Source organism: Pocillopora verrucosa, chromosome 11 (assembly GCF_036669915.1).
Source record: "Pocillopora verrucosa isolate sample1 chromosome 11, ASM3666991v2, whole genome shotgun sequence".
NCBI classification, from domain to species: domain Eukaryota; kingdom Metazoa; phylum Cnidaria; class Anthozoa; order Scleractinia; family Pocilloporidae; genus Pocillopora; species Pocillopora verrucosa.
This window is the reverse complement of record NC_089322.1, coordinates 18781251-18882718: the sequence shown is the minus strand read 5'-3', so window position 1 is coordinate 18882718 and position 101468 is coordinate 18781251. Positions and strand designations below refer to the sequence as shown.

The 101468-nt window shown below is 38.4% G+C and overlaps 7 protein-coding genes across 14 annotated transcripts in view; 3 read left to right on the top strand and 4 right to left on the bottom strand.

Moving 5' to 3' along the window:
• LOC131787321 (inactive histone-lysine N-methyltransferase 2E-like) overlaps positions 1 to 9414 on the bottom strand; it is a 19897-nt gene extending 10483 nt beyond the window's left edge. Inside the window, exons 1-7 of the mRNA XM_059104429.2 lie at positions 9144 to 9414; positions 5761 to 5924; positions 3738 to 3813; positions 2676 to 2794; positions 2115 to 2162; positions 1561 to 1641; positions 920 to 978 (exon numbers count right to left, since the gene is read on the bottom strand). Coding sequence (XP_058960412.2) covers positions 920 to 978; positions 1561 to 1641; positions 2115 to 2162; positions 2676 to 2794; positions 3738 to 3813; positions 5761 to 5828 — 451 coding nt within the window. The 5' untranslated portion in view covers positions 5829 to 5924; positions 9144 to 9414. The remainder of the gene's footprint in view (positions 1 to 919; positions 979 to 1560; positions 1642 to 2114; positions 2163 to 2675; positions 2795 to 3737; positions 3814 to 5760; positions 5925 to 9143) is intronic.
• Positions 9415 to 12776: 3362 nt separating this feature from the next.
• On the bottom strand, positions 12777 to 17802 carry LOC131787323 (uncharacterized). The gene is made up of 4 exons (XM_059104434.2): positions 17500 to 17802; positions 16533 to 16996; positions 14726 to 14920; positions 12777 to 14059 (listed from the first exon to the last, which is right to left on the bottom strand). The coding sequence occupies exons 1-4, from the start codon at positions 17567 to 17569 to the stop codon at positions 13961 to 13963; spliced, it is 828 nt and encodes a 275-aa protein (XP_058960417.2). The 5' UTR covers positions 17570 to 17802; the 3' UTR covers positions 12777 to 13960.
• A 23-nt stretch (positions 17803 to 17825) lies between these two features.
• Positions 17826 to 44218, top strand: LOC131787322 (MTRF1L release factor glutamine methyltransferase). Of its 4 annotated transcripts, XM_066174222.1 has the most exons (13): positions 17829 to 17907; positions 18002 to 18296; positions 18969 to 19054; positions 19654 to 19747; positions 19907 to 20032; positions 20200 to 20264; positions 20896 to 20939; positions 21261 to 21366; positions 21526 to 21627; positions 22089 to 22199; positions 26229 to 27281; positions 38849 to 38926; positions 44165 to 44218. In XM_066174222.1, exons 2-11 carry the CDS (start codon positions 18054 to 18056, stop codon positions 26257 to 26259), a joined length of 1008 nt encoding a protein of 335 aa, XP_066030319.1. In that variant the 5' UTR covers positions 17829 to 17907; positions 18002 to 18053; the 3' UTR covers positions 26260 to 27281; positions 38849 to 38926; positions 44165 to 44218. The 4 variants fall into 4 exon arrangements, with proteins under 4 accessions (XP_066030317.1, XP_066030320.1, XP_058960415.2 ...); XM_066174220.1 differs by having other exon boundaries at positions 17826 to 18296; XM_066174223.1 differs by lacking the exons at positions 38849 to 38926; positions 44165 to 44218 and adding an exon at positions 27835 to 28147 and having other exon boundaries at positions 17826 to 18296.
• A 5073-nt stretch (positions 44219 to 49291) lies between these two features.
• LOC131787311 (peptide methionine sulfoxide reductase MsrB-like) lies at positions 49292 to 54391 on the bottom strand. Of its 4 annotated transcripts, none has more exons than XM_059104417.2 (5): positions 54268 to 54391; positions 52024 to 52132; positions 51555 to 51759; positions 50288 to 50387; positions 49292 to 49487 (listed from the first exon to the last, which is right to left on the bottom strand). In XM_059104417.2, the coding sequence occupies exons 1-5, from the start codon at positions 54338 to 54340 to the stop codon at positions 49456 to 49458; spliced, it is 519 nt and encodes a 172-aa protein (XP_058960400.1). In that variant the 5' UTR covers positions 54341 to 54391; the 3' UTR covers positions 49292 to 49455. The 4 variants fall into 4 exon arrangements, with proteins under 4 accessions (XP_058960400.1, XP_058960399.1, XP_066014770.1 ...); XM_059104416.2 differs by lacking the exon at positions 54268 to 54391 and adding an exon at positions 53478 to 53634; XM_066158673.1 differs by lacking the exons at positions 49292 to 49487; positions 50288 to 50387 and adding an exon at positions 50678 to 50860.
• A 1120-nt stretch (positions 54392 to 55511) lies between these two features.
• Positions 55512 to 63465, top strand: LOC131787313 (monocarboxylate transporter 13). The gene is made up of 4 exons (XM_059104419.2): positions 55512 to 56252; positions 59680 to 60239; positions 60984 to 61353; positions 62925 to 63465. Exons 1-4 carry the CDS (start codon positions 55973 to 55975, stop codon positions 63200 to 63202), a joined length of 1488 nt encoding a protein of 495 aa, XP_058960402.2. The 5' UTR covers positions 55512 to 55972; the 3' UTR covers positions 63203 to 63465.
• A 915-nt stretch (positions 63466 to 64380) lies between these two features.
• Positions 64381 to 81349, top strand: LOC131787326 (nischarin). Of its 2 annotated transcripts, none has more exons than XM_066174219.1 (20): positions 64381 to 64558; positions 65170 to 65253; positions 65984 to 66166; positions 66559 to 66607; positions 67666 to 67761; positions 68473 to 68540; positions 68657 to 68746; positions 69449 to 69544; positions 69970 to 70131; positions 70486 to 70554; positions 71345 to 71474; positions 72173 to 72360; positions 72952 to 73089; positions 73268 to 73337; positions 73645 to 73772; positions 74059 to 74184; positions 74459 to 74571; positions 75515 to 75663; positions 76248 to 76461; positions 76968 to 81349. In XM_066174219.1, the coding sequence occupies exons 1-20, from the start codon at positions 64505 to 64507 to the stop codon at positions 79552 to 79554; spliced, it is 4794 nt and encodes a 1597-aa protein (XP_066030316.1). In that variant the 5' UTR covers positions 64381 to 64504; the 3' UTR covers positions 79555 to 81349. The 2 variants fall into 2 exon arrangements, with proteins under 2 accessions (XP_066030316.1, XP_058960421.2); XM_059104438.2 differs by having other exon boundaries at positions 74059 to 74208; positions 76968 to 81348.
• Positions 81241 to 101175, bottom strand: LOC131787350 (neural cell adhesion molecule L1). Its single transcript, XM_066174080.1, is given in 25 exon segments — positions 81241 to 82990; positions 83713 to 83900; positions 84481 to 84584; positions 85105 to 85389; positions 86174 to 86361; positions 87032 to 87111; positions 87205 to 87311; positions 87314 to 87325; positions 87629 to 87691; positions 87694 to 87774; positions 87777 to 87861; positions 87863 to 87924; positions 88431 to 88644; positions 88646 to 88734; positions 88924 to 89149; positions 89152 to 89282; positions 89683 to 89869; positions 89871 to 89968; positions 90303 to 90359; positions 91341 to 91522; positions 92040 to 92145; positions 92430 to 92732; positions 93300 to 93593; positions 94104 to 94191; positions 101046 to 101175. Coding segments are annotated over 24 exon segments (3258 nt in total). The 5' UTR covers positions 94174 to 94191; positions 101046 to 101175; the 3' UTR covers positions 81241 to 82944.
• Between the last annotated feature and the right edge of the window lie 293 nt (positions 101176 to 101468).

Sequence of the window (101468 nt, the reverse complement as noted above, 5' to 3'; positions counted from 1 at the left end):
TTAATAATTCTCCTTACTGTCTGCCATACAATTCTCACGATGTTAGTTTGGAGAATTTGGTATTGGATCAATTAATAATCCTCTACTTGACATTTTTCTTTATTGTCGTCATATGTCTGCTGGATGTTGTATTGATATTGTAAGAAGAAATTCTGTCTTGGTCACTCATGAGTGTTAAAGGGTTAAGTCCCAATTTTTTTTCAATTTGAGGAGCAAAGTTTCAATGATCAGTACCATGGTGTGAAGAAAACATTTTGGTGAAAGTTTTCAATTTGGCAACCTTTGGTCAGGAAAGTAAGAAAATGGACAATTTAATCCTTCAGTGTTCATGGTCTTAAGTTAAGGAGAGATACACATTTGCATCAAATATTACGTACAATTTTTCAAAAATAGTATTTTCTTCTCTTTCTTTTTTCTTTGCCTTTTGGTTCTTCCTGGTGACTGACAATTTTTATTTTTGGCAACCATTTTATGATTTCTAATTACCATTTCATGATTGCCACAAAGTCATGGGTTACTGAAATTTCTTGACCTATCTCTGACAAACATAAAATTCCCTGACCAATGAAGTTAGTTAACAATTTCACAATCAAGTACTGTCTATGGCCTCCAACCTCCCCTTATAGCCATCCTCTCAATGTAAACATCAAGTGACTTTGACATCAAGGAAAGGAAAGTGCCATCTTTCATCTTGAAAACAGCCCAAACGACACAAAACCACTTTAAATTTTTGTGAAATTTCCCCATTACATTACTTGTTAAATTCATAAATTTTTCCTGACTCAAAGTGAAATTCTCTGAGCTTAAAGAACTTTATTTTTCCTTGACTTTTTTCCTGACCTGTGGCAAACATGCAACCATGCAAACAGGGACTTTAAAATTGCTACTCTCCCTTTTAAAAAATAATTGGAAATCCTACCACTTTGCTCCTCTCTTTTCCGCTCCTGAATTGCCCTAGCCCGCTCTCTATCTAATGTCCTATCACAACAAAAGAAACTATTAGTTCAAGCTTTCACCAATTAACAGTACATTATATGTATGTCGAAAGATTGTTAATTTGCCAAAAAATACTGCAATGTCAATTTGACAAATGACAATTTGCAATGAAAAAAATAATAATAAAAGAGAGCCTGCTCAACAAGCTGCCCTTAAAAAGAGCTACCAATATCTATTTCCTTCACAATATCAATATATAATTTTGAGTAGAGACAGGTGACAGGAAAACAAAAGTCCAATCAACAAAAGAAGACATTGCATTTTCATGTCCGTGTGCCTTCAGGCCGAATAGAATTATCTGTAAGAATAATTTATACCTCTTGATAAAAATATATTGTATGGCCAGCATGGAAAAAAGTAAAAACTTTCCATGTATTGTATGTATCTCTAATTTAACCCCCCCGGATTAAAAAAAAGGAAAAAAATTGAATGTAATGTCCATAAAATTAAAATTTCTGTTTCATAGGGGAAGAATGGATTTTTTTCTTAGCATTGAAAGCCCTAACCAATTTCTTGTTCTCTGTGACTAGTGCTGGTGGTTGAGTTGTACAAACAACTACAAACCTTGGTTGACATTGATCACAAAGGTAGTTCTCAGGTACAGCATCTGAACTTATTCCCATGCATTCAATGTGCTGCCACACACTAAAAAAGAACAAAATGGAAAAAACCATCATGAATCTGTTTACATGAGAGCAGACAGCTAGTTAACTTCACTAGTTACTCTGTATGCCTTCACTGGTGACCTCAGTTCTTGATTCAAAATACACTCTTTAAGAAGATGCACACCAAATTAAAAACATGATACTCAAAACCATTGATGTACCTTTTACAAAATCTGACCACCTCAAAGCAGATCTCTTTGACATTTTTAAAACCTTCCTACATCAGATAGTGGTACAGCTGAACAGCCACTATCATACATGCCAATGAAATTGACTATGGAACAATTAAAGGCAAGTAACCACAGCAATAATTTTTAGATACAGCTTGACAGTATACCAGTCTCACAAAGTGTAATGTCAATATATAAGAGAGGGTAAGAACAAGTGAAATTCATCAGATCAAAACCTAGGTATACTGACTATGCCAAGCAAATATTGTGGATGAAAACTCACCAGCACTTGTCACAGCAAATCATGTAACCATCATCGTGATCAAACTCACTGAAAGAAGAGAAACACAATAAGCAAAACCTATTAATATATCAACACTGTGTAATTTTCCTTTTGTGCTACTCTGCTCATTTAGCTAGGAAAATCTCCAACTGCATAAAATTCCTACATTGCCAGCGTCAATGGGCCCTTTAAAAATCTCAGTAATTTCCATTTTTTGACCCCCACTGCACACAGTACATAAAAAGTTACTCACTGCTCTACAAATTTTTTTCTCGAGGCTTCTAACAACTGTCCAAAGTAGAATGGATTAGAAATTACTTTCTATAAGCTATGATGATTTAACATGAAACCTTTTGAGGCTTCTGATCATCTATTCAATCCATCTAGAATACCCTTACAACCCTTACATGTGGCATCAATACTCCACTAAAACACTCTACTTCTGAATAAAAAAAGTGTTTACTGTTTCAAGTAACAGAAAGTTTAACGCATGTGGCTTAACTCCACAAATGAAGATCATCAATTTACCCTCATTTTCTGTAAGATAGTAACTATTCTCACCAAATGCACCGTGTAACCCCATCATCCTCCTCATCTTCATTTCCGGTATCACCATCCTCAGGCCCTGGACTGTTTGAATCAGGAGGGGTCATGGGAGGAGGCTGCCCATAGTTATGATCCTGAAAAAAAAATTAAATATATAAATGAATAATAATAATAATAATAATAATCTACTGGAGGCAATTGAGGTTCAGGTTTGAAGTCCAATCACAATAAGGAAAGAAAAAATTAAGTTTTGAAAAAGTTGCTTTAAGGCTTAGTGATGCAAAGGTTGTTCCAACAAGGAAAATAATGAGTGGGGATTAAAACTACAAAGTTTTCAAAACATTTGAAGCCGGAAGAAGGAGCATTTTGACCAGACATTCTTTGACTGGTCATTCTTTTCGTAAACTTGTTGCGAGGGGCTATTTTCCTGATCAACCATTCAGTTCCACACATGTGAAAACTTTCAAAGAGCTGGTCAAGGGAACCTGTCCACAGTTCAGCAGTATTGCTTAGAGGAACAACAATATTGATAGCCACAAAGAATACATTAACCCACCCAAAAATGAGAGGTTCTTTAAGAAAATTGTTGAGAGCTTGGAAGCATTTGATTTAGCAGAATTTCAGAATGGTAAATAGGCCAAAAAAGCTACCTCCATACAGAAAAAGCTAGTAGAAAAGTGAATTCTATACTAGGGCATGCCTTACACAAATGAAATTTAAGAATTTACCATTCAAGCTCTCTACTGCAATCTAAATGTAAATCTTTTGCCATTACTAGACAGTGGTTCATACTCATCTTATAAAGGAAACATCATTTTAAGTTTCTCCCACTTAATTTAACAAAAGTAACCAGACCATAGGGCTTTGATTTACACAATAATGTTAAATGGCTCTTGAAGAGGTGACAAGTTCAAGAATGCCAATTCTGAAAATCTCCACCTTGGAAGATTAACTTGCCAATCTAGCCATTATTGGAATACCTGGGACAAAACAAACATACCGGTAACCAAACTTTATGACATAATTGGAGTCTGGAATTTTGCTGAAGCAATAATTTAATCATATAACAGGTCTTACCAAGATATGGGGGATGTGCCGGATAGAGGAAAGACTAGGCATTTTTGGCGCAGTGCTAGATTCTGCCGGCTGAGGGCTGTGAAGAAAACAGGAAAATTAATTAAAACGTTAATTATATTTGTCTGAAACTTCCTACATGATCAATTTGCTCATGTTTTGCTGTCTAAGATACAGTGTATCTCACTGCTAGAGGTATGTGTGAGCATGTTTGTTCAAGTACAGATCCCTACAAAGAAGGGTTTAGAGCTGATGAACAGTGAAAGATGACTTGAAAATTAAGGATAAGTGTAACCAGTAGACCTGGGATCAAAATAGGACAACATGCTAGTTAAAATGAGAAAATATGATTGGATCTTTGATTGATGGATGCAACTTGCAATAACGTTTCATTAAAAAAAATTTGAATGGTTTTGAGTTAAAGTGTTAGGTACAAAGACCAAAGATGCTGTATCACTTTCACATTCCACAATGTCAACTTAAAGGTATCTTGTTACGGAATTGAATAAACAAGATGTTGCAAAACAAGCAAGGTTTTCATCACAAAAGGTAGATGCAAGAGAATGGAGTGAAGCAGCAGCTGAATATTCTAAACGTCGCAACAAAAAAATGCATGGGCCATTAAAAATCTCAATGGAGAACTCTGTCCAGTAGTCAAGGAACTCTCCCATATCTGACATATGGACAAGTTCTGTCAAATAACTCAATTTTCTACAACAGCTGTTTTGTCAAAAAGAATTTCCTATTGATGATCTTGGTTAAGGCATTACCACACAACACTTTCACATTTGAGTGCCTTGAACTCAAACTTGAGAACTGCTCCAGGAACAAAGTCAAAATGGGGTCAGGTGACCATGGATTTATATTACACAAGGCAAATCAAATTGTCAAGTTGTGGTTTACTGCGCATAATTCCAAGACACTCTACGAGTGATTTGCCACTATAAATCACAACAGTTAGGTCAACAATAGTGCTCTGAAACACAAATTTTGGAGCAAAACATTCAGTTTGCCCAGAAAAAAGCATTAACCATTAATTGCTCATTTAAACAAAAGAGCAGTTAAATTAATTTTTAGGATTCTTCACTCTGAAAATGTCACACGAGGAGATCATAGCCTTGTTTAGTCTATTTTTGTAGAACCAAGGGGCATCACTTGTCAGTCTACTATAACAATAACTATTTTCTCTTAAAATAGTCAAAATACTTTACATCAGGGGATGAAAAACCAATATTAAACAATTACACGTGGAGTAAACAATAAAATTATATCAAAGGACTCGGACACAGCAGGCTCATGGGTAGGGACAAAACAGTTGAAAGACGCGAAGTTCTGCAGTAGGTTATTTCACTGTAAAGTAATATTTGCAACAGAAAGGGAAACATGTTGACCTCCTGTCAACTGCACTTCTTTTTTACTTTTTGAGGGAAGTTATTTTCAACCCAGAGTGCAAGAGTCTATGTAACCCATATTTGAAATTCAAAATTCTTTAGTTATCACATTAAATGCATTTTTCTCTTATACTCAACCACAAGTTATTGTTCAAATCCACCTCACACACACAAAAAAAAGAGAAAATAAAAAAAGTACAAATACCCGAGCTACATCAAATGCCCGCATCCTAATTTACAAAACAAATTTAATCTAAAGTCCTTCTGGACTAACACCACTCAGAGACAAATTGACTTAAACTGCAATGGCCCATTGTATTTCATTTACTTCTCCTGTGTCTAAATACCTTGTAGAATTACTAAAGCATTAACTTATCCAAACATTACCTTAAAAAGATAAATATGAGCACTGTAGAGAAAAGTCTACTGCACTGCAACTAGTGGTAAACTTATCATCCATTTGTGATAAATATATTACGTTAACCCTCTGAGATACCTTCGTAATATTAATTGGTCAACTCCCATAATGACATTATGATCTCCTTCAGTATTAGCACATTTGAGCAAAGTCTGTGACATAACTTTCATACTAAAGCCTCATTTGTAAACAGGGCTAGGGGAATTGAATTACTCACTCTGATCCTGCAGTCATAGGCTGGTAGGTCTCTGGAGGTGTTGTTTCGATAAGAAGGTTGAAGCTCATTACTTTTTATCTGCATGTTTCATCAGAAGATGGAAGTTTAACTGCCATTAAATAAGAAGCCATGGTCTGCCACTGCATTTAGGCACACAACCAAACCTTTGAGACAAACACCAGAATAAATTTTCGGAAAGTAATTTTTAGGTCACCACTGACAGACATATTGGGTATTGTAACAAGAAAACATCTGGCTGAGGACTCCATGGTCTTAACATGAATAGAACCAATGATGATGCACAACATATATTTTGTTCAATAGTTCCTTCTCAACTGAATTATTCTTTTAAATATAAATGTTAATGTGTCACTCATTTTAAATCAAATCTTGCCCCGCTGTATGGCAAGGACCTCTCACTGAAGTGTTTATGAGAGTTCCTTGTTCAGTAATGATATGGAAATCAACTCCTACACAATACAATACAACCTATGGTGTGATAGGAGCTGTATTGAAGGGACAACCCAACTTGAGATTTCTACTGATAAAGCCTTAATGAAAATCTACTGATGTTCCTGTGCTCACTGAGCTCTCAAATGTGTCTATAATCTGCTTGGGGAATCAGCATTGATCTTGGAGGCATGCTAAGCATGGAAGGGAAATGTTTCCACCTGAACTCATGTAAAATGCAACAAATAACCAAGGGGAATTGAATGTTACATCATAAATATGGAATGAAGCAGTGTAAGTGATAATGAACCAAATGTAAATTTAGAGGCTGCAGGAGACAACATCAACCTAATGAACTGTCATCATTCATGCAAGGACACTGCATACGCATAATCTGTTAAAAGCTTTTAACTCTTGAAATCTGGCTAAGGCTATCTTCAACATAGAATGAACCAAGAAGGATCAGGCATCAACTTATAAAGGAAGGCCTATGCTGTGTTTGCATTACAAGTGACATGATGTTGACTACAGAATTAGAATAAAATATTCTTGCTATTTAAACACCGACCTCCAATAAATACAGTTGGATTCTAATTATGGCGAGAGTCATCCTTGAACACTGCTAAAGCACGATTAACGGTGATTCAAATTCTCAAAAACCACTAGAGCTTTAAAAATTTAACAGATGTCATGCTTGTCTATGAAAGGTGTTACCATTAAGCATGTGATTTTACATTTCCACTAAATCGAGAGGAACTGAAAAACTGCCGCAGAGGAAACACATAAGAAAATATAGTTCGACTCAAGATATCTTCTACGATTACAAAAGCCTCCTGATTTGAAATGAACCGGAATGTTCTGTGATAAAAATATGTGCAACAGAGCAGTTATTTAATTGAAGTTTGCTTTCGAAGAGGCGCAAGCAAATTGAAAATTCCCAATGCATAAAGAACAATCTCACATCTGATCCAAGATTAAGTTGATAATAATTTCCGCGAAGATTCCACTCGACAAGTCAACTCTTGAAACCTTCGCGAAGAGCAAAGTTTCAGCGATTGATTTTCCACAAGACAAAGGAAAACTTGGTGACCTTCACAGGCAAAAACCGACCCCAAGACAAGCACTTGACAATAGCAAAGCATTTCGTATCGAAATAAATCGAGAAAGGCATACAGGCAAATACAAAGCACACGACCACGTCATGAAAAATACATGCAAATAGCGACAAATTTTGAGGCGCAACACGATTCGAGTCGAACGCTCTCTCGTTGAAGTTTTCCAAAATAGACGAATCTAACGCGGTATAAAAACACAAATAGGTTACCACAACTTGCTTCAGAAAGGAGAACAATCTAACGCAATGACGAAATAAAGCATGTAGAGAGACGGACATGCATTAATCATAACATCCCCAGTGGAAAGCGATGAAGCAAGCAGATGGCGGCCGTTCAAACAAACACGTTTCTCTTAGACGCGGTTCACTACATTTTGACCGCAATTTTAAATAAGACGATGGCAAAATACAGGAGGCTTTTAAAGCAGAAGGCATAGTACAAAATCTAATGGAACAGACACAAAGATCGACCTTGTAATAAACTTAGCAATCGGAAGATAGATGCGAATTGAGAACACGATAAATATTTGAACACCACAACGATTGAGAGCGAATGGACACACCTTTCGAATTATATATATTGAAAGCACCAAAACAATTTCTCTTTCACCGTTTCAGCGTCAAAAACAGTTTCTCAAACGTGTGAGTTCTTTGAGGATTTAATGAAGATGCCTTCCCACCAAAATTCCTCATTCCACCCGTCTAAGGAAAGCTACCACGGCTTTTATGATTCTGCGAAACGTGTTCAAAATCAACCGTTTTCGTTTGAGAAACGACATGAAAACCAAAAATATGATTGCAAAAGCAAGTTTCTATCCTTGAACTCGTCTAAGGTATTTTAAATGACGGTAGAAGAAACCATTAGTGAGGAAAATCTTATATTTCTTGGTCGTTGCGTAAAAAACGAGTCGATTAAGACAAGATGGCGGACACAAGCACATGTAGGCGAGAGGCTGTAAGGAATCATTTCCATCATTTAAGACGTAAATATCCTGGATATTCTAAAAAATGGACAATATCCCGACATCACTTTAACATCGGGTTAGTAAAACTACTTATAGAAACCGAATTTATCGCATATTGAGGGCAAACCCCTGATGCATTTTAACAATAACATCGTTCGAACACAACGCACCAATGCAAAAATACCACTGACTTAGAGCGACTACAGCAAATATTCTGAATAGTTTTCTCTATTGAGGTTGAAATGAGCATTTAGTGTTCTCTTTGCTGCTGTTTTCAGTTAAGTTCACTTTCGTCTTTGGGTAAGGTCAAATTACAAAATCATTTGACAAAATTCTAACAGGGCCGAATCGATTTAATCTATTACCTAGAGGGGACGAATGATAGATGAAAACTTTAAGGGAATAGATGTGAACTTCGCGTACGATTATATCATGGGATGTCTAGCTCATAGAGACATTTATACTGTCGCAAATCCTCGCCTTTCAGCCAAAGATCTAACTCTCAGTAGGCGTAGAGGTCTACGTCAACCACCGAGGTGAAACTCATTCATATCGCCAATATCTTGTTTCACTGCTACATTATACAAATGTAGCACGAAAAGTGTTTGTAGAAATTATTATAAAGCATAAACTCGATCTCTGAAGCAAGTTATTCCAGCAAGCTTTACACATAACAACATGAAAGTGAGAACTTGGTGCTGTACATAAACACACAAATTCATTCAATGTTGTAAGTCAGAAATAGGTGGCAGTTATTGAGACAAAAATACTTTCTGGAAACGGTTATAAATACACCATATGCAAGTGAAATGGTATAGTACATAGAGGGCTGAAATATGACGCACTAAACTTACCTAACAGCGTCCGTTGAGGGCTGGTTTAGAGCCACAGTCATCTAACTCGTGTTACTTACACTGGCGTACAACAAGTTTAATTTCCACCACAAAAACAACACTGACGCTGGTTCCAACAAACTATAGCCACCCTAGACTTGTACGAGGGCGCCTGCTCATTCAAAAAAATCCAAATATAGCGTCGTTTGGGGATGTATTTTCACAAAAAATGTATCTCAGTCAACGCCATTTGCAGTTGCTCTTGCTGCTTACGAGACAAGACAAACTTGTAGTCGTTACACGCATGCGTCTTCACCTGTCGTCACGTGAGACTTTCAGTGACGTCACACAGGAAACACAAAGCGTGGCACGAGGTCGAAGGTGGTGTGATTCTTTTCAAAAAAGACTGAAAATCAGGAAATGTTGTGTCAAACAGCTCGCAAGGAAATACCACAGACGTTCTTTTTAATAACTAGATACGTTTAGCTTTATTCGGGAGCTATACGAGGCGATTGGTGACCAAACATGAGTTGTTGTCGAATCTTCAATCAAGTGGAACAGACCTTGTTACGACATTGTCAATATTCGGATGAATGGGAGTTTTTAATCGAAAATGTAAAACTGGATTTGCGAAAAACAATGGTTTCCAACTTCAAGTATGCAAATTTGGTGGTGGACAAACAATGTACGAATGAAAATCAATGGAAATGATTGTTTGCGAGTTTAATTCCCTTTCCTACAAAAGTCAATAATTTACAGCCCATCAAACAGATTGGAAACAAAGGATTTTTGAGCGATAATCTCTTCGCCGCCGCTTCCAAAAATGTCGCAGGGCATTAAATATTGAGATTGTGCTTTCAAACGAATTTCATCTTTCCTACCAAATCTTCTGGCTGGCCGGTGTCCTAGCGAAATATGATAATTCCCTTTACACTCGACTTCATGAACCTTTAGGGTTGAGAATTGAATTGTTTTTCTTTTATTTTTTGTATGGTCAAGAATTCTGCGACATCCGGTATTTAAACCGACGCGACGACATGTTTCTGCAACGTGGCCTTTTCAACGTCTAGTAGGATACGTTGTCTCTAAGTCGACAAAGAAGCCTTGTGCTACATTTCGAAGTTGTGCACTTTATTTCACTTCTGTCAATTTGTACAAAGTTGTACGCAACCTTTACTTTTATTGCGTCGATCCGCCCCGATAGAATCTTTGGTTTCATGTTGTTTTCTTCACTTGAGGGAATTTTCATACTCGTCAGTGTTTTTACGGAGGAACTTGGGTGAATTTTTTTCTAACATTGGGATTATAAAATTGAGACATGTCTCACCGAACGAAATCAGCGTTGATATCAGGCAAAGCGGAAACTTGACATAACGAAATTCCGTGTTGCGGTTGAAAATTTGATGGTTTTTTTTTCAGCAACAGCGGTGAGCAAAAAAGAGTCGCTTTCGTCAATGGTTTGCACGAAAGTAGTCTCTGAAATGACAACCTGAAGGCCATATCTTGTTGTCGATGTTCGAGGTCTGTCGAGCGCGAACGGAAGTTGAAAGAGGTGCAAGCTTTTGTTAGCTCTCGAAGGACCGAAGAAAGTTATGCTGTGTTCGTGCTACTCCCTAGACTCGAATTTAATCGAATCTGTGTGACAGAGCCTCGACAAAGAGGAAGGCTTTCTCTCAAAATTTGAAGGTATCCCTAAACGAAAGGCGAAAACAGGACTGTGCACACACTGTAAGAACTAAAATGATCCTACGCATTTTGAAAGGGTTTCTATATGTTTGGACATCTGAACTGCATGCCCTCGATTTACCGGTTTCCGTGTGGGTTTTGGGAGTGTCATTCTAATTTCATGCTTTCTGTCTTCCTTGTTTCTGTTTAGCATAAATTTTCGTTTTTAATCCGTAAAATCTCTTAAAATTATTTATCAGCAATAGGTATACCATCTTATTTTTAGTTTCGTCGGTCAAGCGACCGATCGACCGATCGACCGATTGACCGAATAAAATACTGATAACTTTAATAGGATACAGATGGTGCAATTCTGTTTTATGTTACATCACACTGAGATACCTTTCGAAGACGACAGCGAATCTCTTCGTCTAAGAGGTTAACAACACAGGCTATTTCTAGAAATTCTCTCATTAAACCAGATCGGCAATCGGTATAGATATATTCAGCTTTTAAATGAAGGACAAGGACTGAAATATGAAAGAATCGAGAAAACCGTAACAGCACGAAAACTTTTTTAGCGACTCGAAATGTCTTTATTTGAAGTACGAAACCATCATCAGTTTTGACGGAGGCATTAGTTATGTAAACCCAGCTGGTGCTGAAATGTCTACAATTTATAACCTGCCAAAAAAATCTAAAGAAATAAATGAACACTGTTCTCGCCAATATTCGTAAATTCCAAACAATAAGCAAATCGGATAGCATTCGCCTGACAAAATATAGCATTTGTGATAACCTTTTGTTTGATTTGACCGTTATTAAAAGGGTTTTCATCTTCGGAAGTTCTCGTGTCATTTTTCATGTTCACCTGGCCATGAGTTACGTGTCTTAGCGACCAGAGAGTAAATAAATCGTAATATTATAAATAACAACTGACTTCCGGCTTAAGATGAGTCAGCAATGAGGTACTATAAATCGTGCCCAAGCCCTACTGGAATACTAAATCACAAACGAGGCCATCTTTTAACCGCTGATCAATAGGATGCAATATTGTTTTGAGTTAGGCCCAGGTCGCACTACAGCCCAAACCAAAAATTTTTCTACTCTATACTTTTGAATTTGTATCTTAAAAATAAACTTGATCCACTAAAGCTTCGCACTTTTCAAGTCTGCGGTCTTTCCGCAATTGATCTAAATGCGTCAACCGCGTGCACGTAGATCATGGTCTCTTGAGGAAATTGAAAAAAAGTTGATTTTAGTACAAATTCAGTTTAATTTTAAGAAACCTGAGAGAGCTGTACAGAGAAAATTGTGCCAGTCTGAAACTAGTAGGAAAAGACAACAAAGCCGCAAAGTATTTTTCACTATGCGCGAGTTGCGGATTATAATAACGTGAAACGTTAATCTCGTGATCTGTGACTCAACGGTTTCGCGTGAACCGTGAATTATTACCGACATTCATGATTATACCACATATTGCAACCGATTCGGAGTTGCGATTCCTTCCGTAGGAAAAGTCTAGGAGGGTTAATGCTCGTTCTTCGCCATTTTCAGAAGAAAATTAGACGAAATTGCGAGAGGACGAGAGCAAGAGGCGGAAACTGGCGTCGGTTCTTGTTATATGCTTTAGCCTTTTTGTCTATTTTCAGGGCAAAAAATCAGACAGCTTTTCACTTTAGTATTGATTCTTCAAACGCTCCCTCTCTTGTTTTCAAGGCAAGAGTCCTCAGCGCAAGAGCAGGATGAAATATTGTCACTTATTGTTACATACGTGATTGGGGAAAATGAACTGATTGGTACTCGTGATCCGTGATTTGCGTTACTTTTTCTGAAATAGATCGTGCTGCAAACCCACCCCGTTTGTAGCTGCTTTGTTCCCGAAGAGGAAGGAGGAAGGCGAGTGTGCCTAAAAAAGACTTTACTTGCCTGCAATAACCATCCCCACAAAACACGAGACTGGCAGACTGTTATCAAACAGTATTTTTTTAAAATCTTTGCGTTTACTAACATGTCAGGTATCTAAATTGAACAGCAATTCTTAAAAGATATTTGGTCTTACGTATTTTGCATCACAACTCTTAAATATTTTTACCTTGCAATTATACAATAATATTATAACAATCTTTACATTTTTACATATTTAGGTTCTTTGAACTAAATAAACAAATTTTGAGTTGCTTTGCATCACCGTACTATGGTTGAATAATGATTAAGAATTATGTTTAAATATAATTTTTCTCTTCCCGAACGATTTTGCAAAATGATAAAGACCTTTGATCATAGTGATACTGATTGCAGACCAGTTTTCTTTTTTTTTATGTAAATATTGTAGAGTTGTTCCTGTACACAGTTAATGAAGTTATGATCCACTGAATTATGCACAGTCCTCATGCATTTTGATTGGTTCTTACTAATGATCTATTAGTTGCATACATAATGTCACCATTAACAACATTTTCTCTTTTGTCCAGAAAGTTCCCTTAGGTTTAAAACGAGCTATTTACAAGGAAATTAGGTATTTAAAGAGTAAAAATCAAAGGTTTTCTACACTAGGTCATCGTCATAATCATGTGAAACAAATAGATTTACCTTACTGCTGTGGATCTGTTTAGTAATAGGTCACCTTAATCCCTGTACAGGACTCAGCAAACTTGAATTACTGTTGACGATTTCCTCTTTCTCAGTAACGCTGTTACTGGAAAATTGGGAGGTTCATTTACTAAACCCTTTAATTCCCAGAAGTGATTAACAAGTAACTTCTCAGTACAATTCAAATATGTTACCTTGCAAATAGGCAACGAGAAAAGACGAGCTTATCAGCCAAAGGGTGTAGTCTTAATGTAACACCTACCTCTCCTGTGCCATTTACAAGGAAATGTATGGTAGTCAGTTGGGAGAATTACTAATTGGATCATGGGAGTGAAAGGGTTCATTTTGCAACCCTATTGCCATAAAACAGTTAATTTAGTGTTAACAACTGGGTTGAAAACGTAAATTAGCCATTAAATTATTACGGTGGCTAATTTATATTTTCAACCCAGTTGTTAACACTAAATTACCTGCTATACTCTCCCACCGACGCAGCACCACAGTTTCTTTAGAAACTTACCCCTTTATTCTTTTGCCATAAAACAGGTTTAGTGCTTGCAAGTCCACATCAATTCTCTACATCAACTGGTAAAACTTGTCGAAACTTCAAGTTCTTCTGGAATAGAAGAAGCAGACTCTTGTACCACCAGTTTGGAACTTTCTTCAAAGGCTAGGTTCACCTGTAGTGTAAAAGAACACCTTTTGCTTATTTGAGAGATGTTACTTGTGTTTTTTTTCTAGATATACTATGGAACAAATTTATAGCCCTAATATGTTATTTGAAGATCTCATATATGCATTTTCTGTCTATACACTCATGACAAATGTTTCCAAAACATCTTTATCTCCCATAAGTGACCTACAGAGAATATTGCTTATAATATCACTACAATATCAAGCTGACATCTGACGTGGAAAAAAGAAAAATAGCAACAAGGGGATTATTAGTTGATCCAATACCAAATTATCCACACTGCCATTGTGAAAATTGTGTAGCAGACAATTACTAATGAAATCTTGAAAGTGAAAGGGTTGACTTCAGATACTGCAGGGAGAAATTCATCTTTGACTACTCCTGAGGGTAAAAAGATTGACCCTTTAACTTCCACAGTCTCATTAGTAATTCTCCTTACTGTCTGCCATACAATTCTTATGATGTCAATTTGGAGAATTTGGTATTGGATCAACTAATAATCCCTAATTGATATTTTACTTTATTCTCATCGCTTCTATGCTTGATATTGTGTTGATTGTTGTAAGGAGAAATTCTCTCTTGGTCACTCATAGGAAGTAAGGGTTAAAGGACTTTGCCAGCTTCTTTGGTGTTGCTCCACATCAGAATTTACCTCTGTCTGAGGATCCTCATAAAGATTTTTGTCTGTGCGATCATTGAAGGCAACAAAGTGAGTGTTAATGACACTTTCAAAGTCTCCAATATTCTGTTCTTCTGAGTCATCAGCTTCACTGTTTGGATAAGAGTATTGATGTACAAGCTCCCGCTCAAGTCTTCTTTTCCTCCGTACTTTCTGCACATGACGAACCTTAAACAAAACCAAAATACTATAATATTGAGCAGTTTATTTCATAATGCAAATTCGTAGAAAGTATATCAGTTCCATCCCTCCTTTTTCCGAGAGAAAAAAACAACTTTATTAAATCCAACCCATTTATGCCACTTATGCCATTTACGCCAAAAGCACAAAATGTTAACAACTGAAACTGATGTGTTGAGTGTGATTTGCATGCTTGGTACCTCACAGCTGCCAAACAATTTCATGCCAAGTAGGAACTTTCAAGCTAGCTCAGCCTTCACCCTTTACACCCTAACATCAGTATGCATATTCTCCATACTGTTCTCTATAAATTCCCAAAGGAACTGACAAGGAGAATTTGTTTCACAATCAGGAGCTCCTTTGGTTGGTGATCATTTTCAGGGGTGATATCATGAGGAGAAATCAGAAACTAGTCACTCTCAGGGGGGGTCAAAGGGTTGATTGACATAATTTTTGAAAAATAAAATGCAATGCCAAAATAAACTCAAATCAACTAAAGAGCCAAAAAAAACTAGATATGTGAATGGTCTTTTTTGGTGAAACCTTCATTATTTTTTACAGAAGAGCTGGTGCTGGCAAAATTAATCTAAACTCTTATTGACAATTAACAAGGAGAGACCATTTTTTGCTTGTCGTGGGCTTAGGACCCAGACAAAATTTCCAATTTCCCATTAAACCTAAACCTCAAGCTCTCAGGTTCCACCCTTTGATGCTCTACTGCTGAGCCACAGGGACTCCTTTGTGAGCTTGGTTATAACCTGGTTTACTGCAAGGATCAGCAATGTCCAAAGCCTTATGTATGCAAAGAGAATACCAAAGATTGTACACTTCAAGCTTGATATCGAAATATTTCAATTTCATTTGTATTTCAATACCAAGCTCAAAAACTTTACCATCTTTCTTATCCTTTATAGTATCTTTGCAAATTTTGGACCACCTTGTGTGATATTTGGATATTTCTGGACATCTTCTGAAATGATTTGGCCCTTGACCTCAATACTGGAGCTAGGACAATGAAAATCTTGCATCACTAAGCCAAATAAGGCTACTAGTCCAGATGTTCCCATTAAAGTAAGTTACCAGCAATCTATCACCATGCATAAGACCTCTTTCCACCATCTGTTGACCCTTTAACTCCAAGAGGTGATTTACATATAACTTCTCCCTACAATATTCATACACTATCACACAAACAGGTGATGAGATTACTCAAACTTATCAGTTAGAGGTTGTTATCATGACATAACACCAAATTCTTGTAACTTAATGACAAGGAAATGTGTAATAGCTTAATAGGAGAATTAACAATCAGATCTTTGGAGTTAAAGGTTAAGCCTGCAAGCAGGATCTCGTGTTTATACCTGACTATCATCTAATTTCTTCTTGCAATATTGGCCCTGAATCACACATTAAGGTCATGAGAATAAAGGAAATGATCACCAACTAATCATTACTAATAAGGCTCTTGATTGTCAAGCAAATTCTCCTTGTTAGCACCTCAGGAAATGTCTGGAGAGCAGTAAGGAGAGTATGGAAACTGATGATAGGGTGTGAAGGATTAAGAACCCCTGCTTATGTTATAAATATCTTTTAGACTTACCAAACAGTATGTGATCAGGATTGTCAACAAACAACCCACAGGTATGAGAGTGTAAGCAAGTATTTTCCAAATAAATCGATGCTTCTTTGAGCGAGGTGTAGTTGGCAAAACAGTTGGTAGTGTGTGATGTTCTGTTGGAGTTCTAAGGTTTGTTGGATTTTTAGAAGTCAGTGGAGTCCTAACAGTTGTAGTACTGTTCTTGCTGAAGACATTTGTTTTGCTGTCTTGAAATCCTGCACTCCACAAATTCCTATCTGTGTGGGCCGTTGGAAAAGTCAGGGGTGGTGACTCATGCTTGATAGTGTTTGTTGTTGTAATGATTGGATCTGTCTTTAGTTCATTGCTTGTAATGTTGTTTAGTCTTGAGTGATTTTGGTTTGATGACTCTGATAAGTTTTTGATCCCTGGAAGTTGAATGCTGTTGTCTGCATCGTTTGTAAATGACGATATTGGGATTCCATGCCCTAAAAGCGAGAAAAAATTTCAGGAATAAGTTAATTTACAAATAAAACATGGGTGTAATCATTATTTCTAAGGAACGAATCCACGGACTACCAGCATAAGAACTTGCACATCGGGTCTGTCGCAGATAACCTCTTCAAGGTAACTGAAGGAGACAGTTGGTCCGAGATCAGGAATTTTGTTTTCAAAAAATTCATCCCGATGCATAATAAATCAAGCTCATCGACAGACTGACTCCTTACGCGCTTTCTTAGAACTCAAATAGTTTGCCATGTAAATCCTGAAGGTCGAACACTATCGATTTAAATGTATACTTTATGTAAGTCTTGAAGCGAGACTGCTCCTGGCTTAGCTTAGATTTTAAATTCGGAACTTAAGTTTTAACTAGATAGGCAAGTTCGACCATGATTTCTAAATAGCTGATTACAAACAGATCGATGAAATTTTCAGAGCTAAATTACAGTTGTCTCGAGAAGGAAGGAAAATCTTTAAAATAAACGCTAACCTGTTTTCAACACAGCTATGATGTTCAAGATGGAAAGGAAGGTTAACTTCATAACGACAATTTTACGCATGTCCTGTTTTCATGGCCGCGGAAGGCGAAATCTCGCAGATGTCATCTCCCAGAATCTTCACTGCTTGTTGGAATGATCGTAAGTAGATCTCGATTGATGTCGTCGACACACTAAGTAATTAATTTCCTGCTTCAGTGCAGGATGTTTAACTTGCATCGACTGCAAATTTCACGAACCTTTCGAAACACTTGAGTCCGTGTGCTTCCCTTCGAAATAACGGAGTGCGTGTGGACTGGGTATGAATGTTATTCAAAAATGGCGGCGTTGTTGTGCGCTTAAACCCTTGTTGCAATTTACCGCTAACAGCGTTATTTTCTGCAAGGAAAATTGTCAAAATGGTAGAAAAAAAATAGTGAGAGAGCTATTTTACCTATTACTTGTCTGCGCTTCTTATAGATATTGCTAATTTATCGACAATTTCCTATCTAAAAGCTTGCGCTCCTACTTCAGTCTGAGTAAAGTGGACCACAAACATGCTTTGACAATGTTGGTGAGAAGTGTACTTAAGGCACTAAGGGGTCATCATCATCTTCGATTGACGAATACCTACATTAGATCACAAAACTGTAGTTTTGATGCGTTGAGTCCTTGTGTGCATGTCAAAAACCTTCAGTCACAAAATCTGATAGACAAGTGGATCTATCGCTTAAAGGAAGAACGTGTGCCTGAAGCAGAATTATCGGTGAAGTTCATCACAGAACATGTCCTTGGCAAGGACAGAGCAGGGGTATGTATGTAAAATTTTAGAACTCATTTTAGTAAAACCAGTTTTGAGTGGACCCAATTCAAACCTTCAACCTTCAACAAACCCCCCTCCCCTCCCACTTCTGGGGCAACACACCGGCCCTTTGAAATCCCACAAGGGCCAAAGTTGTGTTCAAATGCCCCACTCAAGTGCCAGATTGGATCACCAGTTTTTTTGTAAAAGGTAGGATTAGCAACCATGACTTTGAAGACCTAATTGTTTTAAATGGAGAGACCCCATCTCTGAGGTAGTGTTTATTCTTTGAGGCCAAGTGGCCTTAAATAAGCACCCCCCCCCCTCCTCCCTGCCTACCACTCCCCCCCTACAGGAAAAAAACTGAAGTGCACAAGGGGAGTTTTTATTGGCTTTCAATCTCCAAATTCATGGTCAGTGGTACATGTGTACACCTTCATGTATTGTTATTATTTATTGTTTTGTTTCAAAATAGACTTAATACTTGCTGACAAAGGTGAAAACTCCACAAACACCTAGCTTCAAATATGCACCCACCTTGAATAAGGCTGTACCCTCTCTCAAAGTCCAAAAGTTAAAGAAGCTCAAATGGCGCCTAATCAAATAGATATGGTGTGGCCATGTGGTAAGTTTGTCAGATTGCATGCAGGTTAATCTCTGTTTTCATTCCTATTCTTTCAGGTTTCTGGCGTCAAAGAAAACAGCCAGAATTTAACAAGAGAAGAGATCAAGAAAATTAATAAACTGTGTCGTCAGAGATTACAAAGGTATTACAGTAGACTGTTTGGTACGTTAGAATAAGGATCAAGGGGGAATAGTCAGGGTGCATTGGTTTACACAACAGTTCTGAAATGTAAAAGTTGTAAGGAATCATGGAAACACAATATTGTGGAATTTACTCTCCAAATTTGCAATAGGCTGTCAAAACATATTAATTCTTTGACCCCCCAGAGTGACCAGCATCTAATTTCTCCTTACAATAACACCCCTGAGTTGAACAAGGATGTCGTGAGAATAAAGGAAATGATCATTAACAAAAGAAGCTCTTGATTTGTTAAATAAATTCTCCTTGTCAGCACCTTGGGAAATGTATAGAGAACAGTATGGAGAATATGCATACTGATGTTAGGGTGTAAAGAGTTAATGTGACTATGTACCCTCCATTTTGGGGGCAGACATTACAGTGTTTGATAGAGAGGGTTTGTGACATTGTGACATGAAATCTGGGTTCCTCTGTGATTTTTACATCAGCACAATTAATTTTAACTTAGACTTTGACATCAGTTATTTTGTAAAAATGGTTGCTTTCATTGTCCTAAGTTTTTTTTTTCGAAGGCCTGATGTATTTCGAATTGTATTTTTGTAGAGTTCCTGTTCAGTATATTATTGGTGAATGGGAATTTCGCCATTTGACATTGTCAATGGAACCACCTGTTTTCATTCCAAGACCAGAGACTGAGGTGAGGATGCTTTCAAGATTGTTTTCCAGGTTTTGTACAAGAGTTTGATTTGTTCACTTTGGTGTCATGTATCTAGGTTTTTGTATGAAGGGATCTTCAGTTTAAACAGCTTTTACTATCATAATAAATATGTCAATAATTAACTCTTCCCAATTTCAGGAACTAATTGATTTGGTGGCCGAACATCATGTTCATGATGAAACTGAAGATAGCTCCTTCTCATTCTTGGAAATTGGGTGTGGAAGTGGAGCCATATGTTTGTCTATATTGACTGAGTTTTCCGAGGTAATTTTGTCTTGTTGCATGCAACAAGTTGTTGCGGCAACTTTTGATAGCATCTCACCTAATTGCCAATTTAACGAGCTTCCCTTGAAGCAATTGTGTTTTTCTTACTCTGTTTAACTTTAATGCACTATATTGACTTGAATCTTTGTTTTCTTGTGTAATGCTAGGCTACATGTGTAGCCATTGACAAGAATAAAGCGGCAGTTAACCTAACAAGGCACAATGCAAACAGGTGAGAGAATATGCGCTTTTTGGATGCTTCCCTCTTCACCTTTATCTTAATTTAATGTTATAATTTTATGGTTTGGAGAAAACTGTAATAAATTAAAAATGAAGGGGTAGTTTCTAAAGAAACAGTGGTGCTGCGTCGGTGGGAGAATATAACAGGGTAATTGAGTGTTATCAACTGAGTTGATAACGTAAATTGGCCACCGTAAAGAGTTTAAAAGCTGACGTTTCGAGTGTTAGCCCTTCGTCAGAGCAATTGTCTTCGTCTGTCGAAGGGCAAACGCTCTAAACGTCAGCTTTAAAACTCTTTACGGTGGCCAATTACGTTATCAACTCAGTTGATAATACTAAATTACCTAGCTACGAGAATAGACTACAAGCAGTCCCTGAAAGATTTCGGCGAAGTCCTTCGCATGATAAAAAAAAAAAAAAATTCAGTAAACATTATATTGATATCAGCGCGCCGCGTGGAACTCTGTGAGTGAGGTGCAGGAACAGAACAGGCCATCCTTTTTTTAAACGACGCCTCATGCGCCTGACTCTCAGAGTCTTATCGGAAAAGGGAAGCCGGAAACCGAGGGCTCTGTCAGAGTACAACACGAAATAGTTCAATCTTGGGTTGCTCTTTATTTCAGATGCAATGTAGGTGACAGGATAGAATTGCATCATGCCGATGTTCGTAAGTAGTGTTTCTCAAATTTAACCTTGATTGGAATATCTGCCACCGCGTACCACCTAAAAGCGCGGGAAAACGTATTATTCCGCACCAGCTGTCTCGGCAGGAAAATTTGTAACCGGTACCTGTCTAAAGCAAGGGGAAATGTGTGTGCGTGTAACTGCTCATAGCGTGGTAAACTTGTTATCCGCAGTTATATCGAGAGCTTTCACCATATAGTATCTTGGAGTGCGGGAAAACCTATTTCGCTGCAACGGCTTAAGTCGCGAGTAAGTTTGTCACCTCAAGCTTCTACCCTTTCCGAATCATTTTTCTGCCTTTCAGAATCTGTCCTACTGTTACTTGGGTCAAGAAAGTTCGATGCCATTATCAGCAATCCTCCTTATATTCCCTTAAAAGACATGGCTCTCTTACAACCTGAAATCTCCAGGTTGGTCTATTTGTGTATTTGTGATGGTTGGTTAAAGTTATGGTCAATGGCGATAAGCGTGAATAAAGAAGATTGAAAACATGCCTACACACAAAAGTACAAAACAAACAAAAAACAATGTCGATTTGATTTGATTTGATTTGATTTTCTTTTTGTCAGATATGAAGATGAACATGCTCTATGCGGTGGACCTGATGGGTTGGATGTTGTTAAAGACATTTTACGTGTATCACCGATGCTACTAAAGCCTACAAGACGTAGGTGAGTACCTGAGATTGTTACGCAGTTACGCTCTATTATAGGTGGTTGGATATAGATTTAGACAAGCCCCAACGCGGAGTTTCGCTGAGTTAATTATGAAACATTCTTCATTGTATTCGACTTTCTACAAGTTACCTAGTAGTTCCTATAAAAATAACTGAATGAGAGACCTAAATGGACAGCAACATTTTTTAGGGAAAGCGAGAGATCAGTTTAATCCGGCTTTACATTTTGTATTAACATGTTGAGCCCGTAATGTAGCTTGTTGTGCATGCGAAAAACACATTTTTGTAAACCAATGATCGCGTGACGAACAAATTTCGCGGTCTTGCTGGGTTACGTTTTTTCTTAGGTATGGGGCTCCACTTTGCGGCCTCCGCGCACCGTTCTTCCGCTTATAACTTTCCCATTCTATCAATGTTTCAAAGATAACAACTTGACGTGGAACTATTCTATCGCAGCTCGGTATGGTTAGAGGTGGACATTTCTCATCCTACGTTGATCGATGAATGGATCAGTGGCAACGATCTTGGGTTGAAATACTCCGCAACTTTTAACGACTTCACACGAAGGTTAGTCAGTAATACGCTTTTGAAAGAGTCAGAGGTAAATGTAGAACAGAAGTACAGTTTTTTTCGAGCCATACAACTGACCTTCAAAAAAGGTTAATACACCTGACCAATCATAACACTGATAGCTAAAGAACCAATCGGCGCGCTGAGCGATAACGTACAGCTGGTGAAAAGGGCGGGAAAGCACGCAACACTAACTTATATAATTACCGCTGTCAGTATGCGTCTGCAGAAAATGATAAATACCAAGGGGTGAAGGGGGGGGGGGGGGGAGGACAGGAGCATAGGTCTGCAAAGGGAGGAGAGGGATCCCAGTTTTGCAATGGTACTGTGATGGGATTTTTGGGTGCAGGTGTAAAGTTGGTGTCTATAACTGATTACAAAACCCTGCAATCAATGAATCCTAGATTAGAAACAGGCTTGCAAATCCAACAGCCGAAGAGTTATCCTTACATTTTTGATTCAGAGGAAGTTCTTTCGGCGAGCGAACGCTTAACACTTCTCCGCGAAATGTGTGGCCCCTTTCTTGGGTTCTAGAAGCAGAGGAAGGCTGGGGAGAAAAAAAATACTTTTATTTGGACGCGGGAGACTGGCCCCTTAATCGAAATCAAAACCTTTCAGAAGCCTGGGATTTATTTTTGTTCCCAGTCCACTGAATCTACATAGCAACAGGAGCGGCTGATAAATGATTATGGACTCCAAACGGAGTCCATACGAGCGAAACTTTTACTTAGCTTTTCATTTTAATTTTTGTATGTTTTTTAGTTTTCCTGCCTTTATCACCTCATGTTCTTCCTAGAATTTATTGCTCCTAGTTTTTATCATTTTTTACTTGATAAGGACTTAAAGGTAGCGTCGAAAGGTCGTCGACTTTGTTTTTAAGAAATGTGGTATCACCAATTTTTTACAGTTAAATGTTTCTCTACACGTAAATATTATTTCCGCAAAAAAACGCGAAAGAAGCGATCGTAAACTTAGAATAAATAAAGATAGTTTAAGTGGAAGAGGGTTAAAAGGAATTGTACGAGAAAAACTTGGACAATTTTGGCTAAACCTTTCCAGATAATCAAAGAATCAGTTTTGGTATAACAAAAAAAAAAAAGATTAAGCTCGCTCTGTCTTCAAACAGTGAGCGAAATGTTAATCTGGCACTGAGTTTTGAAATGTAATATGAAATAACACAAGTTTAAAAGCAAAAAATCGAACGTCGAAACCCACGCATCTCCTGAATTGAAACACCTGCTCCTCACGAGTTCGTTTGACACGTCAGCGATTGATAAATTTTTCCGTTTCCAGCCTCCTCTCGGGCTACAGTGCCATAACACAAAACTACAAACTTCAAAATAACTTTTAAATAGTGAAAATTCTATGATGAAACTTGAGATTTTTTTATTTCCATTCTAGATGCACTGGGACGACTTTCCGAAATTGAAAGCATTAATTTACTTTATATTTCATTTTAAAGTCAATTTGTATTGAGTGTGGTAAAAATCTTCCCGGGAGTCAAAATTCAAACCTATGTCCAATACCGGCATTTTTATTTATTTATGAAATTCAGAAAAGCTGCATGGTTATTCAATATAATTTCGCTCCCCGCGTTTATCTCCATCTCAAGCGGCGTTTATAAACATTACTTTTCCTTCTCTTTTTTTGCGAATGTAAAATCCTTTGTTTAAAATTCTGAATAGACTGGAGGGCGCTTGAAAGAGGTACTCCTCTGATTTTGCCGTCGGATAATCATAAAAACCCGTAATACCAAATTACGTGGGATTGGAAATTAAAAGACCTTTGCCCAATTGTTCAAAGTGAGGATAACGCTATCCTGCAGATAAATCGTTATCTTGCGGATAGATGTTAACAAAACGTACTGTGCTCGCCATCGGGTAGAGATTTATCTAGTGGATAACGATTTATCCAGCGGAGAAAGTTATCCACCCTTCGAATAATCGGGGCTGGCACCTCGATGAGTTCAGTAAGCCGAAAAAAGTTATTAACTCCATGATAAAAGTTTCACTGACTTGAAATTTTTTAATACCTGCGGTTTGTAACATATATTTTTTGGATTTTTCTAAGTTCATCTTATGATAATTGCAGACATTTCGTCGTCTTTTTGAAAAAACGTGTTCGATAGCAACACTTTATATTCTGCTATGTTAGAGACCGCAAAATTAGAGTTGGTTGCTAGGGAAAAATATTATTTTTAGTGATTTTAATCCAAGTGATTATAAATGTACAAAACGAAAGGAAGGAAGAGAGGAAAGGTGTGAAGCGAAGTTAAAACTTCCTGCCTTTAGATGTTCCTGTCTTTATTATTTAAAATCTTTTAAATTAGACTAAAATGAGTCAGCTAAAAAAGACATTCAAAAAAAAGTCATTTAAGGGGCGATTAATTGATATATTTTTTTTGGCCATTTTAGGTACGAAGTCCTGTTAATTCGTTTCCGCGGGTTCGTTTATAGGTTCCAAACTTGTTTCCTGGGTGGGAAAAATCCATTAAAGTTACAATTAAGAATGTTAAGTTTGGCCTTCCCGTCCGCATTAATGCAAAGAGTTGTACAACAAAAACGGAACTTTTCGAAAAATTTTTTTTTATTTTAGGACGTCGGCTTTTTGGTGAACTTAATAAGGGATGTATAGGTTTCCATCATTCAAAACTAACCGGATTTATTGTGGGCATAGTGCAGACCTTTGTTAGATTTTTTCGGCCAGATACTCGCGAGGATACAGCTAACTCGCGAGTTTCTCTCGCGCTCACCCCTCGCGTGTTTCCTCGAAGTATCTCATTTACAGTTTGACAGACCGTGTTTGTGAATCACATTTTCATTAAATTTTCTAGGACTATGTTTTAAGCAATTAAAGTTGCGACTTTCTGTTAATGATGAAATGTGAATTGTGCCCGGCATTAAGTCCTCTGGTAGATGGAAACAGTGAAAGACGAAAAACCATTACCCAATAGTGGATCGAAATCTTAGTCACTATTATAACTATACAATTTTTTAGGGCTCTGCGATCATAAGAATTCAGGAGAAGAAGCCTTAAGCTTGGTTGAAATTAGTGAATATGATCAGTTCAGACCGAGACTATGGCTGTAAAAATGTGTTTTCAGAGCTTTTATCTAGCGGTCATGACAAACCTGCAAACTTGGCTACGTCGTACCGTAAAAATTTCTGTTGATCATAAAAAGGCTCGGTGAAGTCGAAATACTATACATTTTCCTCCCCCGCCTCCCCTCCCGTGAGTCCATTCCTCCTCTTTCAACCCCTTGGGCTCCTCCCCCTAGTTATCCGTCCCGAGGGGCCCGTTTCTTGAAGGTCCAGGTAACTTAACGAGCCCGTAGAGCTGTTCCGTTTTCAGTCAAGATGAGGGTTTTAAAAGTTTTGAAAATGATATAATAAAACTATCAGTTTAAATTTCGATTTTAAAATATGGCTTCGGGCTCGCTAAGTTACGTGGAGATTCGAGAAACGGGCTACTGGTCTTTCTCCCTGGCTCCTTTCCCTCCGTCCAAATCTTCTCCCTCGCCCAGTCACTTAACCACCTCCTCTTCCAATCGTTCACTTAAAGTAAGCGCTCTCAGTAGTAAGCAGTGACATGGTCTATTCACTGACCTTATATATTGTTATATATAATATATTGAAGGATGTAACAAAACGCAAACCAAGAGTGTATAAGGGAAAAAGCGTGAAGAGAAAACGCGATTCTCTCACGCTCCATGCTTGCTCATGCGCGCTCGCTTTGCTCTCCAAACTTCACTCGCTTCACTGTACTTGCTATAGCCAATGATAAAGCAAAACGGCTGTAGCGGGCGCATAGCTGCGTTATCGATCCAAGGAAGACCGAATGTGCTCAGCGTCCAACTGGGATCTCTCCAAATTCTTATGAACAGCATATAACAAATAGCAATGTACTGCAGAAACTGTATACTACGTGAATAGTAAGCTGAAGTAGCTTTTAAATCCTTATATTGGTTTAAAAAAAGTAATCTCTTAACTCTCTCTTGAAGAGCCTTTTGTTAATTTTTCATTACAGGCCAAGATTTTGTCATATCACCCGAAAATAACCAACTGCGTTACACTGCAACACGTGTCAAGGCCAGCGGTTTACTTTGTAAACTGGGCTGCTGGTGTTGGTTTTGAAACGGAATGAGTTTACGGATAGAAGAGTTCGCCCAGTTCAGCTCGGTGTGTCATGAAACGTACGTTTATGAACATGGAGGAAGAGCGAAACACGTCTTTGCAAGTATTAACCAAGGCAGAGGTGAAAGTCAGACATTGGTCATTCAATCTAGCACGTTCCGTAATGGTTTGACCCTTTTCACCCTAACATCAGTATGCATATTCTCCATACTGTTCTCTATAAATTTCCTAAGGTGCTGACAAGGAGAATTTGTTTAACAATCAAGAGCTTCTTTGGGTGGTAATCAGCTTCTTTTCCTTGTGACCTTAACGTGTGATACAAGGGTGATATTTTGAATTAGATGCTAGTCACTCATTGGTATTAAAAATAAAGCGCATTACGAATGCGTCGCTGTTCCAAACTCGAAAATATCACAACAGTTCTTCAGACCTAAGAAGTAAATAACAAGGAACCAATGAAAAGTGGAAGTACAAAGGAAATTATTGTCTGAAGTGCAGAAACGCAACTTCCGATGTATAACTCTTGATTGCTTTAAGTTTGAATCTGATTGGTTAGGAGGATAGGGTGCCTTTTTTTTAGACCAATCACAGAGCGAGGTAGGTAAAAAGCGATCACATTCCCAGATTACTTTCGAGACTCAATGGAAATAACTGTGGTTAACTCGTCCTAAGAGTAGCAGATGATGAGATAAGTGCCTGCTTTTATGATTAATGAGATAAGAGTTTGCTGATGTGATTAAATCGACTAACTAATTAGTTGTGAGAAACAGTTTGTGGCTGGCATGACGCAGGGTTTCGTGTCGGTCGTAAGAGACACATCAGATACCAGTCGGAATTTTCGTGTAATCTTGGTGAGAATCACGCTCAAATTCCCGTTTAAAGAGTTCTAGATGTTTACAGTCTGGCCCTCTATCACAGAATGGATTCCCATCCGTACATTTACGAGGTACATCTTAATAACCAAAACAAATGCCAATTACCTCTTATAGGCTGTTCAGATACTGTAAAGATAAATTAGATGCTAGTCACTCTAACGTGTTAACCGTAGGATCCGATTGTCAAATCTCCCTTCCAGCAGCTACATATTTTCCTTTAAATTAGTTACAAGAATTTGGTGTTAGATCAAAATAGCAACTTCTACCCGATAAGTTTGAGTATTCTCGTGACCTTTTTGCTGGATAATGTATGGATATTATAGGGAGAAGTTAGTTGTTAATCACTTGTAGGAGTTAAAGGTTAAATGGTAAGTCATGTCACCCTTAAATTTCTCTTTCTTTCTGTTGGTCCTTAGTTCAGTATACTATAAATATAGAGAGACTCGGCATATTGAGGTTTTTTCCTCCTATATCGAGCGAAATCAATCAATCAAACAAACTTTATTTAAAGAGGGTGACACCTAGTAGTGAACCAACTAATAAACTTGTGGCCCTCTTAATTAACCCTTTACAGCCTAACATCAGTATGCATATTCTCCATACTGTTCTCGATACTTTCTTTAGGTGCTGACAAGGAGAATTTGTCAAACAATCAAGAGCATCTTTAATAGTTGATCATATCTTTTATTCTCGTGACTTTACTGAGTGATTCAGGGCTGATGTTGTAAGGATAAATTAGGTGCTAATCACTCTCAGGAGGAAAAGGGTTGAGAGAATATGATACAAATTGAATGAAGTATATACAAAATTACAATGTAAAAACTAATCTTAAAGTAAATTTACATATTACTCACAACACACACAATCTAAAAGTAATTTTCTAAAAAAGGAGGAAAAGTTTAGTCCGGAAGAATTTTGATTATTAAACTAATGTATTCGTCGTAGATGTGCGGTTTAGAATAGTTTCTAATCCATGATTCACTCTTATCAGTTTAGTGTGCACCTATCTAGTAACTAAATTTCCTTAGACCATGCCTTTCATGCATTCGTTAAACTTCTATTTGAAGATGAAAACGGGTCTTGGAAAGAGCGACCGGATTACGCTCGTGTTAAGCAGCCACAACTCGGCCCAGCCCCTTCTCGAAAATTTGTGCTCGTACTGGCTTAATGATTTACAAGGATTCGTAGGCCATAAAGAAGACCCAAGTATTGGAATGTGCTTTCTGATCCCCATGTAGCACTGTTGAACCAATTAAACCGTTCATCCATCAGTTAACATAGAAAATTTAAGGGGGCTCTTTTGATAGCAGGTACCGTTCTTTTGAGAAAAAAAAGAAAAAGTCCATATCAAGGAAGTCACTGACAAGTAATCGGTTTACTATCGATCTACTCAGAAAGAAATCAGTGTTTCCTATTTAACGAAGTTTTCGTTACTCTCTACTTTATTCTGCCGCATAAGCGGCGCAGAAGGGCCTTAAAGCGTTAGGGGAGGGGTGGGTGAGGTTGATAAACATTTCGTTATCGTAGTCGAGACCCTAAATTTAAGTGAACTCTTTAAATAAAATTTAAGATCCTCGAGGGGAGAAAGTCTTCCAAAGGCGGGAGGTGGAGGGTGCTTTCATAAAGGTAAAAATGTTGTTGTCGTTGAGATTCCAAATTAAACGGGGATAGAAAGTTAGATTCTATCGAATGAAAATTAAGTCATTTAGGGAGGGGTGAGTTAAGTAGAAACTGTTGTTATTGAAGTCAGAGGAGAGCGGCGTGGCAAAAGAAATGCATTCCAGACAGGTCAATTGTAAACTTGACAACCTGAGCTTGTTTTTGTACTTGTAATCTCGTTAGACAACAGCGGATAATTGAACAGCGCGACACCTTTAAAAAATAACAAGATTTTCCTGTCGAAATTTTCCCTGCATCCCTGCCGATTGTATGGGTGTGACTTTCCTTTTTATTAATGCGACCAACTGTTTATGATGACAGAGAAAAACAGCGAATAACTGGGGAAAATAAACGTAAATTTTGCGCGATAGCCGACCCTAAGTGTCCTGGAATCTGATGCATGCGATGAAGTTGTAGTATGTGTTTTTTTGCAATAGGTGAAGAATTTCTAATGACCTTTTTTTTTCTGCGCAACAAACGGGAAGACTAAACGAAAAACTGTTAAAGGCGGGTGATTTGATTCCTTGAAATCAGTCTTTTCACGCAATACTTAACTCTTAACGAACGCAAACGCCGTTGTTTACAATAGGCATTTCGCTTCTGGGAGAACTGATCCGTTGACATCCACTGGGTTTTGAAAAGCGAAGAGTTCCTCGCAGACAGCGTTGATTCCGCTCGACACGAAGTCTGTGTAACCCGTCTTACTGATGCTTTTTATGTAACAAAGGTCACTAGGAGGTATGTTGTGTTTGCAAACTCTTTCTCAGTGCAAAACCATTCAACATAGCGTATATATTTCAACCCCATCGTGATATTTTACGTAACGTTTCGAGGTCGATGTGGAGAGGTCATCGGAATATAGTTGCCGTGGTTTTTATCAAATTGCTCTTAAAAAAGTTCTTTGAACGTAATCTTCCAAAGCATTTTTTTTCTAAATGAGCATGGTACAATTAGTTTTGTTCTGTGTTTAAAACAAATCTATCAACTGAAAAAAATTAACTCCACCATTCGATATACGAGTTGCAGTGATATGGTTCACACGGAGATGATTTGTTTGTCTCATCGAAGCATTTTTTTACCAACATACATGGTTACCTCGAGTTTTGCTCGTGATGTGTTTCTTTCACGGATCAAAGCCTCATCTGATATGATTCAGGTTAAGTACTAATGTAGGCTTCGGCGGGTTGTAGGAAAAAATGTTTATTATTTGAACCACTTCACAATGCCTGACCTGGCATTTGTTGAAGTGAATCGATAAAATATCGAGTTGTTTCTCAGAGACAATATCAGCTCTTTTATTCACCTTCTAAATTCAGGAAACATCAAGTTTGTAGGTTGTATTCGAACAATAACAGTGCTTGGGGGAGTGTTGCTTTAACGTGATGTTGGCCCGATATATTTTGCATATTTTAAATATGTTTTGGGTATTACCGTATTAAAAACGTTACCTCTGGAGCTGAATAAGAAGATGGAAAGATGTTAAAATGCATTAAGAGTTCAAACTCTTTTTGCCATAGCTTAGAATTGAGAATATTTTTATCAAGGAAGTCGAAGCAGTTGTCAAACGTTTGATATGCCTTCCGTTTTGAAACTTTGTTATTGCGTCACTAACTGTCTAAATTCATAAGGGCGAATGCCTTCGGCCGTTTTGACCACGAAACAGACTTGGTAAATGCAGTTAATGTCTTGGTAAATGCGAAACGAAACTCATACATATGAGTTTCGTCTCGCGTCACCTTATGTACTAATTCCAAGAGAGAAGAAGCAAGCATTTTCGAAAGGTTTCGTGTGAAAATGAGCTCCAGCGTTCGTTCGATCGAGTATGCCAAGCACTTTGTATTCAATGAGGACACTTATCTCTGACAAAGACAGTTTTCACGCACAGGCAAATAAAAGAATCGAGAAAACGAATAAGTGTAAAATTTGGCTAGAAATTTGTGTTCCCTTTTCGTGACAAAGCCAAGGAAGAGCTTCTTAAGGGACGGAAGCAATTCGGGAACAAAGATATACAGGAACTTAAAATAATTCTCGAGTTCTCGAGCAATAATTAGCGAAAACTTAGTTTTGCAGCTCGGAATTAACATCCTCTGAAATATCGCCCCAAGTCCTCGGGCAAGATCCCTGTGGGGCTTAAATGTGTAAAAAATATTTAGGAAAAACTTCTCGTGCAAGCTGTTCTCCAGGGGGGTACGAGGCGGAAACATGGAATCACCTGAGGTAACTCGTATTACTCACGCGAAAGCTTGCTTTTGTTTTTAAGGGAGAAAATAGGAAATGAAAGCACTTTTCATAGCCATTTATTTGAATTTTTCCTGCCAACTTTAAGACCTGCAAACCATACTTGCCAATTTTAAGCCATGTACAACTCAGATTGTAGGTCTTCCCAACGGGAAGATTCACAGCTGTCGTAATTCACTCAAAAGCAGCTATATGTGTTTCATTCTTGCAAATGAAAAATATCTGGCCTTAAAAGGCTTGAGTGCTTTTCCAAATTGACAGAGAGTGTGGGATGTAAAAGTAATCTACCTAGATTAGCATGTTGTAATGATATTTCGCCCGCGCGGAGTTTGATAGCAAACCGTAGTAATCATGCAAGCTTTACTGATAAATATACGACTTTAAGTGCTAGTTTGCCTTCACATTAACCGTAATAAAAAGCTTACTGCGTGGTAGTTAAACATAAGTTGTTTTATTTAGAAAGTTTTGATCTTGTATGTACTTGCCATGGAATAGAAGTGCAGAATTAATCCTAGTTTTACGAGGAGCTCCTTGTTATATGTTGACACTGGGGGCTACACAAGAGATCCTTACAAAAGCTGCGTTTATCTCTGTGTGGTGTGCAAAAGGTTGTTTTAATGTATCATTTTACCATCACTTTGTTTTAAGCCTTTAGTTTTGTATTCTTCTTTGCCACACGAGTAATTGATGCGATTGAAGTCAAAGCTAGTCTGCATAGGACTTGGTAAAGTTTTGGAGCGAATTATCTTCACTAGCTCTTTAGATAAAAGCTCAATTTTTGACCGAGTCAAATTCATTTTATTTCTTATATCGAGGTCTACAACATAAGCTGTATTGTCACAAGCTTCACGTTGTTCAATATTCAAGTGGTTATAAGCCTGAATTGCTATATAGCAGTATTTATTTCTTTAGATGTGAAACAAGATACTACCTTTTAACCATTATTGGTATAAACACGACGAAACATGCAAGTAGAAATTAATTTCAAACAATGGCGTAAACGAAAACCAAACATTACTGACATAAAGAATAAAAGTGATTTAACAAAACAAAACAAAAAATTGATGAATGAAAACTAGAGACAGAATTCAAAAACTATTTCAGCATATCTTTAGTTTTCTTAAGGGAAAAACTTTCTTCTTTCATGGCAACGTTTGGCACGATTTGATTTTAAATCAAGTCTTATTCTTGATTAAGGAAATTCTTTACTTTGGTATCATTCTATTTTTAATCTGTTTGAATTTATAAACTAAGGGTATTAAATAATGAAAGCTGACCTTCTTGAACTTGGCAAAGCTTGGTGCAAAAGGGATGTAATTGTCTTAAACCAATTAAGGACAAAGATTCTCTCACGGTTGTTAAAATGATGGCCAAGAACGTTAAATCGACATATTTTCGCGATATCTGCACAGCAACTCAGAAAATAATCAACAGATTGTGTGTCCATTCGACTTATTTTAACATTTACAGCATCGTAATACACCTGTACTTTCTAATTATTTTGACGAGATTCTCGAAGAAATCACGGGGAAACAGTTGCACTGGCTAAAGCGAAATATCCATGGTTTCAAAGGCGAATACAAAAGCTGTAATGTTATATTATTGATAGGTAAATTGTCGGTTTATTTTTGGGGGTCAATGTGTTTTGATGTTTTCCCAGCAAGAGTTGTACAATAAGTTCATACAGAAGATTATTTTCACTAGGCAATCTGCTCATTTGAATTAAGGAAACAATGAACAATGATGTAACCTACTTGAAAAAAGAAGTTGTGTCCTAGTTTTACATTTGTAACTAATGTAAAAATTATTTAATTAACTCGCACTATCTCATGAACATATTAGTAAAAAAGCCTTCCTTTATTAGCAATTTAGAGCTATAAACGAGAATTGTTTTGAAGGACCAGAAATTTTGAAGAATTCTTGCACGCATATCCGATGCACACCTAACAAGAACTTACTGCTTTAGACTAAGTTTTTGTGAAAAGTCACACCCAATTTTATGAAAAACCCGAAGGCTTATTTGTTTAATTTTCTCAGCCAAACTTAGGTGGATGATAGACATAGAAATATGTAAGAGAATCACACTTCGAAAAGCAGAATACAGTACCACAAAGAAAATATTGCCAGTCTCTTAGTTTCATTCAAACAGTCACATATTGAGGTTTATTTAGGACTTTAGAGTTGGAACCAACTTTACAGTATAGCAAGCAGCATCATATGATATTTCTGCAAAGTAGCTTTCATATGAATGGTCACACGCAAGGGTTAACCCAAAAACACACACAGAAAGAACCAGCTTGTACAGTATAGAATCGGTAATACAATTCTAGATCAAAGGACAGCTCATTAGCTTTCCTATGAATGGTCACACACAGAGGTTTTATCCACACACTTTAAAGAAAGAGCCACTGCTTACAACATAACAAACAGTTCCATTTGAAAGTACTACTCCATAATTTATGAATGGATACAATTTAGAGCTTTAGGTTGACAGATTTCTGTGTCTCTTTCCATAATCCTTAAACCTATACAGCAATGAAAGTATAAACTTCTTATGAGTACAATTTTGGAAGACTGTGTTCTCTTTTAGACATCAACAGATTCAAGAACTACCCTATCGATTTTGGGCAGAAAAACAAACCAAAAAATATCATTAAATATGAAAAACTCCGCTGTATGTTTTGTGAAGGTGCTTCCATTTTATTAGCTGTCCAAACCCTGTCAGAATCTTTCGCTGCTCAGACCCTGTAATCATTTGAACAACCAAAATTACTTCTGGACTGTTTTGAATGAGGTAGAAAGTGTATAATTGAGAAGCCAGTGTTCTTAATCTTGCAAAGAGACCACTGATTCAATAGTTTAACGTCGTTAGCAAGCTGAAAGAAGCTTTGATAAGTCACCTCCCAGACGATCAGGGTTGAGAAACTTTGGCAATCTTTTCATAATACGATTAATTCTTGTGAAACACAGGACATTTATAGCCTCTTCTCAATAATTTTAGAAACTTCGGTCTGTGATTTTCGTCAAAGCAAACTTTATGAATGTCCGTCAAGGAGATCTTTCTCAAAGTTCAAGCTTCTTGCCTCTGAATAAAAGCGAAGATTTCAAAGGCTTTGTAATTGGTACATTGTTACAATCATGGGGTGAACGTTTTAGTTACAACTTCTTCTTTGCACCGTTCTCGAGAATGATTTTCAACTTGTACCATAAATAGTTCTTAAGATATTTTCAATTTGTGGTTTTTGAAACGCTGTCTTAAAAGAGCTTTCTTGTTTACTGTTCCCTGGACAGAGAGGAAAACGGTTTAGTAAATACAACTACAATCAGTTTAAACCAAGAATTGTTAAAAGTTACTATCAGAAAGACAGATTTGTTTGAACTGTGAAATCAAGCTTTGCCTGATCCAATAAGTCCTAAAGGGAGTTTTTATCGTTTTGGAATCCCTCGTTTTTTGGAACAAAGGTTAAATGTTGCTTTACTCCGAAGCTACAGAAAAGAGTGTTCTCCAATGCTATTTTTACATTTGTCGTGTGTCAACCATTAAGGATCGATGTGATGTCTGACCTTTTGGTTTATCTAGTTTGTTTCTTTCCTTATGGAGAACGTTCTAAAGCATCTCACTCTTTTTTTTTTCTTTAGTGTAGCAATTCAGTGTCTATCGTCGATGATTCTGCATTTCGTTATATTTTATGTTTATAAACTGTAGTAGATCCTCTACCAGGGAGATCTCAAATCTGCAGAAGTCTTCAACTGCAATTCCTTCGGAAAATCAAGACGGTGTAAGGAACTTTAACTCGATTAATGAGGGAAATGTGTCGGTTTTTTTTTTCTAAAAAAACAGCGTGCGGTAGTCAGTTTTTTCCATATCTGTTTGTCTATTTTCTATTTATTTATTTTGGGGTTCAATGTATGTATTGTCTACAATGTGATCACAGCTCAGCTTTTTATATCTGAAGGAAACGCACCCAACATATTAGAGCAACAAATTTTTGTCTGGAGAATCTTTAAAAAATACCATGGAATCACTGCAATTATGCATGCTGTTCTTGGAACTTACGACCAACTCCATCAGAACAGGAGATACCCAAATTAATGGAACAGAGAGGGAATTATTTTAATGCCGCCCGCACACGAATGGCAGTTGTTTGTCTCATGTAGTGGCGTTTATTTTGGCTATGGGATGACTTGAAACTTTCCTGAATGCCACCAAAGAGATACTCCACAATTTTCTTGTTGCATTTGGTACAAACTGTGACTGATTAAAATTGTCTCTTTTAGCAGGAGAAACTAGCCTGAAAAGTAAAGCTATAGTCGTTGTTTAACACATGAATTTCCCCAGCATGTGACTTTATTGATCAAAATTCAGGTTATTTTCTGAAAGTACAGTTAACTATTACAGTAGCCATGTATTTCCTGTGAAATACTCGGAGTCACTGTAGAACAAAGCAAAACACACAAAAAAACAAAGAAACAGCTGTATCCAATATTTCTATGCTTGATAGCGTAGATCCTTGATGTATATTTAAACTCGATTTAGCACTCATAGAGTGAATAACACGGCGGAAGAAAAAGTGTGTGTTGTACCGTTAACAATGCTTAGTATGTTTCTGTTTCAATTAGTAAGTATGGTGAATCATCGGGGAATTTCGCTCGACGAGAAACCAGTTGAATGCCCTCTGTTGAAAAATGGGGGAAAATGAATGTTTGTAAAACTTGTTTTACTGCTCTGGAGGAAGCTTTTCCAAACTGAGTAATTGTCGTGGGAAGGAGATATGTCTTGCCCACAACCCCGAACAGATTATAAAATTATTGTTGTATAGAAAAAGCGATCGTTTAGAAGGACATTTCAGAAAGAAGTTGACAACAACAACATAATGATTATCTAATTTTAATGAAATGTAAGTAGACCTTTTTAATCGTCCTACCCTAGAAAGAGTTATTTAAATTTGTGTTTCGAATGTCAAAGTGTGCACTTTCCAGTCTTCTAACTTAGCAACTGATTAGGAAAGCGCATGTTCCAGGTTTTTCAACCAAAGTCTTTCTTCTCAATGCAGATTAGAAGCATCAACGCCAGTCTTCTAGAAAAAAATCCTGAAATCTTTGTACGAACTGAAAAACTCAACGTCATTTGAACAAGGAAGTTGACTGGAACTCACGACAAACGGCAACACAGAAACTAACGGTGCATCCTCTGTTCCCTTGTATGTTTTATCTTTTGTCGCTCGGGTGGGCCGAGATAACCGCACAGAGAATTCCCTAGGTCTTACTCAATATGCGATGAGTAACAGTTGCAAGCAATTGTGAAACCAATGCAAATAGAAACAGCGAAGGCTCTAGAAACCTTTCGAAATGCATCACTCTTCAAGGGTAGGGCAAGTTAGATGTGGGATAACCTCGCCAAGAATTTCACGAAAATTTCGCAATAAGGCATTCCTTCTCGAACATTCGACGGCTCAGCTGCCAGATTCTGCTTCGTCATCTCTAGATATTGCCAGAACTGGCGTAATTCAGTTTTCACTAAAGAGGCCATGCAGGATTGTAACGAAAAAATCCCGGAATTGAATCTCTCCTCTAAGATTAAGATATTAACCCTAAATATCAGTGTCACCTTGCTGGGTGTAGATTTTGTACCATAGTAAAGCATTTTTTCAGCTTAACGACATATTTTAATGGCTTTCACGGCTTTGATCGGCAAGTAAACTTTTAATTTAGCAAACTTTGGTTGATCGCCTCAATGAACTCGCTTCTAGAAAATTTCAGTCCCCCTTCTAAAGATTAACGCTTACAACGAGCCGTGTTGGCTTGTGTCCAACATTGTTCCCCAGATATGGGGACGTCTTTTCATAAACGTTCACCTGAAGGTTAAGAACGAGCGGAATTCTGCACCGGTTGCAGAAATGTCACGAAGAGCTAACTTTGAGACAGTTTTAAAGCAGCAAAAAGTATTCATTAACTTCTCAAGAGAATCGCAGAGAGCTTCAATATACGAGAAGCTTACATGTTTCCAGTTAGTCAGCAAAAAATGTAACAACCCTGAGTGTTTGTGTATTTGTACCGGAAAAGCGGTTGTTTTTTCACTTCCGAAACCTGTAGCCTTAGACTGTCAACGCTTACTTTCTGTAAAGTATGTTTACTCATTCGTTGTTGCTTTACTACGTCTGCCTCGTGCATGCAATCTAAAATTGGTGTTTGTCCCTCTCCCGTGACATCATCCTCACCTCCGATGTTCTGGATTTAGTCAGCAAACTGTAAAAATAGGCTTAGGCGATGAATGCTAAATGGTCTGGGGATCTCATTTCGCATCTAAGCATGTTACATCTTCAAAATTCTTACTTCAGTGATGTTGTCAAACTTAACAGTTTTGTAATCGGTGCCCAATGTATCACAGTAAAAGAGTTTTAAATCCTGTTTACTATATTGGAGGCCGAATTTTATCATTTTTTGTTCTTCCCTTTCGTGTCTTCGGGTAATAAATAGCTGATACAGTAATTTAACAAGTTTCTCGTGCGTTTCTGTCACCTGTTATCAACAGATAAATCGTTAAACTGTTGTTGTTTTTTCCGAGTGACGGTTACTTTCTTAAGGGGATCGAGTTCAAAATTCCTTAAGTAGTGACCTGAATGCTGTTGTTATGATAAAATACGCGGCCGACCCCTAGACCAACTGGTCCTGAAGGCGCGAGACATTTTGAGGTTTGAAGATAATGAAATCCAAAGGAAGTTCTTGGAATGCTGCTCTTTCCGACCTCTCATTACGGCCGGCGTAATCGGGAAGGCCTCACGGAAACTCTGCGTAAACTTATCACAGCCGTGTGCCTTGGATTAAATTTTGTTTTTTCGGGAAGATCGGCCCATTCTCGATTAATTTTGCATCTCGCGGGAAAAGTTAAACGAATGGGCAAGTGCAGAAGAAAATGCCTGCACTCAAAGCCTATAGCAACCCAACGAATTTTTTTTATTTGATTTCATTTCCGGTAGCTTTGGTCGCGCGTCAATCAGTCGGCGTTTTCAAAGGCAAGAGGGTGGTCTTGGCTCTTGTGCGAAACAAACTGCGCGGGTATAACTGACAATGGATCACGTGAGAGCCAATCACAACGACGCTACTAAGTTGTATTAGTCAATTAGCGCAGAGCCACACGATAGTAAATTTGCCAATGATTTGTGTTGGAGACAACAACAGCGTAAACTTAGCATAGCGCCTCAAATGCGAATTATTGCGATTGGGGAAAGGAAGAGGAACTTAAAACTCCCACGCTTCTCGCTTCATCGACATATTGGGAAAAAATTCCAAGGCGATTACAACATCTCAAGGCGGGGTCCTAAAAATTCAAAGCGCACGGGCAAAGGTTTCATTCAAGCGTCGCGCGCACGGCACTAAAATTATTTTTCAAGTGCGCGCACCATGAGTGAGCCTAGCACGGGAACAGATGAAACCAGCGCTAAGGACTCTTCGACGGAAGGAACACAGGAAACGGTGAACGAACTTGTTCAGGATGAAAAGCCGTTGTCTGCAACGGAAGTGCCCAGGAAAGGCAAACGAGGAAGGCCGCGAAAGAACTTTGCCGAGGTAGTGTGTGGTAAACAAATGTAACGTGTTACGGAGCTGCCTCATTCCGATCATGGTGGCGAATTTCGGAACATGCAGCAGGGTCATATAAGAGAATATGAGGTCATTTGGCAAGGACTAAAATTAGCGCAGCTTAAATATCAATGGTAAATGTTTGTTAACTTTTTCACCGCAGAAGCCTGAGGACGATGGTACACCCGTGATAAAAAGACCCAGAGGGCGACCGAAAGGCTCCAAAAATAAAAATCCCAAGGTATGATATTTTGTAGGTGGTAAATTTTTCCTGCCTTCTGTACGCCAATATTGTGCGTTAACTTCGATTCTTACAGCAGCGTGCTTCATATAAGTTATTGTATTGCTATAGAATCTGTGTTATGCATGTTTTGTTATTAATATTTTTGGCTCAGATTGTTGTCCTTGAGCGAAAAATTATTCCGCTGTCCCGTGATGTTGCGCGCAGAAATTTTGGTGCGACAGTTTGAGTACGGGCCAGTTCCCAATTTTTCGGTGCTTCGCTGTAAAAATTGCGCATCTGGGAGTTGTTTTTCGTCGTTTCTGGGGCCAATCCAAATAAATGTAACTTTGCACACGAGTTTTTCCGTTGAACACGCTATTGTGATGTGCTTAATAATGCAGAAAGACAAGTGCCAGTCGCATTGTACTCTCAATGTTTACAACTGTGGTGCATAATAACTTAGTTATGCGTGCTAAGCATCACTAAGTAGAGGTACCGAAGTACTCCCTGAGACACGAAAGTCTCGCGGCCGCCAAGCACTCGCTAAGTGCACTCTCGTTCGCTTTGCGTATAATGTTATCGAGAATTTACTTTTCTTTTACTCAACTTCCGGTAATTAAAACCCGTGTGTAAAACTTTTCGCGATCGTCTGTTCCTTAAAGCATGAAATTCTCTGCATAGTTTCTTGCAGTACACCCATAAATCACGTGAGGTTTCCAGCGACGCATGCGTGCGTGTTTCGCGATGCAGCACGTGTTGTAGCTGTTGTTTTCGCGGGAAAAATATTAGCGCGCCATGTTGGAGCACCGTCTTTCAATGACATCGTAATAAAGAACTTCCACGTGCGCGGTTTTTTTTGGAGTGTTTTGTGAAGGATCTTTTGTTCCACATCTGCACAATGTGTGTAGTGGCTTAGATCGGAAAACACAGACACTATGAAAGGTTCACAACTGTGATATTGTGGGATAAGTCTTGGCTCTGTGCCCGATAAGAAACGATAAAATTATCGTGGAAAATCGAGTGGAAATCAATGGAATTAGGGCTGAAACTGAACGCCGTTGCCACGCGCTGAAAGAATTGCAATCCTACGCGGATGTAAAAGTGGGTTATAACTTCCTACTTTAAAGCGGTAGTCGATTGGAAATTCGTTTAGTGATAAGAAGGCGTATGAAAATGTGTCTCTCATAAATTGATTTTTTTCACGTGGGATTCGTGATACGTAATACAAACATTGTACACCGTAGTTACCGAGTGATCGCTCATTGAAATCGCTGATCAACGAGTGACTTTCGGAAGAAAAAGTCTTGAATGAATGTAAAAAGGAAGCTTTGCCCCTCCACTGATTTTTTGTTTTTTCATGATTTTGCAAAACACCTCGTTCATAACACTTCCTACATTTCAGGTAGTAGACACTTGACGTTTACTCTTAAGGAACACGTGCATTCGACGCGGTTTCATCGATAGAATTTCATGATCGGTTTGAAAGCGTTGGTGTTCTCGATTTCTTTTTCAATTTCACGAAAATTACTCGGACCGTCTTTGTGCTGGAAGTTTTAAACGAATGGTGAAGTTTCGAAGTACTATTTTCAAATACACACCGGAAACCGCAGGAAAGTACCTTTCGCTTTCGTCCTTTGTTTCGCTGGAAAGAACGTTAAGACAACAAAGCCGAGCAAAGAAACACTTTTATTATCTCTGTTTAATTCTTGCCTAATGTTGTTTTGGTGAACAATTGCAGTGAGGTACCTGAGGAAAAAAAACACAACTTTTGTTCGTGTGTGTCCCTGCGTTTGCACGGATCACACGCTTCAGAGTTCAGATTTTTTAAATTCACAGTTTCATCGTCTCCGGTCGGCCACCCACTTGATATGCTAATCGGGACAAATTTGAAAACAATTTAGAGATATCGCTTAATCATTTTTAATCCCACAGCCGGGTATACATTGCAGGTGACACATTGCTTTAAAAAGAAACTTTGCCTAGGCTTTCTTTGAATTTTGTCAACAATGTCAACTTTTCAAGTTCTGCACTGCAGCTGCCATGAGATGGAGGTTGCTCTGAGGAGTCTTCCTGTTTTAATTTTGTTCCGATTTCTTTCACATTACGGCCAATTTCAAACGGTTAATCACTCCTTATTTGAAAAACATTACCAAAAATCGACGTTAAATAATCATAAATGCTAAATAGGACCAACTTTCTAAAACTTGATTAGAAATTGCAACGTATATAAACCCAAGACATGAAAATTTTCGTTTTTCTTAACCTGATAGTTTGATGGTGGAATAATTCCCAATGTAATTTTCTATAGAAACATGCATATTTATAAATACATTTGGTGTCACCTTTCCTCCATAGAGACTAATAAAATCAAAAATAAAAATAGAAATGGAAAATAAATGCATCAAGGTACATGAATATTTTCATTAGTTTAACCTTAAAAAAAATTCACTGCCTTTGAGAAACTAGTATTGCACAATCTCTTTCACTGAATGTTGGTTTTATTTACTATTATTGGTTGGTGATTTTAAATAATTATACAACCACATGGCCATAAGATTTAATGAAGTCTGTTTTTGACAGTTGTTATAAATATATGAGGTCAATGACAAGCTATTTTTGGACAACACTTGACAAAAAAACCTCTGTGAGTCATGCAAAGCTGAAAAAAAGAACTAATAGAAAAAAGATTCATGTCTGGGTTCTTTTAAAATTTTCAGAGTTGGATGCCAAACGGGTGTAGCATCAGTCTTTGTCTATTTTGACCTTTTTTGTTATGAGTAATTGTGGACAATATGTCCGTAGGGAGAGGGTTTTTTTTTTTTTTGATAGATGTAGATGTCTACAATCAAAGGGGTGGATTTAGCTTAGTCTAGATTCATTTTCCTTGAGTGGCTTAAAAAAAGGCGTCTTTTTGAAAACCACACTTAATGTATGATTGGTGGATCGTTTATGATCAGTTATAAAATTGTAAGCTCTTTTGATCATAAATCTTTGGGAAATAATTGGAAATTAAGGATCTGAGAAATGTAGGTAACAGATGATAGAAGAAATAGATGAAAAGAAAGAAAAGGAGAAAAAAGAAGAAGAAGGAGTGGACATAGACAAAAATGCCCATAGTCTGATGTACTTTTAATTCACCTCAATAATACAAAGCCAAGCTAAAATGAAGACAAAGTGAAACTGAGGAGAAACCTTTGGTTTGATGTGGGTCTGTCGTGGTCAGATCCGAGGTTAACCCTCTAAACCCTTAGAGTGACTAACCTCAAATTTCTCCCTACAATATCATCCCAGTATCACACATTAAGGTCATGAGAATAAAGGGAATGGTCACTAAGGAAAGAAGCTTTTGATCACCAAACAAATTCTCCTTGTCAGCACCTTAGGAAATGGATAAAGAGCAGTAAGGAGAATATGCATTCTGATGTTAGGGTGTAAAGGGTTTAGGTGGGAAAGAAGAAGAGGACCATGTTTATTGTTCCCTGTGACAATTTGAAATTTCTACCATCTGCAAAGCTGATATAACATGCACCCACATGTAAACTAAATTTTCCTTAGAGTTCTTGGGCCCTCAGAAAGTCTTTCCTATGTTTCTCTGCTCCTCAAACTTATCTAGGATATTGCTCACAATTTTGCATGTTTAACACCCTGTTCACAAGGTTAGCTTACTTTTGTCATTCTCTAAAGAAGTCTACAGTATCCTTCATCCCTAACTATACAACAGACCATAATGCCATATTCACCACGACAACATAAAAATATATGCTAAATGTGGTAGATTAGCATTCTTTGTACCTCCCATAACTTATTTCACAACAGCAAAAACATGTTGGATTGGTCCACAAGCTGATTACCTACAACAGCTGTTTCTGCCTTATTCAAATACCCTATTGATGAAATATAAATAACACATGCAATGAGCCTTGTAATTGGGTTATTGACTGAGCAGGAAGCTCTCAAATCTGTTAAAATGCTTTTATATTCTCAAGTGTTGCTTTCAATTAGGCAAACAACTTGTAACAAAGAAGACACCATTATCATTACAGCTTTGTACAAAGGCGCTCCACATTTATACATTTGGATAATTTCAAAAAACTAGAAAGCTGAATGATGTAGATGTGCATTGTTTTAGTTGGGAAAGATTTCTTCAGGCTTTAATGTTTCCAAATATCAGCCAATGAGCAAGATTCTAAGATTTGTGTAAACTTATCATTTCATTACCAGCTATAATTAACAAGGTGTGTCTGCTGAAACTCATTATTAAGTATTTTTCTCATCAAAACAAGCTTAATAAAGGATTCCCCTATTGAAAATATATACTTTTATCATTGGCTGTAGTGTTTTTAACCCTTTCATCAGGACCAGAATATTGCATCAACATTGATTACCAAATCTTATTCATTGTAAAAAGAAAAAGGAAAAAGAGAAATAAAACTAGAGAAAAATTCATCAACATAAGGGTACAAGACCTCAAATTCCTTTATAAATCCTGAAAAAAATGAACTGGTATAGGATATAGCCATGCATTTTTACATTTTTATAGCCATGCAGTTTGTGATACAAGATAATATAGATTTAGCTAAGCCTAAAAGTGGAACTCGCACTTTTTTTTTTCCTGCTCGTGTCAAGGGTACAATGCCTTGCCCTGGCTAGGACTAGAACCTGGGTAGTCCGACTTGGAGCCCAGTGCACTGACCACTGGACTACTGAACAAAGCCATGGCATTGGCATGCCCGCAGTACAGTTGACCATGCATGTTAAAAGTAGCACCTTGTATGGTCGTACAGTCGTGCGGTCATACATCCAAATTTTTTTGGCTTGATGGGTTACTAGTATTTTGTTTAATTATGGGGCTATGCTCTGCCAGCGCGTTATTAATGTGAATCCCAAGGAAATTAGGACATTTATAAGAGTGGTGTCGGTTTTTCCCCTACACATATATGCTGTGGTGGCTGGTCTCTAGATCACACTAGAGGTTCAGGTTTAAGATGTAGCCAGGTCTTTGTTTCATGTTTGGTGGGCAGCAGCCAACTTGGCCCCAGTACAGACTTTATCATTTTATCATTAGCCCTAGACACCACAACTACTTCTCTATCCTTCTGACTCTCTTATGTACACACCTTAACAATTATCTTTACTTCACTCATTCAATGAAGTTGTTGTGGAAAACAGAAAAACTCTGATTAGATGGATGGATACATTTTAGGAGAAAGTTTGAAGGCCTCAAAACTGAAGCGAATTTTTTTTTCCATTTTATAGCCAAAACCAGTTCCAACAGGACCAAAGAGGCCAAGAGGAAGACCTAGAAAATGGGTAGGACGAATCTATACTGGAAAGACCCTTTATCATTCCCATGAAATTTTCTGTTTATCCTTGCAATCTGATCAGCTATCAGCAATGCAATTTATTCATGAGTTGCACTATTTTTTGCTCTAAATTGCATCCTTTTCCTAGCCAATAAGAGAGTGACACCAAAATGAAATAACCAATCATATTTCATGACTTGTTTAAATTAACTTGTGAAATTTCAGGGAAGTGAAAAACAAGGGAGCCATTGTAAAAGTGTTCCTGTTTCCACCTTTTTTTTTACCAATGGGTTTAGTGCTGGGTAATTAAATAATTTCCCTGAATATAATACTGTGTTTGAGCAGTTAATTTTTGCAATTTCAAAATGGTCATAAATCAGTAGTAATTGAAATTTGTGTCATGTAGTTTTGATTACGAATCATACAAGTAATTTCAGATCAAATTCCATTGGGCTCTTAGTTCAATAAATTACCATTAGTAATCAGTCTAACACTCAGAACAATCTGTTATGTTTCTATAAACTACTTTACTTTATGTGAAACTAAGCACAAAAAATGCCTTATAACATATACCCTGCACACCCTATAATTTCCGTTCATATCACATGCCTAAGTTAGAAATACATGAACAGACAGACTTGCAGAGAAACTCACAAGTCATCACCTCAGACAGGCTCAAGCTTGATAAATAATCTCTCTTTTGTCGAGAACCACTGATGCCCACCTGAACTGAGGTAGCAAAACCAAAATCAGTGAATTGTTCCTTGGATGATGGTACAAGCATCTTTGTTCCTTGCAAATCAGATCCCAACCCTGCCCCAAACGTTCCTGTATAATGGGACTTGAATTGTCAGCTGCCTAGCTAACTACATGGTGTCTCTTGAATATTGGGGTTTACTTAATGCAGTTTAAGCTCTACTTCATTTAGCCGGTAGATCTCATAGCAACATAATTCTTTTTCTTTGTAACTTCTAATCATATTACAGCCTCTTCCTGATGCATCTCAACCAAAAAGAAGCAGAGGAAGACCAAGGAAGAATGTGAGTAATGCTCATGTCAAAATCAGGGGCACAGGAGTACCCTCTCCTCTTTCAACTCCCATACCACTTTCACTTCTGCCTCCCCCCCCCCTCCATAATCAAGGGCTCCGCTTACATGTCCTCCTTCACTAATGTCAAACATCTCCACTTCAAAAAAAAAATTACTGCTTGTTTGTCAAGGATATGGTTTTGGAAAGTAATTGAGAGGAAAGTTTGGTGAAATTCACAAATTTCAGGACTTCTTAATTTTAGTTTCATTCTAACAGTCAAACAAACACTATCCAAATTCTTGTAAGCATATTTTTTAAGCTGACATTAATTTTTTGTAGAGTTAGCACAATTACATTCAAAGGAAAATTTTCCTTTGATCTCTCCAGAACAAGTTGCTACTTGTATTACCAGACTCATCTCTGCACTGAAAACAAGCCAAAGTCGTAACTTTTGTTCATATTTTCATGTAGTTGTATTTTTATGCCAAGCTATGTCTTCTCTTCCAGGCAAATCCAACTTTAGAACTTCCAACCATGGTTAATACCACTACAGATCAAACATTGACCAATGATACAACAGCATCTGTGACGGCACCAATTGCAACTGACATTGTTCCACCAGATGATCTATTTAACAGTGATGACATTGATTGACTGTGTTGTTGACAGATTGACTAATGCTTGTGTGTTCTTGAGGTTGGAAGGTATAAAAGAGGTGTGATGAAAATTGGACACCAACAGTGTTATTTTGACTCAGTGGTGTATGGAAAGTAGGCTATCAAAAGTATATATATTTAGCTAGAGAGCAGTACATTAGATGTTATTTTGACCCAAGTAAATATAAAACATTCATAATTTTATTACAAAATTTTCCATTACACCAAATAATTTTATCATAGTAATTATCCTACAACTCTGCAACTTATGCACTACTGGTAATGATGCAATGAAATTAATATTTGTATAAAGTAAAAGTTATAGTATATAATAGTTTGCTGCAAAGCTCTGGAAATATTCCACATGCTCACTTGCTAAGCTAATGGCTGAAGTATAAAAAGATTATGGTTGACATCAGTGTGGTGTCTAAAATATCTACTTAGATTCTTTGGGAATCTTAATGTGTTTGATGTTATAATGATTGTCAAGTTCATTGACATTTGAGCAAAGATGCTTGCATTGCAAATCTGCCAGATGTGATGCTGTTAGAATTAAAATATTTGTTGTGTATTGCTATACCATGTGTACATATTTTAACGTTTTGAAATTATAATTATGATAATCATTATCCATGCATTCTGACATAGAAGTCTGATTTTTACTTTGGAGCAATTCCAGTCTCAGAGGAACAGTGGACCCACCCCTCCCCTAATCCAACAGCCGTTAACTGATAACAACTTGGGGTTAATGTTGGGTTAGGGGAGAGGTAGGTGTGCTGTTGCTCAGATACTGACATTGATTCCTTACTTTTAACACATACATGAATTCAAATTTTTCAGTTTTGAAATTTAAAGTAGAACATTAAAAAATTTAGTCATCAACAGTTTTTTTAATTATTAATCCTGATGAAGTGTGGTGGCCATACCATTACAAGTTCAGCTGGTAAAACAAGGTGATGATTGAATTTCACCCTGTCATGTTCTAGCCAATGGTATGGCTTCATCATGTTTTATCTGCAGTGAAGTTTAGAAGGTCTTTAAAATGTCCACTGTCCTGATTCTTTATTAGGTAAAATGAAAATTTTGCATCAATGGTATTCCATCGATGTCAAGTCACTTCTAGGAGTTAAAGAGTATACTTAAAACTTGAAACTATCTGTTACAGTTGGGTTGTTTTTGTTTGCTTGTTTGTTTTGTGTTTGGTTGCACAAAAGGTGACTAACAGTACTTGAATGTCTTGTTTGTTAAGTACTTTTCATAAAAGTTAAGTAGGCCTTCTAATGGTCAAATGAGTTTAAACATAAGTGTTTATTGTTAGCTAAATCATTTTCTATCATTGATTTTGCTGTACTTTTCAATAGCGAATTACCATAGAAGTTTAAATTCAAACTAATGCTGTTTCCAATGGCCCACATTCAATATTAATAGTATATTCTCCTCTAAAACTGTGTTTAGAAGAAGACATGACTTCTCCCATATTCACACCAAAGCTTAGACATGTTTTTAAGCTGTTTTGTTGACCATGAGTTTATAACGTTTTTTAATCCATTGAAGCTGCTTGCACCAATGTTTGTGGCCTTCAACCATACCATTTTCAAGTTGGTGATTACCTGAATCCTCAAGGAAAATTCAGTTTTTCAGTCCTCTGTTTCTGATTTTCATTCAGTTAAAACCAGTTTAACTAAAATGTTTTTCTGGTGTGAATGGGGTATGATGAAAAAATATATATATATATAAATATTGTGAAATAGCAAATTTTGTCAACTTCTATCAATTTCTTTATTTTCATATAGCTAACTTAAAACTTTCACCATACAAACTACAGAAGAGCTAAACAAACTAGTAAATGCATGGAAGGAATTTTTATTTCATTATTTAATTTTTTTCCTTAATAATGATCCCCTGTGAGTCCTGACTGGGTAAACAAAACAATCTAATGTCCCAGCTTCTTGTTCTGTAGCACAGATCAAAAAGAAGGAACAAACAAATTTGCTTATTAGAACACAGGAGTGGGCCTTGTTTAACCACACATATTAAAATTGCACCTCTTGGAAGTCTCTAAAATGGTCATTACATGGTAGCATTAGAGAAGTGATTTTGAACTCATCTGAGTTTGCTTGTTATTGAAAAGCACAAGAGAAAGCATGTTTCCTATTGAAAAGGTGACCTTGTTGTTAATTCTTCCAGGTTTTAACTTTGTTATGTAAAACCATACAAATAAATGGAAAAAAATAAAAGCCAAAAATAAAAACCACCTCAGACATTTGTGAGTATTTTAGAGCACCTCATTCATGGAGCTCCTGCAGTGCATCAACATCACTCCAGGAGCTTCCTGTGGCACACTAATGTCAATTTTCATGACAGACTTTGCTGAAGGGTAGGACTGCTTGTAGTCTACAGTGATTTGGTTGTTAAAATTAATTCTACAGCTGAAACAAAGAAAGATGTTATTCATTCTACTGTGAAAATGAAAAGGAGAAAAAAGGCGGGAAGTGTGTCAAGAAAGAAGGCCAATCACTGGCTGCAAAGGAGATTCGTAAAAGTCCTTTGATACTGGCACCTCTTGTACCCCTGGGTGGAGAGGGGCACCATGAATACAGTGTTTCTTAACCCTTAACTCCCATGAGTACCCGAATCAAAATTTCTCCTTACAATATCAATGCAATATCAACCAGATAAGTGATGAGAATAAGGAAAAATATCAATTTGAGGATAATAAGTTGATCCAATACTGAATTCTCTGAACCAACATTATAAGAATTTTATGGTTGACAGTAAGAAGAAACACAAATTTGATCTGGGAGTTAAAGGGTTGATCAAATTAATTGTTGGAATCACAAGGAAAATTTAATGTTAATCACTTCTAGGCATTTCCTGGGTTAAATGTAGTCTTGCCCCGTTTCCTTGAGCATTTTAGTTGGTGACACTTTCTGAAAATCACCAGAATGCAGTCTAAATTTTAACCCTTTCACTCCCACAATATCATTAGTAATTCTCCTTACTGTCTACCAAATGATTGTTCTGATGTTAGTTCAGAGAATTTGGTACTGAATCAATCAATAATTCCTTAATTGAAATTTTTCTTTATTCTCATCACTTGTCTGCTTGATATTGTACTGGTAGTTTGAGGAGAAATTCTGTCTTGGTCACCAGTGGGAATTAAAAGGTTAAAGGGTCAAACTCCCTGTAGTGATCAATGTGTAAGTTCTCCCCACAGTTTGGATAGATTCTTCAGCAAACTGGCTAGTAGAATAGAAGGACAAATCAGCAAGTGGGGAGAATCTAGATATCCAGATCTTAAATGCTTCAGAGGTTATATCATACAATTGCCTAATTATAACATGATTGCATGTTAATGAACCCCAATGAAGTTTAGAAAAAAGGAGCCGTCAAATCATAACTTAAATCAGTTTATTTTCTTCCAAAATAATTTTATATCCTTCATCAAACTAAGTCTACTAATTATCAGATGGCACTTTGCATAGCCATCACAAAAGAATAACTAACTAATGCTATCACAAAACTGGTTCACCATAGTTATTGAAACTATGACCTTCCTTACAATTCACTCTTTTTATTTTTGTCAGCACCTGAAGGGGAAAGGATAAATAAAGAGTTAAAAAAAATAACTTGTTAACTCTTTCAGCCCCTAGGATCTGATAAAAAAATATTATTAATTTGTCACTCTAGCTGCTGCATATTTCCTTGGCAATTAGTTCAGAGAAATTTGTTGGATGAAGTTAACAACACCTACCCAACAAGTTTGAGTATAATTTCTCATTGCCTGCTTGCTGGATAAAGTTTGGATATTATAGGTAGAAGTTTCATGTTAATTATTTATTTCTGAGAGGTGATTGCTTTTCAAGGGAGTGAAGGCTCTTTCACCAAACATCAGCTTGTTATAATAAGCCAAAATCTTTTTATACAACTGATTACAGCTTCAGTTATAATGGCTAAGGATAAATTTATAAAAAAATTGTAATTGAGTCAAATGGCCCACCCAACCAGAGCCTATCCATGTTTCTCGGAAGGAACTGTGAGTATTATGATTCCCTCCTGGATGGAAGACCACTCCATTGCAAGTTTACTCCTCAGCATTTCATCGCACCTCTCTGACAATTTGCCGCTATCCGTTTATACTCCCTGGTGGAGGGAGACACTGTGAGAGGGAAGTGTTTTGCCAAAGAACACAACGCATCAACCTGGCCAGGTCTCAAACCCGCATCTCTCAACCCAAAGTACAGCCTTCTAACCATTACACCATAGTGTCTCTCAAAGGGATAATTTATATTTTTTAAGATAACATGTGGCTGATATGAGACATGGAACTAGATATAAGACCAGATCCTCCTCCTGCTTAAACAAACTTGAAGAAACTAATCATGCTTGCCTTTTGAAGGATCAAATTTGAGTGAAGCTGAATTTATACAGTATCTCTGTCCTGTTGGCCTTGGGCCATCATCAAACACATGTCCTAAATGGGCACCACACTAAAATTAAAAGGAACAAGAAAGAAAGAAAATTCAGTTAGAAATCACATAAACATAAAATATTAAACTGACCATATCCTTAACCCATTAACTACCATGAGTGACCAAGACAAAATTTCTCCTTAGAATATCAATACAATATCAACCAGACGAGTGATGAGAATAAAGAAAAGTATCAATTTGGGGATAATTAATTGATCCAATACTAAATTCCCTTTAAACTAACATTAGAAGAATTGTATGGTTGATAGAAAGGAGAATTACAAATTTGATCTGGGAGTTAAAGGGTTAAAAACTGTTATCATTTAAGTGGTTCCTTTGAGAGTCCGTTCTGTACAGGTGAAAGACAATACAAACAAGTGGTTGGGACTCAGTAAGGGGTGGTCAAATTTGAGTGAAGCTGAATTTCTGCAGTATCTCTTTCCTGTTGGCCTTGGGCCATCATCAAACACATGTCCTAAATGAGCACCACACTAAAATTAAATTTGACTGCTTAACACTGTAACTCCCAGTAATTCTCTTTACTATCTACCATACAGTTCTTGTGATGTTAGTTTGGAGAATTATGTATTGGATCAACTTATAATCCCCTAACTAATATTTTCCTTTATTCTCATCACTTGTCTGCTTGATATTGTATTGATACTGCAAGGAGAAATTCTGTCTTGGTCACTCATGGGAATTGAGGGGTTATAATAGGTGACTTGCTCATTAGAAGTGAAAATTGCAGTGATTAGGAAGAAACAAATTGGGGACTTTGACAACTGACCTCCTAATACAGGGTAGGGTGACCACTTAATGCAGTGCTGCTCAATACAGGTTTCTCCTGTATTTGGGTCAGAAGAATAATACAGGTTGATTGTGAAATCTCCATTCATACTTCATCGGGGCTTCTTTCAGCATCATTTTCAGGCTCCAAAAACACTTCAATATTGTTGTTTGCCCAGAAATTTATACATGGAGTGAAACTATGACACTCTACTCAAGAATCTAGAGGACAACCCACTAGACTCTGTGTATTAATTAGACAGATGTTTAGCAGGATCTAACAGCTACTAAGAGAAATTTTCCCAAATCTTGCCAAGTTCAGGGCTTAAGATTTCTGTGTGCAGCTTTCACTACCATTGCCATTCTGAAAGGAATATAAGCTGGAAGGATTCAACTCACATCAGCACAAGTGACTTCAGTTCTTGTCATAAAATGTGAAGTATCTGTAATTTTTCTGACAGTCCCATCTGTAGGTGTGTCCCAGAATGAAGGCCAACCAGACCCTGAATCAAACTTGGTGTCAGACAAAAACAGCTCCTTGCCACATACAACACATCTATACACACCAGCTTTCTTGTTATTCACAAGCTCACCAGTAAATGCTCTAAGGAAAGTCAAATAATTATAAGTTATAAGTTTATAACTAAGGACTCAGCAGCAGATCTAAGAAGCATGTCAAAGGCTCCACTTATTTTAGACCAAAATTATCCCATGTCAAAAATTTTTTTGAAGAGTGCAATGAGAGATTTCCTGAGCCAGTGGTTATATTTGCTTTTAAACATGTTTTTTAAACAAATATGATCAATGTTTAATTACAAATAAGCTACAACCTACTATAGCGAAAACTCAACAAGTATTTTTGTTTTACCTTTCTGTTCCCTTCTCCTGCGTCACACGGTACTGTTGTGGGGTAAGTCTCTCTCTAAGTTCCTTCTCGCTAAATTCAACCTTGTATGGTTCTTGTTCTGTCTTGGTTGCTAACAATTAAGTAAATAATTGTTTGAAACTAATTGAAGTGAAGTCTTACCAGCTTAGTGCTCACCAGCATACCAGCTTTATTGCTGGAGCCTAACATCTTAACCCTTTCACTCCCATAAGTGACAAAGACAGAATTTCTCCTTACAATATCGATACAAAATCAAGAAGTTGAGTGATGAGAACTAAGAAGAGTAACAATTAAGGGATTACTAGTTGATCCAATGCCAAATTCTCAGAAGTAATATTGGAAGAATTGTATGTTAGACAGTAAGGAGAAAGACTAATGAAATCTTGGGAGTTGAAGGGTTTACATCAGTATGTATATTCCTCATGCTGCTCTTAATACAATTCCAACTGTGTTAACGAGGAGAATTTGCTTGGAAATCAAGAGCTTCTGAGGCTGTCGATCTATTCCTTTACACTCATAACCTTCATGTTTGATTCAATAGTGATCCTGTGAGGAGAAATTAGATGCTAGTCACTCAGAAGGATTCAAGGGCTCCCAGTTTACATAGCATGAAGTGACTATTAGTGATTTGCTTTTCCTCCAGAATGGGTTGCCAGCTGGAATTCCAAGCCAGCAAAGAGAAAAGACCAAAAAAGTAAAACTTTTGGTTGAATGGAAAGCTGCGTTTAACTCCCTAGGAGTAACCAGCATCTAATTTGTCCTTACAGTTTTAAACTGTGGAATCTGTTAACAGCTGAGAGCAAAGGATGCTGAATATTCTTCTAAATCTGATATAGTTATCATGTGCAAACATTAACCAATGTAATCGGCTAATGTAGGAAAAAAATTATGCAAAATAAATTGATCAAAAACAGAAGGTTAAACAGATCAGTTGCCAGTTAAAGATTAATTGTTCTAGTAAGCAGTGTTAATATCATGCCTAAATGTTTTTCTGTCTGTTCTTTAATCGCAACTGATGTCTTGCAATAAGATTGTGAAAATAAATGTGAAACCTACTCATCACACAAAACTGTAGATCAACAGTGGCTGTGATTGTGTCAGAACAGGCTTTTCCATTGCAAACACAAAACCAGACAAACCAAGAATTATAATAAACGGCTGAGACAGTTTACATTTGAATTTGAAATCAGCAGTCTTATATAGTCAAAATACCAGTGATCATTTGGGTTTAAAATCAATTTTTTTTAACGCAAAAAAATTCGTTATAGACAAAGAATTACGATGTCAAACACAAAATCAAGTTATGAATCATCAGATATCAAAATTTTGCTCGACGCGGTAGAAATAATTGTTAATGTTTCTGGATGTTTAGTTCACATGTTTTGACTATAATCAAAAGAAGGTTGTACTATTTCAAAGTACTAATAACACAATACCTCGACGTGAAAATTTCACAGGAAAATTCTGTACAGAATCTTTTGGTGGAAAAACTTGCCACATATTCGCAGACTCGCTATCTTCGATCTGACCTTTTCTGGAAATACTCACCATGAAATTTATAGCGGAAGGATATGACGTCATTAAAAATTTAACTCGAGGTCGACAAGGTTTAGCATGTTCGTTCGCTGATTTGCCAATCAAATTAAATACTACATATAAAATCATTTATTTGTGAATAAAATGAATCTAAGAGCGAACACAAAACAATGTAAACATCATTAACGACCAGATCTTCAGGAAAAATTCCATTTTCTAATAGTTATCACGCAGACTGGTAAACTTACAATAAATTTATCATAATAAGACAGCGCGTAATTCTGTCAGCACAAATCCTAAAAATAGACAGCACTGTGAGAAATTTTTATCAATTTAAGGATACGTTATTGAAATGGTTGTTGACAGACAATGTAAACGAATTCAAAGAAGTTAGGAAGTGCCTAATCGAGCTTATCAAAATAGAGGCATGGTCGACATTAACAGTGAAAAGTCCTATAGATCGGAAGAATTTGTCAACAGCTTTTCGAGAGAAATATTCTCGAAACTGAAACTAGAATCTTCTGAGTGGAATTGCACCCGGTTTCGTCCAAAATTAACTCAATACGACGTTGCTAAAACAGACTGTGTTTTATTGATGAACAAGCAGGCAGACGTGCAAATACTTGTTCGGTGTTAAGCAAATCGCATCTTTAATGTGAAAACCATCGCCTTAAAAATTATCGTTCTTACCTTCGCTACCCATCAGAAATCTCTTTACTGTAAGCACTATGAACAAAAGAGAATAGTCACAGCAGAATTTCATTCCGTCATAGGTGAAAATCTCTGCTGCGATTACGTAATCTCGTTCACGGGATTATTGGAGCGGGAACTGGGATTGAAAACAATCCACAAAACAAGTAAGAGCTGGAAACGAGAGGAAAGATGACGTAAGGGAAGGAGAATATGCTACGAAAAATTGGGATCAATATCCGTATCTGGGCAACTGCCCACCTACCCCTCCTCTGACTGTTGTTGGGCTAGGGGAGGGGTAAGTGGGAAGTTGCCCAGATGCTGATATTGATCCGAAAATTGTGCGAAATTTGGAAATTAATTGTATCACAAAGATTAAACTTCCCAACAACAAGTCTGGCAAAGCGATTAGAGAATTTTGCTCACCTAACTGATAGTGTTCGAACAGACCCTGATTTAAAGCGCTTCAAAGGTCTAGCTGATAGTGCAAGATTCCCAGAAAACCTCTCCTCGACACTTTTCAAATCTTTCCACGCGGGATAACGCGCGTCCTACTGAGGCCTGCTCGCGCGCTGGTCTAATTACCTTTAAAAAGGAAATTTAGCTGAGAGAACAGGGTTACTTCATTATATATAAAAAGGGAGACAAAGGCAGAGGACGCTGGGTTACTTCATGATAGTTTAAAATTATTTTCAAAGTGAATACGTTGAAGCTAAGAACCAAATTGTATATCAACGGAATACTCGTCATTAAATAAACTTTCAGCTCGAAAAGCCTGGAATTTTCCTTTGCCATGCTTGTTTTCTCTTACAGACTTTTATGAAATTTTCGATTTTTCGCAAAATTTGCGTAACACTGTAAGTTTCTAAAGTTTCCTCCATCGTTTTACGCGGATATTGGGCTCGCAGCTGGCAAAACGACTCTCTAAGAAGCACAGTACTGAGCAAACTGAATTCGTAAACCGCTGACAAATTAAATCGCTGATAAGAAAGATATTAAGCATACTAAATGAAATGGAATCAGATGAACGTATAATAACAAATAAGTTATTCATATCGTGCAAAATCGAAAAAAAAACTTTGTTAGTTTTTGCATCAGTAGCGTGTAGATTACACATTTTTGTAACGCCATCTTGCTCCGGGTAGCATCTCCTTCGTCATTGGCTAGAATCTATGTCAGAAGCCCCTAAAAAATCTCCCACTGACACTTACAAAAGAGATAAGCTAATCATGACATGAAAGCACGGAAAGGGTTTATAAAATCAAACTACCAAAAATGCTTGATCAAAAGAAGGTGAAATCAGAAATCAACTGGGGTTGTCGATTCTCGTAAATTTCCACTTTTTGCCGCTTACTTCGAATTCTTGTCGCCGATAAACTGCGGCGAAGGAAAAGCTAAGATGTGAAGCAATTATCATGATCTCAGGATGAAGGTAATTCCACCAATGAAAAGTGATTAGGTTTTTGCGGACTGCAAACGGATCCCGTTCTGCAAACTGGATGTTCATGTTTTAGCAGGTTTTTAAATTGATGCATCCGCGACTTACCGGCAAAATTGTAAATGAAAAATTCGCGTGGAGGAACGATCACCAAAAGCTTGAAGCTTGACAAGCCGCCGAGGGCGACATTTTGATTTGTCTTCCACGATTTGCTGTATCGGAAAACCTTATTTACAATCTGAAAGCGTAACTTTCAAATTTAGCGATATGCCCCCGCGAAATCTGGACGTAACACGATCACAATCGTCCATGAATATCGAAAACCTAACATCAATTCCCGTTGGAGGAAGCATTACTCTGATAAACTACTCCCACACGCAACTACCGACTGAATGCAACACGAGCTCAGCGAAAGATCGCGGTTGGGCTTGGGTTGTGTGCGGCGGATCTTTTTTCGTCATGTTCATGGTTTATGGAATTCATACGTCGTTCGGTGTTCTTCTCGTGGTATTACTTGATCATTTCAATGCAAACAAAGCAAGCACCGGTAAGTAAAGCACACGATTTTTTCCTTTTAGACGCTCAAATCTACAGAGTAGTTAAGTATTTTATGCCATTAGTAACTACCCTAAGAATCGCTTCAGATATCGTGGCTATATAACTTTCCTTCGAAGGAAATTGTAGGCCTAAAAACACACAACTTTCGATCGAAAAAGCTGCTGACAGGAAAACCTAATTAGAGTTGTTTGTCAAAGTCAGCCATTCCAACTAATGTTTGTAGCAATTTTTCAAACCCACAGTCAGAAATGTATCCACTTGATTTCCGAATCAGCATTTATGTCCTTCAAATCACCCATGCGAATCATTTGCAGAAAAGCATACCTCTTTTCGATAAAACTGACTCATAATCTTTTAGTGCAATGCTCTATCGACGAAATACAAAAAAATATCGAGAACATAAAATATGTTCATGTTTTAAGGAGAGACTTCTTTCTGTGGCGATAGTGCGTCGTAGTTATTGTTAGAAATATACTGTATTTTAAGATTGCAACGAAGCGTAAATTTCGAGTTTCAAATGCAATCCAATGGTGTAGAATTACCGATTCAGTGATGTAGTTAATCGACAGAGGAAAGAACGACAGGCTGAAAACGAAAATCGAACGCCGATTTGTAAGAGACTAATCATAATGTTTAGGTTTACTTTGCAGAGTGATACGAGCGTTTTATGCAAATTTCTTGGCCTCGTGGAGGCCAAGATTAACACTGCAATTATTCCAGTTAGGGATTATGTACGATAGCGATTTAGGAAAATCCCTGGCACTCAAAAATAGCTATATCAATGTAAGCAACAATGTATAGCGCAAAAACTCAGATCTGATACAGAAATATCCTAAAGCAACATGGACTAGCGTTTATTTGACTCGTGAATTCTGCTTGGCTTTATTGTATTCTGCTTTCAACATTAGCGACGGTTAAATCGGCAATTAAAATAAAGTTTCCTTTTCGTTCTACGAATGCCCATCGAGGAAAACGTTCGCTTTAGTTCTAGAAACAAATTTGTGTTGGTTCTTCTTTTTTTTTCCCAAAATGTCACTTTATCATTATATAATCATATGCAAATATGATTGACTGAAAAAGTTGTTACCTTCGAGAGTTTATTTAGCGGTCAATAATAAAAATATGCACCCATTAAGCCAGCCGAGAAATTTCTTAAGAGATTGCAAATAAAAAAGTCATCATGGTCTTTAATCGCACTGCGTGGCGTGTATTCGTTAGCCGAAAACAAACTAAAACAATTTCAAAGCGACGAAACGAAACGAAAAAAAGGGATGTAATGCAATCAGCATGTTGTTAGTCCGTGAACGAGTTGGTTTCCGCTGAATTTTTGTTTTAAGCGATGTATTATTAACAAAAAATCTTTTCCTCGGCACAAAAGCAAACTCTAATTCTTTAATCAAGTGTTCCATCGATCTCTGTGATCATGTGTGCGATCAATTTGTACATTCGCATGATAAAATTTCCAAGGAAGACAAGTATCCTCCAGTGTTTAGAAAGCAGATGCTTTTGTTGAGTTTTCTAGTAATTAGACCACATGCAGTCGAAAAACTAAAGTAATGTCAGGTCTAAAACAGCAGAAAAAGGTGCGTGAGCAAAAGAAGAAAACAAATAAAAGATACCATTTCCTCTGACGCACAATATTCATCAAACACTTGTTATAATGTTACAAACAAATAGCACGTTTTTCAAAACTTCTTAAAGTGTAAATGGTTTCAGCTGTTTCACCTTAAATTTTGTGTAATTAGCCTAATTGACAAAGGATTTTTCTCCTTTTGTAATCAGTTGAAAATCAGTGTTACTCCTCAAAGAAAATCCGAAATCACGTTTTCTTCTATTGTAAAAGTTCTAGTTGGCGTCAACTCAGCAAATTCATAAATATCAATGAATACCGAGAGTGCATTCGAAAAAGAAAAAAAACCCTTATGACTGTAAGAGTGTAATATCTGAAGTGGGAAGGGGTGATTTCGCTCTGCGTGATTTTTTCCTTCATTAGTATTATTAAATCTGTATGACAATCCTTCTAGCTATTAGTATCTGCGTCATGCTCGCCGTGAATTCTTTTCGTGCTAACTTAAAAAAAATTGATAGAAATTTGCGCCCTTAATTGCTTTATTGAAATGATGCATTTTGTGTGAATCTTTTACGTATGGTTTCAGTAATTTAAGGATAATGGTGACCTTAAATCTTCGCTGTTTTTTATCTTTCTAACCACGAATGACGCATTTGAGCCGATGCTAAGAATCCTTTCCGTGACTGCTGGAACTTGAAAATTGAAAATTTGGGTTTTCCTTTATTCCCCCTAAACTTCCGCGACAGAAGATGATCACGTAAAGTAAAATGGTGTATTTGACCGCAATTAACATGACTCCCTAGCGTTTATTATATTAACATTACAAACCAAGATCATTAAAAATGCACCAAAATTAAGATTGAAACTAGAAAGTTCGACGTAAGGCTTCAACATGCATGGCGCTCATGCAAAGTTACATTTTTTAGACCAGCTGCGTAAATCTTCGAGTCCTCTGTTAACTGATTTACATTACACGCTATATTGTAAGGAAAATAGAAACTTCCTTTCTCATCAATGCGTCTTTAGCCAGCGTAACTGGCCGCCCTGTGAAAGTTTTCGACGGATGAGCAGTAGAAATTGGCAAAAAGCGTCTTTGAGAATCCGGAAGCTCCGCTCCCAATTTTCCCCACTCTGTCGCAATTAAGTGTTCGAAAAACATGCATTTTACAATTTCCAGAGTGAGTTTCAGTACGTGATGTTATGCATGTGTTTTAGATCTGAAATTGCGCAACAGCTCACTTGCTATCTCTTTTGTGGAAAACTTTATTGTTATCTGATCGTTTCTATAATTTGTGGTCTCTTAGCGGTAAAGCCATCGCACTCGGAGAAAGCATGGGTTAATATCATGATGGTTCTTTGCATAAAGTTTTCACCTTTCTCCTTAAACTACTTCTTTCTTACGAAGATGAGCGTGGCTGAGTGACAGTCTAACTTATTACCTGGGGGTATCGGAGGATTTGATCGTCTTCATAAAATCTACCTGATCACCCCTCCCTAAGGCTTTGCAGCATTCCAATGACCCCTTCCCTCCCCCTCCCCCCCCCCCCTCATTGGCAGTAAATTTTCTCTACTTTCACCTTTATACTCCGTTAGCGACGACGGATCTCCTTTCCGTTCTTCTTTGAAGCCATGTGAACCCCAAAAAACCCCTCCGGTCCCCTCTAAGTGCTTATTACTGACTAGTACCCTGGACGAAGAAAATTGACACAGTTACAAAAGACAAACTTGGAGAATTATTCAGTATACACTAACCATGACCTGGTTAACCTTTAAATGGTTTTTTAGGTCATTGTAAACAAAACGATGAATCGTTTTCAAACTAATTGAGACTTCCTTTTTTCCTCAGCTTGGATTGGTTCAATATCTGTCAATCTTCTCTTCCTCTTTAGCCCCGTCACCAGTTCTCTTGCGGGGCGTTATGGTGTCCGTATTGTCACGATCGCTGGAGGACTTGTTATGAGTGTTGGACTTTTTCTCAGCTCATACGCGCCTAGTCTTTTATTTCTGTACATCAGCTACGGTTTACTACTGGGGATAGGAACGAGTCTTTGTGCGACAATGGCACTAATTGTGTCAGCGGACTACTTCGACAAACATCTTTCTTTAGCCACCGGTATTGTCGCATCGGGAAGCAGTTTTGGAACTGTAGTTTTCCCACCTACTCTGCAACTCATTGTACAACGATACGGATGGGAATCTTCTTTTCGTATAATGGGTTTAGGGGGGATAATGATGGCCATTACAGGACTGGTTTATAGGTCCGTGAACAGGCAAAATCATGTTCCTCTCGGCGCTGAAAGAAATCAGTGCTTTGATATGTCGGTGTTAAATAATCGCGGCTTTGTGCTGTGGACGGTTGCTACTACCATAGCAGGATTTGGTTATTTTATACCGCATTTTTTTCTAGTAAGTAAGTCTATTTAACAATAAAATTATGAGCTTGAAATTCTCAGGCGTGATAGTTGATGGAGGCGAAGACTTCATAACTTATCACGCAAGGAATTGAGGGCAAATAATCTAATAGGCTACGCAAAGTCCCTCTTCTCGGCGAAGTTCGTTGCGCGTATCAAAAGAAATATCGACAAATAAGAATGATAATAATAATAATAATAATAATAACGGTAATAATAATAATAATCGATGTGGATCTCTGAGAGGGAGGTGCTCGAAAAGAACGCGCCGTGCCTCACTCTCAGAACAACGTTCCGCGCGACGCGTTACCATTGATGTATTTCGTTGATTTTGTTTTGGTCCGCACTGCGGACTTCGCTAGAACGGAGTGACCTCTCGTAGTATAATAATCTATTTGCTCCTTAAAAAAATCTTCCAGTTTTTCAAACGTATAGTAAAGACGGGCTCACGTTTTTTTGTGTTTGTTTTTGCTATCAATTGCACATCGCCAGACTACTTTCTTCACTTATTATCGGTCACGGAATAGGAATTGGGTAGAATGGCCCGATCAGATTGTAAGATTTGTGATAGAAAGCTTGCAGTCCCAGAGATCACTTTTATAGTCCTAAGACACTTATCATTTAAAATTTAAGGTAGGTACCCTATACAGGAAGTTTGGCGTGTCCATCTCGAGAATGCTTTGCATGGAAAGAAAAATAATTACTGCGGAATTTATCGAATATCTTTTTTTTTCGCTAGGTGCGACATTCTGAAGACCTGGGAATACCGCTGTCTCAAGGCAGCTGGCTCATTTCCTATCTCGGAATCTCCTCGGCTCTCGGTCGGTTGCTCTTTGGGCGAATCTCGGATGCGTGTTCTTTTAAAAACATTCATATATACCGTTTATGCATGTTCTTATCTGGGTTAGCCTCGGTATTATGTCCCTTAGCAAGCTCCTACTGGGCCCTTGTCGTGTATGTTGTGGTGCTGGGAATTCTGGATGGTTCCTATATCGGACTCATGTCTATCGTGACCCTGGACATTGTGGGAGTGCACAAAATTGCCCCTGCCTGGGGAATCTTGTTTTTCTGCCAGTCTTTCACTTATTTACTAGGCCCTCCAACAGCAGGTAACGTTAAAATTTAATTCTCCCTGGTTATTTTTTCGTATTCTTTAAACAATTAGTTAGAGTTAGGTATTTGTTTTTCAATGAATATATTGACTTTAAGAATTCTTGTTGCTTACTACACAAATGTGGTTAGCTCATACCGAGATCGACATGACATCTCGTCATCTGATAAACCATACTAAGTTTATGAAACATATACCACTGAGTAGAGGTGGAGATGAACCCTCAGTGAAAGAACGAGAAAAAACATTGAACACAGCCCACGCGCCATATTAAGTCAAAGAATCGAAATCGTCTTCGAACGCGATAAGACTATGGCAACCCAGTTTTGGATTTTGGACACTAGTGTCCGATTTTTGATTTTGAACAGTAGTGGTTCATTCTGGATTTTAATTTAAACACTAGTATAAGATTTTTAGTTTCGGACAATGCCTTCCGATTTGGATTTTGGACCTTAGTGGCCGATTTGTATTTTGGACAGAAATGTCCAATTTTGGTTAGCGGACATTAGCGTCCGATTTTAATTTTGGAGACAAGTGACCGATTTTGGATTTTGGACGTTCGTGGCCGATTTTGGACTTTGGACACTAGTGACGGATTTTGGACTTTGGACGCTAGTGGCCGATTTTGGATTTTAAACGCTAGTGGAAAATTTTGGATTTTGGACTCTAGTGGCCGATTTCGGATTTTGGACATTAGTGACCATTTTGGATTTTAGACCTTTGTGGCCGATTTTGGATTTTGGACAGTAATGGTTCATTTTTGATTTTGGGGGCGAGTGGCCGATTTTGGATTTTGGACGCGAGTGGCCAATTTTGGATTTTGGACACTCGTGGTCGATTTTGGATTTTGGATTTTGGACACCAGTGGCCGATTTTGTATTTTGGACACTAGTGGCCGATTTTGAGATTTTCAGTTTTGGACTCTAGTGGCAGATTTCGGATTTTGAACAGTAGTGGCCGATTTTGGATTGAGGACAGTAATGTTGCAAACCAGTAGCCGAGTTTGGAGTTTGGACACTACTGGCTAATTCTGCATTTTGCACACTAGTGGCCGATTTTGTATTTTGGACGCTAGTGGCAGATTTTGAATTTTGCAGACTAGTGACCGATTTTGGATTTGGGACACTAGTGGCCGATTTTTAAAGGAATGATGTCTGGGTTTTAGAGGATACTTCTTCTGGTATATTTTCCATCTATACCGATGAAAAAATCTCTCCGGTGTAATTGCCAGATCACCCTGTCAATTCTTTAGAGAGCTAAATTGAACAATCACTAATTTAGGCGTGTGCCGGAGATACAGTGGCCTAATTGTTAGTGCACATGACTGCGGGTCGAGTGGTCTGGGTTCGAGATCTGGCCGGGAGTATTAGTGGGAAACGGTTTATTGTCAGAGAAGCCCAATGAATCGCTGGGGGTAACTTTGCGATGGACTGGCAGGGGGAGGGGAGAGGGAGTAGTAATGCTCCTAGCCGCCCTAAGGATAAGCTCTGGCTGGGTGGGTTACATAGCTCCATTACAGGCATGCATAAATGAATTCTTAGAAGGAAAAAATGTCATTTCTTTTTTCAGGTTTCATGTACGACCATCTAAAAACGTTTAAACCTGTTTTTTATTTGGCCGCTGGACCCATGATTTTTGGCGCATTTCTATTGCTCTTCGCCACACTGTGTAAGTCAAATCAGACTTCTCTCGGCCGGCAGGACGTCACTAGCCTGGTGTCTTCTCCTAAACACTGCAATGGACTGCACTCAAGTTATCGACGCTGTTCTTGTCCTCCAAAAATCTTGTTGACTGCACCAGGAGACAGAGAATCTTTGATAGTTGTGGAGCGGTTAACGGTCATTTGATGTTCAGAACTAAGAATATCGGTCTTAATTAACCCTTTGACTCCTAGGATCTAATTGTTAATTCTCCCCTCTAGCTGCTATAAATTCATTGTAAATTAGTTACGAGAACTTGATGTTAGATCAAGATAGCAACTTCTACCTGATAACTTTGAGTATCCTAAATAATGTATGGATATTATGGGAAGAAATTGTATGTTAATCTGACTTCTGGGAGTTAAAGGGTTAAAGCGACGATCTACGTAAAGGGTTTGGTGTAATGGAAGTCTGACTTGACTTTGAAGTAAATTTTGAAATTTTTTAATAAAGTTTTGTTCGATTTATTATATTTCTACGTCGTTATGTGGTAACCATCTTGAGTAGCCTTCCTTGTTCAACTTTGAAATAGTAATGATTCTATTCTCGCTGAGAATTCATAAGCATTCGATAAAAATATCTCTTACGGAGGTTGGTAAGTTTTTACCTTTAAAGGCTCGGAACTTAGATAAAATGCCCATGAAATTGATAACATCCTTCCGTAACCTGCCCTGTGGTTGCCTGTGGCATTCCCCAGTTGCTCTCATCCCAATTTGACTCTACTGTTCTGTGTTCCAACGACCTGTCCAGGATTTTTTTAAAGAAACTCTATGGGGGATCGGACTGTTATAGAAAAATTTCATAAAAAAAACGAAAAATATTTATTTAGGGAAAAGTTAATCGTTTTATTTTGAGACTTTTTTTTTTTAATGTTTTTCTTTTCTTTTTTATTTTTTATTACGCTATACGTGCTATCCTGCTTTTTGTTATGTATCTGAATTGGTCACTTTCCCATGCACAGCACGAGATCGTGATTGAGAGAAATTATCTCTACAATGCACAAGAAATCGATGAAAATGGCATTTATTTTACAAAGGAGACCGGAAGTCTTTGGAACATGTCCACTGTTCTTCAAAAACAGGTATGGACTCCTTTCGGCGGCCAAAAGTTATGGCAGACAGAGAATCAGAAAATCAGGTCAGAAAATGAAAAGGCCCGTCTCCTTTCGTTTTGATCGAGTGATGATTTTTTTTATCAATTTCACTCTTTTCATCAAACGTGGATAAGCTTTGAACGTTTTTCGTGTGCCTTAAAACCGAGCGCGATCATATGTTTCATATGTTTCGGCCAGGCCTGGCTGCTAAGTCATTAGTCATCGATGCTTTTGTAACAATTCATCTGGATTTGTAGTTGTGTTATACTCACGCAATATTTACCATGTTCCTGAACGATTTGCACTGCTTTGTGCATCTTGAATAACAGGTGTTGTTTGCAGAAGAAGACACTGCAATGAAGGTCCTCAAAGTGCTCATTCCCGCCACGGAGCAGGTCGGATCGCACACGGTACGGAGTCAATTCGATTAACACGATGCGGAAAACCTTAAACTGATCGCTGTCACTTTGTCGCCAACGGTTTGAAATGTGTATACTGTAGTGGTTGCCTCAATGTATCTACATTATTAAGTTAAATATATCCACCTTGTGAACTGTCACGTAGATGGAAAATGTTCAAATTTACTATCGCAATCGGCTACAAAGCTAAGAAGTAGCTTGCTTTCATGATCAAGTTTTAAATTAACGCACAGTAATTTCGACATCCGTAAGTATATGACGCAAGGTCTTTTGAGGGTCAAAATTTTGTTGAAAATGTGTTACTCATATAACCGTTTCTTTTCCTTGTCATTATAATGAAACGAAAATATAACTGTGTTGATCATACAGATGCAGGATACAGATGCTACAAAACGAAAGAAAACAGACTAGAAACAATCAGAAACATTAAGCTTACGAGGTCAAAACATGTTGACTCACATAGAGTGTGAGAAAGTGAATGTCAACCTTTTGTGAAAAGGCGATCCTTCGCTGAGGCCTTCTTTAGAAGTAAAAATCACGCACAAAATATTTGCTGCAAAATAATTAGGACCTTATTGATCGATTGTTAAAATCATGTTTAGGTCTACTACATAGAGGTTTTCATCAGAGAGTACTCTTGGCTGGTGGCTAGAAGATACAGAGAGTTTTATGATCTTCATGAGAAGGTCAGTAACCTTAATAATACTCTTGAAACTTAAGTTGTTCTTATTAGAATATTTAGAATTTGTGTATCAGTTAGTATTTCCTTGTGTTATCATTCTCCCTGTCCCCATTCTCCCTCTCTGATGATGATGTGGGGAGGGAGCAAACTCAGGACCTTTTGCATGATTGTATGAGTCCTGGAAAACCTAGAAAGTCTTAAAATTTTGTTTTGACATTTTCCAGGACTGGAAAACACTGGTAAAAGGCTACAGCTCCCAGAAAGTCCTGGAAATCTGCTTAGCTCATGCAATCAATTTTTCAGAATTTACAAGGGAAGATGGAAAGTCTGAAAAAACCTTCACCAGAGCCTTAAACCTTAATTAAGAGAGAGCCTTAAGCCTTAAGCCTTAAGAGAGAGTTACAGCAACAGAAAATATTTTATATTAGACATAAAAAATTGTTGAAGAATAATCAGAACCACAACACAACTTTAAAAATGACAAAATTTTGGAAAACTGCACTCCAAATATTTCCCACATGACAGGAAATGGGATCCTGGTAGTTTTTTTTTCTTCAAAAATATTGCCCGTAATGATCATTAACAATCATAATGTATCATTTCTAGCATAGACAATGAAACTAAATCAGATATATATTAAGTTCCCTAATTCTGGTTGAAAAGAAATTAACAGACCCAAGACTCTTCTGTTATAAGTAACTTTCCATTTTTGGTAATATTTTTGCTGTGTACAGCTTGTGAAAAGTCATGGGATAGATCACTCTCTAATACCACCAAAGAAGTATTTTGGATTTCTTCAGCCTGAGTATGTGGAAAGGAGAAGGCAAGCCTTGGAAGCATACTTTGAGACACTGTTGTCGACATTTGAAGAGAACTTACCTAAAGAATTGTTGGAATTCTTAGAGATGGATAAATTTGTAAGTGTCACAGATTGATATTGTTATTGCCCTCTCTCATATCTCTCAGCTAGTTTGTGCATTGTGATTGGTCAATTCAGCAGGCAGTACATAAAAGCTAAATTTAATTTTTTTTAATTTGAAATTGCTCCCCTCTATTTGAACTCAGAGATATGATTAATAGATGACTTTTCTCAGTCGGTAAAGTAAGGACTCAGGTCTCATACCTTGTTCTTTCCCCTGGGATTTATTGCCCTTGGGCTTCGAACCTGGGCCATGAGTGTAAGTGGAAAAAACTTGGACCTTGCACTTGTTTATAAGGGAGCTGTATGTGTACTGCAACAAAAAACCAAATTTGATTGATTCAGGAAATCACAAGTGACATGATAAGTCTGTTTCTCTTTGGTCCATAGGATGTTTGTGGTGTAACTCATACTCTGGCTAAAGAATTATTTATTACTGGTGAGTGTTATTGTCACAAGGGTTATAAGCAAGAATCATTTTGGTTGCTATAGCAAGAAGAAAAATTTTGACAACATGATTTGCAGCAAAAAATGTCACTTAGGAAACTGAATTTGTTAGGTTTCATGCAAGATTATGGTAATATTCTTTTTTTCCCAGTGTTTATGGGCTTAAGTTCAAGTGAGATAACCATATGTCTTAAATATTATTTTATTTTAAATTGGTAAAATGTTTTGAGTGAAAAATTTTTCAACATAAATTTAAAATTTTAGTATGTCAAAGGTTGATGCATTTAACCCTTTACACCCAAACATTACAGGGCGTGAAATTAATTTTTTTTTCTGGTAGCCACTTGGCTCCTAAATTTTTCAAAGTGGTAGCCAATTCAAAAAAAGTTGGTCGCCATTTTTTGAGACAAACAAAACCTATCTTTATGCTGTCAGCGTACTAGATAGACCCTCCAAAATTAAGTTAGGAAAGAGATTGTTAACGTGCTACAAAGTGGACACTAGGATGGATGATATACAACCTTCAAACTCACCTAAATCCAAGATGGCGTCTAGTTATCGATCAATATGCATGTGCTGCGTTTTGGAAACAAACTTAACGAGGAAGTTTGCCGTAGATTTACCTAGTTGGTAAATCTTTTTAATTCACTATATCTCTAGGTAAGGTTATGATGAAGCATGCTAGTTGCCAATTTGGTGACTAATTTTCAGGATTTGGTCACCAAAGTGAAAAATTTAGTTGCATTGGTGCCTGTATTAGGCGCAATTTCACGCCCTGCATTAGTATCTGTATTCTCCATACTGTTCTCTGTACATTTCTCAAGGTGCCAAGAAGGAGAATTTGTTTAACAATCAAGAGCTTCTTTAGTTGCTGATCATTTCCTTTTTTCTTGTGACTCAAATGTGTGATGTGAGGGTGATATTGTAAGGAGAAATTAGATGCTGGTCACTCTTAGGGGTTAAAGGGTTAATGCTATTCTAATTTTTGTTAACATATTCATCCTCTACATCTATTAATCTATTATGCACTTTAATTTTTTCCAAAAAAAGGAGATGCAATTCTGGCAAAGGAAGAACAATTTATTCTTACACCACTTCAGCTGCACTGTATAACAAGCAGGCTTGGCATGGCTGCGCCAACATGTGGTAGGATGTTTAATATTTAATGAAAATATTGAAATATTGTGTGATCTATAATATGTTAAACTTTATAACTTTTCTGCAAACAATATCTGACAGTGATTATGGATACAATTTTTTTAGTTTTAAAATTCTGAAATATTGGCATGCATTTTTGCCAGTCAATGATACTATTATTATCACTTGACCCATATTAAGCCAGGCATGTTTTTATCAAAAAGGTATTGTTGTAAAAAAAAATGGGGCAGTAGGGCTGTATTCAATGCATGAGCAGGGCCAGAAAAAGCCATGATGGCATAAAGCCTTACAAGATACAGGACAGAAAAAATGCAAGAAGGAAAAAGGAGAAAAATGGGGGACAGGGGCATAGCCATGTTTTCAAGGAAGTGGAGGGGGGGGGGTGTCACACTGTTTCAAACAGAGGGTACTCACCATTTTTTTGCTACCTGAATATTTTAGATTGTTTGTTTGAAAAAGGCTTAAAAAGGGGATCTTAGGCACCTAACTCCCCCCCCCCTCCCCACCTTGGCCCTTGGGGGATCCTAAGGTAAATTATTGACCAAGTTGGGTGGGCCGTGCAGGACAGCAACCTTACTGGGCTAAAGCAGTTGGTGTATCATGACCTTAAGCCAAATATGTTCCCATCCAGCCTGCCCACTTAGTCAATAAGTAACTTTCACTGATTAAAGTTTTCTGAATGTGAATGCTATTTTACAGATTCCCATGTTCCACATGGTGAAATAGGCAACCTGTATGACTTCCTATATCAACTAAAACATTTGAAGGTAAACAGAAATGACTATGTGTTATTTTTTTGATCACTTTCTTTTGGTTTGTGCCTTTTTCATCTGAGGAGTATCATGTGTACAGAATTGTTTTGTAATATCATGGTATCTTCTAGGCCTCGGGCAACAAAAAGCTGGTGGAACTGAGTGACAACATGACACTAAAATGCAACCTTGGTTTATTCAAGTCTTTGAAGACCCTTGAAGTAAGTGAAATAAGAAATTGTTAGCCTGTTGGTCAGCCAGGTGGTCATTTGGCAGTTAGGTTGGCAATTTTGGTAAGTCACGCTGCTGCAGTCCGTCAGTTGCTTTGTCAGTCAGTTAGACAGTCTGGTGCTCAGTCAGTGGGTCAGACAGACAGTCAATTGGTCAGACAAATGAATGGAGGGGGTAAGTCTCTGGAGAAACTGTGGTGCTGCGTCAGTGGGAGAGTCTAACAAGGTAATTAGAATTATCAACTGAGTTGGCCACGGTAAAGAGTTTAAAAACTGTTATTTGGAGTGTTAGCCCTTCGTCAGTTGGTTAGTCAGTTACTCCACCATTTAGTCAAACAGTCAGTCATTTGGTTGTGCAGTCAGCCCTTTATCCAGCAGTTAGTTAGTCAGTTGGCCAGATAGTCTGTCCATCAATTAGTCAGACAATCAGTCAGACAATCAGTCAGTCAGCCAGTCAGACAGTCAGTCCGTTGGTCAGACAGTTAGTTAACCAGTTAGACAGTCAGTCAGTTGGTTAGACAGTCAGTTCTTCATTCACTCAGTTAGTCAGTCACTGATTTAGTCTGTCAGTTGGACAGGTGCAGTCAGTCACCCAGTCAGTCATTTATGAAGTCAGTTAGTAAGACTCGGTATTGGTTTCTTTGACCACTTACAATCAGTTGGCCTACATATGTCCATTTCCATCGTATTCAGATTGACAGCTGTGAAGTGGAGCCTTTTGAGGGACTCTGTTTTATACAAAGCCAGATAGAGAAGCTTACAGTTCATCACTCAATCCACTTGCTGAAAGTAAGTAGATTGTAATTCATTGCAGACGTTAAGAAGAGTTGATTTTGAGACCAAGGAAGTCAAGTGGTTTACATCTTTACACGATCAAAATTCGTGGCATTTCTTGAAGTTTTAGCGTTTCGGATGAGCTTTTATTAAAGGGCGGAGTTTTTCGAAGGTGGCGATCTTTTTGCGTTTTCAGGCAAAATGAAGACAAGCGAAGGCAAAGGCGGGTCGAGCGCAAGAGGCGAGACACGCACCTCAGGCGAGAAACGCGCGAGGGTATGCGCGCACGAAATACTTTGCTTCTTCCCTCGCGCGTTTCTCGCCCCTCGCGGTTGCCTCGCACTTTTCTCATGCTTGGCTATTTCTTGATTCATGCTTATCTCCGCGCGCATGAAAAATAGCCCTCTGTCGGTAATATTTGTTTTATTTTTCATGTGCAGGACATACTAGTCGATGATGAGATTTGGGAGCAGGGTGTTCTGGAGACAGTGGAGGTAGATGGGTCATCGTCTTTGACTTCAACGTCAGACTTCCGGGCATGGACAGCTCTGAACGATGCAGATTTTAGTCGGAATGACCTTCCATATATCGACGAATCAGTGGTAAATGCTGCGGCATTCTATGAAATTATTTCTTAATCATGTTTTGTTTTAAATATTTTACAGCAATAATGGTGTTTTGATGACACACCAACTAAAGGTAAAAGTTTAAATCTTTCTTCAAGATTACTTTGCGTCTTTGTTCTCGTAGTATGATCGTTTGATTGTATTCTACGCTTGGGGGGTGGGGCGGTCCAAATCGGCCAAGGAGGTTCAGGTAAAGGGGAGGCCAAATCCGCCGGGACACCGCCTACCATGGACTCTGGGCCGGAGTTCATTTAACTTCAAAAACGTTGCAATAGGAACTGATACTCTAATCATCCAATGATTGTTTTCTATTCGCCTATTTCTTGATAGGTTTTGTTGCCAAATGTCACATGTTTGAATCTCAGTTGCAATCAGATTGACGCTATAGAACATCTTCAGGTAAGTGAATATTAAGAAAGAATTTAATCATATTATACGAACGGAGAACGAAGAAAAAAAAAATTCCCTTTTTAGAGGATTCGAATGTCAGACCTTTGAACTTGATCGTGAACCACTACCGATGTCATAGCCAATAACATCATGGCTAAACACGAACTGGACTTATAATGCTTGGATGGCAACAACTCTTCACTTTACTCTGATAACGACTTCTGCTCAGGTTTGCGAAACGTCGGTCACCACTACCGAAAAAAGCCTTTCTCAGGACTATCCTCACCTGGACGATCGGATTTCACGATCGAACGAGAGTTTATTTATAAGTTAATTTATGACCGAAAGTTGCTTTAAAGTTATTTCCCGTGACCCCCTTTTGATATTTGCACAGGGTTTTCCGAGTGAAATTTAGTAGCACGATAATAATCTAAAGGAACAGTGAAGTATTCTCTCATTATTAGCGCTGTGGGATACTCGTTTTTCCGCTCGTGAGAAGATTTTAGACGAGTCAGAGAGGGTTTTGTTGGAGGTCTGGCACTACTACAGTGCTAGACCCCCGGCAAAGCTCTCCTCGTCTCGCTTTGCTAAAAGGCCTCATAATTTCCCGCGAGTAGAGCTCACGCTTGTGCTGAAGCGTTAGTAATGAGGTTCTGCTCGCAAGTCTGAATGAAAATTCATATGTCAGGTTATCAAACTTTAGCTGGAGAACTCTGCATGGAAGACAGGGAATTCTTCGATCTCTGCTGCCTTCTGAAAACCTTTCTTACAGAATTGTTGCTTTGTTCTTTCGATTAAGGCCTTGTCAAATCTGGTCGAGCTGGATTTGTCCTACAATAAAATCGCAAGTCTTGGAAACAACTTGAATACAAGGCTTGGGAATATCAAGAAGTTAAATCTGGCAGGAAACGAACTTGATAATGTGGAAGGTAATGATATTACAATTATATGTATTTTCCATGCGGTTCTCTTTACATCTGCTAAGGTGCTGACAAGGAGAATTTGTTTAACAATCAACAGCATCTTTAGTTGGTGATCATTTCCTTTATTCTCATGACCTTAATGTTTGATTCAAGAGTGATATTGTAAGAAGAAATTAGATTTTAATCACTCCTAGGGTTTAAAGGGTTGGATACATCGCTAAAGTTAAATTATTATTTTTGTCGTAGGTAATGAACTTGCTCTACATTTGTGTCATAAAGCCGGTTAAATAAGCATTTCCACAAAATAATTTTGCATGCAGGTAATCTCTGCACTTGCTGCATTAGGATAGACATTGCTTAATTGTAAGAAAGAGAAAACAATAAAGGGTCACTGTGCTCATTTGCCAGAAAATGACATTTTAATTCTCTGGTGAGCTCCGACCACAGAGAAAAAGCCGCAATTCTTAATATGCCCGCTTGTTACGTGTGAAATTATGCACAGTAAGAAGATATGCAATACGTTACAACAGAATGACCTTCAGTCGCAAACAATTGCAAGTAGAAAAAAAAAGTGGCGGCCAGAGACCAAAAAAGCACCATAATTGATGGCAATCAATCCCAGTACATGCGAGCAATGCATTATGGGTTATAAGGATTGCTTGAGATATCACCTAAGTGCTCACATGAAATTCTCTCACTTGCAGGCCTTGACAAGATGTATTCCTTAACAGATCTGAACCTCAGCGAGAATTACTTCACAGACGTCGGTACCGTGTTGACGTTAGGGGAATTACCGTGCTTGGAAATCCTGGATTTCAGAGATAACGCCATGACAAGGGAACCCCTCTACCGTGTCAGGGTGTTCACGGCATTTGATGACCGCGCTGAACAGGTTGATAAGTCTTTTAATAACTTACGTTGAATTGCTATCGATCGATTTTCGCCTGATTGTCGCTCAGTAGATCCAATTTAAAAAAAATTGATTTTACTAAGGAAAAATGAGAGTTCTGTGAAGACATGCACTTAGCCGACCTTAAGTAAGGTTTTGTGTATGGAGCAATATTTGATTGGATGTCGAAAGAAATCTAAGATTGCATTGGTTTTGCTTTACTTCGCTCCGTGATTGGTTTAGAAAACTTGCGCCACTCTCTCAATCAATAAGATGCAAAATGAAAACCAATTACGACTTGCACTTTTTCCCGCGCTCTAGGCCGTTTGGTTGTTTTTACTTTGGGTTCTCATTGGCTCTTACCGGTATTGTACTTTCATCTGATTGGCTGTTGCGATAACACTGGTGTCGGTTTTACGACACTCAATCGAAAAGCGCTCTATTTGGTCGATGGAGCAGGTTTTCTCCAACAATCAAGGAAGGCAGTGAGGCAAACTACTGCAAACCGGAATTACTGTAAACCCTCAATTGAAACTCTTACTATCAGCCTTCCAACTTTGTTTGATTCCTACGCTTTGTCTTGTCCGTGATCAGCTTGAACTTGATGGTCAGCACCCAACAAGTAGAGAAATGACCAAGATCCGTGAGTTACTCCAAGAAGAGCAGAATTTCGAAATTATTAATTATCCAACTCCACCACAGTACTCAGTATCGAAGAGAGGAAACAAGAAGGTACGATAGTATATAAACAAATAGTATCTATTGTTTTAATTTGTTTGAGTTATGTGCCTGCCTGACTAAATGTCTTTAGGAATGTATAATTTGTTTGCAAATGAATTATACAACTGAAAATTTACTCTTTCAATGTAGTTTCTTACTCATGGAGATCCATTTTTGGTTTGATTTTTAGGGCAGAAGTATCGACAGAGTGATAGCTCTTGACTCCGAAACAGAAACGCAATCCAGTACACCCATAACAGGTACAATTACCTCTTAATTCCTAAGATTGTTTATTATCCACACCAACTGCTACACATTCTCTGGTAAATAAGTGACGAGAATTTGGTGTTAGATCAAGATAACTTCTACCCGATAAGTTATAGCATTCTCGCGACCTGTTTGCTGAATAGTGTATGGATACTGTGGGAAGAGGTTACATGTTAATCACTTCCGGGAGTTGAAGATTGAAGGCTTGGGGAGAGGGTATGAGGGTGAGTTATCGTCAGTTGTCGTAAACCTAACTCATGAACTCATTGCTTATGTCTATTGTCGTCGCTCACCTTACAGAGTCCAAATCGTCTATGGACGAATCAGACGCCGAGTTCCGTTCTCGAGTGGAGAAAATTCGTCAGATCGGTGGAGATGCATGGCTTACGTTATATGACGAGGTACACTCGGAAGAAGAAATGACACAGGTTTGTGCGCACTGCAGGCTCATTCGCTAAAGTATCGGAAATTCCAAAGCAACTTGAAATTAATTATTATCATAAAAACTTCTCAAGTAAGCAATGATAGCTGATGGGCCACAAGTACTGGGAAGCGTTCGTAAATTAACATATTGAGTCACGGTTGTTTTTCATTTTGCATCTGGTGTTGTGAAGAAAAATCAAAGCAATCATTTCGGATTTCGGTTTAAAATTACTCTAACAGAAGTATGATAAATATTTACGTCAAGGCTTATAGATGTTATTTTTTCTTCAGTTCCAACAGAACGGCGATATCTCTTCGACAGGCGAGAGAAGCCCTAGTGAACCCGTAGGAGATCAGCAGTCTCCCAAGCATGACACGATTAGTGGAACTTTTGAGAGTCCTGACAGAACCACAGAAGTAATTGGTCTAACCACAGAACAGGTTAGGAGTGGCAGCTTCTCAAAGCTGGCGTTTTTTAGTGAGTAGAAGCAAGCGCAAGGCAAACACCAGGCAAACGCGAGGTAAACGTCAGGCGAGCGCGGAGGACGAGATAATGCAACAGGAGGAATTCCCTTCTGCTTCTCACTGATCGCAGCTTCCTTCTTAAGCAATATATGCTTTAGTGGAGACTATACAAACGATTGAATTTGACGTTGTCATTTAACTCATTCCTTTTATCGCTGCTGATCAGAGAACTGCAGGCGCACGGAGGGAGAATGAAACCCACCCCAGTCGTCTTCAGTTTGGTTTTGCACCTGAGTTGGAAAAACTGGTTCATGACAAAGTGGAATCAAGTGCGGATTTGTATGTAATCTTAGATACTTCTAGACTGTAATGTCGTGTAGAGTGGTCTCCATTTGAGTTTCGTAACGCTAAAAAAAATGTAATCACAACGGTCTTAAAGAAAAAAGGTAACATACCAGGGAGATACTGGGATGTCAACGGTGATTCATGTTATTGGCTTCAAATTGGCGCCAAAACGCGAGTGACCAAGTCACGTGGGATTTTAGTTTCGGGTCTGATTGGTTAAGAGGTTGGCATGATGTTTCCAGCAGACCAGTCATTTTGAAAAGTGAAGCAAGACGAAAGTGATACTGAATTGTCTCTGAAATCCTAATTGGAAATTGTTTCATGGACATTCAGTGGGATAAACATGCAAAATTCCTGTCCGGTCATCGGAAGTTAGGACATGGCCCAGTCGAAAGAAACGTAAATCTTTTCTCAAAGAACGAACTGGATCTCCATTTTTTTTAAAATTGTGTCCAAGGTATAATGTCGTGTTATATAGAAAGTTTCTCAACTTTCAACAACTGTCGCGGAAGTACTAAAACTTTCATTAATTGGAAAATTCAGATCACCACCTCATATTTAACAAGAACGTGAGTAAAACAAAAAGACAATAAATGAGCAAAAAGAACGAAGTAAATTCGCATTAACTTTGACTTTCTCAAATTACATTTTAAAGAAGAGATCAGATGGGGTTAAGGGCTTATTTGCAAGTGTCCATCCCTCTGAAAATGATCTTAATTCAATCGTGTAGTGGAGTGTGATTTGTATTTTTCGGGAATCATCCAGGAAGTCTTTATTTTGTCGCCTATGCTTATTTCTCAGTAAATTGAAGCCAAAAGCTTCCATAAATCCTTCCATCAAGCGCTTTTATTAATCGTCAAAAAGAAATTTGAAACACCGTATTATAAAGCTAGATTCTGTAACAAACAGCGAAGTAATAAACTTTATTTAAATGTAGGACTTCAGGCACATATATGGTGGAAGTCGACGGAGAGGCGCACAATGAAGGAAGTACAGAGGAGAGAATGGTTGGAGTGGACCTTTCCAAAGGGGTCATTCTCGAGATACAGATAACAACTGGGAAGACTTTTGCCAAACATAACTTGGGTAGGAATTCAGTTTTATGGGAATGTTACGCGATCTTGAATGGAGTCATTGGAACACCGTTGTATCTTTAAATGGAAAGCAATACCTCAATAAGTTTTCATCCCTCAATATTTGAAATGTAGCTGTTTGGGGGATGTGACCCGTGTACAAAAATTGTTTTGGGGGAGGGGAGGGGAAAGAAGAGGAAATCAAGAAAGTAAATTACGTTGCTTTGAAATTCTTTCTTGGGTAAGAATTCAGTTTTATTGGAATGTTAGGCGATCTTGAATAGAATCATTGGAACATGCCTGTATCTTTAAATGGAAAGCAACATCCCAGTAAGTTTTCATCCCTCAATATTTGAATTGTAGCTGTCTGGGGCATGTTACTCGTGTACAAAAATTGTTTTGGGGGAGGGGAAGGAAGAGGAAATCAGGAAAATGAATCACGTTGATGTTAAATTCTTTCAATAGGTGTCAATTTTAGGCTTGTGCGCAAAAGTTGTAACCTTTTCATGTAAAAGCCATCAGGTCAAGAGAGCTTTGCTGTACTCTAAACGACAGCAAATCGTGAGATTTCGCCCGTTTCTCTTTCTTTTTTTGAAGAGGACATCAGCAGTGTTGACATTTTGGAACTGCATGACGCCTTCTGTGTCGACATCCGGGACATATTTTCCAAGGAATGGCGACGTCATTTTGCAGATGATAGCGATAATTGTGTCCACAACAGAGACTATCGTCAAGTGGCGAGGTATCGCATGCGTTCAATGGAAGATGCCGCGGAGCTGTTTGCTCTGCTTTACAAGTTTATCACTGAAAGGTAGTGACTTCTTTTTTCGCCTTTTTTGGTTCTCCTTCCGCTATTGTGTTGTATCGCTTCCGGTTTCCGTTCCTACAAGTGACCAAGTACTCCTCCCTGGATGAAATGCCAATCCATCTCAGGCTTTGTAACACTTTCAAATATTCCGCTTTCGCCGTCCGTATGGTAAAAGAACTGTCTTCCGAGAACTGTGGTCGAAGTCGGTATTTTTTTAAAATAAATTTTGAACGGACCTAGGCGTCTTTTAAATTTAGTTTTGCAGCTATTTTAATGAATATTACATCGTCTGTAGATCAATAGAGAGAGAAATGTTTTTAATTCTAATTCGTTTCTTTTTGAGGTGAAAAATCATGGGACCAACCTCTGTTTCTTCCTTTTCAAGATTTTTTTGTCATTGTATCTTGAATGGAACATGTTATTTTATGTTATGTTGTGTTGTGTTACGTTACTTAAGTTACGTTATGTTATTTGACGATATGTTATGTTACGTTATGTTATGTTCTTAGGTCCTCAAAGGATGCCATTCCAAACGTTCTCACCCAGGAGCCCCTTGCAGAAATCTTCCCGGCGAACATCATAGAATGGCCCAACCCATTAGGAGTACATCAAGATCTTCTGCACAAATATTTCGACGATTTCCTCCAAGAACCTGACAAGAAACAATCTGTAAATTACACAGAAGCAAATTCTTTGGACACACACCGTATACAGAGGGTTCAAAGCATTTACCAGACGCTCCACGCCGAGTTCATAGACGTGGGGTGTTTAAGGCATGATCGCTCTGGGCCCTCCTCTGAGATGGCCCGTCTGATTTTGTGGTCTGGCTGTCTCCCGTATGTATACCCAGACCACGAGCTTCCTATTTGCCTTCTAATGACAAATGTCAACATTTATTTGTTCCATTCGTCACACTTAGAATCACCTGAGCGTATCCACACGTTAGCAAGCTATAGTGATCTACGAGATGTCTTGCATTGTTTCTATAGCTTCCCAGTGCGGGAACTAAATGAAGTGGTCTTTGGTTTGTACGATCAAGGCTTCAGACTGGAAGTAAAACTCGATGGGCCTCGAGGCACATTTACCGTTATCACTCGCGACGCCGAGAAAACGGACAAATTTTTAGGAACATTGAGAGATGTGCTCGGGGAGCCCTTGAATGAGGAGCATTCTGATGTTCCTCCGTTTAGGAGACAATTTTCATCCGAGAGTCTTCCAAAACTCACTTTTCCGACCGAGGACAAAATTGACAAATTAAAACTAGAACTTGCAAAATTCGGCAAGGCTTCTTCTTCTGAAAACCAGCATTTGCTAATGTACTCTATCGTCCGAGAAATTCCCGACTGTGCCACGCTGAATGTGCAGGAAAACGTAGATCTCACGAAGATGCTCCGAAGCTTGATCGTGACAAACTCGGAGATCTATCTATGCGACGAGGATCATGTGCATTGGCCGCTGCCCTCGTTCGTGCGGGCGCCGCCGTCAACCCCTCAGTGGGTGGTTACTAAGGCACAATGGATCAGTAAGATCGTCGGGCTTGAAGTGTTTGAACTTAAGGGTAATGTTTGTGAATTTTTCGGCGAGTTTGGGCTCTCGCTGATCTTCGACTGTGATGAATCGGCAGCACAGTCTACGGGCGAACAACATTCGTGGCACTTAATTTTCCGAGCCGCCGATGAACGCACGCAGCTTCAACGGTCGCTGTCACAGGTATGGAAGGACAACTTTCAAGCCGATCTCAAAATCACGCACTCAAAGCCAAAGTCTTTCCCAGTCCTTCCAGAGAAAAAGGATGGAAAAGGGCTCCTTGAGCCCACTTCTCCGAATGGTGTACAAACACCCGTAGGTACCCCGGTGGAGTCGAAATTTAAAAAGACCCATCGGAGGGTGGGGTCGGATTTTTTACCCATTTTCAAACCAAACATGTTGAATAGCTTGGAGAGCTTAGTCGCCCTCGATAGAAAAATCTTGGACGGTTTTTTTCATAAATGGATTTCGCAGAAAGAGGAAAACGAAAGTGAAACACTTCTCCATGTTTTATGGACTGGCTGCACCCCGTATCTGTTTCCGTCGCTTGAATTCAAAGTTTGCATTTTGTTAAGCAATTTGTATTTGTACATTTTGGCGGATAAAGAACACAAAATCTCCATCAACAAACAAAAAGGAATCAGGTTGAAGATTTCAGAAGATACCGACTTCAGTGATGTTAAACCGACGATCTGTTTTAATTTCATCCCGATAACCCAACTCAGGCAGGTTTGCGTGGGTTTGTTTGATCAAACATTGAGAATCGAAACAGAGTCGCGGAAGGACACGTTTACTTTAGTTACACGAGATTTCAAATTGACGAGTACTTTTCTAGAGAGACTAGGCGCGATTTTGTCGTCAATACATCGTGGTGATTCATCGCCTGCGTCGAGATCTGACACGATGCCGACGAGCATCTACGACTCGCAGTCAACTGCTGATAATGATCCGAGCGATTTTCCGAGAGCAGATTATCAACACACGAACGGTGGTGTGCGCTTCGTGTATCCGAGCGATGACACGTTGGATATTCTGAAGGATGCCATCGCTGAGTTCAGCCGCCAGTCAGTTCATTGCCTCGAACTCAACCATGTGGTCATTTTGGTGTATCTCTTGGTCTTCCACGAGACAGAAACGGCTCGCGAGGAACCCCGCACTCTCGTTATCATGGATAAGTCTCTATGCCTTTGCATCGAAGATCATGTTAACTACCCGCTGCCGTTATTCGCCACGGGACTTCCCGAGAACCCGCAATACAATGTGCAAGACTTGCGTGACATCCAGTCACTGTCACGTGTTGAATTCAGTGACTTCAACTCGTGCGACTTTACAATGGTTTTCTCGCCGACGCGACCTCAAGACGATGATGCACCAGATGGCTTTGATTCAGCGAGTATGGGTGAGTTGTGTGTCATTACACATCACTTGCCAGATCCAGATGAACGCGATATTTACTGGAAAATTGTTGCTCAGACTTACGAGGAAAAAGAGAAAGCTATGAGTCTGATCTGCAAGCTCTGGGCTGATATTCATGGCGGAGCTCTACCTGTTATGAAAGCTAAAGGGTAGGAATTAAAATGCCACAAAATTAAACGCAGCTTAACGGTTTCAAACAGAAATGGAAGAGGCAGCTGCTCTTAAATACTGAGAAAGTGACATAAATTGGGACAATGAGACAATTTCCGCTCAACACATTCAATCAATGCAAACCAGAGTGGAAAATTTGGGAATCAGAAGGACAATTCTTCAGTTGCCGTGGTTAAGAAATCACTTTCATGTGCCAGGTATTTTCAAATTTTTCCCTCGTTGAACGAGCGAAAAACCGGCCATGATACGAATAGAGAGATCAAAAACTGTAATGTTTGACACCGAGGTGGCGCAATAGACAACGAATGACACTGTTAACCATACTAGCAATGTACATATACTTTTTTTATCTCGTTGATAAGCTGCGAAACATGGCGCTATTTTAAACAGATTGTTTCAAAACTTTTGCAATTGAGATACAGGTAGATCAGTTCCCATACTCGAATTTGTTACTATTGTAAGGGTCTGTTATATTATCTGTGGATGTACTTTTGGAAATAAGAGAGGTGTATAGAATTATATTTATCTGTATTTGTTACCAAAGCACATTTATATTCTCCATAGTTTTGTATGTTTATTGCTATCAATTCAAATTACATCTGATGAAATAGAGAACTTTTAGTAAGATAAAAATTTAAAAAATTGTAAACATATTTTTGATTTGTCTCAGATAAATGGTTAATAGTTATTGTGTTCACTCATAATGCGCGGGAAATGTTGGATTAACTGTCGTGGAAGCAAAATATCACAACAACCTATCAGAGCGAATGTAAATAATATCACACGATCGCTCAAAATGAAATTCTGGCATCTGTCTGTGTTAAGGGCGGGCAAAGTCATTATGTGGGCGAAACATCTCGGGCTCGATGCATCAGAGCTTGGACAGGTTGGAAGAAAACCAGACGAGAACATCGTCGGTCATGTACGAGTATCATGTCTTATTAGCCTGACGGAACTGAATGTTCACTCCGAACTTTGCGGAAGTCATACAAACGGAGGACAACACCATCGAGAGGAAGGTACAGGAGGCTGTAAAGATCCAGGTGAGAAGTCGTCCTTTAAAAAGACGAGTGGCCTGAGCTTCCAAAGATATACGAAACCGTAACCACTTACTTAAAGGGACTGATGAAGGTTGATGGATTTGAAGAAAACCAGATCGTCGCTCATATGTAAACATTCCGTCTCATCAGCCGAATGGAACTGAATGTTCAGGGACTGATGAAGGCTGATCGATTTAAGACGAAGTATTTCCTTAAAAAAAAGAAGTACGTTCCAGGCACGGTGTGTTTTCAGAACGTGGAATGAACATTTTTGCTTCCAATTACACTAGTTGTTCGCTCTCGATTTCTATGCGCGATAGTCGATTCGTGCTTCGCCCTCCTCGGCCATCATGCGATAGAGATCTCGAGCTCACAATCTTCTGGGTAAATGTTAGGTTTCTAGTCGATTGCTTAAGTTTTTACCTTTATACAAGACGTGGTGTGTCTAAATATTTTATGGGGAATTTTCTTTATCTGCCTCAGCTGGCAAACTGAGACACACCTCAAAAGTTTTGCGCAGAATTTTAAGGGAACAATTAAACAGCCCCTCTCAAGCTAAATGTGCGAGATAATACATTATGAAAATTCATAGAAGGAAAAAAATGTAGAGAGAAGAAAAACCGAAAACTATTTGTACTCAAAGCTTATTTAATCATGGTTTTCCGATTAGGTTGTCTATAACACAAACTGGATGAATGCAACCCAGCCTTTACAAGACTCGCACGTGCGCAGACGTTTGACCACCGTTCGACTTTATCTATGTTCATCTCAGGCTTAATCAGTTAAAAATCTAGCCGATAACAAGAACTTAGCAATAACAAGCTGCTTATTCATTTAATGTTTTAAACGATATACGTTGTACACTTTCATTTAATATAAAACAACATTATTTGGCTAAAACCCAAACATCGCACCGAGCTATATCATCATTCAAAAGTTTCTTTTTAAACAAACCGTGTGCTAAAGCACACATCAATTAATTGTTATTTCTTGAATGTTTTCATAAAACTATCACAGATTAATTCTTATATTACATCCTATGACAATTTGTGCGGTTCATTCCTACTGAACCTTAGATTATAAGCAAACAAGTGGATTTGAATTAACACTATATCGGAATATATAGATCATGAATGGTTCTCAGTAGTACCTTTAGGTAACACCCTTGAAAGTGCGCCAATGTTTTTTAAACTTTTATTTCTTAGGTGGGTTCATTAGCCACCCATTTCAGACGTATTAATGATGATTAGTAAGTAGACCCCTGAATAAACTCTAAATTTGGCGCAATCCCGAGATGATGTGAATTTTTAGGAAACCAGAAGTAATGGAAACTTGAGACATCGTCCCTACACGTGCCTGCTTGTTAAAGCACAATATTTCGCCCCTTTCCATTGGTTTATTCACGACAATCCTCGTCCAGTTACCAAATCCCTGTTATTCATCGAAAAATATTTGGCAAATCTTTAGTTTTCTTCCCATCTCGTTCCAGTGTCACTTTTCTATCCACTTCCTCTTGTGGAATAAAGGCAAAAAGAGATATAGAGCTTAGGAACGAATATGCCGTCTCATAAACACTTCCCGATAGTTTTAATATTTACCTATAGCTTGGTAACTGAAATGAAATTCTGCGCTCTGGTAAACGGGTGTCAGGGTGCACGTGGGATGGTGATAAATTCATTAGGACGATAGAAATTTAGGATTCACCTAAGCTGTTGCAGAGCATTTTACATTTGCGTTCTCCACATCGGAAAGGAGCTTTGTTAGATGAAGAACATTTAAATTAATCAGCATCTTATTGTATCATGTCAATATGGCATTCATTCAGAATCAACGTAATTTAAAATAAATATTCAAATATTTAGTTCTACTTGGTAACCGTCACTGCACTGGAAGTCCTTCTCGTGGTTAATTTACGAAGTTGTTCTAGTTGGCGCTTTCCAAAAAAACTGACAACCGAAGTTCAGTTGTTCAGGAAAACGTGGTACGAATTCTCTGTCCTCCTTCCTTGATTTGAAATAATATTGTTCCCTGACTCTAAAAGTTGTTCACATTAACAAAGCTCAGGGCTCAAAACCAGTTATTCCGTCTAAGTCTGTTCAAGCGACGAGTTTAAACTTTCTATCTGAAGTTTGTAGAACTAAGTAATCACTTGCTCTCATTAAATGAACATCTCGTCTTATTCGTGGGGTTTTATGGTAGTTTCTCCTGAAGAGATTGACGCAGCAATCCTTTTTTAGCAACTCTGAATCTCGATGACTGCTATCTGGCTTGTAACCAATGAAAGCTAATGATGAATAGTAAATGTGAACACAGAAGTAAAGTCCCTGGACTATCAGTGAAACTTCCCGTCGACTTTGTCCTTCTTGCCTTTATATTTTCTGCAAGGAAGGAAATTATATTTTTATTTTAAGTCGCTATGGAATCCAGTCTGTTTGCTGCGAAAAATTTAAGCATCCACCAAGTGAGTAATTAAGCCCGTCAGTCGGTCGGTTGTATAAGTCGCTTAGTTTGTCTCAGTGTCTGTCAGTCAGACAGTCAGTTCATAAGTCAGTTGGTCAGTTTGTCAGTCAGACAGTCAGTCGATAAGTCAGTTGGTCAGTTTGCCAGTCAGTCAATCAGTCAGCGATCAGTCAGTCAGTCAGTTCCTTAGTCAATCAATCAATCAGTTGAGCTTTAGAAATTCTCTATGGTGGCCAATTGACAATATCAATTACGATGATAGGGAAACTCATTGACCATAAAAATAAAATTTTCTCCTCTCTCGTGACTTGTTTGTCTAAATAGCCTTCCACACCAACCATTGCAAACACAATTGAGACAAACTCGAATGAGATAAAAAGAAAAATTTAATCACACTTCCAAAACATTTCCTGCATTTTACGTTTTCAGTTAGGCGTTTCGATAGGATCTGGGTTCTGCGATGCGTTTTCGTATAGGAATTTTCGGTTACTTCAAGGAGCGGAACGGTGAGTAGCTCACTTTTGTTTCAACCCATAGCTACCGTTTTACACATTATATGAGACTTCTGTTTTGTACGAAACGTGAATTATCATTTTATCATCTCTTCAGACCAAATAACACGATCACTTTCATTTCTTACTTTTTTCCTGCTGTGACTTCCTGTGATCTCGGACCCAGTATGTAGTGTCCACCATGTACTATTTTAAAAGCTGCCAACTGAAAATGATAGATGTGTCCTTTCTCCAGATCAAAAGCGATTTCTTTTCTTCTTCTTTCTTTTGCAACGTCGACAGTATGTATATCCCTTCGAGAACTCCAGTAAAAAATCTGAGGGAAATATCGACAGAAACCATGATTGAGGCTGATCGACATGCAACCTTACTCCTGAAAGAATTTTTCTTTTAAAGTATTAGATTTACACTTTCTCTACCAAGATCTTAATAGGAACTCATTAGTACGTCTCCTTACTGTGCTCCATTCAATTATTATGATGTTAATTTAAAGAATTTGGTATTAGATCATCTAATACCCCCTAATTGATATTTTTCTTTATTCTTATCACTTATTTGCTTGATTTGGATCATGAAATAATTCAAATAGTACGCGCGCTCTGATTGGCCATAAAACCAGTTTACATGAGCGTATGCAAACACGGTTTTCGTTCCTCTTTCATTAGTATTTATAAAAGAAATGTAAAATTGGGAGCTCGATAAGCTGGAAACCACTCCGCTTTGCGTCGTGGTTTCCTACGCTTATCTCGTGTTCTCCCAACCTCCCGCGTGTTTACATCAGGCTATGTAAACACGGAACCATTTTACATTTCTTCATTGGTACCGTGAGGAGAAATCTGTTTTGGTCGCTAATGCGGGTTAAAGGGTTAATACATTTATGCTTGTGCTTTGCTTACCCGGAATCCTTCTATGTCTTGCAGGGAACTTCTCCAGTTCAAAACTACCTCGTTGTTTTGGTTGTCAAAATTTGCTGTCACATTTTGGGGAGATATTTTAGGTGCTGAAAGGAAAAAAAGTTGTAATATAGAAATATGCTACTTCTGTTATATACACATGCAAGGTAATGATTCTCACTCTTAAAATGCTTAAATGTTTTTGAAAGGGCATTCTGCGACAAAATGTTGGAGTTCTGAAACTTTTTATTAAAGTGATATGTTTTTTTTGCAAGGATTGATGTACTGATGAGTGTCAACGTGGCGTAGCATTTGTAATGTTCAGTAATAACTACCCATGAGAAAACAGGAAAGAAATTAAAGGTAAATTACTTCACAAGCTTTACTTTCATTTTAGAATTTAAGGACGGGGGTTGGGGGTGGAAGGGGAGGGGGGGAGGCAGGAAACCTGTGACCCTGGAAAACCCCCAAATGCCGAAGGTCCTTGGTGTTGGACCTTCGAACTGTACTCTGTATATTTGGTTGATGTGCCTTTTTAGAAACAAATGGTATTTTCAACATTGGATTTTTTTAGTTAAAGATAAGATTGGTTTGTCTGGTCATTTATTGGTCAAAGGTATTACTAACCTGTTGTGAGATCAAATTCTACAACCAGCGGTGGACCTGCCCCGATTCTGTTGATTGCCAGAACTGAGAATCTGTACCTCGCCTGCAGGTTGAGCAGGGGGAGTCTCATTTGTGGATTACTGTTGTTTGTCTTTCCGCTCATTGTCATTTCTGTTAGTGTTTCTTTCTCTATCGTCATCATGTAGTCAGAGATGATGCCATTAGCTCTTTCAGGTGGGCTCCACTGAAGTATTATGAAGCTTTGGTTGTGGATGGTGAGGGACAGCCCTCGCGGTGAATCTGGTACTGGAAACAACATAAAAACAACGTAAGGTGTTGCCACACACTACTTGTAGTAAGTAATGAAACAAGTTCACGTAAATAGTTTTTATCATTTTGATCCACCCTTGTTCAACATTAGATTTAAAAGGTATGAGTTTAAGTGTTTAAAAGTTAAAATCATGGTAACTCAGAGATTCATACAAGAACTGAGATGCCAAGGAAAAAAAGACCAGAATTTATTTTAGCTCAGTAGCATGTTTAGTAAATAGATGCATGCATACTTCTAGACGCAACAAGTGTGCAGACTCTAAAAGCTATTGTGCTAAATGAAAATTAAACACTGCTATTGTATAAACTGCTACTGCTAAATAACAATTCTCGTCTTTGCAAGGACGATGTACGAGACCAGAGAATCAAGAATTAAGATCAAGGGGATAAACAGTCATTTTTGTAAACAAAGGCAGGGATTAATGTGTACTAACAACGTTCTGGACAAAGAAACCTTTGTCCATTTTCCTGGCTGCATAATCCAGTATAATTATTGGTGCCATTTAATTCTGTGCAAGTGTGAATATACAACTTTAATTCAGTGAGTGAAAAATTATTAAAAAAAAAAAAAAAAAAACCAAAGCAGAACAAAGAAATAAGTGGACTAAAAACTCAAAATTAAGATATCTCCGGGTTCTTGGTGGCATTTGAAACTGTTTTCATATTCCAGCTTGTTCTATCTGGAATTACTTTCTTTACTTTGATGTAGTAAGTTATCAGCGTATGCTTTAGCTTGAGATGATCAATACCAAGGACTTACTTGATTCAGGTGTTGTTAAAGGACCTATGACATTACTGGCTGGTCCATCACCCATTCTGTTGTAAGCAACAACTTGAAATCTGTATGATGTGTAAGGCTGCAGATGTAAACTGACAGACGTTTCACTAGTTGACTCGACCTCAGCTTGGTAGGGAGTCTGAACGCTCGGCGCTTTCCAGAATATACACCTGAAATGAAAAGGAAAAAAATTGGGTACCAAATTGCCAATAAAAGTCATTTGCACTTGCATTTATTCCTTGAATAACTGTTTCTTGATTTGGTGCAGATTTTTATCTGAATACAGGGATGGTTTTTAAGTCAAAGTTTATCGTGAAGCATGGTTATAACCTTCTCAGGAGTTGTTTCTAAATCGTGTATTATAAACCTAGTTTGTGATAGCTGATGGTAAGTTTTGGTAAGATGCTATTGGCTGCAAGGCTCGAATGGTGTAAGTCCGTCTCGATTAGGTCGTTCTGTTCGGTTCGTTTGTATTGTGCATGTCTTGTGTAGGTCGTTTGTGTGGTATCGATAGTTGTTGAAATCTATTGGGAGGAGTCTGTTCTTAGTCAGTCAGTAAAACAAACTTTCTATTAAGTTCCGACATATATTCAAATCGTTACTATGTCAAAACGTTGCCAGATGTTACGCATGACCAGAATAAATATCGGATGAAAACACCACAACAGCATGATGAAGGACATGTTGCTTGGGTGATAAAGTGAACACGTAACTCTACGACAACTCGGTGCCAGCATTGTAACCTTAGTGTTTGCTAGCCTACATTTGTTGTGAACAGGAGACCATTGTTAGCTGACGCGTTTTAACATTTGGCAACAGTATTATCACCGAAGAAGTTACATGTCACCAGAAAGGTAGCACACATGACCATGTGCTACATTTACCAAAAATAGTTTCATCTTTTCATTTGTTTGCTTAAGCTTGCCACGACAAACAAAACAAAATGAATTGAAAAAGACAAATAGAACATAAAATCAATTTAAAATGAAAAAAAAGATGGATAAATTACTTACCTTGTACCCTAACAATTTGCCACGGGCTGTCTCTCTCTTATCGTGGACAACCGTCCATGTTGCATAAGCTGAATTTGGAGATGTAATACGGACATCAAGATCCCTGTGGCTCCCACCGGCACTGTAGCATCGAAATAAAATGCATCAGCAATTCAGTATGATTTAGTATCTGATTGGTTAATCAACACTCATTTAGATTGGTTCTTACATATGATCTTATGGAAGACGACGCGTAGATGACGCCACCATTAGAAACGTTCTCTTTTTTTAATATAAAACAAATAGATTCCGTGTTACCGTACGAATGTTCAGTCGACTGATAACCAAAAGTCTAAAGGTGGTGACATTTGTTACGGCATTTGTATAACGGTGTCTAGACAACGTCACAAATACTTCAGACAATTATGCTGTAAAATGACTGCACCTTGTTCCCCAGAAAAAGCAATGACATCCGGACTTTTAGGTCCAAAGCCAATGCTGTTTGCGCTTGTATTTGGATCGTGTACTTCACGTAGTAATCAGTGCCAGTGATGAAGAAGGTGGAGCCATTTCTGACCTCATCTCTTGTCGGCTGCCTTTGCGGTCCGTTCGCTTGTGATAAACAATGTAGTAGAAACCTGGTCCATTGTGGTGTATGGGTGGAATGGGTTGCCACGTGAATCTTTAGGGTAGATGCGTCAATCCCCTCACCCCTCAAGTCAAGAGGATACGTTGTAGGTGCTGTGAATGACGAGTAGAACGTCCAAAGTTATAAAACAGAGGCCTTCGGAATAGGAGTACTTATTGTTTTGCGTTGATCACCAGATGTGATTGTCATGAGCAGTGTAGATGTTTTATATTAATGATTACATATCTAGACTACACGTTAGTTCCGCTGCCTTGCCCAAGAACACAACACAGCAGAACAGAGAAAACCGGTCGAAAACCCCTCACTCTCAAATAAGATCAAGTGCAATACCATTCTTTGAAAAAGAGTTAATAATATGTTTCAACGAGATTGAAAAGTCATTTTTTTTTTATCAAAAGCCTTGCACGTCAAAACTGCCTTCAACCGTGCGGTCGAAACAGACCCTTTGCTTACATCGAAAGTGGCCTGAATTACCAGACCAGGACTGGAATCCGGACTTCTCCATCTGGAGTCCTTCGCTTCAAACACAGGGTGACCATAATTCTCACGTGACGTGATCATCCTTACATTGAAAAAAAAGCTAGGAGCGTCAACCCACCTGCTGATGGTGCCTGGAAGCTACTGGATGGAGCGCTGGCGTTGCTTTTACCGACGTCGTTGACAGCAACGACTCGGAAAGTATATCTTACTTGGAGACAATGCAATCTGTACCCATCTTTTTGAGGTTCAGATCCGTTAGAAATGACATTCCACGTCGTAGGAGCAAATTGTGTCGTGTGCTCGATTATCACTTTCTTTATTGGACTGCCGTTCGCTTTTTCCGAGGATCCATGTGACGTTGACGTGTTCGCCTTCAGCGTGTCCTTGACTGATGGTCACATCTGTCGGTGGATTAGGAGGACCTTAAAATAACAGACCTATTTGGTTACTGACCAGAGAAGGGAGGGAAACGGATCATTGAATATTTCATCACACTAATTATGAACACATTTTTACCACGCTTTCCTTCCCGTTGACAAGTTGTTTCGAAAAACTTAGACCCACACACTTGCGGTTCGTGTGCCACTGTTTCTGTTGAAAACTACAATTACAGTGTAAATCTACAGAAACGTCTCTATTTACCTTTGACCTTTTCAAGAAGACCTCCTTGCGGTCGATCAGGTTATTGTTATTGCCCCTTATTTCGCAGGAGTAAAGCCCTGCATCGCCGTATCGAACTTTAGTGATCTTCAAGTATCCTCTCTGATCACTTGTTGATGACATACTGTTCCTGATATCTGTTCTTGTTTTTCTCACACGCGAACTCGACACAATTTCATGGGTAAAAATTTTAACCACTTGAAGGTAACCTCTATTTTGCCAACTGATCTAACACCGCACATAAATCTGATGTCTTTCCCAAGGACAGCCGTCAACGTTTCATCCATGTTTTTAGTTTCGACGATGTATTCTAGGATGGAAAGGAGATTTGCTCAATATTTATGTCACGAGTACGAAGGGATTCAGCTAATTTAGAGTGTTGCCTCCACACTCTTAAATCGGAATTCCTAGTGTTGAGGAGACTAACGCTCCTCAATAGGTAACCTCAAAATTTTGTGCCAACTTTCCCACTAAAGTCGCTGGCCAAGTGGGATCCTTTCGCTAGGTCAGAACTTTTTCATTTGATTTTTTTGATTCGTTGAAATTGTCATCACATAAAAGAAATATACAAATATCAGTTAGTTGATCAGGCTGACTAAGGATGGGGAAGATTGCCACCGATTGCAAGTCACGATTGTTTGGAATTCGGGGCCAAATTTGTGATGCTGTACAAACTAGAAAAGCGAAGGCAAAGTGAAGCTATAGCATACCGACAACATTGACGAATCCCGTTCTGGAGTCTTTACCCAGTGTGTTGGAAGCTTCGCATATGTACTCCCCAGAATCAGATTTGGTAACGTTAGTGATCCTTAAGTTTCCGTTTGACGAAATATGAAACCTTCCTTTGCTTTGTAGATACGCGGCGCCAAATCGCCAGCGTACGACGGGCTTAGGTTCATCCAGTGGGGTTACATATTATTTCCACACTTGAATGCATGAGGGCACTTTGGGTCAGCTGTGGAGCTTTACTCCCCAGGCCAAAGCTGGCGGGAATTGCTAATTTGGTAGAAAGAATCTTGTTTAATAATAAGTGACTCAAAATGGTGACGCAAAGGTAAACTCTAAGGGTCATTACTGTTGGAACAATCTCGGCTTTTGAAGCGACTAGAAGTATTGCTTTCTTTCGTGGACTGGTACCACCCTTCCCTAGCTTTCCCCTTCCCATCCCCCCCCCTCCTTAGCTATTCATAAAGTTTCCACGATAATTCTTGTGAACTTGGCAGTTTACTCAGGGATGGGGGGGATGCACTGTGAATGAGTGTCCAATCAAATAACTGAACGTTGATGTATTCTTTGATTCATCGACGATATAATATATATGTTATTTAACCTGATACAGTCAGCTTGATATCAGCATGTCGTTGGCCATGTTTGTTGCGACGAAACACTGATATTCCCATTGATCGTGGAGGCCTCAAGTCGGTGATAGTCAAATTTCCCATGAAAATTCATGGCCGTTTTTTAGGTACAATCAGCTTTGCCGTTTCGGGGGGGGGGGGGGGGGATACCATTTGTATCTTATGCCCGGCTATACCAAAAGCCAATACAGGTAAGAGTGACTGTGCTGTTAGAGGAATGATGTAATGTCTTTGGCTTATTATCCACTCTGGGTTAGCTGCAAAACAAGCAATTGCAAATTTTCGTTCTCTATCTAATTTATAATTTTAAGGCACGTTTCGGTCCGTTGAATTGGAGGAGTGCATCATTGATGCTGCTGATGATTAATTAATCCCCGTCTAGTGGAGCGACATTGATGCGTTGCCCAGTCTTGGACCGCCTTGGGATGGAATGCAGGTCCATCGTAGGCTTCCTTTTTTCATTTAGTTTTGTGGTTCATTACTCTTAACCCTCGAAATGTCCACTGTTTCAATGTTGTTTAAAGTTGATGGTCCGTAAATGGGGAAGCTTTATTTTTAGTTCGTGCAAATCCGTTTCCATGGTGAAGGGAGAAAACCACCTTAAACTCCCACGAGGAAACGAAAATTGGAATTACTCTAACCTGAAAATCGAGTGTAATTTAGTTTTTATCAAATGAGTTGATGACGTGACGTGAATTGGCCACGGTAAAGAGTTTTAAAGCTATCGTTCCGAGCGTAAGCCCTTCGTGAGAGCGAGGGCTAAGGCTCGAAATGTCACCTTTAAAACTCTCTACAGTGGCCAATTTACGATATCAACTCAGTTGATAATGCTAAATTACCCTTTTAAACTCTCCCACTGACGCGGCACCACAGTTTCTTTAGAAACTTACCCCTTTATTCACCTGGAAAATCTAGTTTTGTAAATTTACTTCGACACCAGAATATAAGCAGTTCCAGCACACTAAACAATACGCAGCACATTGCAACTGTATGTTGTGATATAGTTATACCTTCCATCTTTATCACGGTTGTTTTGGTGTCTGACTGTCCTGCCTTATCGCTGGCTCTGCATCTATACTTCCCAGCGTCGTCACGACCAAAACTGTTGATCACTAGTCTGTTAACGTTTCCTGTCGTATTCCCAAGTGCAGTGTGAATCCCTTTTTTCTTCATGACGATTTTCGGAACTGGTCTGAGTGAAAGATTGACAATATTGAGCTTTATCGATGAACAACTGAAGGGACTGTAAACTATTTTTGCAACGTCACGTTGCCTGAAACCCGGCGAGACCTTGCCAACCCGTTTACGGCAATTTATGAACTAAACCACAACTTATTAACCTATCATACCGCTATATCTAAGGTTCTCTTACTGTTTCTGCAAGTACCACTGCTGTTACAAGAAATGCGTTTTTTTTGTACTACCACAGCTGCTATTGTTGTCACTGCCACAGTAGTTACTACCTCTCTAGTAATCCGGCAAATGGTGCTGACACTACCGACTCTTTGTCTGCCGCTTCTTCTACAACTGATGTTACCGAAGGTGGCACTGTTACCTATTTATCTGTTTCCATAGCTGCCACGGCGTAGTATACCTCTGCTGTTGCCCCCCTACCTATTTCTTCTGTTGCCACTTCTTCAATTGTGAAAGGTTCTATGACTAAGGCTTTCATTTTATGTTGTAAAGATGTATGTTCCAACTGCACTTACTTTCCGTAAACAATGCACTCCAAGACAAATTTCTCTCCTTTCAAGGCTATCTTTGGGCTGCTAAAGTCGTCGGCAACTCTAGGTGGCTTGTTAAACTGATTTGTTGCTGTTATGAAGGAAAAGGGCAGTACAACGATAATGATTTTTAATGAAATCTGCTCACTATACAAGACGCAACTCGAGCAGCCCTTTTAAGATGGTTAATCGTGTAGAACCTGACACTTAAAAATAATTGGGGGATAAACTATTTTGCCATGTCGGTCAGATTGTCTTAGATTGTAAGTGATACCCAATGGTTTCAATTGAAAAAAGAGAGCCCTACAAATTGTTTTCCTAGGACTGTGAAAGGTGAAATATCAAAGAAAATGTTTCCTTCTTTAATGTTCTTACCTGGTGTTACGAACAGAGAAACTTGTCTCTCCACACTCTTTCTCTCGCTTAGTATGAAGAGGTTTGTTACAGTGCAGATATAGACGCCAGAATCTGATGTTTTCAAAAATGCAAAATGCAAGTCCTTGGTTTCGCTGATTGTCAGATGCGATGACGATCTCACTGGCTGTTTTTCCCCATTTATCTCCTTTGACCACTGGACGGTACGATGTGGAAAAGAGTCAGGAGCCATACACTTTATGGAGAGGAAGTCCCCTTCTTCCATGGAGACCATCTTGTCGCGGGTAGTGAATGAATCAAGATCTGATAAGGAAGGAGATTGGTTACATCAACTATCAGGAAGTGGGAGAGGAGCAGCATGGAATTCAGCATGGGGCTGTGGCTCTTATTTCATCGTCCACACTAAATAAGTAAAACCTTCATCGAGAGGTGACCCTTGACACGAAGGAAAGTGTTCCACGGAGACACACTTCCCTTCAATCACGGTCACAGTTACAAATATTAAGAGCATCTTATCAGGCGGGACCAAAATTGGTGTCCCTAGAGTAGAGGTTTCATCATGGATGAGATAAGGTCTCATCCATGCATACAGTGACTGGTAAGTAGCGCCGTGTTCAGAATGCTCGTTGGTACAGCATTTAGGCTATAATTTCCTCGATGCAATGAACTTCATTACATTAAAGTACCCCCACACTCCTTAAAACAAGTATTCGCTTTGAAATATAAAGTACATGGACTTGGTACAGAGGCGTGCCAAATGGTGAAACCCCCGCATATCATGAAAGAGTTGTTCGATAAGTTTAATATCCTGAGTTTGGCCTTCTCAGAGTGGTTAGGCGGTGCCTTGAGAGTAAATCCTGAAGTACTTACATGCAAATTTAACGGTAGCTGTTCTGCTACGAACCGCTCTATTTCCGCTGGACACCAGGCAGTAATAGGACCCTTCATCTCTCTCTTTGACTGCATTCTTTACATAAAGAGACCCGTCACCTGTTACCGTGAAGTCCTGATTACGGATGTCTACTGGTCTTCCCTTGAAAAACCAAGCCACTGACGAATCTACAGACTTGATGCAGAGGATTGTGAACGCTTGTGGCCCTGTTGTGCTTGGTGCTACTGTCACGTCTTCAGGCTCACCCAGAATCGCTGGCCCGAAGCTAACGGCTGTTGGTAAATGGTACAAGTAGGATAAGTTTTACCAGTTCACTGCCCCCATTACAATCGAAGGTATAATCCCAATTTCATTGGCATGAAGGGATTTGGAATCTCACTATCGGAGTTAATCTCAATTTCAGCAATTTGGAGCCTTTATTACATTATCAAAGTGAACATTCAGGAATTTTATCAAACTTCCCACTTAGTGTGCGACTGTTTTCTTGCCCAAGAATACAACTAAATGCCCCAGGTGGACAGGGCTCCACATTAGAACCCGATCGCAGTTGGCCGTCTGACAATCATGTCTATCCCACAAAAAAAGAAAAATAGTACAGAAGCTAGTCCAACTGGTGTTCTCTGGTGAGGATCGACGGCTATATATCCTTTCCTATCTCTTTCTATTCTAGCCGTATGAATTAGATGAAACGTACCAAAGTCTAGAGGAAGATCCTCTTTTCGGAACCTGTTCACTGCATCAATGCTGAGGTACGTACCTCCTAGCAAAAGTTTGAAACTTACCGACTTGGACTAGAAGTAGCAACAGAAGAACCGTGATGACAAATGCATTACTCCCCCGGCTGATGTTCATTGTGTAGTTGATTCATACCTGAATGAACAAGGAAGGAAAGCGTTTAATCGACAAAGATAAAAAATTTTGAAGCTCTGTGCTTTTCCTTAGATGCAATGCACGTTCGTGGAAACCAACCGTAGAACATTAGCTCGAAATTCTCATCCTAACATTTTACTTTTCTTTTTAACCAGGTGCTTTAGATTCTCTATATGCATGGCGCTATTGTATGTCAATCACTTAAACGTCTCTTACCAACTCAGATTTTTTCAGAAAAACCGAAAGCTACTGACAAAGAAGCAAATTGAAAAGCTGACTTTATACTCGTTGTAGACTAAGAAGACCTCGGTAAATATTTCAGTGGAATGTAAAGGTTTTGAAATTTCTCGCATATAATTGCGAACATAATGCATTCCAAGGACTTCGGAATGCGACCTGATGTACAGATGAAAAATTTATAGTTGGCGATTGCCAAATTTGGGAAAACAGTATATCATCATCTACTGTTTCGATTGAAATACAGCCGCTAGCCTAACTTCCAAAAAGTAACCTTAGCTCTTGCTCCGAAAGACAGAAATGTCGACACAGCGTTTTCTTTCTTGCTGCATGTGGTACCCCTAACTGCGATGTAGAATAGTTTAGTGTAACATAACTAAAAACAAACTGAATCTTCTCTGTTCAGCGTAGAATACACCGACTCTCAAAACATGCTATAGTGAATTTTAGACAAACAAAATTCGGTGCCAGTGATAAACAATATCGAAGAATTGCTTTCGTTGTGGCCAGTTCTGAGATGTTAGATCCATATTTGCGCAATATTTCGGCAGAAACTACTTCAATGATCGTTTCCCGCGTTTAAAACAATGTTACTAAGTATCTTCGTAAGTCACAGCATGCATATAGCTTTATATTTAGTTCCGTGGTCGACTATGCATGGGGAGTAGAAAATGTCGCGTGAGCCAACTGGTAGAATAAGCCTTTTATTTTGACACTTTCCTGCAATTGGTATTAATTTTTTCCCTCTCCTTTTTTCCTTGTAGTGCACTGATTTCCCCAAATAAACGAGATTTATGTTTGTTAAGCATAGGTTATTTAAATCTACGAAGTTTCAAAACATACCTTTAAAATCGCGTTTGTGGTCGATCGTTTTTACCTTAATTTACCTTAAGTCAACGAAACCAAGCGCTGTTACGTTCACAAGAAGAAGCTTACATTTTGAAAGATTGAAGTTGACTTGTTCCATTAATTCTTGTCAGGATTTTGCGGCGCGAAATTGACTCTGCATTAAAATATACTCAATGAAGAATTAATCTTTATTTAACCTCAGGCGGAAAATTTCCAAATAATCTACACACCAAAACCTCAGTTGCCGGTATATTTTAAACCATTCTTTATCAATCGAATTTCGCTACGTTGAAATGAAATTGAAATTGCAATCTCTATATCATCAACAATATTCCATCAATATGGCAATAAAAAGGCAACTTTGTTTGTCAACACAGCACAAAACCTTGCAACAGCTTTTCCGAGTTTTTGTCGAATCTCTTTGTTTTACAAATCACTGGGACGTTGGTTTAAACGTAATGTTGGCATCACAGTCCTAAAATCGTGTTGTTTGCCCGACACGCGAATCGTGTTTGCTTTCGATTCTTTACGCTCGTGTGCTGTACCTGCTCTTATGATAGAAACACCGGTCATTTCGATGAGCGGTACCCGTCAACTCGTGCAGTTTATTAAACATTTTGTCTTCTTTGCATGCAACCCTTTGCCACCGCTGTTTTGAGAATAATAGATCTTCATTCAAAGGGCAAACAAAGGGCAAACAACAATTCACCGAAGAGAAAACAATTGTCGCGTTGCCTAGAAAGCCACATTTTGCATTCAAATCAGAGCCTGGGAAAATTTGGCGTTGCGATTCTTCCACGAACTCCATGTTGGTAAGCTATTTAAGGCTCAGACATAGGAAACCGAAGTTGTACTCCAAGTTACGTTTAGACTTCGCTGTGGTTAGATCGAAGCCGGGTAATTTCAGTCTTCCATTTCAGAAAGTACAAATCTATTTCTTTCCCCTAAAATTGTCACATTAACCTCGCAACGTCAAAGCATTTAAGTCTTCGTCAGACGTAATTATTGTTGATAAACTTTGTTCTACATTAAAATGACTGTTGGGTCTTTTTACCTAAACATTTTTAAATTTTAACGCGTTTATTCTCTCAGGCTTTCTTGTACCAGTCGCACTTAAATTCCCTTGCGCGTGCAGAAATAATTAACGAGAACGATGCATCAGCTTAAATAGTTTGACATCATGGGCAAGATTTTTCTTTTGTTAAAAAGTAAAGCCCACTCATTTTTCCTTTGACTGAGAAGGGTCTTTAAGTTTGTCACTTGATTGATATGCAAATGCAGTTTCCTAACACATTCATTATTGAAAAGTGTCAAATGAATGAAACTTTCCATAATGCTCTCCAAGCAACACTTACAATTGCTATTATACGGTATCACCTGCACTGAAATTCTATTGAACGTTTTTATTCCCGCGCAGTCACTGCGCGGGAATAACTTTCGTAATTTCCTAGATCCTTGAGTCTTTTCACACTAATTTTCACACGCTGGAGTTTTCTACTTTTTCGTTTTGGATTAATTTTTTTAAACGAAAATCACGACAATCAATTTAAACAATCTTAGCACTCCAAATGGCATTTCCCCGACAGGAAATGCTATAAATATATACATTTACCTATATATATGTATATATAGAAACACATTTGAAACTGGATATTTATGATCGTTCGCATATACTCTATAAGGTGTTAAAGAAATTCACTTTATGTATTTAGACCATTTGCGGTACGTTTTCACACGCTTAGAGATAAAAAAGTATTAGGGTCAAATTTTTACACTCCGTGAAAATTCAGCCTAAAGTTCTTAACCTCTTTACCTCAAAATTGAAAAAGAAATTTGAGTATGCTTAATGAATATGAGAGACCCACTCAGCATAAAAATTGAAAGTGGCGACTCCAGTCGCTTTTAGGAAAGCTATAATCTGATTAAATTTTAAACGCAAGAAATTGAACGAATTTGGAAATCAAGTATTTGCGCGAGCCAAAACTGGTTACATACCTTGGTTTCTTTCGTAAGTTTTTCTTTGCCAGACAATTTTCTTACTCTTTGCCAACTTATATCTTCTCTTAGAATCTTTTGATGCGTAAAAGATTGCACAAACCACGGTCAAAAAATCAGATTTCTCCGGAACGATTTTGATCGCAACACAAACAAGGCCTGTTTCCGAGTGTTGGTCTTCTGGAGGGGGCCAGATAAACTTCAGCAAATTATTCCCCCTTGCCAGATGTCCAATAGCTTTCATGATACATTTACATAGATCAATTAACACTTTTGTAAAGCTTTCTTTTATCCAATTGTTTGCATGGGATGGTGATCGTTATTACACCTTTCATATTTTTCCAAATAAACTCCAATTGTACGATATTTATAATATTCTGGGTGACTTGCCCTCGAGATGCTTTCTGTTCGCGCCAGTTGCTAATATCATTCAAACCTAGGGTACTCCTGTAGCGTATATCAATTCCATCAATCATATATCTCGTCCCAAATTGAATTTATCGTTAAGTTTATTTTCAAGTTGTATGTGTGGTCGTCGCATTAATTAAATTTCTAGTTCGGCTTTAGGCAATTACGCTGCCCCGTGAAATTGGGAGAAGTTAATTGGAGTAATCTATTTTAGCGTTATCTAACTTAGGTGCTTGCTCCGCAAGAGAAATGATTGGGCACATTCAACAATTACAGGTTGTAAAAGGTTCCTTGAAGGCAAAGAACTTTAATTTGCGGCTTGCTACGATTATTCAATTGGTAAATTACTTAAGGAAATCCAAGTCAATTTTTATGTATTATTAACTCGAAGAGATTTCTGACAATGAGACATCACTGCGAATTTAAAACAAGGACGAGAGATCTGACACAGAGATAAGGGTGATTCTTCCCGTTTCTGATGTTTAGGTACAATTTTACGAAGATATCTTTTGCTTAACCTTTCGGCGGACAACCGTTCTCTTTCCAAGACATCATGTCGTAGGGAAAGTTCTTGACTTTCACGTTTTTCACGCAGAACTGGTATATTGACCTCCGCTAAAATATCAGTGTGCGCAAGAATTTTTTTTCCGTATTTAACAGTACGTTCCGTTTGGTGTTTATCGGTATATGAGTCAAATCGGCAGGTTTACACTCGCGCTCTGAAAACGAACCGACATTGTTCGTCGTTTTGCTTTTGTTACGAACCCACAAATCGTACTGCAGCTGCCTTGACTTGATAAGAACGTGAACTTGGCGAACAAAGTGTGATCTCTGGAGCCCTGCTTAACTCGTGGGCAACTGAGTAATCTGTTGCGGTCAATTCCGATTCGCTTGATTTCATTTAAAAGGAAACACTTTGTGACTTTATTTCCGTCCGTTACAGCTGCCTCCTGAAATCGTGTTTATGAATTCTCGAGCCATTGACGCAAAGCAAATTGCCGGCAGACTTCCATTTTCTATATTTAACAGCGTAAGAGCAGAATGACGCAAAGTTGAACTGAGTGGTTTGTATTCACTCATGACCAATCAGGGGTGTAATTCCTCGATTAATTTTGACACCCACGCTCTTCCGCCTCTCTTGTTTACGGTCTGCCTCGGCGAGACGGAGTGCACACGTTAATTTAAAACATTCAAGAATTGAGACCTACTGAACTTATCAGCTGCTAAGATTGTTAAAACCCTCGAGAAAAGTTGTTAAAGAATGGGGCGATAGAGCAGAACTTATTAAAGCATTAGGTCGCGCAGTGGTCGCCCAGCACGATTTTAACAGATGTATTTCATCCGTTTATTAAGGTTCTCGTCGCGTGATCGCCACCGGCGATGTTTGCAAAAATGTGATAAACCGTGCGTTTTCAAGACCAGGCGCACGTTTTTTGTTACAAATTTCGTTTTAATTGTGAGATAAGTAATGAATTGTTTCCTAAATGGGGCTGGTTCTTCGATAAAAAGAACCCGAACAGGGTTGGCGATTTCCTGTCGCACCCGCTTTGTTTGTTTTTAATTGTTCCTATCAAAGATGTCATCTCTTAGAGAGAAACACAAAGATGACTACAGAGCAAGCTTCGTTGAAAAGAATGTTTAGATAACTCTCCACGCAGCTGTGCTTCTAAAACACGAGAGGTAATAAGTGCGAGCAGCTGGTCTTGAATTCTCCTCTAAGTGGATTTGTTTCTTCAGTTAAATAATGGAAAACCTGCTTTCTGAAAAGAAGAATCACTTCATTAACGCTATTAGCATAGGTGTTGATAAGTGTTTTTTAAGTTTTTTTTCCTATTTAAACGCAAATAAATTACTTAAGTAGTATTCTACAGAACTTTCAGACGCCCCCCCTTTTGGCGTTTTCTCGCGAAAATTCGGACACTTTTTTTCTCACCAGCGATAAATCAGCCCGTTAAATAAAGAACGTATCCACGGGCTGATATGAAATAGTTATCAACCCATAATAGCTTGGTATTGTAATTTCATTGTAGTTATTGTTAACATTCCATGCGGTTTTCGCAAGAGAATTATGTAGTTGTGTTTTAGCGCAGGTAGAAATGCAGAGACACATTGCAAAGTCATTGAACATTGTGGGTTTGAAGCAGTTAGATCTTAAGGTTAAAAGCTTTGGGATTTTTTTCGACGTGGTTTTGCGTGAGTCGGAGGGATCAAACATTTGTACACGCTGTGAAATCCATTTAAAAGGCTGTTAATCGTTTCAGCGATATCTTCGCGAGGACTTCATGATAGCTTGCAAACGATCTGATGAAATCTCGCGTCCAAGTGTGCCACTGAATCATCTTCAATAAATCCGCATTATCCCGAGCAGTTTTTTCGCGGTTTGCGTGTAAATCACAGTTGTTTATCCGCTTTTGGTCACTCCTCATGGGGTTAAAGCACTATAAACAACGTTTCTCGCGTACGAAATTAATTTCCAATACTTCCGATGCACGCGACTTGTGAATAGAACACCCGGCTCTGACCGGTTAATCAGTGATACAATTTGAGGTGTCTGCCAATGTGGTATAAAAAAATGTGGTAAATATAGACTTCATAGCTGGTGGAATCCATATTTACCACAACATTCTCTGTGTTTAAACCACGAACCGCAAAGTAGTGTTCCTTTTCAATTATTCTAAGCGGCTTAGCTAAATCCGAATCGTGCAATGCTTAAGAAAGTGTCAATCCTCGTGTTGCAAGTGTGATACTTATTAGCCCACGGCTTGCTCTGTTCGTAAATCCCCGTTGTATAAAACCGGGTGTCATTTGAGACATACTCAGCTCCGATTCAGAACTGATGAAATGTAGTACTGTAAAGAATGTACAGAATCAATTTCATCGGCACAATGAAAAGAATATTAAACAGTCCGTAAGAACTTCGTATCACCCGGCTAATTACTTATTGAAATTGCTCAAGGTTTGACAAGGAAAGAGAATAGTGATTGGATTACCGAATCAATTTGGAGATAGAAAAACAGGTCTACTGCTGTTTTGATAAATGACTTCTGTCGTCCATATAAACACAGAAGGAAAACAAATACTGTTGTCAGATTTTAATGGCGTCGAAGTACATGTCTAAGCATCAAGGTATGTACTTAGGGTTAATCCTTCTTGGCCCTTCAGGCCAAACGCTCGAAAGCACGCACGGATGGAATGAAGTGCGAACTTTAGGCAGCTTTGAAGCAAGTCTGACTGTAAAAAATACTCGTGGACTACTATTATCAGAAATGGCTAGTTTTAAATCCAGTCGTGTGTTTGACAAAACAATGCTTTCGTGCCAAGCCTGTTATTAAACTTGTTAAGGAGTTTTTAGAAGAGAGTCTTACCTCAAGTTACAAGGTCTTTCACAAGGTACTTCCCGTATGCTCTCACAGCGCGGTTCTCGTCGGCAACTGATCTGTTGCTTGCTATTCCCTGTGTCATTACTGGTTTGTTGTGGCAAAGTGAAGGTTTCTTTGCTCGCAGCGGGAATGACATCAGGACAAAAGGTGATTGACAAGCGGACTGGCCCAACGGGGATGACAAATTAAGAAAGAATGCGCAAAAATCAAATTTCTGATGATTTATTTTTAACGAGCATCACTTGTCTGTGAGTAAAGAAGTTGTAATCTCATTTGCTGGCTCGTGAGAGTTAACGCCTGTTTCAGTGCGCGCAAAGCCAAACTTTGTTACAAAAATACTTCCTCTTGTGCTTCCTTTTGAGTCGTTTGGAATCATTGCTGGTGACTCTTGCTAATCAGCACTGGATA

Coding starts and splice junctions, on each gene's coding strand:
- LOC131787322 (XM_066174220.1), top strand. CDS start 18,054: ATGTTGGTGAGAAGTGTACTTAAGGCACTAAGGGGTCATCATCATCTT. Junction 20,265..20,895: donor ACAAGGCACAATGCAAACAG/GTGAGAGAATAT, acceptor TCTTTATTTCAG/ATGCAATGTAGGTGACAGGA. Junction 22,200..26,228: donor TTTAACGACTTCACACGAAG/GTTAGTCAGTAA, acceptor TTTTCATTACAG/GCCAAGATTTTGTCATATCA.
- LOC131787326 (XM_059104438.2), top strand. CDS start 64,505: ATGAAGGTCCTCAAAGTGCTCATTCCCGCCACGGAGCAGGTCGGATCG. Junction 70,555..71,344: donor ACGCTATAGAACATCTTCAG/GTAAGTGAATAT, acceptor CTTTCGATTAAG/GCCTTGTCAAATCTGGTCGA. Junction 74,209..74,458: donor TTGGTCTAACCACAGAACAG/GTTAGGAGTGGC, acceptor GCTGCTGATCAG/AGAACTGCAGGCGCACGGAG.
- LOC131787313 (XM_059104419.2), top strand. CDS start 55,973: ATGCCCCCGCGAAATCTGGACGTAACACGATCACAATCGTCCATGAAT. Junction 56,253..59,679: donor TGCAAACAAAGCAAGCACCG/GTAAGTAAAGCA, acceptor TTTTTTCCTCAG/CTTGGATTGGTTCAATATCT. Junction 60,240..60,983: donor TTATACCGCATTTTTTTCTA/GTAAGTAAGTCT, acceptor TTTTTTCGCTAG/GTGCGACATTCTGAAGACCT.
- LOC131787323 (XM_059104434.2), bottom strand. CDS start 17,569: ATGCGTAAAATTGTCGTTATGAAGTTAACCTTCCTTTCCATCTTGAAC. Junction 14,921..16,532: donor TCCTGATCACATACTGTTTG/GTAAGTCTAAAA, acceptor GTTTTGTTTAAG/GTTCGTCATGTGCAGAAAGT. Junction 14,060..14,725: donor ATGAGGATCCTCAGACAGAG/GTAAATTCTGAT, acceptor TTTACACTACAG/GTGAACCTAGCCTTTGAAGA.
- LOC131787311 (XM_066158672.1), bottom strand. CDS start 53,622: ATGACGTCATATCCTTCCGCTATAAATTTCATGGTGAGTATTTCCAGA. Junction 52,133..53,477: donor TGTGAAATTTTCACGTCGAG/GTATTGTGTTAT, acceptor CTTAATTGTTAG/CAACCAAGACAGAACAAGAA. Junction 51,760..52,023: donor CAGGAGAAGGGAACAGAAAG/GTAAAACAAAAA, acceptor GACTTTCCTTAG/AGCATTTACTGGTGAGCTTG.